Source organism: Gopherus evgoodei, chromosome 1, assembly GCF_007399415.2.
Source record: "Gopherus evgoodei ecotype Sinaloan lineage chromosome 1, rGopEvg1_v1.p, whole genome shotgun sequence".
Taxonomy (NCBI): Eukaryota; Metazoa; Chordata; order Testudines; family Testudinidae; genus Gopherus; species Gopherus evgoodei.
This window is the reverse complement of record NC_044322.1, coordinates 216,399,792-216,511,501: the sequence shown is the minus strand read 5'-3', so window position 1 is coordinate 216,511,501 and position 111,710 is coordinate 216,399,792. Positions and strand designations below refer to the sequence as shown.

The 111,710-nt window shown below is 47.8% G+C and overlaps 5 protein-coding genes, 1 long non-coding RNA gene and 2 other non-coding genes across 10 annotated transcripts; 3 read left to right on the top strand and 5 right to left on the bottom strand.

The window, feature by feature from the left end:
- Positions 1-35,586: 35,586 nt before the first annotated feature.
- Positions 35,587-66,035, top strand: LPCAT3 (lysophosphatidylcholine acyltransferase 3). The gene is made up of 13 exons (XM_030536063.1): positions 35,587-35,775; positions 57,690-57,797; positions 57,911-58,017; positions 58,170-58,263; positions 58,419-58,456; positions 59,585-59,763; positions 60,169-60,277; positions 63,015-63,101; positions 63,592-63,758; positions 64,223-64,370; positions 65,231-65,389; positions 65,483-65,609; positions 65,749-66,035. Exons 1-12 carry the CDS (start codon positions 35,679-35,681, stop codon positions 65,597-65,599), a joined length of 1,410 nt encoding a protein of 469 aa, XP_030391923.1. The 5' UTR covers positions 35,587-35,678; the 3' UTR covers positions 65,600-65,609; positions 65,749-66,035.
- Positions 54,592-62,000, bottom strand: LOC115636241. Its single transcript, XR_003996859.1, has 3 exons — positions 61,897-62,000; positions 57,592-57,598; positions 54,592-54,604 (listed from the first exon to the last, which is right to left on the bottom strand). It is a non-coding gene; the product is annotated as an uncharacterized LOC115636241 (long non-coding RNA).
- Positions 66,036-66,393: 358 nt separating the features above from the next.
- On the bottom strand, positions 66,394-69,404 carry EMG1 (EMG1 N1-specific pseudouridine methyltransferase). The gene is made up of 6 exons (XM_030536090.1): positions 68,967-69,404; positions 68,771-68,872; positions 68,239-68,380; positions 67,513-67,571; positions 67,195-67,344; positions 66,394-66,746 (listed from the first exon to the last, which is right to left on the bottom strand). The coding sequence occupies exons 1-6, from the start codon at positions 69,102-69,104 to the stop codon at positions 66,633-66,635; spliced, it is 705 nt and encodes a 234-aa protein (XP_030391950.1). The 5' UTR covers positions 69,105-69,404; the 3' UTR covers positions 66,394-66,632.
- Positions 69,405-69,583: 179 nt separating this feature from the next.
- PHB2 (prohibitin 2) lies at positions 69,584-78,812 on the top strand. Its single transcript, XM_030536076.1, has 10 exons — positions 69,584-69,761; positions 69,850-69,934; positions 70,829-70,908; positions 71,176-71,360; positions 74,510-74,639; positions 75,306-75,409; positions 75,827-75,904; positions 76,847-76,923; positions 77,190-77,195; positions 78,184-78,812. Exons 1-10 carry the CDS (start codon positions 69,635-69,637, stop codon positions 78,215-78,217), a joined length of 906 nt encoding a protein of 301 aa, XP_030391936.1. The 5' UTR covers positions 69,584-69,634; the 3' UTR covers positions 78,218-78,812.
- Positions 75,970-76,219, top strand: LOC115644637. Its single transcript, XR_003998571.1, has one exon. It is a non-coding gene; the product is annotated as a small nucleolar RNA U89 (small nucleolar RNA).
- A 5,397-nt stretch (positions 78,813-84,209) lies between the features above and the next one.
- On the bottom strand, positions 84,210-103,786 carry PTPN6 (protein tyrosine phosphatase non-receptor type 6). 3 transcript variants are annotated; one of them, XM_030536018.1, is made up of 19 exons: positions 103,390-103,786; positions 103,035-103,138; positions 96,325-96,446; positions 95,471-95,525; positions 95,064-95,186; positions 94,546-94,740; positions 90,762-90,984; positions 89,518-89,634; positions 89,280-89,393; positions 88,782-88,878; positions 88,200-88,279; positions 87,952-88,101; positions 87,648-87,779; positions 87,038-87,192; positions 86,458-86,525; positions 85,676-85,827; positions 85,366-85,463; positions 85,079-85,215; positions 84,210-84,712 (listed from the first exon to the last, which is right to left on the bottom strand). In XM_030536018.1, exons 3-18 carry the CDS (start codon positions 96,350-96,352, stop codon positions 85,092-85,094), a joined length of 1,911 nt encoding a protein of 636 aa, XP_030391878.1. In that variant the 5' UTR covers positions 96,353-96,446; positions 103,035-103,138; positions 103,390-103,786; the 3' UTR covers positions 84,210-84,712; positions 85,079-85,091. The 3 variants fall into 3 exon arrangements, with proteins under 3 accessions (XP_030391878.1, XP_030391893.1, XP_030391885.1); XM_030536033.1 differs by lacking the exons at positions 96,325-96,446; positions 103,390-103,786 and having other exon boundaries at positions 103,035-103,120; XM_030536025.1 differs by lacking the exons at positions 95,471-95,525; positions 96,325-96,446; positions 103,390-103,786 and having other exon boundaries at positions 103,035-103,119.
- Positions 103,787-105,781: 1,995 nt separating this feature from the next.
- On the bottom strand, positions 105,782-107,035 carry C1H12orf57 (chromosome 1 C12orf57 homolog). The gene is made up of 3 exons (XM_030536048.1): positions 106,904-107,035; positions 106,434-106,610; positions 105,782-106,135 (listed from the first exon to the last, which is right to left on the bottom strand). The coding sequence occupies exons 1-3, from the start codon at positions 106,977-106,979 to the stop codon at positions 105,987-105,989; spliced, it is 402 nt and encodes a 133-aa protein (XP_030391908.1). The 5' UTR covers positions 106,980-107,035; the 3' UTR covers positions 105,782-105,986.
- Positions 107,036-107,419: 384 nt separating this feature from the next.
- Positions 107,420-107,480, bottom strand: LOC115644679. Its single transcript, XR_003998591.1, has one exon. It is a non-coding gene; the product is annotated as a U7 small nuclear RNA (small nuclear RNA).
- Positions 107,481-111,710: the final 4,230 nt, after the last annotated feature.

The window sequence follows — 111,710 nt, the reverse complement described above, 5'->3', positions numbered from 1 at the left end:
GGTGGAACAGAACAGAGGAGGTTCCAGTCATGAGAAATCCTCTAGTTACCACCTGAGCTGGAGCTAACTAGAACTGTACCTGGGAAAGGATTGGGCCCAGGCTAGGAAGGAGTTCGGTCTGTGAAAGAAGTTTAGATAAAATCTCACCCTCAGAGATGTTCCAATAATCAGTTTCTTAATGAATTAGGCTTAGTTGCTTGTTCTGTTTTATTTTGTACTTACTTTGCTCTGTCTGTTATTACTTGGGACCACTTAAATCTGACTTTTTATACTTAATAAAATCAGTTTTGCTTATTAATTAACCTAGAGTAAGCAATTAATACCCGGGAGAGCAAACAGCTGTGCGTCTCTCTCTCAGTGTTATAGAGGGCAGACCATTTATGAGTTTACCCTGTATGAGCTTTATACAGAGTAAAACAGATTCATTTGGGGTTTGGATCCTATTGGGAACTGGGTGTCTGGGTCCTGGAAACAGGAGCACTTCTTAAGCTGTTTTAAGTCTGCAGCTTTGGGGCACATGGTTCAGACTCTAGATCTGTGTTGGAGCAGAATGGTGTGTCTGGCTCAACAAGGCAGGGTTCTGGAGACCCAAACTGGCAGAGAAAACAGGCTCAGAGGTCGTGTCAGCACATCAGGTGACAATCCCAAGGATGCCATGCATCCGACGAAGTGGGTATTCACCCACGAAAGCTCATCCTCCAAAACGTCTGTTAGCCTATAAGGTGCCACAGGACTCTTTGCTGCTTTTACAATCCCAAGGAGGTTTCTGTGATTGAACCCATCACACCTTGCACCTGAACAAAGCCCCAGTGAAGTGGATGGGGCCTAGGTTGATTGAGGGAACCATTCATATGGAATCACTTGGAGGATCAGGTCTTAATCATTCTATGCCTCAGTTCCCTAACTGCAAAATGGGGATAAATAACTTGTCCTTTCTCCTGCTTTTTGTCTTGTCTATTTGGGACTAGATTGTAAATTTACAATCTGCCCTGAACAAGAGGCAGGAGCAGAACAAACAAAAGAGTAAATCACAGTTATAATTCTCTCTTGCTCCCCTCTTGCTGCAGGGGTGAAATAATCTCCCACTCATCTATGCCACTACATCCTATCCTGCTCCTCTGAATAGGAAAGACAGAGTCTTGGGTGATGGTGAGCAGCTTAGTCACCAACTGGGACTGAACAAGGAAGTTCCAAAACGAAAAGCATGAGCCATTATAGCTAGAGCTGAAGAGCCATAGCTCTGTGGATGAGGCTGTGACGGACTCATATCCTCTGTGGGTTGGGCACAGAGGAAGGCCTGTAACACTCACCAGTAGATTACACTTCTCTTAGGTTGTAAGTTGTTTGGGGGCAGCTCTGTTTCTTACTACGTGTTGGTTCAGTGTTTAGCATGCTGATCTCAGTTGAGGCCTCTTCAGGAACTACAATAGCCTATTTATTATTATTTATGAGATTAATTCAGTAAATCAATCTCATCAATCTGTATGTTGCTGAGCCCCTTGTATCAGAGATTTTGGTCTCCAGGGATATTGTATGTCCCTGCTTCTTTTCCTCATTCTTTGAGCTTTCCAGACTCCCACCTTCCTTTCCTGCTCCATTCCTTTGCCACCTTCCTCCCTTTTACCCCCACACTCCACCCTAAGAGCTTGTACGTTTCAGCAGCTGTGGGGTTGGCAGAAGAAAGGTATGTGTATTAACAGGGTATACCGAAGCACTGCTAAAAGAGGGATTTCTGAATTTCCTGGGTTTCAAAAGTTTCAGTTTTGCTCAGCTCAGTGTTCTGCAAGTAGATGATATACCACCAAGTAATCATAACTCTGCATTAACATAGGTTTTTTGCCATTGAACTGGACTGGTGTTTTGAACAGGTAAAGATATGTTGTTTGAAGGATTTAGTAGTCATTTAGGCAGTTGTACATATTATGTCCTGTGATATTAGCATGCAGTGACACGTGGGTTGTGGGTGGCCAGACCTAATAGTCAGAGCCAGAATCTGCAGCTATGAGACAGGAGACAAGAATTAACTGGGATAGGATACTGGGAGGTCAGAAACAGGAGACAAATTAGAGATCAGAGCCATGAGTTGAGAACCAGACTGAGGCCAGGTCAGGATACCGGAGGGTCAGAGGAGACAAACTTAAGGTTGGGAACTACACGTCAGATGTCAGGAGTCAAGCCAGGTCAGGATGCCAGGAATTCAAGCCAGGGAAGCAGGAGCAGGTAGCGCAAATGGGTAGCAAGGAGCAGAATGGAGCCCACTGTTCAGACAGCTTCCTGTTCCTGCTGCTGGCTTAAGTAGGGCCAGTGGACCAATCAGCTGCTCTGGGACTCAGCCAATTGGACCTCAGGGCTGGGCCTCACACTGAGGCTGGGCTTTTTGGGTCCTGGATAATCTGTTGTCAGCAGCCTGCCAGGTGGAAGATTAGTGACTGGCTGCTCCCATAGACCTTGTGGGCCAGGGCTCAAGACCTGTGGGTCATGACATCACCCCCTCCCTGGGGTTGCCCTCTGGATGACAAGACTCCAGGTTTCTTGGTGTGGCTCCTACAGAAGCCTCAAACCAGGGTGGGAGCATGAACATTGTCAGCTGGCTCCCAAGTGTGTCCCTCTGGAGACAGCGAATACAGAGCAGACTCTAAGGGATCAAGGGAGCTGGAGCTTGAAGATGACCAGGTTGATTTGTTGCTGAATCCGGTACAGGCCAAGGAACTGACAATCTAGATTCCAAGAGGATCTCTCTGCATAGAGGTGCTCTGTTGAAAGCCATACCTTCTGTCCTATAGAGTTGTCTACATTTCTGTGTAGCTTTTGTAGTACTCTTTTGCCTTTTCAAGATATCCCTTCATATTCTCTTGGATATGATAGATGTGTTGTATTAGGTCGAAGGCAGATGGGTTGGAGGAAGATGTGGGTAGTAGTCAGTGAAATCACAGGTAGTAACCACAGTTAATAAAAGAAGAGGCCGTGGTCTCTGGATGTGTGATCCATATTATTGTACAAGGCCTCTGCAGACTTCAACAGTGAAGACCACCCATCCTGATGATGGTTGATGTAGCATTATTGTTTGAGAATCTGATTCTTTCCATTTGGTCATTCAACTGAGGATGACAGGCAGAGGTCAGGTGTTCATGAACCCCTAATAATGTAGGGCCTCAGGTCAGCAGTAGGCAGCAAACTGTGGCTCTGGTTGAAAGTGATGTGATCCAGGAGGCCATGAAGATGGACTATGTTGTTTACCTAGAGCAGGCACTTCCTTCTGCGGAGGATAAACCCATGCAGTGAATGAAGTGAGCCATCTTAAAAGTGATCTACCATTGTCAGGATGGTTGTGAAACTACTGGGTTCTGGCAGTTCCACCACAAAGTTCAAGGAAATGGCATCCCAGGTCTCCAGAGATCGGAGAAGACCACAGGGTTTCTGATGTGGGATGTTGGTGCAAGCATACATCTGGCAGGAAGCTACAAAGGTCTCTATCATGGGGCACATTCGGGGCCACCAGAAGAAACCGATGGAGTTGTGGCACAGTTGAAGAACCACCACTCTCACAGGTCCTGGAGGAACATAGATGTTGTCCTTTATGAATGGGATCTCTTCCCAAGTGTTATGCAGTTCTCATTTGAGAATGGCCATCTCATTGGGCAGAATTCCAGAGAAGATGAGTGTGAGCCATCTTGGCAGTGATTTGCATTAAAGAAATTATGGGGACTTGAGAATGTGGGCTGGTTCCAGACTGGGGCCTAATGGGTCAGAGCCACATCTTTGGGATAATGCATCAGCCTGGCCATTTCTGGTTCCAGGGCAGTAGGTCAAGGTAAAATTGAACCGGGAGAAGAATATGGCCCCACCGGACCTATCACTTGTTTAGGGCCTTGGCCCTCCGCAGGTATTCCAGTTTCTTATGGTTAGTAAATATTTAGACCAGATGGCAAGCCCCTTCCACGTAGTGTCACCACTCTTTGAAGGTGGTCTTAATTGCTAGGAACTCCTTGTCTGAGATCTCACAGTTTGTTCAGCAGGGGTTAACTTCCTTGAGTAGTAAACAATGGGGTGCTGCATCTGCTCAGGTCCATGCCTTTAGGAGAGGACTGCCCTGATCACCATACTAGAGGCATCGGCTTCTACAACGAAAGCTTATATCATGTCTGGATAAACCAACGCTGGAGCAGTAGTGAAAGCAAGCTACAGCTACTCAAATGCATGTCGGGTCTCAAGCAACCAATAGAACTGGGTGTTCTTCATAGTACAGATGTGAGGGCTTGTCTTGTCTTGAAAATTTCAAAATGAACCTCCATGAGAAGTTTGCGAAGCCTAAAAAATGTTGTAGGTCATGCACGTTGTGGGGTGCAACTCAGTCATGGACAGCCTGGACCTTGTGCAGATCCATCTTGATTCCTTCTGGGGACAGGATGAAACTCAGGGACTCGGTAGAGGTCTGATTGAAAGTGCATTTCTCAAGTTTAGCATAGAGACTGTGTTGTCATAGTGTCTCCAGGGCTCTGCAGATGTGAGCGGTGTGTTGGTCCAAATCATCTGAGAAGATCAATGTATACCATCACAAAGTGGTCCAGTGGTCTTGCAGAATATTGGTAATGAAGTGCTACAATGTCACTGGGGCATTAGTCAGTCCGAATGCATAACTAAATATTTAATGTGGCCACAGAGGGTGCAAAAGGCAATCTTCCATTCGTCGTCCTCTCAGATACAGATGAGATTGTAAGCTCCCAGAAGATCCAGTTTTGTGACTGTGGGCAGCCCTCATGTGGCCCAACAGGGATCAGAGGTAGCAGGTGATGGTTCTGGTTTGTTATCTGATTTAGGTCTTGGTAACCAACACAGAGGCAGAAGCTGCCATCTGTCTTTTGTACTAAAAGGACCAGGGTGCCAGCTGGTGAAGTCAACTTGTGGAACTCAGGCCAGGTTCTCTTTGAGATATTGCCACCATGTCATGATTTCAGGCTCTGATGTTGCATATATCTGCCCAAATGGTATCTTCACAGCTGCAGCGGCACAGGAGGCGGCGAACAGAGCGGCTAACAGGGGAGTTTCAGTGGGAGGTTACAGGGGGGACCAAGGCAGAGGAACCAGGAAGGCAGACTAGGGAAGAGGCAGGGGTCTGCCAGCAGCCCAACGCTTGTTGGTGGCCTGCGGTGTGGTGTGAGGCGTGGATTGCCAGGCACAGAGTTGCAGCGCTACGATGGAGGCGGAGGTAGCAGGTGCAGACACATTGAGGATGACCGGATGCGGTAGCTGCGGCATGTACGTGGTCCTGGAGGGGGCACCTGAAAGGAGTTTCATCTGCATGAAGTGCCGCCTGATAGAGCTGCTGGAGGAAAAGGTAAGGGGACTGGAGATGCAAGTGGAAACTCTGGCTGAGTTTAGAAGGGGATTTGAGCAGATGATGGAACACAGACGTGATGAGGCACAGGGGACAAGCTCAGACGAGCAGATAGAAGCAGGACCAAAGGACTCTGAGGAGGGGCTGCTGGGTGAGGAAAGTGGACGGTGGAAGCATGTGACTAGGAGAACCAGGCAGAGGAAAAGACGGGCCAGCGATGGAGAAATAGAACTCAGGAACAGGTTTGCTGAGTTGGGAAATGAAGATGGAGCACAGCAGGCTGCTGAAGGAGAAAGGGCGAGGAAGAAGAGGCGAGCAGCTAGTCCTGCAGAAGGAGGGGAGGAGTCAATGGAGGCGACACCAAGTATGAGCCCTAGGAGGATTGTAAGGGCGAATACAAATCGAAAGGAATTGCGACCACCTGCTGTGGGGGATAGACCGCAGAATCGCACTGTCGCCAGGAAAAGGCAAGTCTACGTGATTTGGAGACTCTTTACTGAGAAGAGTAGATAGACCTGTAACTAGACCTGATCGGGAGAACAGAAGGGTGTGCTGTCTGCCAGGGGCTAAGATACAGGATGTGGACCTGAGGCTGAATACGATCTTAGCGGGAGCGGGAAAGAATCCGTTGATTATCCTTCATGTGGGAACGAATGATACGGCTAGTTACTCGCTGGACTGTATCAAGGAGGACTATGCCAGACTGGGGAAGAGGTTCAAAGACCTCAAGGCTCAGGTGATCTTCAGTGGGATTCTGCCGGTTCCTAGAGCGGGGCGACGAAGGAGTGACAAGATTATGGCGATCAACAGATGGCTTAGGGAGTGGTGTTATAAGGAGGGCTTTGGGAGGTACGGTCACTGGGAAGCGTTTACGGATAGACGACTGTTCGCTCAGGATGGACTTCATCTAAGCAAGGAGGGAAATAGAATTCTAGGATGGAGGCTGGCCACCTCATCAAGAGAGCTTTAAACTAGGAAGTTGGGGGAGATGGTTGGGAGATGTTCGGGAGATCTCCACGCCAGAATATAACCTGGAGAGGAAAGTAAACAAAGTGAGAGGGGATACCCTTGCGGTCCCAAGATTTGATCCACGGAGGAATAGTGGAGCAGAAACCAGAGTAACGGGTGATGCTGGTGGTAAAAGGTCTCTGCACGACGGGGGAAAGAATGTCACTGACGCCAAACGCCGAAAATTAAAAGATCTGTACACTAATGCGAGGAGCCTAGGTAACAAGATGGAGGAACTGGAGTTACTGGTGCAGGAAGTGAAACCGGATATTATAGGGATAACTGAAACCTGGTGGAATAGTACTCATGACTGGAGCACGGGTATTGAAGGCTATGTGCTGTTTAGAAAAGACAGGAAGAAAGGCAAAGGTGGTGGAGTAGCCTTGTACATCAGTGATGAAATTAACTGTAGCGAAATAAGAAGCGATGGAATGGATAAGACAGAGTCTGTCTGGGCAAAAATCACACTAGGTAAAAAAGCAACTAGAGCTTCCCCTGAGATAGTGCTTGGCGTGTGCTACAGACCGCCAGGATCTGATTGGGATATGGATAGAGACCTCTTTAATGTCTTTAATGAAGTAAACACAAAGGGGAAATGTGTGATTATGGGGGACTTCAACTTCCCAGATATAGACTGGAGGATGAGTACTTGCAAGAATAATAGGGGTCAGATTTTTCTGGATGTGATAGCGGATGGATTTCTTCATCAAGTAGTTGAAGTACCTATGAGAGGAGATGCCATTTTAGATTTGGTGTTGGTGAGCAGTGAGGACCTTGTGGAAGAAATGGTGGTAGGGGACAACATTGGTTCGAGTGATCATGAGCTGATTCAGTTCAAACTAGATGGAAGGATAAACAAATGTAGATCTGGGATTAGGGTTTTTGACTTCTCGAGGGCTAATTTTAAAGACTTAAGGAAATTAGTTAGGGAAGTGGATTGGACAGAGGAATTAGTGGATTTAAATGCGGAGGAGGCCTGGAATTACTTTAAGTCGCAGCTGCGGAGACTGTCGGAAGCCTGCATCCCAAGAAAGGGGAAAAAAACCATGGGCAGGAGTTGTAGGCCAAACTGGATGAGCAAGCAACTCAGAGAGGGGACTAGACAAAAGCAGAAAGCTTACAGGGAGTGGAAGAAAGGCAGGATCAGTAAGGAAAGCTACCTTGGTGAGGTCAGAACATGTAGGGATAAAGTGAGGAAGGCTAAAAGCCGCATTGAACTGGACCTTGCAAAGGGAATCAAAACCAATAGTAAAAGGTTCTACAGCCACATAAATAAGAAAAAAACAAAGAAAGAAGAAGTGGGGCCGCTATACACTGAGGATGGAATGGAGGTTAAGGATAACCTAGGCATGGCCCAACATCTAAACAAGTACTTTGCTTCAGTTTTTAATAAGACTAGTGAGGAACCTTGCGATGATGGAGGGATGATAAACGGGAATGTGGATATGGAAGTGGATATTACCACAACTGAGGTAGAGGCCGTACTTGAACAGCTCGATGGGACGAAGTCGGAGGGCCCGGATAATCTCCATCCGAGGATATTAAAGGAACTGGCGCGTGAAATTGCGATCCCGTTAGCGAGAATTTTTAAGCAATCGATAAACTCGGGGGTTGTGCCGTATGACTGGAGGATTGCTAATGTAGTTCCTATTTTTAAGAAAGGGAATAAAAGTGATCCGGGTAATTATAGGCCTGTTAGCTTGACGTCTGTAGTATGTAAGGTCTTGGAAAAAATTTTAAGGGAGAAAGTAGTTAAGGACATAGAGGTCAATGGTAATTGGGACGAATTGCAACACGGATTTAGTAAAGGTAGATCTTGTCAAACCAATCTGATCTCCTTCTTTGAGAAGATGATGGATTACTTAGATAAAGGAAATGCGGTAGATATAATTTACCTAGATTTCAGTAAGGCGTTCGACACGGTTCTGCACGGAGAACTGTTAGTCAAATTGGAAAAGATGGGAATGAATATGAAAGTTGTAAGGTGGATAAGGAACTGGTTAAAGGGGAGACTCCAGAGGGTCGTATTGAAAGGTGAACTGTCAGGCTGGAAGGAGGTCACTAGTGGAGTCCCTCAAGGATCGGTTTTGGGACCGATCTTATTTAACCTTTTTATTACTGACCTTGGCACAAAGAGCGGGAATGTGCTGATAAAGTTTGCGGATGACACGAAGCTGGGGGGTATTGCTAACACGGAGAAGGACAGGGATACTATTCAGGAAGATCTGAACCACCTTGTAAACTGGAGTAATAGAAATAGGATGAAATACAATAGTGAAAAGTGCAAGGTTATGCATTTAGGAATTAATAATAAGAATTTTGGATATACGTTGGGGGCGCATCAGTTGGAAGCGACGGAGGAGGAGAAGGACCTTGGGGTACTGGTTGATAGCAGGATGACTATGAGTCGCCAATGTGATACGGCTGTTAAAAAAGCAAATGCGATTTTGGGATGCATCAGGCGGGGTATTTCCTGCAAGGATAAGGAGGTGTTAGTACCATTATACAAGGCGTTGATGAGACCCCATCTGGAATACTGTGTGCAGTTCTGGTGTCCCATGTTCAAGAAGGATGAATTCAAACTGGAACAGGTTCAGAGACGGGCTACAAGGATGATCCGAGGAATGGAAAACCTGCCTTATGAAAGGAGACTCAAAGAGCTTGGCTTGTTTAGCCTGGCCAAAAGAAGGCTGCGGGGGGATATGCTTGCTCTATATAAATATATCAGGGGGGTTAACGTTAGGGAGGGAGAGGAATTATTTAAGTTTAGTACTAATGTAAGCACGAGGACGAATGGGTATAAACTGGATATTAGGAAGTTTAGACTTGAAATTAGACGAAGGTTTCTAACCATTAGGGGAGTGAAGTTCTGGAACAACATTCCGAGGGAAGTAGTGGGGGCAAAAGACTTTCCTGGCTTTAAGACAAAGCTTGATAAGTATATGGAGGGGATGTTATGATAGGATCGTTAATTTGGGCAATTGATCTTGGATTACCACCAGATAGGTCTGCTCAGTGGTCTGCGGGGAGATGTTGGATGGAATGGGAACTGAGTTACTGCAGAGAATTCCTTCTTGCGTGCTGGCTGGTGACTCTCTTTTCCCCACATGCTCAGGGTTTAGCTGATCGCCATATTTGGGGTCGGGAAGGAATTTTCCTCCAGGGCGGATTGGCAGGGGCCCTGGAGGTTTTTCGCCTTCCCCTGCAGCATGGGGCACGGGTTGCTTGCTGGTGGTTTCTCTGCAGCTTGAGGTCTTCAAACCAATTTTGAGGATTTCAGTAACTCGGTCCTGGGATAGGGGTTGTTATAAAATTGGATGGGTGGGGTTCTGTGGCCTGCCTTGTGCAAGAGGTCAGACTAGATGATCAGATTGGTCCCTTCTGACCTATGAGTCTATGAGTCTGGCTGAAGTTTTACAGGGCAGTTGTAGTCCCAATGTGGAGGGAGGTTTTCTGCATTCTTCTTCTCAAAGACATCAGTGTAATCATGGGGTGTGGGTGACAGGGAGCAGGGGGTTCCATAGTTTCAGTACAGGCAATTACACCTACCTGAGCCTTCTTGGATCTAGCTGCAACATTTCTTGGTCCCTGCCCATACTGTTGGAAGAATTCTGAGGAGAAAGTGACCTTCTGCTCTTGACAATGCATGAGGGGTTATGAAATGTCAGCCAGGATTAGGTGAAAATGCAGGGAATGGATCATGCCGAATTGCATTATTTCTCTGTTGTGTCTCTGAATAATCAACTTCAGAGGTACAGTCTCCTCCAAAACTGGGCCTGGAGACGGCTGGAACTATCGGTACCTTCAGTCATGTCAGGCACAGCTTTGCATAGCAGGGATATCTGTAGGGCCTGAGCAGTAGCTGCATTCATGAAATTGCACACTGCTCCTGAATTGATGAGAATCTGTTGGAGGAGCATCCATTGGATAGCTGGATAGGCACCTGCAAATGAGAAGCCTCTAAATGGGTATGAGGATGTATCTCAGTGAGAACTAGGGAATGGGAATATTCTCTTCTCTCAAGGGCCTGGGCTGGCTTGTTTTCCTGAGCTCCGGGGCATATGTACTGGGCAGGCCAAGATAGCATGGCCAGGTTCACCACAGAAGAGGCACAGGTGACGCTGACACCACCATTCCTGTTCTTTGGGTGTCAGCTGCTGATGAGGCAAATCAGCTTGCATAGATTCATCAGGTCAGAGGTCAGAGTATGCAAGTAGGGAGGCTGCAAAAAAAAGTCTCTTCTCCTCCCTTTGTTCTTGCAGCCGATTATCAATGCAGATGGTAAAGTCCTCAATGGTATCTAGGCACATAGGTGTCTCCAGATTGGCCAGTTCATTGTCGATTTCTTCCCGCAAGCCCCATCAGAACTCGTACACCTGCACTGCTTCCTTCCACTCTGTACCCACTGTGAGGTGGAAGAAATGTGCTGCTTAGGAGGCCACTATGCTTTGCCCCTGCCAGAGACCTCTGGGCATGGCCTCAGCTGTTTGAGCTCAGTGAGGTGATGGTGACATGGATTGAAGAAGGGCATCCCAGTTTGACAGCACCAGATTATGGCCTTCCAGCAGTCAGGCCCAGTCTAACACTTCTCCTTTCAGCAGGTTGATCACCAAGGCCACTTTGGCCAAGTTAGAGTCATAGATTTGGGGATGCATCAGAAACAGAAGGCAGCATTGGTTCATGAAACCCTGTAATCACCAGCAAATCCCACTGACCCATTAGGGCAAGGGTATTGCAGGCGCCTGTTTGGGGCAAGGTGCCACACACTGTGTTCATAGCACAGTATTCTCAGTGCTGAACAGCCTTGCTTTACAGCTGCTCAATTTGGCCTGCAGTGCTTCATTATCTTCCTGGAGACGGAGGGCCCACTGGGTCAGTCCAGTGCTTCTGGTGGCTGTGTTGGTGCTGCTAGGTCCATCCTTCTCACATTGGGCTCAGGCCTGCAGGCTTTTTGTGGTCCAACAAGTTGTCACAGCCAGGTTGTGGGTGGCCAGACCTGGCGGCCAGAGTCCAATGTGTTGACACAGGAGTCAAGAGTAAGCTGGGTTGGGATACAGGGAGATCAGAAGCAGGAGACAAACTCTCAGAACCACAAGTCCGTAACCAGAATCAAACCAGGTCAGAATACTAGGGGGTCAGAGGCAGGAGACAAACTGGAGGTCAGGAACTACAAGTCAGATGCCAGGAAATCAAGCTGAGGGAGGTAAGGGCTTACATAGTCCAGAGCAGGGTGGAGCCCAGTTGTTCAGATGGCTTCCTGGTCCTGCTGCTGGCTTAAGTAGGGCCCATGGGCCAATCAGCCACTCTGGGCTTTGCCAATCAGACCTCAGTGGTGGGCCTCCACACTGAGGCTGGGCTTCATGGGTCTCAAGTAAGCTATTGTTAGTAGGCTGCTAGGTGGAGAGTTGGCACATGGCTGTGCCACTGACCCTTGTGGGTCCAGCTTTGACCAGAGGTCCTCAAAATCCATTTGCCACAGAAAAATGTGCAATTTGCATTTTTACAGAGAATCTTTAGTTTTTAAATTTTGTGAAAAAATAAAAACATTAACTACATTTTACTGGAAGTACCAGTGTCACTTATTCAATGTGTGCAGGCTCCCCCTCTTGTGGTTGATTTTTGAATGTGCTTTTAATCTACATAGCTAAACATATTCCAATAAACTGCTTCTGGCCTATAAAGGTTATTCAATGGCGTATAGGGCTTTGTGTTTTCATGCGTCTCAAATTTCACTTCAACCCTCAGATGTGAGTAATTAAAGTTAGGAAAAGATGCTGAAAACTTTAAAAATCATCCTAAAGACCATGTCACTGAGTTTGGACAAATGTCACACTGATGGTAATATGCTATTCTGTACTGTATGCCACAAGGCTGCAGATTACTTTCCAAGGCAAACAATTGTAAAACACATGAAAGGCACTAAACATAAACTGAATGAAAATAAATGAAAACGAGGCTGAAACAGCAGGGCAATTGAAAACACTAAAGAATGTTTTTGTGCATTTAAAAAACAATTTTCTGAAATATAGAATACTGACATAGTTGCAATTTGTATTTCTTACAAATATTTCTATTTATTTTATTATAATTGATGGCACTGGTAGGCTTTGAACTTGCTTAAAAATTGTAAATTGTATCAATAAATCATTATGTTGAACTGATACCTATATCTATTGCGGCAAGGGAAACTAAAGTTCAGCATTTCCTTTTAATCATGCAAAAGTGCAGATGTTTGTGTTTTATCAAAAAGTTTTGGGTGGGGGGTTATCGAGGAAAACTAGGATTTGTGGTCATGACACACTGACCCAGCTCACTACACTCACATCAGCTGGACTCCATCAGTCCTGTGTCAACATACCTCCTCATTTACGCCCTCAACTCATTTGCTGCCTTCCACACTACTGTACTCTGTTCCTGCAAGCAAGGAATTCATCTCCATCTCCTTCATAAAGCCTTCATTCTCTAGTATACAAACACTTTTATTGCTGGTTTCAGAGAAGCTGTTACTTCCCATGACTCACATGCAGTGCCTGGAGCAAAGGACAACTGTGTTAAATCCAGGAAAACCATTCCACTGTGTTTCAGACTGGTTGGGAGGGTGTGCAGTTTGTGGCAGGGCCAGTGAGAAATTACAAGACTGAGTTTCTGTTACAGGACACTGATAATTTTTTGTTTGAGGAACAGATCCTCTGACTGACACACACACACACACACGTCAAATACATGTACCTCATCTCGGAGAAACGAACCCTTCAATTTTCTGATTAATGTCCTTTCAACACTTGTTAATAGCTTTTTTGAAGTGTTGGGGTGCGCTGGCAGAACTGTGGTGTGCAGGAAAGTTGGGGTGTCGGGGGTTGACGTGCTCTGATAGAGGATGAAAGGTGACTTGAGTGCACTGGCAGAGCTGGGGTGTGCAGGGGAATTGGGATGCAGGATGGTTGGGGTGCGGAGTGGTTTTGATGAACTGACAACTGGGAGAGCAGGGGGATTGGGGTGCATTGACAACACTATGGTGTGCAAGCAGTTTAGAGTGCAGTGATGTTGGGGTGCAGGGTGTTTAGGATGCACTGGTAGAGCTGGGAAGTTGGAGTGCAAGGGGTTGAGGTTTACTGGCAGAGCTGAGGAGTCCAAGGGGGTTGGGGTACAGGAAGGTGGAGATGCACTGGCAGCACTAGAGGATGGAGACATATAGGCATGCAAGGTGGTTGGAGTCTGTAGCCAGTTAAACCCAATGTAAGGGGACTGTTTTTTCCTTACTAAAACTCAGTGGGGGTTTTTGGTTGGCTAGCTCCCAGTATCAAAAGGAAGGGGATGGGTGGATGGGAAATCGGGACCCTGAGATTGACAATCCCCAGGAACAAGGGGGAGAGGCCAGTGCTCCAGGTCAGCCTGATTGACAGGGTGGGCAGGCTAATCAGAGAGTCAGGAGGCCAGGGGGGCCCATCCTCTGTGTGAGCTGGAATTCCCTGGGTCAGAATGGGGCCGAGCTAAGGAGAAAGCAGGGGCTCAAGCTGAGCTGGGGAGCAGAGCTGTGCCAGATCCAGAGAGGCCAGAAAAACAGCCCAGGAAGCAGGTCAGTGCTGGGAGCAGAGTGACAGAAGCAGCCCAGAGAGCAGACTTTTCCTGAGAGCAGAGCTGTAGCAACCAGAGCCAGAGGGGCCAGAGAAGCAGCCCAGGGAGCTAGAGGCAGGGCAGCAGAAGTGCTGAGGCAGAGTGGAGCTGGAGCAGTCCGGAACAGAGTGCAGTGACTAGTCTGGGAGAGCCAGTCAGACCCTGAGCCGAGGGCCCAGCACAGGGAGATGCCCCAGCCGAGAGGCCTTGCAGGCCAGACTTGGAGTGGGATCATAATCCCTACAGGGCGATGCTTGGAAAAAGGGTCCTGCCACCTAAAGCCTGAGAGCGTGTGGCCTCCGCCAGAGCAAGTGTCCAACCCACGGCATCCCTGCAGCACAGCCAGGGCCTGAGAAGTAGGCCTGGGACATGTGAGAAACAAACTGAACTTCCCTTACATTCCCGAGACGCAGGTTGTGATGTCCCCATGCCACAGAGCGGGGTGACGTGTTTTCCTTTAACCTTTCCCATTTTTCCCTTATTTTTTAATTGAATGCTCTTTAATCAATTGTATTTGCTTTGAACTGTATATAATGATCAGTGGGTCAGGCAAGCATCCAGTGCAGAGGGAGCACCCTGGAGTGGGGACACCCTAGCCCAAAGGTGGCTATCCTGTGGCTCCGGAGCCACATGCGGCTCTTCAGAAGTTAATATGCAGCTCCTTGTATAGGCATCGACCTCGGCTGGAGCTATATGCGCCAACTTGCCAGTGTGCCGGGGGATGCTCGCTGCTCTACCCCTGGCCCTGCCCCAGGCCCTGCCCCCACTGCACCCCTTCCCGCCCCCTTCCCTGAACCTGCCATGCCCTCGCTCCTTCTCCCCCCCCCCCGCCTCCTGCATGCCATGAAACAGCTGATCGGGAGGTGCTGATTGGGGGCTGCTGGTGGGTGGGAGATGCTGCGAGCAGGTGGTGGGAGCTGCTGGGGGCTGCTGATGTATTACTGTGGCACTTTGGCAATGTACATTGGTAAATTCTGGCTCCTTCTCTGGCTCAGGTTGGCCATCCCTGCCCTAGCCCCTGTCCTAAGTGACCATGACAAGGTTGAGGGTCGAGCCCCTCAGCAATCCTGGGCCCAGCCTTGTTGGGGTTATGAAGACTCTGCCACACAGGAGAGTGGAAGGGGAGCCCTTGAGGTCAGGCAGGCCTCTGAGTAAAGGGATTGGGAGCGAGGACTCAGATCCTTTCGCTAGCACATTTCACCTGGGCAGTGTATAAGCTAGGAAATATCCCCACAATAGCAGGACCATTTCCCCGCTTACACTAAGGGCAGGGGTCAGAAGACCCCATTCTAGGGAAGTTACTGTGAGCACAGGATCAGAAACCAGACACAACTGGAAGAGAAGAGGTGGTCCTGGGTGTTAGCAGTGGGATGGGAAGATCCCAGGACACCGTCAGTTTAAAAGCTCACAATCAGGAGCACTGTAATCTAAGGTGGAGCGGGACTCCCTTCTTCCCTGCCCAAGTGGGAGAAGCTGTCAGAAGAAGGGTAGTATGTCCGCTGCCACCTGTCTCAGAACAGGGTGCGGGTGGACAGAGGAAGGAAGCTAGAAGGCTAGGCTTCTGCTGAGCAAAGTCTCTGTGAAGGACAGGAGCACGGAGATGGGTACGAACTGTGGTTGTTATGATGGACCTTGTGTTTGGGACACTGAGGACTAGTTTTAATTACCTTGGGCTACTGACCCAGTTGCAGGGGTGGTTTCAATGGGCCTTCCCTGAAGACAGGGACCAGAGGCAGGGCCATGCAGAAACACCTCTGGCTGCTAGGGGGCACCTGGTGAATGACAACTCTGCTATAGGATGCACTAGCAGAGCTGGGGCTACAATGTGGTTGTGGTGCAGAGGGAGTGGGGAGCACTGGCAGAGCTCAGGCTACGCGATATATCGATCCCCGAGCGCGCTTATATCGATTCCAGAACTCCATCAACCCCAACGGAGATCCGGAATCGAAAGGGAGAGCCGCAAACATCGATCCCGCGCGGTGTGGACGGGTGAGTAATCCGATCTTAGATATTCGACTTCAGCTACGTTATTCACGTAGCTGAAGTTGCATATCTAAGATCGATTTCCCCCCCCCCGTAGTGTGGACCAGCCCTTAGGCTGAGTTGTGATTAACTTATCCTTAGTTATGTTAACTGAAGGGTGAGTTCACAATCATGAAAAGATCTGTGATTCATCCAGTCATTAGTACCTCTCAGTAGAAGGCAACAGAAAGAAACTGTTTTTCTGGGAGGCCTGTAATAAGTAAGGAACCCCTTGCTCAAATGACCCCCAAATTTTATCCCTAACACTACTCTGCTCCCCTATGAGACACACCATATTTCAAAGCAACCCGACTAACTGGATTTTAGTGCACTTATGATTATTGAGTGAGTGTAAAGCATATAAAATGGTGGGAATGGAAACCCTCTAGTTCAGTGGTTTTCAACCTGTGGTCTAAGATTGCCAAAGGGGTCTGCACCTCTGTCACAAGTTGTCATCCCTGGGGTGCAGTCTGGGAGTGGTAGGAACCCCTGGACCCCTCTAACCACTCAGCTGGGTTGGCCCTAGGGTGACCAGATGTCCTGATTTTATAGGGACAATCCCGATTTTTGGGTCTTTTTCTTATATGGGCTCCTTTTACCCCTCACCCCCTGTCCTGATTTCTCACATTTGCTGTCTGGTCACCCTAGTGGGCCCTTCTCTCACTGTTTGGGGACACAACCAGGCTAACCCAGGCCCTGTTATCACCCAACATGACAGTAGGTGGCACCAACACACCCAAACTGAGCTACTTGAAAGCTGCTTCACCCAAGCCACTCAAATACATGCAGCAGACAGCAGCCAATTTCCCAGCTTTCCAGACTCTCATCCCCCACTGGAGTATACACCCAAAATTATGCCATCTTGTACTGCACAGGGCACTGTTCCGCATAAGCTCATAAAATTCACCCTCTCCCTCAATGTGGAGAGGAATATACAACAGCCTTTACCCCTGAGTTATGATTCCCACACGCTTCCCTCCAATTCACTGGTTTAGATAAAGCAAAAACAAGTCTATTAACTACAAAAGATAGATTTTTAAGTGATTATAAGGGATAGCAAATAGATCAAAGCAGATTAGCTAAGAAATAAAAAATGCAAACTAAGCTTAATATACTAAATAGATTGGGTATGAATAGCAGATTCTCACTCTAAGAGATTATTCAAGCAGGCTGCAGTTTCTTAAGGGACAAGCTGCACTTGCTTTACAGCTTGGAATTCCCAGGCATTTCAATCACAGGCTAGAAATCCCTTTAGCCAGGGTCCAGCACTTCTCCCACTTCAGTCTTTGTTTCTCAGGTCTTTGCAGGATCCTTCTTGTGTGGGGAGTGAAGAACCCCAGTGATGTCACTCCCTGCCTTACATAGCTTTTGCATATGGCAGGAACCTTTTGTTTCAAAGGCCTGGTCTATACTACGCGTTTATACCGATTTTAGCAGCGTTAAACCAATTTAACGCTGCACCCGTCCACGTAACGAGGCCCTTTATATCAATATAAAGGGCTCTTTAAACCAGTTTCTGTACTCCTTCCCGACAAGAGGAGTAGCGCTGAAATCGGTATTACCATATCGGATTAGGGTTAGTGTGACCGCAAATCGACGGTATTGGCCTCCGGGCGGTATCTCACAGTGCACCACTGTGACCTCTCTGGAAAACAATCTGAACTCGGGTGCACTGGCCAGGTAGACAGGAAAAGCCCCATGAACTTTTGAATTTCATTTCCTGTTTGCCCAGCATGGAGCTCTGATCAGCACGGGTGGCGATGCAGTCCCAAATCCAAAAAGAGCTCCAGCATGGGCCATACGGAAGATAGTGGATCTGATCGCTGTATGGGGAGACAAATCTGTTCTATCAGAGCTCCGTTACAGAAGACGAAATGCCAAAGCATTTGAAAAAAGTCTCCAGGCTATAATACAGAGTCCACAGCACAGTGCTGTGTGACAAGTGTAACGGAAAGCCAAAGAATCAAATGGACGCTCATGGAGGAAAGGAGGGGGGACTGAGGACTCCAGCTATCCCACAGTCCCCGCAGTCTCCGAAAAGCATTTGCATCCTTGGCTGAGCTCCCAATGCCTGTAGGGTCAAACACATTGTCTGGGGTGGTTCAGGGTATATCTCGTCAATTTACTTCCCCTCTCCCGCCCCGTGAAAGAAAAGGGAAAAAAATCATTTCTTAACTTTTTTTCAATGTCACCATATGTCTACTGCATGCTGCTGCTAGACACGGTGCTGGGGCAATAAACAGCAGCATCCTCTCCCCTCCCTTCCCCAGTGGCAGACGGTACAATCAGTAGGACTGGTAGCCATCCTCGTTATCAGCCCGTGAGTGCTCCTGGCTGGCCTCAGGTGAGGTCGGCCGGGGGCGCCTGGGTAAAAATAGGAATGACTCCTGGTTATTCCCGGCAGATGGTACAGAATGGCTGGTAACTGTCCTCATCATAGCAACTGGGGCTGAACTCTATCAGCCCCCCACCTTTCATGTCTAAAGAAGAGATTCTGTACTGCCTGGACTATCATAGCAGTGGGATGCTGCGCTCCTCTCCCCTCCACCATTTAATGTCCTGCCTGGACTATCATAGCAGCTGGAGGCTGCCTCCCCCTCATTTTATCTCACTAAAAAGTCATTGTTTCTTATTTCTGCATTCTTTATTACTTCATCACACAAATGAGGGGACCCTGCAATGGTAGCCCAGAAGGGTTGGGTGAGGAGGGAAGCAACGGGTAGGGTTGTTGCAGGGACACCCCCTAGAATGGCATGCAGCTCATCATTTCTGTGGGATCTGACATGGAGCAGCTGTGCTCTCTGGTCCTCTGATACACTGGTTCTCTAGTACACTTACCCCATATTCTAGGCAGGACTGACTCTATTTTTAGATACAACATAAAGGAGGGAATGACCCAGGGGGTCATTCCCATTTTTCTCTTTGCGCCCCCTGCCGACCTCAGCAAAGATCAGCCAGGAGCACCCATGACAGCAGCAGACAGTACAGAACGACTGATAACCGTCATCTCATCACCAATTTACAATGACACAGCAGACAGTACAGAATGACTGATAACCATCTCTGCTACATTGCAAAGGCAAATGAATGCTGCTGTGTAGCGCTGCAGTATCGCCTCTGTCAGCAGCATCCAGTACACATACGGTGACAGTGGCAAAAGGCAAAACGGGCTCCATGGTTGCCATGCTATGACATCTGCCAGTGCAATCCAAGGGAAAAGGGCGCGAAATGATTGTCTGCAGTTGCTTTCACGGAGGAAGGAATGAGTGACAACATTTACCCAGAATCTGTGACACTTTTTGCACCATCATGCATTGGGATCTCAACCCAGAATTCCAATGGGCGGGGGAGACTGCGGGAACTATGGGATAGCTACAGGATAGCTACCCACAGTGCAACGCTCCAGAAATCGACGCTAGCCTCAGTACGTGGACGCACACCACCGAATTATTGTGCTTTGGGTGGCCGCGTGCATTCGATTTTATACAATCTGCTTTACAAAACCGGTTTATGTAAAATCGGAATAATCCTGTAGTGTAGACGTACCCAAAGCTTGGTTCCCAGACCAGTCTGTGGAAAAATACTGACATCTCACAATGGAGTTCAGCATCATGTGTAGGGCCCTAGCAAATTCATGGTCCATTTTGGTTAATTTCACAGTCATTGGATTTTAAAAATCATAAAGTTCATGATTTCAGCTATTAAAATTGAAATTTCATTGTCTTGTAATTGTAGGGGTCCTTGTTAGGAGTGCTAGTGCCAGTGTAGGATTCAGGCCTGTACTTTTGCCTGAGATAGTATTTTGAGTTTGATTTTTTTGATACACATAGATTCTTACTAATAGGTGTGAACGAAAGGATCCTTACTAATATGTGTGAACAAAGGACAATAATACTGTGTATATTGCCTTTGCCTAGCCAGTATAATGTTAGTATAATGGGTTTGTTAGTATAATGGGAACAGATAAGAGCAGTTAAAGTGTTTCTGGGCATGGTGAGGGTATAAAATATGAGCGCACACTTGAAGACTGCCTCAACTCCTATCAAAAGACAAGGTCAGGCAACCAGTCGGGAGGAACAAGAGGAGATTGAGAGGTAGGTAAAACACTGGAGAAATGCCTGCCCCTGACCGTAGCACAACCTCACTCCTTACCCCTCCCATGGGGTACAAAAGAGATGGGACAAAGACCCCAGACCCACAACCCCCCAAAACGGAACATATTCCTAAGTTGTAAGAGTTGGGACTGTGGGTGTGCATTTCAGGTATAATTATGCCTGCTGACGGGGGTAGGATGGAACACTGGGAAACAAGGCTCTGCAGCATCCCAGTTATGGTATACATGCTTGCTGGCAACTAACTCGAATAAACATTGCATTGCCTGCACTTTGGACTTCTGGTCTTCTGCTTTCTGTCTGCATGACAAGAACCAGGGGAGAGAGTAAAGGGAAAGCCCTCTGTCAAGGCTGATTCCCCACTCTGGCACTTTGAGTGCCGAAGGTGGGGGCCAGCAAGGATTCTAAAAATTAATACTGGCCACTCCAGGCTTGTATTAAACTCCCAAGGTTACAGCTTTTCTCAGACCTTGGATGGGTAGATGCTGCCACCACCTAAGTGCAAAAACTCCTTTGAGAACCCAGGAAGGCACACCTGGGAATTCCTTCCTGTGCGGTACCCTGAAGCCCTTTCACACACACCCCTCTGGGGAAGAGCTGAGAAAGATAACAAAGGAAATCAGCTAATTAAACAACATGTGCACAAACCACTTAGGGACACAAATCCAATCCTGTTCTTAAGAAAGGTAAATTTTATTAAAAACAAAAAGAAAGAAAATACATCTGGAACTTAGGCTTTTTGCTAGATTTTTTTTTTAAAACCCAACGATTACAAGGATTAAGCATCAAGATAACTTCTTTGAGGTCCAGCTTAAAGGTTACAAGCAAAACAAAAGCACCTGGGGTTAGCACAGAGGAGTCCACAAGCCATAAAGAAATAAAAGAGATAAACCTAATCGCATCTTCCTAGACATTTCCTGATCTACTTACATATCTGGGGTTTCAAATGAGTAGTTTCTAGGTATGATCTGGTGATTTTTCATACCTGACTCAAAGCTTTTTACAGCATAGTTCCAGCCCTCTCTCTGCTCTCCAGGAAATCAACACAGACAGACAAGGGGGAACTTTTTTTTCCCAATTTTAAAAAGTTCTAGCTTTCCCATTGGCCCTTTTGGTCAGGTGCCTACTCCCTTCCTTTTACCTATGCAGGGAGACTTTTTAACCCTTTACAGGTAAAACAAGTAGAGACCAACTACCAAGAAGGATTTATAGCTAACTGGCTACCCTCTAACAGTCCTGACTAAAAAATGGAGTTGGGGTGTGTGTGCAAGGTTATTGTCGGGGGGGTCGCGGTACTGCTACCATTACTTCTGTGCTGCTGCCAGCAATGGCACTAGGCAGCTGGAGGGTGGCAGCTGCTGGCCAGGCAGAACTGCTGCCAAGAGCAGTGCAGAAGTAAGGATGACATGGTATGGTATTGCCACCCTGACTTCTGTGCTGCTGCTGGCGGGGTGCTCCCTTCAGAGCTGGGTGCCTGGCCAACAGCTGCCACTCTCCAGCCACCCAGCTGTGAAGGCAGCGCAGAAGTAACGGTGGCAATACCATGACCCCCCCTTAAATAACCACCTGACCCCACTGCAATTCCCTTTTAGGTCAGGACCCCCAATTTGAGAAACATTGATCTCCCCTGTGAAATCTGTACTGTATAGGGTAAAAGCACACAAAAGACCAGATTTCACAGTCCATGACACATTTTTCATGGCTGTGAATTTGGTAGGGCCCTAATCATGTGGTCTGATCACATGTCTCTGTAGAATCAGTAGCCATTACTTGGAGGCTGTCTGTAACCTTCTCAGGAAGGCTCCCCAGATGGGAGACAAGCTTCTCCTAAGGCCTTTTGTTTTTTTCCTAATGGCCCATTGCCATGAATAGGCCCTTTCCCACCAGCTATCTAGACCGAAAGCATCTTGTCTAGTGAGTTTTACCTTGGGGTAACTACATTTGAAATACAGATTTATAATCAATATTCATATCTTCAGATACAAAAATGATACATGCATACTGTGACATTCTATACCTTGGGGGAGCACCCTGTAACCCCTTATTCCTCATTTATATATAATTGTGATATTGCATATAAAGCAGGCCATGTGAGGTATCGGGGAAGGGTTATGATCTGCTGAAAGTCATTTTTTTTAATCTAAATATGATAATCATTAATGCATATGAAATTATGAGAATATGTTGTATCAGTATGGGCAACTTGCGGCCCATCAGGGTAATCTGCTGGTGGGCCACCAGACAGTTTGTTTACATTTGCACAGCTGTCTGCAGTTCCCTGTGGTCGCGGTTCACCGTTCCCGGCCAATGGGAGCTGTGGGAAGCGGCGGCAGCTCCCTCCCTGCCAGTGGACCTCGCAAATCAGTGCCTCCCCCGTCTCTCCCTGTGCCTCCCGCCCACTGCCAACAGCTGTTTCACAGCATGCAGGAGGCTGAGAGGGAGAGGGGAGAAGCAAGGACATGGCACGCTCAGGGGCGGGGGCAGAACTGGATGGGAAGAGGGGGGACAGGGGTGGAGCAGGGGGCAGGACGAGGCGGGGTTGGGGCCTTAAGGGACGGGGTGGAGTGGGAGCAGGGCCTGGGACAGAGCTGGGAGCCAAGCATCCCTGGCGCTTTGGAAAATCAGCGCCTGTGACAAGGGAGGTAACCAACACCTGAGTGGATGCTGCTGAACAGAAATCACCAGCCATTGTCCAGCAAGGGAGCTACAATGCGATAACTCACCTGCATAAGGCCACACCAGGGGTACTGCTCACCCTTGCCTGGGGAATCAGCAGTGCTCACCAGACATGCCTGGACTTATGTTCTCCAAGCACATGGGACTAAGGGTATAAAACAGAACACAGGGGCCTTTCTCCTGCCCCCCTCCCTTATGCTGCAAACAACAAAGACACTCAGAATACTGAAGACTCCAACAGAGGAGACTGGCCCAGATTTAAGGAACAAACCTGTATATTAAAGACTGCAATATCCAATGGGAGGAGAAAAACTTCTTAATCTAGCTGTTGCCCAGTCTAACAAGGTTGAGAGTTTAGACTGCATGCTTATATTTTATTTTATTTTGGTAACTAACTCTCATTTTTTGCCTATCACGTATAATCACCTAAAATCTATCTTTTGTAGTCAATAAACGTCTTTTACTGTTTATCTTTACCGGTGAGTTTGTTGGTGTCACTAGGCATAAATCTAGGCCTCAGTGAGCCAAAGCTCCTCCATGTTGAACTCTACTTGATCTAGAAAGCTAGCAGCTGTGAAATTAAATGTGTAACGGTAAGTTATAAGTTGCAGCACAGCTAAAACCAGTCTAAAGCAGTGGTGATAAGGCCTGTGCACTTTTAGCAGAAGGACAAGATAACTTGCAGAAGGAAAACTTACTAACGAGCTGCCGCGGCCAAGATTACTTAATGCACCTGCGCTTACGTAACTGCTACAGGGAGAGGAAGGGGGGGGGAGAGAAAAAAAGCTTATAAAAAAAGAAAAGCCACTTGTGTAGGTGTGCATGATTTAAGGCATTCATCTCCTTGCACCACTTTGAGATCTCAAATAAACTTTGCTTGCTTCTCCACCCTGGTATGTTTATTGGCGCTACGCACTCTGGGCAACGAACCACTGTTGCTTGTCTCGGGGCACCCTCTGTGCCTGCAACAGTTTTGGCTTCCCTGGGTGGGCTCAAGGCTAAAATTAGCCTTGCCCGGATCCCTCCTGGAGGTCAACGGATCGCAGCAACGACCGATGCCCAGTGCACACCGGTGACTTCACCAGTGGCCTCGGCAGAGACACAGTTCGACCGACCCCGGAGGGCACGACGGTGCAACGCGCTCGAGTAATGGACAAGCAAATGTGGGCGATGGTGAGGAACCGGTCTCTTGGATAAGGTAGGAATGGTCCAGTTGTCTGGACTTTGTCTGTTAGGACCTGGGGACGCCCAGTGTCTTCCTGCGGCATGGGGCAGAGACAGAGTAAAGTGGGTAGGGCATGGTGCACACCCCTAGAATGCATTCCAGTGAATTGGAAGCTGTTTGGTTCGGATCCAATGACTAAGCATAAACTGAAAAAGTTCTGTATAGTAGACTGGCCTCAATATCAGCTAGAGGACCAGAAAAGGTGGCCACTGGATGGATCACTTAGTTATAACACGATCCTCCAATTACTCCTGTTTTGTCAGCGAACGGGTAGCTTCTGAAGCTGTTTGTATGGAGAGCTCTTGTAAAAAAAAAAATCCCCCACCGTAGCTCCTGTTCGTCCCCCTGTCTGGCGGAGTGCAAGGATTCAAAAGCAGGTTAGGGATAGTGCAGGGACAAAGGAGGGACCTGTCTAGAAAGGGGAGACCCTATGTCCTAGTGCACTCTCTCCCTGTTGTAGCTAAAAAGCAAGATCAGATGCAGAATGGTACTGGGGGCCAGTGAGAGTGACTGTTACCGGAAGACGCCCAGAGTACCCTGTGATGCAAAGCTCGTGACCAGGACTACTCTAATGCAAGCCCGGTAACTAGTGGACCTTTAGGAGGTCCAACCCATGGTGGGCTGACTCAGCCTGGCATCGTCCGGTGAGGAAGCTACCTGGGTCTAGGAGCGTGTGTACCCTTCTTCCCTCCCCCTTTCCTTTCCGTGTGGGCTACCGACAGTCTGATCATCTCACTGGATGCAATCAGAGTAAGCGGCGCAGTCTCCCTGAGACTAGCCGACGCTCTTTGCTGCAGGGAGGTGTAGGAGGGTCGTGGCCATCCTTGTTAGCCTCTCCTGTGTGAGTACCCTGTAGGGAAAAATCCTTAGTTTATGAGCCGCTAGCGCAGACAGGGCACCCTCCCTGTGTGTGTAAGTGGAAAATGGGGGGGGGGACAGTCTAAACATTCCACCTCAATCCCTAAAGGTACCCCCGCATATTACATTTACATACATTATGGTTCATCAACCTGCAGGTATTTAGAGAACTGGAATCTTTACACGCATGAAAATCCATCTAAACAATGCCCACTAGAAGGTACTTCAATCTAGATAAGATCATACATCTAAGAGGAGCGTTTAATCACCAAAAATCCCTGACACAGCATGAGCAAATTTGTCTATTGAGGAAAGGAACGGGTTAATTTAAAATTCAGCTTGGCCCAGGGATAAAAAGAAAGTTGCTCTGCGTTCAAGGTCAAGAATCAACGCAGACTATGCTAAGTACAAAGAAAAACTGCTTTCGGACCCAGCTGGCTGTGGAAAAAGGAAAATTGGCAGAGGCAAACCAAAGGCAATATAAGTTACAGAACTGAGATTACATTTGCAAAGCTTAACTGTCTAGTAAAATCCAACAGTGTGCCTTTGTGACCCCAGAGCCGGTGTGGCTTGGTGACACCAAAGAAGCCACAGGCAGCCGACCTGGACTGGAATCTCTGAAAGAGACGCCACAGGAGATTCCAGGGTGTAAAAGAACAGTCTTCCCAAGAGTGGAAGCATGTTGGAAATTCTGGACAAGCTGTATACAGGATAATCTCCCGTCCTCCTCTCTCCCTTCTCTGAACATTATACACAGAAGTGGCCAGTCTGGACGTACGTGTGTGAGCATGAAAGGGGCTTGGGGCATTAATGTTTTTCCTGAATTAATGAAGCTTTAAAATTCAGTTACATAGTGTGTTTTCATTATTTTCCCCCAATGATCCTGTAGTGTCAGCCTGATCACCTGACACGAGGGATAGATTGGTAACAGAAATTTGTCATAGTTTGGTGAGCAATTAAGAAGGGGGGAGCCCTGCAGAATTTACACCATCTATTTGTTTTACCCTTGTTATTTTATGTTTGCTTTGCTTGGTACTGTTGGTGTTATGTTGAGAACTGCATGAATAAAAGTGAGCCCTAAAAGGATAAGGAAACGCTATCTGGTTCTGGTTCTGTTCTGTTTAACCGGTTACTGTTGTTTTTCTGCTCTGTTCATTTGGGCATTAGGAGTGTGGGCGGAACTGAACCTCTCGTTCGTAATTCCTCGGAGTGGAAGCCATGCGTGCGAGGAAGCTCTGAGGTTGAATTGAGATCCTTCTGTCCCGTTCCCTGTAGCGGTCAGTGTATAGATGTGGGAAAGCCTGGCTTACACTGTAATTTCCTCTGCTCTCTGTGTAATACTCTTTTCTGTTTAAGTGTCAGCAGACAGATGGGTGGGTCTCTGGGTAAACCTTCTAATGGGGGTTGGATTATATGTTAAGTAAATGGCCTTTGCCTAATGGGCCATGTGTTTTCGTCCAGGTGACAAGCCTCACGAGGGAGGACTCGGATAGTCTTGTGAGTAAGAATGTTTAAGGGAAGAGACCAGGAGGGGTGGGGGCTAGTTGAGAAGCCCACCCTCCTAGCTAAACTGGTAGTGAAACAAGTTGGTGCCCATGGAAGGCACGGTTCAGCAATAAAAGCAGGATCAGACCCAGGCGGGCAGGCAACAGACAGAGAGATTGGAAAACAGATTGGATAACTTTAAGGGTGTAGTGGAAGGAAGGAGTAAGTAAGTGTAAGCATGGGGATTCCAAATACCCAGGACTTACTTGGAATGGTGAGTTAAGTTGATAAAAGTGGCTGTTGGGAGACAGGCAAGTGATTTAAGGGAGAGTGAGAAGTTAACTCTGTAGTTGCTGGAGGGAACAGCAGTTGAACTTTGTAAAAATGCTAAAGAGGAAAGTTCTTGGTGTCTGTGAAATGTCTGTAAATAAATTCAGGCAAAGAAATTATTGGATTGCAATCATTTGGCTATGAACAATTTAGTTGAATTAGCTGAAGAATGTGTACAGTGTTATGTAATTAAAATTTTATTAGGCTCTAAGGGCACTATAAGTGGTGTTCTCTTTTAGTGTTTGAAAGCAGGAGTTAAAAGTAAAAAGCAAGCCAGAAAGCATCTATATTAATGCAAATTATTTAACTGATAAGGTAGGAGCCACTGAAACCTGGGCAGCCTATGAAACAAATACTAGAAAATATGGGGTAATTCCTCTGTTTTGCCTGAAGTCAACAAGGATATTTGTATATTTTAAGTGATGATTGTCTACCCAGAAGTGGTAGACCTCTGTTCTTTTGTCTTTCAGATAACCAGAGAAAACTGATGCCATCTGAACAGCATTCAACGTACCATGCATTTACTGGCACAATAGGAATTATGTTTTGTGTTCTATGTTCTGTCTTGTGGTGTTTGTCTTGTGGCTGGAATTGTTGTGTTTAATATTTTTATTAAATAGTCTAGTTTCAAATCAAACAAAAAGGTTAAATTAAAATGCATATACTTGTCTTGTTCAACTTGGAATACAAAGTTTTTGGATAAATCAGGAGAATGTGATATACTAAAGTCTAGTGCATTTCCTTAAGTAAGAAAAAGAAACTTCATGGGCCAAATTGTTAATTGCAAAAATTATTGTTAAAATTTGCATACCAACAGTCTTTGGAAGCAAAGACATGAAAAGTTAACCCACTCCCCTTATTGTACATGAGATCTTTCTGGTTACCTCAGATTTCTAGCCAGGGGGCTGGGGATGGTAGAAAGCTCTTGGACTAGAGGTTGAATCGAATGAACTCCTCAAAGTGGGTGTGCTTGTTCTAGCTTGTTGCTCCAAAGTTCTGTAATAAGGTTATTTTAGTAAAAGGGTGTGTGTGGCACATATTGAATAATAAGACTAATGTACTGTATAATGACAATATTTGTGTGTTCATTGTTGGGGAAAAGGTGTATAAGTGAAAAGTGGAAGTTTCCTTTGCAGGTTAAAAGAAGCCAAGAAGGGAAAAAGGACAAAGAACAGAATGAGTTAACGGGGGAAAAATAAAATAGCAAGCAAGCTCAGGCTATAGATAAGACACTGACTCCATTCAAGGACACTGCTCACAGTTAAGACTTGGCTAACAACCAGGAAAAGGAGGGCTTGAATTTCCCCACACAGCTATAAGGTTTGCAAAACACTGCCAGGCACTAATGAAATGTATTAGGTTTCTTTTCTCACAGGCAAGGAAGCGCTACCCAAAGACCCTAGCAGCCCTGCCACTCCTTGGAACCAGGAAACTGGATTGATGTAAAGGTCCACCAACGAAAGACTGCTTTGGCTCCATGCTGAAAAGACCCTTATTAAGCCCTGCTGACTACCAACACCGCTGTGAAGTGCCAAAGGCTGACTGCTTGGACCCATGATTCTCACTGCAAAAAGACCTCTCCACCTCGGGAGAATTCTCCTTTTGATGCTTAGCCTATTTCTCCTTCTAGCTCCAGTGTGCCTTCTGGACAGTAGGGAAAAAGTACAAGGTGAAGTGCTAGTAACCTCTCCCTTGTCCATTGACAGATCTACTGTGCCTTTGAATTTTTCTAGAAGAATCAAAACCATTACAGGATGATGTGCTGGTAACCTCTCCCCTGTAGGATGCTGAACCACGACAGTTTCAGGAAAGAAGAAGGAATACTCATAAATTGCCAAAGTCCAGGAATTCCTGACTAGAAAGGACATTAAGAACTGACCCTGGTGAAGAAACAAAGAATTATACACTGGAGGGAGGACATTTGTGGGACCCATGCTTGGGAATGTGGTATTGATTGGAGCTTGGGGTTTATTCTACAGGCTGCGCCCTGTGTCCTGGAGAGTGACTAATAATGTAACCTCCCCTTCTATGCTATTAATGTCGATGCCTTTTGAAAGTACCTGAGAATAGTTAAATAACTGGTGTATTATAGTACTACACCAAGGAAAGATGGTATTGAATACCACTGAGGCTGGGAAGGCATTGCAGTGGGATCTAGTATGTTTAGGAATTTGGGATTTCCTGAATGACCAGCTGATGGCTATTCGGAGTGATCTTGAGTACCACACTTGGCCCACTGCTCTTACAAACGCATCAGAAATACCATCTAATCTGTGATCATTGAGACATACGTGGACACTTCCTGGGTGGAAGTGTGGCTTCCCAGGGCGGGGTGTGCACCCTTATAGGGAATGAATACTGTACTTATGTCCCAGAAAATGCACAGGATATTAACAAGCACATCCTGTCAGCCAAGCAGGCTTTTGAACAGTGGAAGGCCTAAAAAAAAAAGGGGAATCCACTATTTCTGATTCCCTCTGGGACTGGTTACCCAACCTGGGGGGACTAGGGGGAGACATTGTTTGCCTCCTGCTCACTGGTGTGGTGTTGTGTATCATTACTCTCCTTTTGTTTGCTTGCTGTAAAGCACTCCTACATAGAATTTGTACCTCCCATTCCCCAGGAAATCCCGCTATACTCCCTCATTAATGACTCCATCTCCCTAGAGCTTAATTACTTTTTATCCTCAAAGTATGAGAAAACTCAGGCAAAAGTTTGTTGAGTATTCTCAAAGGAGGGAGTTGTTGGTGTCACTAGGCATAAATCTAGGCCTCAGTGAGCCAAAGCTCCTCCATGTTGAACTCTACTTGATCTAGAAAGCTAGCAGCTGTGAAATTAAATGTGTAACAGTAAGTTATCAGTTGCAGCACAGCTAAAACCAGTCTAAAGCAGTGGTGATAAGGCCTGTGCACCTATAGCAGAAGGACAAGATAACTTGCAGAAGGAAAACTTACTAACGAGCTGCCGCGGCCAAGATTACTTAATGCACCTGCGCTTACGTAACTGCTACAGGGGGAGGGGGAGGAAGAAAAAGAAAAACAAAAAACTTATAAAAAGGGAAAAGCCGCTTGTGTAGGTGTGCATGATTTGAGACGTCCGTCTCCTTGCACCGCTTTGAGATCTCAAATAAACTTTGCTTGCTTCTCCACCCTGGTGTGTTCATTGGCGCTACGCACTCTGGGCAACGAACCACTGTTGCTTGCCTCGGGCACCCTCTGTGCCTGCAACAAATTTGCCTGAAGCGTTTGGTAAGGCTGTGCTTGTTCAGGTTTGCAAAGGCTGGTGTATATCCACTTTCCATTGATGAAGTGGTGAACCAATTAATAAATTTGCACTGCTCTAGGCAGTGCAAGATGGTATATTCCTGAGGTACAAGGTTGGGAGCTGGGGGAACTTGGCTGACGCCTATCTCTGTGTGATTCATGAGTGATTCTGGGAGCACTCATGCAATCTACCTGTGTGTGGGGCTCCACATGCTGTTGTGCTGAGTGATAACAGGGCCTAGAGGAGTTTGCTGCTTGTCACTAGCAAAGCATTGTGAGAGACAGCCCAGGATGGAGAGTAAAGGGGGTATGGCCGTCCCACAATTCCATGCTGCACCTTGGGGATATCACACATACAAATGGGATAATCATATTCAGCAAATCATAGCTTTTCCAATGACACCTCACATGACTTATCTTGCATTAAATATATAATTGTGTCAGAATCATATAAGAATATCACTGCGAAGAATATGGGGCACAGTGTCACAGTTGGGAATGGAAACCCTCTAGTTCAGTAGAGGGTTTCAACCTGTGATCTAAGATTTCCAAAGGGGTCCGCACCTCCATTTGAAATTTTTTGGGGGCCACAAATGAAAAAGGTTGAAAACCACTGATCTAGCTGTTTTTTGGAATAGGCGCATCCACAGTGTGAAAAGAAAAACAAAAAAAAAGATACCTTTTCTTATTGTTTTCAGTGTGGGTCTGTGACACCTGACCAGAAAGGATTAAAACATCCTGCAGGATGAATGACTCGAATTCAACCCTTAACGACATATGGGGAGATAATGTTTGTACTTTTGTGTATTTACATATATATGGGTAGTGATCAACAGTCCCTATCTATGCTGTATACTGATAATTCAGAGATCAGAAGAACATCCTAGCATTTAAATGAATTGTAAACATGGGATATCACTGTATTCGTCTCTCTTTGAAATGTATAGCAAACCATCTGTGAACGGTGGAGGTACAGGCAATTGCCTTATGATAATTCATGTAGCTAAGTAGTGGTGATGAACCTACTTCAAAGTCGCCCTAATTACAGTACTGATTGTAAGCCAGTTGGGACTCTGACCTGTCAAAGAAGGCCTGAATTGTATAAAAGATGTTTGGGTCACAATTCTTTTTATCTCCGATCTGCTTGAGGTTTCTTGCTGGGGAAGCCTAAGCCATCAGGACTGAGATCCCTGTTCTGACTGGACCACCCTGAAGATAAGCATTGGACTATAACCTATGGACTATTTCTGAAAGAACTCTTTGCAACTACAAAGCTCATCATCTCTGCTATGAATCTGAATCGCAAGACTGACTCATGTCTGTATGTATATTGATCTTTTAACCATACTCTTTTCTTTTTTAATAAATTTTAGTTTAGTTAATAAGAATTGGATGGAAGCATATATTTGAGTAAGATCTGGAATGTTCATTAACCTGGGAGATAACGTGGCCGATTCTTTGGGACTGGTAGAACCTTTTCTTTTATAAGATGAAATAAGATTTTCAGAAATCATCATATTTGACTTGGGTTCCTGGATGGAGGCCTGAGACTGGGTTACTTTAAGGGAACTGTGTTGTTGGCTTCTGGGCAACCAGTGAGATGATAAAGAAGCTGATTTGTGCTGTCTTGGTAAATTTAAGTATTGGAATATCCACCAGCTTTGGGGATTGTCTGCCCCATTCTTTGTAGTTCACCCTAACTGAGTGACCTCAGCTGGCCTCCACTGGATCCCGGTCACAGGGTCCCTCAAAGATTAAGCAGATGCCATGAACTACCTGTGATAAAACTCAACAGATTGAGACCATTGTGACCAGCATCACATCAATAATTTGATCTCCAGCTCTACCCCCCCAAAAACAAAACCCTAGAACCTTTTTTTTTTAATGTCTGTCTTTCTAGACCCTTATGTCTCTGGAATGCCTGGCCAAAATGCCTCCACATTTGGATTACTAATCCTACTCTTCACCCTCCCAAGGCACATCACATTTAAAAGAAAACAAACTGAACATATCTATTTTAGAGGACTTAGAAAGATCCACCGTTAAACAAATGTCATGACATAACCTTATCTATAGGGGTGCTCCTGCACCGCTGTAATACTGATGTGCACATCAGTTTCCATCATCTTTATTATTCATGAGGTAAATCTGCATATGGCTAATTGCCCATGAGAGATTTTAAACACTGGGCTGTTTTTTAAAGAGAGATTCAAATACCACACATCTGAAAACTCAACATAATATTAATTAAACATGAGGGATACCATAAATTTGTATACAATAACCCAGGAGCCGGCAACCTTTCAGAAGTGGTGTGCTGAGACTTCATTTATTCACTATAATTTAAGGTTTCGTGTGCCAGTCATACCTTCTAAAAACGTTAAAATTTCTCTTTCTACAAGTCTATAATATATAACAAAATTATTGTTGTATGTAAAGTAAATAAGGTTTTTAAAATGTTTAAGAAGCTTCATTTAAAATTAAATTAAAATGCAGAGACCCCAGACCGGTGGCCAGGACCTAGGCTGTGTAAGTGTCACTGAAAATCAGCTTGCGTGCTGCCTTTGGTATGCATGCCTTAGTTGTCTACCCTTGCAGTAACCTTTTCAGCTTTGCAAAAAACTTGGCTAGTTTTGACCTCAGCTTTTTGTGAGTTAAGTCTACATAGACCCAGCTACCCATGATGTGTTTTAAAACCACTACATCTGCCAAATGGTGGTGGTGGGGAGGAAGAATCACAAATTTGCAAAAGTCTATTTGCCTGCTCATTTACGGAAAACTGTTCTGGGCCTCATCATACCCTGTCTCACTTATTGCAGCCTTCTCCTGCTAGATTCCCTGAAACCCAGATCACTATTCTCTAGTCCACACAAAACCCAAATGCTATAATCATCTCCCTGACTCATCATGCTGACCACATTACCTTGCCTCTTACACTGTTTCAAGACCAAGATTCTTGTCCTCGCCTTCAAGGGCCTGGACACCTCTGTCCCTCCCAATTTACCCACTATTGTCTCTTATTGCATGGCCCCTTGCCCTCCACTCCTCAGTGATTCCATTGTCTGCCTGTTTATCCACTTCCTGCAAAAAATCTCTTCCTTCTGCCATGCTGCCCCAGGTATATGCATAGGTGATGAGTAACATGGGCTCAGGGAGCTGATGGGGGGCTGTCAGCCCACCCTGGTTCCAGGCCCCCACGAGCTAGCTCCAACAGGCTGCTCTTTCTGCAAGCAGGCGGCTGCCAAACACTATAAGGGACCATTGGGCAACTTTAATGTTCTCTAAATCAGAGGTTCTCAAACTGTGGTCCAGGGACCATCAGTGGTCTGCAAGCTCCATTCAGGTGGTCTGCAGATAGTTCCCTGTAAGGTGCACTCCTGGGCAGCCATACATGAGAGAGTGAAGGGCTACCCACCTAATTAGTGGAGTCATGGCTGGTGAAGTCAGAGAGATGACTCCAACAGACATGGATGAAGCTTCCTCAGGCTAAAAGCAGGTGGTAGCAAGGTGCCTCACATCCCTGGGTATCCCCAGGAAGCATTACAGCCCTGGGAGACTCTCAACCTCCCCCCGGGTGTGCCCATCCACCAGGGGTGGCTCTAGGTATTTTGCCGCCCCAAGCATGACAGGCAGGCTGCCTTCAGCTTGCCTGCAGGAGATCCCCGGTCCTGTAGCAGCCTGCAGGAGGTCTGCTGAAGCCGTGGGACCAGCAAACCCTCCGCAGGCATGCCACTGAAGGCAACATGCCTGCCGCCCTCACGACGACCGGCAGAGCTCTCCCTGTGGCTTGCCGCCCCAGGCACACGGTTGGCGTGCTGGTGCCTGGAGCCGCCCCTGCATCCCACATAGGGAACTGTGTAATTACAGTGCTGGGCCCCTCTATTTTTCCACAAACTCTCATTACCACTATATGTCTAAGTTTGTCTGCCATTCCTTGGGGACAGGGATCATCTCTCTCCTATCTACTCTGAGAGCCATCATGCACAGAAAATATATATGAACAATTATGATGACAGTGATGAAGATGTGCCATATGAGTTACATATATGGGAAAAATGCATGTTTAACTATGCATGAGGAAATCATGTTACAAATATGCAGATATACAATTTGCATTAAATGAATTATGCATGAGAATATTTACATGATATTAATTATGTGCATGGTCTCTTTCATACAGTTAATTATGTGTAAGCTGGGAATAATCCTGCTATTCTGGGGAACTTTCCTGGTTTACACACTACCTCAGTGAAGTGCAGGTTAACTCACTCGTTTGAAACTCATCTGATTTTTTTTCAGAGTAATAGCCGTGTTTGTCTGTATCCACAAAAAGAACAGGAGTACTTGTGGCACCTTAGAAACTAACAAATTTATCTGAGCATAAACTTTCGTAGGCTACAGCCCACTTCATCGGATGCATAGAATGGAACATATACCAAGGAGATATATATACATAGAGAACATGAAAAGATGGGCATTCCCCTTCCAACTGTATGAGGCTAATTAATTAAGATGAGCTATTCTCAGCAGGAGAAAAAAACTTTTATAGTGATAATTAAGATAACCCATTTAGGACACTTTGACAAGAAGATGTGAGGACAGGTCTGCTCTGTGGGCTGTTTCTGTGACTCTGCTCCCAGTTCTGACTTGCTTTCTAGGCTGCTTTTCTGACCCCTTTGGCTAGCACAGCTCTGCTCCCCAGTCAGCTTGGGCCCCTACTTTCTCCTTAGTTCAGCTGCACTCTGCCAGACATAGGCAATTCTAGGTCATACAGAGAAGCAGACTCTGCTGGCTTCCTTACTCCCTGATTAGCCTGCCCACCCACTGAGTCAGGCTGACCTGGAGCAATGGCCTCACCCCCTTGTTCCTGGGGACTGTCAGTCTCAGGGTCCTGATTTCCCTTTTGGTTCTGGGAGCTACCCAACCAAAACACCTCCTCCGAGTTTTAGTAAGGAGACAACATATACATAAGAGAAACACACAACTACAGCAACTGCAAAGCACTGGCAGAGGCAAGTCATCCCTGCACATAATATTTGCATATTCAAGAGTAATATTAGCATAAGAATGATTAATTAAGGGTATAAACCAGAAGAACGGTACATTGGATATTTAAATTAATTTTCATATAACTCATTAACTTTGCATATAACTCTTGGGATGGTGACAATAGGATACGCTCCAAAAATGTAGGTGAAAGGCTAAAGGAGGCCGATTGTGCGCCAGGCTTATTAGCATATGATAAATATGCATAAGGTTCTTCCAGCTAACGGTATTCTAACTTTGCCCGCAAGCCGTTGGGACCGCGCTAGCTGCACCGCCCTCTCCCGCCGTCCGCCGGGTGCCCGATAGTAACCCTCGCCTCCCTCTCCTCCTCCCCCTCCCCTGACTGCTCTCTCCTGTCCCCGGCTTGACCAATGGGGAGCCGGAGCCCACCCCATGCTCCGGGCCCCACCCCCTCTTGCCCAATCAGAGTCTGATTCCCGGAAGAGGCTCAGCCAATCGTTGGTTGACAAGGACGTTCGTCGCCCCACCCTCACGTGGAGTAACCTTTGCCTCAGTTAGCTCTCGGCCCTGCCCCGCTGCCGCACACTGGCCAATTGGAGGCGGTGTGCGGGAGCGTGGCGGGGGCCGCGCAGCCAATAGTTCTCAAGTGGGTGTGGCCTAGGTGAGGGGGCCGCGCCGGCGGCTGGTGCAGCTGCCGGGTTCGGGGAGCCGCGGTGGGTCTGGCCGGGCGGCCCGGGGAGAACATGGCGGTGGCGGGGTCCGGTCTGGGCCTGGCCCAGGCAGCGGAGGCGCTGGGCTCCTCCGAACAAGCGCTGCGCCTCATCGTCTCCATCTTCCTGGGTAAGGGCGGGGGCCGGCGCGGGCGGGCCGAGGGCGAAGGGCAGCCGGTAACTGACTGAGGGGGGGAAGGTCTCGCTCGCGCCCCGCATCCCCTGTGTGCGCCCCGGCTGCAGCGTGGGACCCCAGCCTGGGCTGCCGGCCAGAGCCCCGCTTGTCTCGTGTGGCCGCTGCCCTTCGGCACAGGGGCCAGGGTAGAGCCTTGGCTGCACAGACAGGGGCACGGGCACATCCTCAGGGCTGGCTAAGCAGACACGTTCACCGAAGGACACACCATAGGCTGGGCAGAAATGCCACATGCATGTTCAGTGTCAGAGAGAAACCCCTTAGGAAGGTGGTAGCGAATCCCACTGGTGTTTTATATAGAGCAATAAGAAAGAGTCCTTCCTTGTGTGCTTCTGAGACAGTCCCACCAGAGACACTGCTTTGATCTGGGCCCTCGGCCCTGGAAAGATAGTGACAAACTGGAGGGTGCTCCACGTGATGCTCTGGGGGGCTAGAAGAGTCCCACTCTGGTTCAAAGACTTTGGTTTATCTGGCTTGTCAAAGCTGTGATAAGAATTTGGTATAATAAGCTTATAAAACAGCTGAAGGGCCTAAACCGCTAGTAAGCAAAGAAATTATTTTTTATCATAAATGGGGGTGTAACTGAAAGGAATGAGATCAAGGTAATGAAAATTAGTGTTTAGAGTCCTCACTCTGTGGTGTAAGAGGCTGTGGGCCTGGGAACACTGTTCCTGGGGATGCTTTTTAAATTGGAAAGCCGGTTGTACATACAGAGATAAGACAGCATTGCCTGCTTGACTGAGCAGGGGATGTAAAACTCAGGACTCTGTTCCATTCTCTGCTCTGTCCCTGTGTTGTGCAACCTTGAGCAGGTCCCTTACCCACTGTGCTGCAGTTTTCCCATTTGTAAAACAAGGATAAATACATCTACATTTTGAGGGATTTTGAAATGTAAGTACCTTGGTACTGTATGTAGGTGATAAATATCACATGCACCTCTGTTTTCATATGAACTGCCTTACATCTGTAAACGCACGTGACTCACACATGAATCTATGCCAAACATCTCTACAGAGAAGCATTCCTACCCAACTGGCTGTGTAGGTAGGCACCCTGTTAGCAGGACTGCATTGAAATGGCATGTCACTCCAGTAACTACCAGGTGGGTGAGGGAACACTGCATGTTTATTGGTTAACAGCTAGGGCGCTGCCAGTGCCTCACCTGGGATAGAAACTATGTGGCAGAATTACATCACAGCTAAGATCAATGTACATCTCAGAGAATACACCCAGTGGTTCTCAGTCTATTTATTATTGTGGGCCACAGGTTGAGGGCCACAGTGCCCCTCTCCCCTGAACCCTCCCCACAGACCCCTACGGCCAGCGCTTCCAACCCAGAGACCCCTTAATAGTGGGGCTAGGAGAGTAGCCTGGAGTGGGTGGCAGGGACCCTGGACCCTGCTGTGTGGGGTTGGGCAGCAGCTCTGACCTGCTGGACCCCACTGCAGGGTCAGGTGGCAGCCCCAGACCCCCGCCGCATTGACCAGGTGGCAGCCTCAGCCCCGAGCCTGAACTCCGCTGCCCCAGGCAGCTGGGAACCTGGACCCTGTTGTATGGCCCAGCGGCCTTTAGCACACAGCTAATTGGGCTGCATGTGGCCTGTGGGCTGCAGGGTGAGAACCGCTGGAATAACCTCTGTCAAAATATAACATATTAAAAAGGGCTTTCTATGTAATCTGGTCCAGGAAGCTACATATACAGTGATTGAGGCTCCCAAACGGTTGCATGGGGCCAAGAAGTGTTTTCACAAAGAAGAGACATTAACTTGAAGTTTCTCTTCAAACATAGGTTTCATGAATCTCTGTTGTAAGTGTCCTGAGAGTTCTGATTTTGTGAACTTGGAACTGTTAAATAGTAGGGTCTGTTTAAGCAATGTGTCCCTTCACCATCTCTTCCAACTTGAGTGGCTACCGCTGCTAAACAAAGTTGCATTGGCTTAACTAAAAGTGTGATTTTTATGCTGATTTAGTTAAGCAAGTGCAAAAGGCTTTGTGGATACTATTATTTTGGTTTAGTTTAAGACTATTAGGAATCAATTTAAGCTAAACTGAAACAAACCACACTTAAGCAGAAGGAAGAGTCCACAGAGAGAGAATGTCCATTGAGGGCTTGGCTACACTCACACTTTACAGCGCTGCAACTGGGGTGTGAAAAAACACCCCCCTTAGCGCTGCAAGATACAGCGCTGTAAAGCGTCAGTGTAATCAGGGCAGCAGCACGCTACACCCGTAAGGGATGTGGTTTACATGCAGCGCTGGGAGAGCTCTCTCCCAGCGCTGCCGCTCTGACTACACTCACACTTCAAAGTGCTGCCGCGGCAGCGCTCCGAAATTCCAAATGTAGCCATACCCACAGGGACAGACTATCTAAATTGGTTTAACCAAAGGTATTGTTTTAAACCAGTGTAACCTTCTCATGTAGTGTTCCTTGAAACTGCTGAAGTTAGCAAGCAGGAACTCAACAGGCTAGAAATCTAGTGGCCTTTGTTGCCTTGTTGATCTCCTTTTCCATGTGTGAAAATTGGTGTTTACTGTATATAGTTTTTATTCATGGTTAGAAGTGATGTGTTAGTGGAAGAACTTTGGCCAATTTTGATCCGGAGGCCTGGCCTACACTACAAAGTTAGGTCGACATAAGCAGCCTTGCGTCGACTTAATTGTGCATATGTGTACACTTAAATTTGTCTCCCACTGACATAAGCACCCTGTTACGCTGACATAGTAACACTGCCTTCCTGAGCGGTATAGTGCCAACGTTAATGTAGCACAAGTGTAGATGCTGCATGACTGATGTCAACCCTAACAGTTCTCTAGCAGGTATCCCACAATTTCTGATGTTACTCCACTGCCCAAGTGTCACACAGAGCAGAAGGCCCCATGAATTAGTGTTTTCCTGATTGGCTTGGTGAGCACACCTAGCAGCTCTCCATTGTTGTGTGCAGCTGACCATGTTGGCTGCATGCTCTAGATATGCTCTGGCTTGGCATAGACAGGAGATATGGCTCTCCTTAGCCTATGGGGAGAAGAGGCTGTGCAGGCACAGCTACGGACTAGCTGTAGAAATGTTGACATCTATGAAGGGATTGTTCAGGGGATGCTGGAGAAGATGGGGACCAGCAGCAGTGCCATGTGAAAGCGAAGGAGCTGTGGAAGGTGTATCGGAAGGCCAACAGTCAATACATTATCAAACCACAGACCTGCTACTTATATAAAGAGATACATGTGAAACTTGACAAAGGCACCACCACCCCACACACCGATACTTCCAAGGACCCTAACCCACAGGACCCTGGCCTGAACAGCGAGGAGAAGGAAGAAGAGGAGGATGGAGGAACTGGCAACTAGGGAGTCCAGCTGTGCCATGAACCAGGACCTGTTTGCGACTCCACTGCAGTCCAGTCAGTCCTGGCAGCCAAGCACAGACAAGCCCAATGCAGAGGAAGGAACCTCAGGTAAGTGCATCAATTTATTTCCCATTATAGTGATGGCACCCCCAACGTAACAGGATGCAGCTATCGACTTTGCATTAATTTATCCAAACTAGAAGAGGTAGTGGTACAACAAAGAGAGTTAGTGTTGTGATCTGCCTTTCATTGCTCTGTAGAGTTAGGCAAGGGGGACCCTGTGGGCAGTTTATGTACACTGAGATGTCTCTTGAATCCTTCTGAGAGATCTGGATGAAACTTTCACTGAGGTACTTTGCAATCTTCTCCCAAAGGTTTTTAGGGATGGCAGCCTTATTTCTTCCTCTTCAGTAGGAAACTTTCTGCATGCCACTCAACAATAACTTCGGCAGGCACCATTGCAGTACACAGGCTAGTATGGGCCTGCATGGCTTTGGAATGCCAGCAGCAACTGGGCTCTCTGTCTACCTTTGTTACCTTCAGGAGTGAGATACCAGTGAAAATCTCCACTGCCTGTGGAAAATGGTGCCAGTATTGCATACCATTTCCCTATATTTATAGTTTTATGCAGCCAAGCAATTCTCTCATTTCCCTCATGCATAGTGCTCATACTCATCATGGCTGGTGCTGTGAATGGCACCAGGGCTCAGGAACTCAAAAGCATAAGTGTCCATAAGTTTGTCTTGTTTAACGCGTTAGAGGTGCAAGGAAAAGGGAGAATTCTGAATCTAATTTTCACTTTCTATAGTAACTATGTTGACTGTGACTATACTGACTATAGTACTGCTCTGTTTTTTCTCTGCAGCTGCTGCCACTGCAGCTTTGAAATTTCCCCCACCGCACCTGGGGAACACCTGAGCCAGATAAGGGAAAGAAGAGGACTCAGGATGACATGTTCAGTGAGATCTTGCACGCCAGTGGTGCATCAGACCATGAGCACATGGCCTGGAAGGTCAACATTGCAGACAGCCTGGAGAAGGAAAGAGTGGAAAGGACAGAGGTCCAGGAGTCCCAGCAGGAAAAGGAGAGTGAAATACACCACGACATAATGGGGCTTCTCAGACAGCAATCACAGATACTGCAGCTCTGATGGACTTATATGTTCAACAATCCCAGGCTCACTTTCCTCTGCAACCCACTGAGAACTCCATTATGGGACCTCCTTGCCTTGCCCCCAACATTCCACATGGCATCAGGGGCTGCTGCATTGCCCGTACCACTCTACCCTGGGGTACATTAAAGACAATCACAGCTTCACATACACTGACCTGTGAAAACCTCAGATGGTCTGTGTAGCTGAAATTGACGTGAATGTTCTTTTTCCTTCAGAACTTCTGTTCTTGTTAATGTATTACATTTTATTAATTTTTAATGCATTTATTTTAAAATTGCACTTTTTGTACTGATTTGGTAACAGAATAAAATTCTATTATTTAGAACATAATTGATCTTTATCAGTTCACAACATATGTTGCTGAGTGCCTAGCAGTTCTAAAAGCAACCAATTATACGTTACTGCACAGTGTCGCAAAACTCATAGGATTGGTCACAGACAAAATTAATAGGTGCATTGATCGTATTAGAATCATACACATACACCAAGCACCACGCAGTTCTTAACAGGCCACAAAATAGCAGAGCCTGGTAGAACGCAGTACACCACAGTGCATTATTGTGGATCGCTCTGAAGTGGTCTTTCATAGAATCTTAGGGTTGGAAGGGACCTCAGGAGGTCATCTAGTCCAACCCCCTGCTCAAAGCAGGACCAGTCCCCAACTAAATTGTCCCAGCCAGGGCTTTATCAAGCCTGACTTAAAAAAACCTCTAAGGAAGGAGATTCCACCACCTCCAAAGGTAACCAATTCTAGTGCTTCACCAGCCTCCTAGTGAAAAAGTTTTTCATAATATCCAACCTAAACCTCCCCCACTGCAACTTGAGACTATTACTCCTTTTTCTGTCATCTGGTACCACTGAGAACAGTCTAGATCCATCCTCTTTGGAACCCCCTTTCAGGTATTTGAAAGCAGCTATCAAATCCCCCCACATTCTTCTCTTCTGCAGACTAAACAATCCCAGTTCCCTCAGCCTCTCCTCATAAGTCATGTGCTCCAGCCCTCTAATCATTTTTGTTGCCCTCTGCTGGACTCTTTCCAATTTTTCCACATCCTTCTTGTACTGGGGGCTCAAAACTGGACACAGTACTCCAGATGAGGCCTCACCAATGCTGAACAGAAAGAAGTGATCATGTCCCTCGATCTGCTGACAATGCCCCTACTTATACAGCCCAAAATGCTGTTAGCCCTCTTGGCAACAAGGGCACACTGTTGACTCATATCCAGCTTCTCATCCACTATAATCCCTAGGTCCTTCTCTGCAGAACTGCTGCCTAGCCACTCGTTCCCTAGTCTGTAGTAGTGCATGGCATTCTTCTGTCCTAAGTGCAGGACTATGCACTTGTCCTTGTTTGAACCTCATCAGATTTTTTTTGGCCCAATCCTCTAATTTGTCTAGGTCCCTCTATATCCTATCCCTACCTTCCAGCGTATCTACCACCCTCTCAGTTTAGTGTCATCTGCAAACTTGCTGAGGGTGCAGTCCACGCCATTCTCCAGATCATTAATGAAGTTATTGAACAAAACCGGCCCCAGGACTGACCCATGTGGCACTCTGCTTGATACCGGCTGCCAACTAGACATGGAGCCATTGATCACTACCTGCTGAGCCCAACGATACAGCCAGCTTACTATCCACCTTATAGACCATTCATTCAGCCCATATGTCTTTAACTTGCTGGCAAGAATACTGTGGGAGACTATATCAAAAGTTTTGCTAAAGTCAAGGCATAACACATCAACTGCTTTTCCCTCTTCTACACAGCCAGTTATCTTGTCATAGAAGGCAATTAAGTTAGTCAGGCATGACTTGCCCTTGGTGAATCCATGCTGACTGTTCCTGATCACTTTCCTCTCCTCTAAATGTTTCAGAATTGATTCCTTGAGGACCTGCTCCATGATTTTTCCAGGGACTGAGGTAAGGCTGCCTGGCCTGTAGTTCCCTAGATCCTCCTCCTTCCCTTTTTTAAAGATGAGCACTACATTAGCCTTTTTCCAGTCATCCGGGACCTCCCCTGATTGCCATGAGTTTTCAAAGATAATGGCCAATGGCTCTGCAATCACATTTGCCAACTCCTTTAGCACCCTTGGATGCAGTGCACCCAGCCCCATGGACTTGTGCCCATCCAGCTTTTCTAAATACTCCTGAACCACTTCTTTCTCCACAGAAGGCTGGTCACCTCCTCCCCATGCTGTGCTGCCCAGTGCAGTAGTCTGGGAGCTGACCTTGTTTGTGAAGACAGATGCAAAAAAAGCATTGAGTACATTAGCTTTTTCTACATCCTCTGTCACTAAGTTACCTCCCTTATTCGGTAAGGGGCCCACACTTTCCTTGACCACCTTCTTGTTGCTAACATACCTGAAGAAACGCTTCTTGTTACTCTTAACATCCCTTGGTAGCTGCAATTCAAAGTGTGATTTGTCCTTCGTGATTTCACTCCTTCATGCCTGAGCCATATTTTTATACTCCTCCCTGGTCATATGTCCAATCTTCCACTTCTTGTAAGCTTCTTTTTTGTGTTTTAAGATCTGCAAAGATTTCACTGTTAAGCCAAGATGATCGCCTGCCATATTTACTATTCTTTCTGCACATCGGGATGGTTTGTTCCTGATTCTTTAAAATACACCCAGCTTTTCTGGACTCCTTTCCCCTTCAAGTTAGTCTCCCAGGGGATCTTGCCCATCAGTTCCCTGAGGGAGTCAAAGTCTGCTTTTCTGAAGTCCTGGGTCCGTATTCTGCTGCTCTTCTTTCTTCCTTATGTCAGGATACTGAACTCAACCATCCCATGGTCACTGCCACCCAGGCTCCCATCCACTTTTGCTTTCCCTTCTAATTCTTCCCTGTTTGTGAGCAGCAGGTCAATAAGAGCTCTACCCCTAGTTGGTTCCTCCAGCACTTTCACCAGGAAATTGTCCCCTGAACTTTCCAAAAATGTCCTGGATTTTCGGGTGCACTGCTGTATTGCTCTTCCAGCAGATATCAGGGTGATTGAAGTCTCCCATGAGAACCAGGCCCTGTGATCTAGTAACATCTGTTAGTTGCCAGAAGAAAGCTTCATCCACCTCATCCCCCTGGTCTGGAGATCTATAGCAGACTCCCACCATGACTTCACCCTTGTTGCTCACACTTCTAAACTTAATCCAGAGACTCTCAGATTTTTCTGCAGTTTCATATTGAAGCTCTGAGCAGTCATGCTGCTCTCTTACATACAATGCAACTCCCCGACCGTTTCTGCCCTGCCTGTTCTTCCTGAACAGTTTATATCCATTCATGACAGGACTCCAGTCATGTGGGTTATCCTACCAAGTCTCTGTTATTCCAGTCACATCATAATTCCTTGACTATGACAGGACTTCCAGTTCTCCCTGCTTGTTTCCCTGGCTTCTTGCATTTGTGTATAGGCACTTAAGATAACTTGCTGATCGTCCTGCTTTCTCAATATGAGGCAGTAGTCCTTCCCTCTTGCACTATCCTGCTAGTGCTCCCTCCTGGTATCCCGCTTCCCCACTTACCTCAGGGCTTTAGTATCATTCCCCTGGTGAACCTAATTTAAAGCTCTCCTCACTAGGTTAGCCAGCCTGCTTGCGAAGATGCTCTTCCGTCTCTTCGTTAGGTGGAGCCCGTCTCTGCCTAGCAAGCCTTCTTCTTGGAACACCATTCCTGGTCAAAGAATCCAACCCCCTCTCTCGGACAGCACCGGCGTAGCCATTCATTGACTTCCATGATTTGACGGTCTCTACTCGGGCCTTTTCCTTCCATAGGGAGGATGGATGAGAACACCACTTTAGCCTCAAACTCCTTTATCCTTCTTCCCAGAGCCACGTAGTCTGCAGTGATCTGCTCAAGGACATTCTTGGCAGTATCATTGGTGCCCATGTGGAGAAGCAGAAAGAGGTAGTGATCCGAGGGCTTGATGAGTCTCGGCAGTCTCTCCGTCGCATCGTGAATCCTAGCTCCAGGCAAGTAGCACACTTCTCGGTTTTCCCAGTCAGGACGGCTGATAGATGACTCAGTCCCCCTTAGGAGGGAGTCCCCGACTACCACCAGCCACCTCCTCCTGAGAGCGGTGGTCATGGAACCCCCATCCCTAGGAGAGTGCATCTCATGACTTCTAATCGGCGGAATCTCCTTGTGCTGCCTTCCCTCAGATGTATCATCTGGTCCACTCTCCACATTAGTACCTGTATCTGAGAGAACATGAAAATGGTTGCTCACCTGTATCTGCATTGCTGGTACATGGATGCTCCTCTTTCTTCTGGAGGTCACATGCTGCCAGTTTTCTTCACCATCCTTCAGTCTTCGCTGCACAGCCTGCTCTGATTCTTCAGAAAGTTGTGACTGCAGAAGCATATCCTGATGTCTGTCCAGGAAATCTTCATTTTCTCTTTCAAAGCCTCCCTGAACTGTGTAACTCTGTATGATGCTCTTTTAAGAGTCCTTGTCTGGTTTTTTAAACTCAGTAGGTAACTGCTTCACCTCTGCCCTTTTACCCTGATGGAAATTTTTCTCCCTTTGCTGCACACACATTATGCAGGACACAGCAGGCAACTATAACTAAGGTTAAGATCTTGTCAGGGTTATTTTTAGTAAAAGGGACAGGTCACAGACAATAACAGACATTCACAGAAGCTTGTGATCTGTCCCTGACTTTTACTAAAAATAACTGACAAAATGGGGAGGAAGGAGGGCCCAGTACCCACTGCTTCTGGGGCTCTAGGGTCCTCCACCCCACCACCTGTGGCAGCGGGAGGCTATGGGGGCCCTCCAGCTCTGCCACCCCAGGGCTGAAGCGGAAAATGTCACGGGGGTCTCTGGAAGTCACTGATTCCATAACCTAATGACAAAACCTTAGCCTTAGCTATAACCATTGGGATATTTGTCTCACTGAGTTCCACTCTAGTAAGTAAACAGTGCCAGACACCCTTCCATCTCCAAGAAACATTCACCTGTCATTCTGCACCCTTTGAGCCTGTAGTTCAATCTCTCCATGGTGCTATCAGTGTGATGATGGGAATTTTCTTAATATTTTGTATGAATACTGCGTGCCTCAGTTTCCCCTATGTGCTACATGTTTAACTGGGTGGTGGGAAGGGCTTGTCAAAGACTCAGCAGACAATGGCCGCTCCGATGGTTGAACATCTGGTGCCTAGCAACTGATGACCAAGGGCTGCCGACACCCTCTGCTGGAAGCCAGCTGGCTGTGACTAGCTGGAGAATGAAGAGCTAAGGGTGGTAGCCAGGTGTGACATTACTGATATAACCTGTGACAGTGTAGATCATTGTTGCAACCACTGTTATGTATTCGCAGCAAATATTGTGCAAAGGTTGTCGTGTAAGGGGTGTATGGAAAGGTTGTGATTTAATTATTATGATTATGCTAGCTGTATGTGTGTATCCTTTTTGTAGTTGAAGTTATGAATGTTGGCTCTACATTGTCTGTATTTCAAACTTATGCTATGCTTCTGGGCGACACCTCAGACAAGTTGGTGTCAGCTCTGCCTAGCCTGCTTGGTGGCGCATTAAGGATCATCAGCTATACAATTGACCCACTGAAAGAAGGCAGATATGCCTTGTGACTCAGCAAGGTATGCAGGGACATGTCTAGGGACAGAACTCTAAGGTTTTTCCATGCCACGTGCTGAACAGCTTGTCTTTGGAACAAAGAAAGCAAGGGCTTTGTTACAGGAGTGGGTGAGTGAGATTCTGTGGCCTGCATTGTGCAGGAGGTCAGACTGGATGATCATAATGTCTATGAGACTATAAAAAGATGGAGGAGATGCAGCATCCTATCTTCAGTCCTGCTTCTTGCCTCTGGAGGGACTTTGCTACAAACTGAAGCTCTGAACAAAGGACTGAATGACCCATCCCAGCTGTGGATGTATTCCAGGGACTTGATTTGAACCTGCAGTTTATTCCATCACTGCTACAAGCCTGAACCAAGAACTTTGCCATTACTGTATGTAATTGATTTCATTTAACCAATTCTAGCTCTCATCTGTATCTTTTTCCTTTTATGAATAAACCTTTAGATTTTAGATCCTAAAGAACTGGCAACAGCGTGATTTGTGGATAAGATCTGATCAGTATATTGACCTGGATCTGGGGCTTGGTCCTTTGGGATTGGGAGAACTATTTTTCTTTTACTGGGGTATTGGTTTTCATAACCATTCACTCCCATAGTAAGTGGTATTGGTGGTGATACTGGGAAACTGGAGCATCTAAGGGAATTGCTTGTGTGACTTGTGGTTGACCAGTGGGATAAAACTGAAATCTTCTCTGTTTGGCTGGTTTGGTTTGCCTTGGTGTGCAAAGGAACCCCAGCCTTGGGCTGTAACTTCCCTGCTTTAAGCATTTTGTCCTGAATTGGTGCACGCAGTTGGGTCCCACCAAAGGCAGCATCGTTACACCAGGTGACCTGTTTTTCCCCCAGGAAACAACAAAAGACAGAGGAGGAACCAGGTGTTGGTAGTGTGGGCTGTTGGAAGGAGGACTCTGGCTTCTGGACTGGAACTTGATAGGTCAGAGAGAACTCTGGACAGAGCCAGGTGGACTTTGCTGTAACTTTTCTGTTCTCTGTGCTAACCAAGTACTTCTTGTGTTCCAGACATCTAATAAGCCCTTCTGTTTTTTACAACACTCGCTGAGAGTCATTCTAGTCTAAGGAAGTGGGGTTGCACTGCTCCCTCTGGGTGTGCAAGCCTTCCCCCGGGTGTCCAAATCAAGTGGACTCTCTGAGGGGATTTCAAGGAGTAAGCAGCGGTGCTGAAGGCTCCAGGGTTCAATTCCACGAGGTGGTGAAGCTAATGGGCTTACCCAAATGAGAGTGGAAGATCCTAAGGGGTGCACGCTCGGAAGGGGTCCTACCAGGGACTGTTCCAGAGCACCAGACCTGTGGATCCATGACAGCCAGTGTACAGTTCATGATAAGCCAGGGCAGCAAGGGGTAGCCTGGGATCCCCAGGATTACTATTGGCATTTCAACATTCCCAATGGCAATCTGGTGGTTAGGAAAGAAAATCCCTATTTGTAGCTTTCTGGAAAATCCTGTTTTTTTTAAAGATACAAGCATCATGCACCTTCCCAGACCAGCCCTGTCAGTGAAGTGTCTCCAGTGATCCACGAACACTTGCATAACCTAAAAAGAGTAGCCCTTTCTGTTGATATATTCTGTGGCCATGTGGTCTGGTGCAAAATTAGGGATGTGTCCGTGTTACGGAGTCCCCGGATGATGCTCTAGAACTGCTCCCCACAAAGCCAGTCAGGACTCTGGGGAGCCTCCTCTCCCTTGGAGCAGACTGTCTTCAGGGCAAGAAGCTCACACAGCTTCACCTTCCTGGGTCTGACCTTGGAGCATTCGGCGTATGTCCCTCTGTGCGCTTCCCACAGCGAGTCCACCCAGGCCCAGGTGGGGTCCTGGGGAAGCCAGAGGGTCCTGCACGCACCCCCACTTCACAGTCAGACGTGATTCTTAGCCAGCCAGTAAAAAGGACAGGAACACAGTTTAAAACAGAGCTTGTAGATACAGAAAATGGGATCCCTCAGCCAGGTCCATTTTGTGGCCCAGCGAGCCAGACAACCCCATCTGCCCTCACTTTCCGTCCCCAGCTACCTCCAAACTGACCCCCCCTCCAGCCCCTCCTTTCTGGCCTTTGTCTCTTTCCTGGGCCAGGAGGTCACCTGATCTCTTAGTTCTCCTTTAGCCATCCCCTTGCAGGGAGGGAAGGGCCCTGGTCATTTGTTGCCAGGAGACAGAGTGTCAGCCATTGATGCATGCTGGAGACTTAAGAAATGTATAAGGGAAACTGAGGCACCCACAAAGTATTCAGAGGAAACATTAAGAACAGTCTCACTTCGTCACAGTCCTGCTGCAGTTTGGGAACCCCACTGCAGCAGATTCATTCATTACGTCCTGCACAGTTGCAAAGAGTCACAGTCCTACTTAGGAGATGATTAATGGCCCTGCACATTTGCATGATAATGTGGTGGATTTTCCCACCTCTGGTTGATACTCAACTGACCCATTAATCTGGCATTGCAAGTTTCCACAGTGTGATCACTACTCGTTTCTCCAGTGTCAGTGCAGCTCTGTGCTATAGGCTGGGCAAGTTTGGTGCACAAATCCATGAATGTGGCCTTGTATATCCAAAAGTTCTGCAGCCACTGCTTGTCAGCCCAAGCCTGTATTATGATGCAATCCCACCAGTCAGTACTCATTTCTTAGGCCCAGAAGTGGCACTCCATGATCTTCAGCTGCTCTGTGAACACCACCAGCAACCTTTAATTGTTTTTCTACACATCCCACAGCATTCTGTCCTCTAAGAATTTGTCATGTTCTCCATTGATTCAGTTCTTCTTGCAGCTCTGCAAATACTAAAGGATCATGTGTACTGTGATTGCAATGCTCATGACAGTAGTGCAGAGCTTTCAGAGTAGCAGCCGTGTTAGTCTGTATCCGCAAAAAGAACAGGACTACTTGTGGCACCTTAGAGACTAACAAATTTATTTCAGCATGAGCTTTCATGAGCTACAGCTCACTTCTTCGGATGCATAGAATGGAACACACAGACAGGAGATTTTTATACATACAGAGGACATGAAAAGGTGGAAGTATGCCTACCAACGGGAAGAGTCCAATCAATTGAGATGAGCTATCATCAGCAGGAGGAAAAAAAAAAAAAACTTTTGAAGTGATAATTAAGATGACCCATAGAAGGTGTGAGGAGAACTTAACATCGGGAAATGGATTCAATTAGTGTAATGACCCAACCATTCCCAGTCTCTGTTTAGGCCTGAGTTAATTGTATCTAATTTGCATATTAATTCGAGTTCAGCAGTCTCTCTTTGCAGTTTGTTTTTGAAGTTTTTTTGTTGCAAATTGCCACCTTCAAGTCTGTCACTGAGTGATTAGAGAGGTTGAAGTGTTCTCCCACTGCTTTTTGAATGTTATGATTCCTGATGTCAGATTTGTGTCCATTCTCTATGCAAAAGAATAAATGGACACAAATCTGACATCAGGAATCATAACATTCAAAAAGCAGTGGGAGAACACTTCAACCTCTCTAATCACTCAGTGACAGACTTGAAGGTGGCAATTTTGCAACAAAAAAACTTCAAAAACAAACTGCAAAGAGAGACTGCTGAACTCGAATTAATATGCAAATTAGATACAATTAACTCAGGCCTAAACAGAGACTGGGAATGGTTGGGTCATTACACTAATTGAATCCATTTCCCGATGTTAAGTTCTCCTCACACCTTCTATGGGTCATCCTAATTATCACTTCAGCAGGAGGAAAAAAAAAACTTTTGATGATAGCTCATCTCAATTGATTGGACTCTTCCAGTTGGTATGCATACTTCCACCTTTTCATGTTCTCTGTATGTATAAATATCTCCTGTTTGTGTGTTCCATTCTATGCATCCGAAGAAGTGAGCTGTAGCTCATGAAAGCTCATCTCTGAAATAAACGTGTTAGTCTCCAAGGTGCCACAAGTACTCCTGTTCTTAGTGCAGAGCTGTGCGGGATCCATGTTTCTGTCACAGATGGTGGATAGCAAGGAGAGCTGAATGGATTTGTGTGATTTTTGAAAAAAGCCATGAAGATTATGGGATATAGATGACATTATGGGATGTAGACAGTTAAACACTCAGAAGATGACACCTTGCTCCCCGTCTCCCCTGTGCATCCAATTTCTGTCCTACTATGCATTGCCAAAACTTCCCAAAAGACTGTGCGCTGGCTGGTGATGGGTTGCACAGTGGGATACCTACCCATAGTACACCCAAGTGTGCATTGTTACACACATTCCTGGTTGAGTATGCTCACTGCTGACACAAGGAGACAAGTATACACACACACATGTTTGTGTCAACCAATATGTGTAGTGTAGGCATGGCCTGAATCTCCCAAGGCGCCGCTGAGGCACTTGGGCACCATTACAAAGCACTTCCATGATAGGTGAAGCAAAGTCTCTTGGCTTCAAGCTGAGCTTCTGAGTTGGTCCAGTACCTATTGCTGACTAACATGCACAGTGCCTATTCTGCTTTGGACAGGGCCACCCAGAGGATTCAGGGGGCTTGGGGTAAAGCGGGAGAGCTGCACCGCTTGTATTCACCCGGCGGCAGTCCGGGTCTTTGGTGGCATTTCGACGGCGGGGGTCCTTCAGTTGCTCCACATCTTCCGCAGCACTGAAGGGCCCCCCGCTGCTGAAGACCCTGACCGCTGCCGGGCAGGGCTCGCTAGGCCTGGAGCAAATTGCCCCGCTCTTCCCTCTCCCACCCCCCAGTTGGCCCTGGCTTTGGAGGGGAAGCCGGTAGAGTCATTGATTTTTTTTTCTTTTTTTTTTTTTTTTTTTACATTAGATTGGACCACTGTGATCATCTAGTCTGACCTGCATAACTCAGACCATATGGCATCATCCAGTAATTCTTGCACCTAATTTGTGGTGGAACTAGAGCAAATCTTTTAGAAAGACACGTAATCTTACAGATTTCAAGTGATGGAAAATCCACCACATTCCTGTTAATGTGTTCTACTGCTTAATTATGTGCACCATCCAAAAAACCAAAACAACAACAAAAAGGCACTCTTTTAATTTAATTTGTCTAGTTTCAGCTTCCAGCTATTGGATCTGACTATACCTTTGAGTGCTAGTTTGAGAGTATAGCTACTTTATAGTATACTTTTACGTATAGTTACTTCTCTACATAAAAGAATAAATTGGCACAAATTGGACATCAGGAATGGTAACATACGAAAGCCAGTAGGAGAACACTTCAATCTCCCTGGACATTCTGTAACAGATTTAAAAGTAGCCATACTTGAACAAAAAAACTTCAGAAACAGACTTCAAAGAGAAGTTGCAGAACTAAAATTCATTTGCAAATTTAACACCATTAATTTGGGCTTGATAGGGACTGGGAGTGGCTGGCTCACTACAGAAGCAGCTTTGCCTCTCCTGGAATTGACACCTCCTCATCAGTTATTGGGAGTGGACTGCATCCACCCTGACTGAATTGGCCCTGTCAGCACTGGTTCTCCGCTGGTGAGGTAACTCCCTTCTCTTCATGTGTCAGTGTAATAATGCCAGTTTCTGTAATTTTCACTCCATGCATCTGAAGAAGGGTTTTTTTACCCACGAAAGCTCATGCCAAAATAAATCTGTTAGTCTTTAAGGTGCCACTGGACTCCCTGTTGTTTTTACAGAAAGTCAATAACTTCTAATATTGTCCCATTTCTCTGTATTCCCATCTGTTGTCTTTTTGTCTTATACTTGGATTGTAAACTCTTTAGGTAGGAACTGTGTATTTGACAGCCCCCAGCACAGAGAGGTCCTGCTCCATAACTAGGGCTTCTAGAGGTGCTGCAATACTACAGATAATACTTAATATGTCCATTATTACATGCTTAGCTGATAAAGTTCTGACCAAAAATAATTTGATTGAAAAGACGTTATGTTCTGTTAAACGATGTTGATTGGCATTAATTATGTTTCTATTCTTGTAATTCTTTGAGTCTTCTTTCCACCATTCCATTGTTTTCCTAGTCACTGTTCGACTAACCAACCTACAGTTAACCTGGTCACCTTGTGGTACATTTATAAATATTTGCACATTAGCTTTCTTCCAGTCCTGTGAAACTTCCCTGATACTCCTGGTTTTATTAAAAACTGATATCAGTGGGCCAGAGAGCTCTTCAACTCTTATTTCTGTTTTATGAATTCTTGACTTAACAGGGCAGTAGGTCTGTATAAATTTTGGTGGTGCCCAGAACAAGTCCAAGTCCCGCCGCCCACACCTGCCTTGTAAGCAGATATATATTTTTTGAAATAATGTAAAAATGTGAAGGTTCTGGGATGTGGATGGTGATGAAGGGTTTGGGGTGTGGGAAAGGCTCAGGCAGAGGGTTGGGCTGCAGGGGTGAGGTCTGTGAGATGGAGCCAGGGATGAGGGGTTCACGATGGAGGAGAGGGCTCAGGGCTGGAGCATAGGGTTGGGGTTGGGGGGGATGAATGCTTTGGCTGAGGATGAGGGGTTTGGGGTGTGGGAGGGGGCTCAGGGCTAGGGCAGAGGGTTGGGGTGAGGGCTGTGGGGTGGGGCTGTGGATGAGGGGTTCACAGTGCAGGAGGGGTCTCAGGGCTAGGGCAGAGGATTGGAGTACGGGAGGATGAGGGCTGCAGCTGGGGGTGTGGGCTCTTGGGTGGGGGGGCGGGGCTGGGGATGAGGAGTTTGGAGTGCAGGCAGGCTGTTCCAGACCTGGGGCCAGAAAGGACGACTCCCCCCAGCCCTGTCCCAGCTTTCAGCAGTGAGCTCTAGAGGAGGGGCCCCCCTCTACCTTCCGGCAGCACACTCATCTCGCACCACTGTCACTGCATGTGCTCCTAGGGCCCCTCTCAGGTCCAGGAAGTCCCCTCGCCTCCCCTGTGGTGGGTGTTCGGGGGCTGTCATCACATGTGCGCCCCCTCCTCTGCTGCCGCCCCTCACTGTAGCCTCACTGGGGGTGGGGGATGGGGCTGCCCCTCGCCCAGCATGGGGCAGGAGCGGTGACTGGGTGGGGCCCTGTGCTGGTGGAGGGTCCCACTGGAAAAGGGAAGGGTCCCAGGTGGAAGGACAGGGTTAGGATCAGCCTGCCTTGGCACTTGTGGATGGGGGGCACTGGGACCCTGCGGTGGCAGTTGATGCCAGGAGCCAGCAGAGCGGCTTGAGGCAGAGAGGCTCCGGGACCCAGGAGAGGTGTGTGGGGGCAGCAATTGGGAGCTGGGGGACTGTCGGGGGAGGCATGCAGGGGTGGCAGATGGGGCCAGGTGAGAGACCCGGCCCCAAACATTGGTGGACCCAGGCCCTGAATATTGCTGGAGCACAGGCACCACAGGCGCATATAACTTTCCGACCCTGCTTGACTGATGTTCCGTGTACAAGTTGTTCACCAACCACATCTATGAACCCTGGAGGGCTGCCTTATGCTGTATTGAGGCAATTCTGAGGGGATGTCATGCTCTGACACTAAAGTGCCTGGAGAGGTTCCTTTGAGTTCTCTGGCTTGCATTGGTGAGTCAGGATCCGGTAGCCTCACTCTCTGGGCCTGGGGACATCTGGGCAGGTCAGGATTTAGCTACAGTGTTCCGAGTTTTTGGTAAGGGTGCTATTAAAGTGACCTTCTGGAGCTCTTCACCTTCATGGTCCTGTCCTCTGAAACCTGTGGGCAAAAAAACTTGCTCCCTACGTTGAGTGCTATGTCAGTCCTTGTGGCAAACCAGTGAATCTGTGAGAAACTGCCTCTCAGTGTCAGTCTTCTCCCTCAGTATCAAGGAAAAATAAGGTAAGCCATGAGGCTCCTAACTCTTCGCACCACTATTGCCATGGGTTTGTCCTGATTCCAGGGCTCCAAGTGTTGAGATAGACAACATCCAATGTCCTCCACTTGGATGTCTTAATGTTGATGGCCTCCAGAACTTGTAGTACCAGGATTCTAGTGTTCCTACCAGTGTTCCTACTATCTGATGTGCTGGGAACTTAATGCCATGTGAATCTATCTGGACTGTTTCCACAGTGTTGGGTGGCCAGATGTCTGGGCATCAGTGGGCCAGATCCAGGAGTTGGCTTCCCCAAAAGTCTCTATTTCTGACACTGGCATCAGCCATGAGTTGAAATGCCTCAATGTCGAATTGGTCTGTGCCTTCTCTTAGGGTATGTCTACAGCTGTGCCACTGTAGAGCTTCAGTGTAGACCAGTGGTTCCCAAACTTTAACAACCTGTGAACCCCTTTCACTGAAATGTCAAGTCTTATGAACCTCCTTCTAAAAATGAACATATCCAGGGATTTCCTCCTTTACCTGAGCATAAATTATAAAAGCATCGATCTTGATAGTAGACACTACCTATGCCATTGGGAGAGGTTCTCCACTCAACATAGGTTATCCATCTCCCTAAGAGGAAGAATTCTTCCATCATCTTAGCACTATCCCTACACGGGGACTTAGGTTGGCTTAACTATGCTCAACAGAGTGTACGGATTTTTCACACCCCTGACCGATGTAGTTAAACCAACCTAATTTTCTAGTATAGGCCAGGCCTTTATCTGGCATTTTCCACTTCTTCCTTGGCACCATCTAGAGAAGCTTCCCCTGCTGCTGCTTTCAGTATTTTCTCTGGTTTTGATAGAGGTGATTTTGGGAACAGATTACTCCTTTGCCTAAGACAGATGTCATTTTGGAGCTTGTACGGTATGTTCAGATTCTGCAGAAACTAAACTTTGCTTGCCGAAAGGGAGCAAGCTTCTAGCCATTGTGACTGAGGGGAAAAAACCTTTCCACGTATGCACTGAATATAAACTGATAGTGTTTCGCGCTGTCAGTCATTTCAGGAAGACAATAAATGTCTCATGTCCCTTCAAGCCTGATGATGATTCATTTTTACTGCTGATCTTTTTAGTGGATAGAGTGGAGTGTGGGAATTGTAAGTTGCTAGCGGGACGAAAGAGAGACTTAGGGCTTTTCTATGTGGAAAGTGAAATTGAAATAGCTATCAGTTATTTCAGTATGAATCGGTGAGTGGGCACTCTTATTTTGGAATGAGTGTCTATGCAAACTTACGCCAAAATAACTAAAAGGTGTGAATTGCAACAGATTTAATTATTTCAATTCCAAACTCAGTGTAGACAAGCCCAAAGATGAGGGAGAGAAGTAGAAAAAGGAGAATGGAGAAGGAAGAAAAACAAAGGACAGAAATAGCAGTGTCATAAAGGGGAGCATAGTTTCCCTATGAGCAGTGCAGAATGCAACAAAAAGATACTGAATCCATTGTAGAGTCACTGGCCACAGCTTTGTAACTGTGGTTGTGTTTTGCACTTGCACCAAGGATTCAACCTCTTATGTATGAAGGACGCAGTATAACTTCTCCAAAAATTATGAGATTTACAACTGGAATACAGAAAGAATTTTCTGAGAATTTAGATCCTAATTATCACATGTATTTATAAGCTTTAATGAAAATAAGAAAGTTAGCACTCATTTTAGAAGCTGGTGCCCCACTTCTTTTATCCTGAATAATCTTAATAATGGAACAACAGACTCTTCAACCTCTCCATATAGTTAGAGCTCATGCATAGACTGCTCTTGGAGAAATTAGGTTGTAATTCAACTAAGGTATTGACAATTGTAGCTAATTATTGTTATGATAGCCTACAGACCAGGCCAGGTCAACAGCTTAGGTCATTCTTAACTCGCGCCAATATGACATTGGAAGTAATTTGACTCCGAAGTAGAGAGAAGATGAGACTGTAGTAAGCAGCAGCATTAGGGTAATGTAATCGTGCATACAGATATTCCTCGCCCACTTCCTGACCAATGGGACTGAGTATCTTCAAAAGAGAAGCAAGTAGTTGTGACTTTTGTCAGTGTCAGCATGATCAAATGTGTTTGCTGAGCTTCAGGAAATGCTTTCATAATGGAGAGCCCTATTTTAAGTAGTAGTTTGCCCCTGGACCTTGCTGGTGGGTCCTCATTTTCTTTGTTGGACTCTGGCAAGGATGTTTATACCTCTGGCTACCACAAATTTGTAAACTTGTCAGCCCAATATTTATAGGTGGAGCTAAAAGAGATAGCAATTATTAGGGTTGCCTGACATTTCCCAAAATAAAATTTTGTTTTCAGTTGCTTATAACTTTGTCTGAAATTTCCCATCGAGTGTCTGCCTCAGGCTGAATTTTTTGGGGGAAAGTTTCCACCAAAATGGTTCAGTTGTTTCTGAGAATGATGTTTGTTTTTTAATCCTTGAGACATTTTTCTCGAACAGCTCTAGTGCCCTGTGCTTTGGAGAAAGAGTTGAAATTTGTGTCCAGAGGCAGAGAGATGCCTTTTGCTGTCCCTGTGAAAATCTGCCCAAATTTGGCCAAGTTTATAAGCCTTTGAAGAACCAGTTTGCATACGTTCAGTAGAGACTTGCAGAGCTTAACAGCTAAAATCTCCAAGATTCCATCCTCAGTGAGCATGCTCTATCCTCTCACAGCTTCTTCGTACATTTTGTATGGGACCCTGAGAACAAATCACGGTTGCGTAGTGAAAGTGGCTGGTGTCTATAGGACCCCTGCCTTGTTTGGTGCAGAAGTTGGAAGGTGAATAAAGTTGGGGATTGCAGAAAGAGAATGGAAGGTGAATAAAGTTGGGGATTGCAGAAAGAGAATGGCTGGTCTCATAATTAAGGCAGTTGAATGCGGCCCTGGAGAATTGGATTCATCCCTGTCTTTACCACAGGATTCCTGTGTGTTACTGGGGAAATCACTTAAACCAAACTTTTCACAGATGGTCACTAATTGTGTATTCCTCACTTTCTGAGATCAGATTTACAGATGTGCTGAGCACTCGTAGCTGCAGCCGAAGTCAGTGAGAGCTGCACTTGAATATATAAAGTGCTATATAATGCTAATTACTCTAAAAAAAATCCAATGCATCTCAAATTGGGCACCTAAAATTAGAGGGAACATTTTGTCCTTAACCTCTGCCCCTCAGTTTCCCTTCTGTACAGCGAGGATAATGTCATATTGCCTCCCAGGGTGTTGTGAAGATAAATTAACATTTATGAAGCACTTGTATGCTATAGCGATGAGTGCTGCAGAAAAGCCTATGCAGAAATTAATAATTTTGTCTTCAGAGCAGGGTTTGAATGGTGTATAGTAAATAAGTCCTAGAGCCACACATTGAACAATGAAGAGAAAATAAAGTATTGAATAAATGCCTATTCAGTGAGCACCATTCATCCTCTGCACTAAATGAGGTAGGGACCCTGTGGAAATAATAGTGTGTGATTATGTAATTAAAGACTGTCATAATGCGTAGACCAGGGGTAGGCAACCTATGGCATGCGTGCCGAAGGCGGCATGCGAGCTGATTTTCAGTGGCACTCTCACTGCTTGGGTTCTGGCCATTGGTCCCGGGGGCTCTGCATTTTAATTTCATTGTAAATGAAGCTTTTAAAACATTTTAAAAACCTGATTTACTTTACATACAACAGTAGTTTAGTTATATATTATAGGTTTATAGAAAGAGACCTTCTAAGAACGTTAAAATGCACGACTGGCACGCGAAACCTTAAATTAGAGTGAATAAATGAAGACTCGGCACACCGCTTCTGAAAGGTTGCCTACCCCTGGCGTATACACAAGGGGGCTGAATTAAAATTGTACAGGCAACCTTAATTCTTGGGCCACTGGGAAGGGGGAATACAGAGCCCAGGAGCACACATACCCACTAATGGGTCCTAGAGGTTTATTACTTGGACTTGTATAAACCTGTCTTCTTGTTTGCACTAAGTTATATTCCTGACTCTTTCCCCATCCAGGATACCCTTTTGCCTTGTTCCAGCGCTATTTCCTCTTCCAGAAGGAGGTCTACCTCATTCACCTGTACAACACCCTAACAGGGCTCTCAATTGCCTACTTCAACTTTGGTAAGAGGGATATGGGGAGAAATGGGCTGTTTGGCTCAGAGCTTGCTGCAGTTTAAGAACCTGTGGTGAGAAGCTGCTGTGTAGTTCAATTCCCAGTCCATCTCTCTCCTCAGGGATGCAGTTCGCTCACTCCCTGCTGTGTGTCCTGATCCAGTTCCTCATACTGAGGCTTATGGGCCGCACGATAACTGCTGTCTTGACCACCTTCTGCTTTCAAGTAGTAAGTGCATCCTTATTCTCTGCGTTCATCTAGAGTGGGGAGCCTGCTGCTCCTACCCCACCCTTTACTTCCCAGTAGTGAGCATGGGAGGGGATAGAACAAGTTTTGCTGGAGTAGTCAGCCTGAGTAATCCATACCATGGTCTCTTTCAGATATACCTTATGGCTGGTTATTACTTCACTGCCACAGAGCATTATGACATTAAGTGGACCATGCCACACTGTGTCTTGACTCTCAAGCTGATTGGTGAGTGATGCTACCTATTCCCTTCCTTTACACACACTGTGTATATGCTTTCCACCACTCCTGCCCCAAAGGTGAGGAGGTGTTTCAATCCTTAGTAGTTCAACCCTATCCTTTCAAAGATGGTCTCAGCATAATTCTGTTCTCTCTATCTCTAGGCTTGGCCATCGATTATTACGATAGAGGGAAGGATTTGGTGAGTGAAGCCCCGTCTCTCTCCTCTTCCACTTCTTTCCTGTGAGCTGAAGGCTAGAGGAGTCAAGTTCTGGGGAGAGAGTCAAAGAACTAAATCCCCAGCTCAGCAAAGCCATGGCTGGGAGGGTGCATCTGTGTGTGTATAAGGGTCATGAACCCCTGAGTGGAAAGGGTTTGTCTGGGACAATGGTAATCACAGATGGGACTAGCCACTTCAGCTCTGGGATCCATGACAGGATCTTATTTTTTCCCCAGTCTCATAAAATCCATTCCTCAGGGTTTCTAGTTCCCCATGTCCTGAACAATGAGGCCTTTCCTTTGGGGAAATACTCCTGAGTCTTACAGACATCTCAACACTGGGTCAGACTTCCTGTGCTCCTTTCCCTTGGTTCAGTCTCGTCCCTGTTCTACCCTCTTCAGTTCCATAGGGTGCCTATCCCTGTGGGTGACCTGGCTCTTCCCCTTATTCCTTGTTTAGGGTGTTGGGATCAGGACCCTAGCAACTTGGGAGCAGTCACCCTACCTCCTAAGTAGGGTGTGAGAAATACTGCTTTCTTATGGAGGAAGAGAGACTAGAATCTCAGCTGTTGTCTCCTAATCCCCATTCTAACATAGCCCTTGCATGTTTAGTGTTTGGGGCTTTGCCCTGTCCCCCACCCAGACAAATTACCACTGATGATAAGAGAACATAGTTCAGTTGAGACTTCCAAGGTGAAGTTCAAGCAACAAAACTAGTGAGTAGTGTAATGGGCTTGTGCCGCAGGAATGTATCCTTCTGCTGGGAAGTGTGGACCCCAGCACTGGAGCTTTGTATGAGTTGGGGTGTGTGCGTGCCACTGCAGACTAGAGGATACTAGGAGTGCAGCTCCTACTGCATTTGGCGTGATGGATGGGACGGGTGCAGTTCCCCTTGTTGAGGGATCAGCTGGGAGCGTGGATCCCCATGATTGGGCCTTGAATGCAGATACTGTTGCCGTTGGGAGCCGGAGGCGTGTATCTACAGGAATCAGTGAACTCGTGAGACCTTTGAGTGTAGCAGTTTATAACTCAAACCAGAGGGGAGGTGAATTGGGGGAATTAAATCCACGATTAGTCTAGAGAAATGTTAACGTTGTTCCCTTTGATACAGGAGTCCCTGACCCCTGAGCAGAAGCGGTTTGCAGTCCATGGAGTTCCTACCTTACTGGAGGTCTCAGGTTTCTCCTATTTCTATGGTGCCTTCATGGTGGGGCCCCAGTTCTCCATGACAGACTATCAGAAACTGGCAAGGGGCGAGATGACTGATGTTCCAGGCCAAAGACCCAACAGGTAACCAGAGCCACTCTGGCCCCCTCCCTCATGAGTACCCTTTACCAAGATATTCACGCCAGTCCCTGCAGTACATGCCATCTAGCACCACACTGGATCTCAGGGGTCAGTACTGACTCTCAGGAGGATGCAACCTCCAAAGACTACAAAGTTGCCACAACACAGCACCCTCCTTAGCACTGCTCTTGGGTATTGTTGTTTTGTTCTGAGTCTGCAACACTCAATGCAGACCCAGCCCAAGCCTGGTGGGGTCTTGATCCCAGTTCCCAATGTGGGTGGCCACTGCAATGGATGCCCCATCTGAGCCCTTATCTCCACTTATATTTTTAAATTCTGTTCAATTTGTGAGTCTTGAGTTTCTTTGCAACATTTGACCTCTGATCTCCACTTTCTTCCCTTCCCCAGCCTTGTGCCTGCTGTCAAGCGCCTTACCCTAGGCCTCTTTTTTCTGGTAACCTATACCCTAGTGAGCCCATACATCTCTGATGAATACCTCATCTCTGATGCATACCTGGTAAGTACTAGTCTTAGTAGCTAGAGCTGAGCTTTAGAAGCTAATCTGTTTCTGTAGGTGGCAACGGCTACTCAAGACAGGAATTGTAAAACTAGAAAACTAAGTGAAAGGACTTTTAAGGACTGCCTAGTTAAATATCACTGAAGGGTCAGTAACTGCAGCTGTTAAGCACCCCTCACTAATTCAGTGGCATTGCATGCCTGGGGGGTTGCATTTAATGACTAACATGAATACTGAGTTATAAATTGAACAAGAAACTTAGTGCAATCCAGTTACTGTTGGAACCATTTATATTTCCTGATCATTTAATGATTAGCCTTTAATCATTACCGTAACAAAGTTCTTTGCGTATAGTTTCCTAGGATTTTTTTATACTTAAAAAAGGAAAAGAAGAAATCATGGACCATTTATTTTCAAGACTTCACAAAATAAGCATTCCCTAATGCCAACACAACAATGAAGGATTCACTCAAGGTCCTGCTTGTTTGTGAATGTTGTTGCTTAAAAAAATAAAGTAGTGACTTTACTCAGCAGGTCCAGCTCATTCTGCAGGTTAACTCACTTGAGTTTGAAACTGATCTGACTTTTTGAGATCCTTGGAGACATGGCTGATTGCCCCCTAAAGTTCATCAGTTTTTCTACATAACCAGGAACAAACAAGGACTTTAAAATTTAGAAATAAAGATATTAATGAGGGTTGTCGATTAATCACAATTTACTGATGCGATTAACTCAAAATTAATTGTGGTTAATCGCAGTTTTAATTGTACTGTTAAACAATAGAATACCAATTGAAATTTATTAAATATTTTGGATGTTTTTCTACATTTGTCATATATATTTTATTCTGTATTGTAACTGAAATCAGTGTATACTATTTTTTATTATAAATATTTGCACTGTAAAAGTTATATACAAATAGTATTTTTCAATTCACCTCATATAAGTACTGCAGTGCAATCTCTTGGTTGTGAAAGCGCAACTTACAAATGTAGAATTTTTTTGATACATAACTGCACTCAAAAATAAAACAAAGTAAAACTTCAGAGCCTACAAGTCCACTCAGTCCTACTTCTTGTTCAGCCAACCACTAAGACAAACAACTTTTACATTTACAGGAGATAATGCTGCCCTCTTCTTATTTACAATGTCATCAAAAAGTGAGAACAGGCATTTGCATGGCACTTTTGTAGCTGGCATTGCAAGGTATTTATGTGCTAGATATCCTAAACATTCGTATGCCCCTTCACGCTTCAGCCACCATTCCAGAGGACATGCTTCCATGTTGATGACGCTCATTAAAAAAATGTGTTAATTAAATTTGTGATTGAACTCCTTAGGGGAGAATTGTATGTTCCATGCTCTGTTTTACCAGCATTCTACCATATATTTCATGTTAGAGCAGTCTCGGATGATGACTCAGCACATGTTCATTTTAAGAACACTTTCACTGCAGATTTGACAAAACGCAGAGAAGGTACCAATGTGAGATTTCTAAAGATAGCTACAGCACTCGACCCAAGGTTTAAGAATCTGAAGTCCCTTCCAAAATCTGAGAGGCATGAGGTGTGGAGCATGCTCTCAGAAGTCTTAAAAGAGTAATACTCTGATGCGAAAACAACAGAACCAAAAAAGAAAGCTGCTTTGAGTTGTTATTGAGCAGAACCTGTCATCAGCATGGACACATGTCCCCTGGAATGGCAGTTGAAGAATGAAGGGACATATGAATCTTTAGCGCATCTGGCACGTAAATATCTTGCGATGCTGGCTACAACAGTGCGATGAAAACTCCTGTTCTCACTTTCAGGTGACAATATGCCCAAATAAATTTAAGTGTCTGAGGTGCCACAAGGACTCCTCATTGTTTTTGCTGATACAGACTAACACAGCTACCACTCTGAAAACTGTAAACAAGAAGCATGCAGCATTATTGCCTCCAAAGATAAACAAACTTGTTTGTCTGCGCTATTGGATGAACAAGAAGTAGGACTGAGTGGACTTGCAGGCTCTAAAATTTTACATTGTTTAATTTTTGAATGCAGGTTTTTTTTAACATAATTCTACATTTGTAAGTTCAACTTTCATTATAAAGAGATTGCACTACAGTACTTATTGGGTGAATTGAAAAATACTATTTCTTTTGTTTTTTACTGTGCAAATATTTGTAATAAAAAATAAATATGAAATGAGCACTGTACACTTTGTATTCTGTGTTGTAATTGAAATCAATATATTTGAAAATGTAGAAAACATCCAAAAATATTTAAATAAATGTTATTCTGTTACTGTTTAACAATGCGATTAATCGTGATTAATTTTTTTAATCGCTTGACAGCCCTAATATTAACCCTAAAATGCTTCTGAAATGGCTATTATGTTACTGCTTCAGATGGTATTTGGCTGTAAAATAGTTGGATTACAGGAGGTTAACTATTCTTAGCCATATAAAACTGAGCATCTCTCTTTTAAACACTAGATCAGACTAGAGAGATGAGACCTCACATGCTCAGATCTAGCAATACTGTCTGTGTCTCAGTACTGCTAGCTAGCTTGGTATTTAGGGTACCTGAGCTCGTGGGTTCTCTGAAGTCAGGAATGTGAATCCTTCCACTGGCCTGCTTCACTAGGAGCTATCCTCCATGATCTAGGAGATGATGTGCTAGAGCTAATATAACACCTAGATAGTTTTCAGCCACCATTTTTTTTTTCCTCCTGGGTTCTCTTTTTCTCTCTGCAGGAACAGCCTTTCTGGTTCCGATGCTTTTACATATTGATCTGGGGCAAAGTGATACTCTACAAATATGTCACCTGCTGGCTTGTCACGGTGAGTCCAGAGAGGGGCTGTGCCCTGAAAAAAACTCCCCTTTTGACTAGGACAAGTGCATCAGAGCAAGGAACCTTATAGCTGCTCTGCTCAGCCCTCCTTCATGGGGGCTGCTGTGACAAAGAGCTGGTTGGAAATGTTTTGACAAAATAGATTAATCAGAAAATGCTGATTCGGAGAATCCAATACTCCTTGTAGAATAGGGAAAACTCTTGACATTTCATATTTTTGTAGGATGGGAAAAGTCCCTCCCCACCCCCACTTCAGTTGTGGGGAGTGAGACATAATAGTCAGACGAAGGAGTTGAAGTATCCTCCTGCTACCCAGTTCTGCCCTTCCTAGCGAGAAAGGAGGCAACTTGTAGCAGCTCATCTCTGCCATTACCAACAGTAGGCATTGTGCCATTGTGGGGGAGGAGCCTATAACTGCCCAACTCTGACTTCTCCAGTAGGAGGTGCTGCTTTTCCCTGATATGTGTCGTTTCTCACAGGAAGGAGTCTGCATCCTCGTTGGCCTTGGGTACAATGGCCGAGATGAGAATGGGAAACCACAGTGGGACGCTTGTGCCAACATGAAGGTTTGGTTATTCGAGACAACACCTTTCTTCACGGGGACCATTGCCTCCTTCAACATCAACACCAATGCCTGGGTGGCTCGGTGAGCAGGGGGCCTTTCACAGTCAGAGCACCAGTCTTAATCTAGGCCCAGGCAAGAAGTTGGAAGGCTTGCTGGGGCAGGGATGTTGGGAATGGAGTATGAAGCCCTTTGTCTCTAGGGCACTGGTTCTAATGTGACCCCAAAGCAGTTGTGATGAAGTCTTTTCCCATCTCATGACCTTTGAAATGACTTGACCCAGCTCCTGGTTGGACAAGTGCTCAGTCATGCAAAGTATTCACCTGCCCCAGCCCTTGAGTGCTCTCAGCAGGTTGGCCTCTCCCCATTAGCCAGGATGTCTCCAGGGCAGGGCTGAGGCATGTTGACCAGGCAGGAGGAACAGCCCTGCTGCTTATCCCAGTGAAGGGACACAGAGGCCTTCAGTCTCTCAGAACACATCCCCAGTGTGCAGAGAGGAAAGGAGCTAATCAATCAGAACTGCATTGAGTTTCTCTTCTTGGCTCCAGTTACATCTTCAAACGGCTGAAGTTCTTGGGTAACAAGCTTCTGTCACAGGCATTGGCCTTGTTCTTCCTGGCTGTGTGGCATGGGCTGCACTCTGGCTACCTTGTGTGCTTCCAAATGGAGTTCCTTATAGTCATCGTTGAAAGACAGGTACGCTGTGTCTGGTATATTAGCAGGGGGATGGCTTGTGATAGCCAAGGCCCCATGGTTTCTAAAGACCCAGGAGTCTGTAGTAACTTTGGGAAACTTTCACGCTGGAAGCTTTACCTGAATGAAATATAAAACTGACCTGTCCCTTATGTATCTGCATTTTACACCATATTGTTTGCTCTTAAGTAGACTGCTAGCATCTGTGTGGAGAATCCATAATTTCATCATAAAAGATGTCAGGGAAGAAGCCAGTTTGGCTTATGGGTAGGGGGCAACTGAGGCTCTGGACACTTGGGAAGCTTGCAAGCACATGATCTGGTTGCATCTGCTAAAACTATCAACAGTGAAATAGTTTATAGTAGGGCTGTCCAGTGATTAAAAAATTAATTGTGATTAATCACAGTTAAAACATTAGAATACCATTTATTTATATTGCGGGGGGAGGGCTATTTTCAAATAGAGTGTCAGGGCTTCAGCCCCACTCCCCAGGGGATGCTGCAGGCTGCTCCAGTGCAGCATCACCTCCAGAGTTGCAAGCTGGGGCTTCAGCCCCCTGCTGCTGCTACCTTTGGGCAGGGTGGAAGGCATGCAATTAATGTGTTAATTGTGGTTTATTAATGGCAGGCATTACCTGCAATTGACAACACTAGTTTACAGCTAATCTCTTTAGAGTTCATATTAAAACTCTACCCAACGTTTTTCAGAGTCATTGTTTGACTGCAGTCTGACACTACATCTTTCAGAGCATAGAGGCCAATTCTGTCTATAATCACTGAATGCATACGGCCCTGTGTGTTATGCATACAGATGTCAAGTGACAGTAAGATTATTAAACTGACCACTCCTTCCTTTTTTGTCAGGCCATCAGCCTAGTGCGGGACTCTCCTATTCTGAGTGCTTGGGCCTCCATCACTATCCTGCAGCCTCTCTATTATGTCCTGCAGCAAACCATCCACTTGATGTTCATGGGTTACTCACTGGTGCCATTCTGCCTTTTTTCCTGGGACAAGTGGATCAAGGTATATAAAAACCTTGAAAGGGCAGCAAGATTTTGGGGGGACAGGAGAGACCAGCATGCAAGCTAAGCATTAATTCCCTCTCTCTCCACACAGGTGTATAGCTCTATTTATTTCGTAGGCCACGTGATGTTCCTCACCTTACTGCTTGTGTTGCCTTACGTCCGCAGAGTACTTGTGCCACGGAAAGAAAAGCTAAAGAAAGCAGAGTAACGGCCAAAAGGTGAGACTTGGATACAGCTGCAGAGTGGGGCAGGGAGACCTGAGGCCTAGAACGGCAAAGGTGCAGGTCAAGATTGAGGGATAACCGATGTCAGTGGGGGCTGCTTTATTCCTAACTTTTGCCTGTTGTCTCCTTTCAGTTTGTACTATGAGTGAACTGGCACAGGTGATGGACTCATCCTGTGCTGAAGCATCACCTGTCAAGTTTGCTGTGTTCAAGTTCAACTGTTCTGTCAATGTGATGAGGGGAACAGAGAGTACAGGGTCAGAGACCCACTGGTGAAGAGTGGAGAGGGCAATGCCCTTCCACTTCCACACCCTCTACATGTTGCCTTATCTATCTGCTGCCCTCTGGTGGACACTCCTTTATGCTGACTTCAAATGATTGTAAAGCACTAAACACCGCCACTATGTGGGGATGGAACCACCTCTGAATTTTCTACTTCAGTCATCCCAGATAAAAATTGTTCCTTGTTTCTTTTTCCCTCCCCACTCCTGCTTCAGCTGCTTTTTCTGGTGAGTGGGAGGGGTGAAACCTCCTCCTCAGGGAACAGTAGGTTCGAGGAATGTTAAATATCTGCTATAGGAGATCTCTCTGGCTCATATTTATCAGGCTATGGCTAACTGACAGTTACTCTTGACTGTGCTATCCACTGCTGCTGAGGAATAGGTTTATGGCAGCAAAGGTCATAATACAGACCCTCCAGCATCTCTCCTCACCCCTTTACTCACTCCTCACCCCTTTACTCACCTGCAGTTAAAAAATTCACAGCACAAAAATGCATTTTTTATCAAAAGTAATTTTAATATAAGGAGAAAGAACACCGCCAGAGAAGTGCCCATTGGCCTCTCACCATGGGAGCAGCCTGTATGGAAGGAAAGCTCAGCACGGTATGCTTTGAACTCTACCACTGAGCCTTCAGCCAAGGTTGACTCTCAGTGCTCCTTACACACACAAGTAGAAAAACAGTTGCCAATTCTAGAAAGATCAGAGTCCTACTCCACAGGGCCAATTATGGAGGGCTCACACCACCCCCCATGCCTCCTCAAAAGCTGTGGTGATCTTGGCACAGGTCAGGGCAGCAGAGAGGGGATAGTTGCTGATGGAGATCATCTTCTCTGTATAGTTAACATTCAGCTGGGGAGAGAGCAGAATGAGGGGGAAGCAGGAAATCCATGTTACTATCCAGTCAGTTAACACCCCCAACCACTGACAATCCTGCTGCACTTTTCACACTATGTACTTCAATCCACCCAAAACTGATAAGCACCTACCCTTGAAACCGGGCAGGACAGCTACTAACTCATAACATCTTGTATCCAGGTGAAGAGGGTGGGCATGGGTATGGCATAAGATCATAAAATTTCAGTGCAATTCTGGGAGAGGAATTGAAAGGGAATACCCTCTTAAGATAAGTGGTCATGCAGCAGAGCACAGGCCTTGCATCAACAGCATCTCCTCTAGTAAAGGAAAACCATGATCTATACTGAAAAGGAAAGAGTCCCCTACTTCCCATGACAGGTCTACTGCTCCACCAGGCAATCAGTGATGGGAGAAGAGGTGTGTCAGCCACCACTACCCTTACCGAGCCATGGGCAAAAGCTCCCACAACAATTGCAACAGGTTCTGTAGTGGGAACCAGTTCACGCACATCCGTCACGTTGGGGACTGAGAAAGAGGTGCCTATCTTCATGCAGCCCACAGGGAGATGATCTGTCACTGGATTCTTGATGACCTGCATGGGGAAACACATTTAGCTTGAGGTTTAGAGGTGAGATCTTAGGGTTCAAAACAATGTTTCTGTACAGCAGCAGAGGCTCACTTCCTAACACATCCTCGGCCCTTATGGAGCACCACAGAGTCATTAAGTTCCCCCTCCACAGTTAGGAATAGAAACTTTTACCTTCAACAGTTTCTGGGGCCCATCGGCTGCACGGACACTGAGTTTGTGTAGCAGCTGAACTGGTAGGAGAAGAAGAGAACCAGGAAATTTTCATGTGCCAACATTAGAGTACCTATTCTTCAGCAAGCGGAGTTGGGAAAAGCCTCAAGTTTCATGTCTGAGCCTCCTAATTTCCAATGCCATTAACAATACAGAACCTTCCCCTGAGGCAGCACCCCTGAGGCTCAGACCTGGGCTACTTTCTCTCATCCCACTCTCCCAAACTATGGCTGCGATTTACATCCCCAGACTTGCAGAAGGTGGTTCTGCTCTGATAGGTGCAGCTTCACCACAGTAAACAGACACAGGGTTGGTTGGTTACTGCCTTCCTCTGTAGCAGGGTCAACTCTCCGTTTTAAGTTAGTGTAAGTGGTGGATTTTCTGTAACCAACTCTTTAAATCATGATTTGAGGATATCAGTAACTCAGCCAGAGGTTATGGGTCTATCTCAGGAATGGGTGGGTGAGGCCCTGAAATGTGCAGGAGGTCAGACTAAATGAGTATGATGGTCCCTGTTGGCCTTAAAGTCTGAGTCAATATGGCTCTTTGAATCTTGCCTCAAAATTTCCAGCCCTGTACATGCAAGCAGAGGAGGGAGAAGCAAATAATAAAACAGAGACTGGCTAGAGAGTCAAAGGGTCATAAGTGGGGAGCCAGAACAGGGATGAAGCAGTTTGAACCTCTTACCCATCAGACCGCAGAATCGATCAAAGGTTCTGGGAATCCTGGTCTGGGGATTGACTTCAATGAGAACATTCTTCTGGGTGTGGATGTAAACCTGCAGCAGGCCAGCCCGGTTCAGGGGACTATCCATGAGCATCAGGAGGCTCTTAAGAGAGAGAGCACACAATGGGGGAAGCACATGACACCAGAGAATTTGATGCTAAAAGGAAGGATCAACTCTGAGACATCAGGTCTGGGCACAGTGAACAGGAAGGGACTATTCTGCCGAGGAAGTGGTGAGAAAAAGATTCAAAAAGGCGCACTGGCTCTGCTGCGGCAGAATTTTAAAAGATGGGTGTTGACGTGGGCGATGTGATTTATAACATTAAAAAAGAGAAATCGTTGGAAGGGCCAATCCTGCTTCAAGGAACAAGCTGATCTCTTGTTATGAGGAGACCAGAGGAAAGGCTGGCTTTTGCATAAGCGCCTCCTGCAGGGGCTGGTTGCTGGCAAAGCGACCTGGCCCTTCCTAGGCCCCGCACAACGTGGGTCGTACCTGGTGTGTGATGTCGGGCCTCACCTCCCCGGGGTCCCGGCCGCTTCGCAGCAGCAGCGATTTGTGCTTGTCGCAGTTCAGCAGCTCGTACGTCTTCCCAACCTGCAACCAAAGAGGCGAGCAGAGAGTGAGGACAAGGCGAGTCACGGGGACTCCCCGCCGGGCCCAGCCCAGCCCCGTTCCGCTCCCGCGGCACCTTCACGGTCTCCAGACTCGCTCCCTCGAGAAGCACAAGAAGCCGCCGCCGCTGCCCCCAGGGCCGCTTCGCCTCCGGGGCCGCCTCCGCCGCCGCGTCCCCTGCTGGTCTCCGGAGCTGCCGCGTGGGCGCCGCCATTTAGAACCGGAAGCGGCGTCACAGCTACAGCTCGTGCTCTTCTAAACCGGGGCCTCGCGTTTCCCTCAGCGGCGCGGGGAGAGAGCCTACAAATCGGCCATATTCCGGGCACTTCCGCTGTGCGAAAGGCTGCTTCCGGTAAGAGAACCTAAACATCGACGTCACGTGCCCTGTGCCCGCTTATTTACCTTCCCTGCGCCTCGCTCCCCGCGGCCAGGGTTGTTTCCGCGCGCTCGCTGTGAAGCGGAACCGCCTCCGCCCGCTTGTTTTTCAGTCTCGGGGCGCCATGTTGGAAAAGGCCGCTTCCGGTCACTGGTTCCTGTCGGAGGGGTTAGAAAACGGACACTTCCGGTGCCCTTTCTCCCTCCTCCTTCTCCTGCGGCGGCAACGTGAGGGCTGGTTCGGGGCGGCGGGGTGAGCTCAGCTCCCGGCGGGGGGGGGGGGGGGGGGGGCGCGACGGGGCGGTTGGGGGGAGGGGACTGACTGAGTGACTGACTGTGCCGGTCCCGCAGCGCCCGACCGAGCTCCCCATGGCCCAGAACCTGAAGGACTTGGCGGGGCGCCTCCCCGCCGGCCCGCGCGGGATGGGCACCGCCCTCAAGCTGCTGCTGGGAGCCGGCGCCGTCGCCTACGGGGTCCGCGAGTCGGTCTTCACCGGTGAGTTCGCCTGGCCCCGTGCTCCGACCACCCGCCCCGTGCCCCCCCTCCCCCCGCCTGGCCTGACTGCTGCCCGCTCTCCCCACAGTGGAAGGAGGCCAGAGGGCGATATTCTTCAACCGCATCGGTGGGATCCAGCCAGACACGATCCTGGCCGAGGGGCTGCACTTCAGGTAAAGGGCAGAGGTGGGAGGTGGCTCCTGGGGTTTCATCCACGTCCGTTTGAGCCAACCTGCTGTTGATTGTGAGCACCCGCAGGTAAAAGATCTTTTTCCTCGTTCAAACCAAGACTTTCACTGCTACCCCCGATAAATTCCTTCTTGGGAAAGCAGCCTTAATCCCAGGAACAGACACATTCTTGTAGTTACTAAATTTTCATTTAAAACAGTCTCCTAACTATTCTAAAGACCCAGCTGTAATGCTGGAGGGGCCTGTGCTGCTGACAGAGATTTGCAAGGTGCCATCTTCAACCACATGGTAGCCACAAAGTTGGGAACTCATAGCAATGAGGTGGGAACATCACAGTTAAATTGAGATTGTCAAAATAACTGTAGCACGTGTGACACACCCACTCTCTGGTTTAAAAAATAGGAAGCAAATACAAAAAATCCACTTGTAATGGCATCAAAAAAGGAAAAAGTTAAAGTTTTTAGCAAAAAACATCTCAGGTAACAGCTCAGCTGCCCTGTTAGTACTGATCTACCTATGGTACTTCTGGGGATTTAGCCCCTATTACTGTAGAACTAAAGCTTCTCATATCACAGTCTTTTATGTATTTCTCCTCACCATGTCCTTGTGATGCTTTTATCCCTGTTTTACAGTCTGGGAACTGAAGGCACAGAGAGACTGACTTGCCCACGGTCATGCAGGAAGGCTGTAGTAGAGAAGGGGTCCTAAGCTAGTGCCCTAAACTTGGTTTCATTCTTCTCCAATATTATTCAGTCCTTGGATTCACTGTTCCTCCATTCTCCTGTTGCACACACGTACACTCTCCATCCCAGTCTCCTTTTCCTCCTTCATGATACCTCTGTTGATTGTATAACGTGATTTCTTCCTTGGCTTTTCAGAATCCCCTGGTTTCAGTATCCAATAATTTATGATATCCGAGCTCGACCCCGAAAAATCTCCTCCCCAACAGGCTCCAAAGGTGAGACCATCTACTTGACCAGGACAGGGGAAGGGACACAGTCCTTTGCCCATTGTTTCTGTATTTTCCCAGTGCTAGAATACTAGGGTGTTTGTGGAGCCTAAGCAGGAGACTGGAATAGTGGAGGCGGAGCTGCAAGCCAGGAATAAGACTTTAGCAGAAAGAAGGGACTGAAGTAGGGGTCTGCAGACTTAGAGGTATTGACAGAGCTGGCGGGAGCCAGGCTGGGCTTTGGGGATGTAGTTAATCTGATTCTCTGTCTCTTAGATCTGCAGATGGTGAACATCTCTCTGCGTGTCCTTTCACGCCCCAATGCTGCAGAGCTGCCCAAAATGTACCAGCGCCTGGGTCTGGACTATGAGGAGCGGGTCCTTCCTTCCATTGTCAACGAAGTGCTCAAAAGTGTTGTGGCCAAGTTCAATGCTTCACAACTCATCACTCAACGAGCTCAGGTCTGTTCATTATCCCATGGTGGGGGATCATACTTCCCTTCCCCTGCCTGTCGTCGTGTCCTCTTCCTTTCTTTCCCCCCCCCCCCCCACCCCTGATGCACAGGATGGACAAGGGACAGAGGCTAGTTTGGAAGGATTAGCCCTTTGGCACCGGGGTCAGAGTCCCTTTCCTGCCAGATTCAGTGATGGCAGATACTATGAGACACCTCAGCTGGTTTCTGGTGAGTGAGGAGGAGCCCGTGGTCTGTCCTGATACATGTTGGGACCAGAGACATGGGGGAATGTAGGAAAGAGATCCTGGAGGCCAAATGTAAATGCCTAAGGAAGGAGACGTAAGGTCAATCTATACAAGTCAGTCAGACTAGGCTGAAGTGATGGCAGAGCACTGCTGTATCTACAAGATTCTATAGAATCCAGCGAGATAAAAATTCTCATTGGCCAGGACCACACCATTGAATCTACAGGAATACAGATCGCAAGTGTAAGAATATATTATTGGCCTCCAGATCAAAAAGAGGAAATTGAGTGCACAATGTGGAGAAACATCAGAAGCAGGAAAACTTAATGAAGATAATGGGCGATTTCAGCTGCCCACACACAACCTGATCTAATAGTACAACAGGACCAAGTTTAGAGAAGCAATTGATCGACATTTTAGGAGAGAGCTGTTCCAAGAAGTAAGTTCTAACCAGCACAAGAGAAGAAAGAATACTTTCATTTTAGTCTTAAGAAACTGATAGTTAAATCAAGAACGAACAGTGGCTGATTCACTGAGTAATAGTGACCACAGTATAATAAGGCTCAACATCCTAGGGGCTGTTAGGATATCAAAAAGTTACACTAAACTTTAGAAAGGGAGATTTCAATAAAATTATTAGGTTAGTCAAAAGGCCCTTTTAGAAGTTAAATGATAAAAGGAACGACGGTAAAATCCCAAGAGATAGAATTGATGCTACTTATAAAAACAATAATTGAGAAGACATGGGCACTGTTGAACTGAAAGGGATCCAGAAAGGCAAGAAGTGAATCAATATAACCGAATAAGATTCAAGATGCTATTCAAGCCAAACAGAAATCTTTCAAAAGTTGGCCTAATGAAGCCAATAAACGGGAGCATAAATTATAGCAGCTAATGTGTAGGGGAGAAATTAGAGGGGCCAAAATGGAGTTTGAAGAGCAAATAGCGAAAGACAAAAAACAAATGAGATTCTCTCAACATATCAGAAGCAGGAAGCCTAAGAGAATTGGTGAGTCCCCTGGATTATCAGAGGTTAAAGGTACCGTTAAGGAAGATAAGGATTTGTTTGAGAAGTTGCATATTTTCTTTGCATCAGTCTTCAACACTAAGAATGTTGGAGGGATTCCTACCGTGATCTGTTCTTTCCTGGTATTGAAGATGAGGTCTGTTCCAAATTGATAATTTAAAAGGCAAAAAATCACCAGGCCCAGCTGGTTACAGAAGGAATTTCAGAATGAAGTGGCGGAGCTGCTAACAAAATATTCAAACTCTCATGAACAGCCTCTGCTCCAGAGAACTGGAGGATAGAAAATGGTGTACTTATATTTAAAAAAGACTCTACGGGTGATCTGGGGAATTACTATGCAGTGAGCCATATATCTGTATCTGGCACACAGGTTGAAATGATTATAAACAACAAAACACCTAAAATTTCATGATCTGATAGTGTCTAACCTGCGCAGATTCTGCAAAGGAAAATCATGTCTCATACATCTCAGAATTACTTGCACATGTAAGCAAAATGGTAGATAAAGGAGAAGAGGTTGACATTTATTTAGACTTCCAAAAAGCCTTTGACTAGGCCCTACACAAGAGCCTACTAAAGGAGCTCAGTCATTGTGGGAGTGAGAGATGACATATAGCTATAGATCAAAAATTGGCTACAAGATGGAAAGTAAAGGGTAGAAATAAATTGTTAGTTGGCATCTGATTAGAGGTTAACAGCTGGGTATTGAAGGGACTGTACTAGGCCCCATGCTGTTAATATCTGTATTCGTGATTTGTAAAGGACCTGGGTGAACAGTGAGGAAACAAAATCTGCAGGTAAGAGTTATTTGGGTTAATCTGGACCAGAGGCGACTGGCAGGACCTTCAGAGAGACCCAGATGTGCTAGGGGAATGGGCCACATGATGGCAAACGAAATCCAGTGTCAATGAATGCAAAGTAATGCATGGTGGAGGGAAAAAGCTGAACCCTCTGCACCTTATAGGATTCAAAATTAACCATATCAGCTCAGGAGAGAGACCTGGGCAACACAGACAGCTCAGTGACAGCCTCTGTGCTCACAAAAGAGAGAGAATATTAGGAGGCATATGAAATGGGATTGTGAATAATACAGGGAATATCATAATGCCTTTATATAAATCACTGGTGCAGCCTTCAATACTGCACACAGTATCCAGCGGTCACTCCATCTCCAGTGGATATTGCGGGACTGGAGTGGGTTCAGAGACGAGTGATGAGAATGCTCAAGGGCCTGGAAAAACAGAGTCCAAAAAGATTGGGATTGTTTCCTTAGAAAGGGGACATAAGTCTATGCAATAATGACTCCTGTAGAGAAGAGATCAGGAACTTCTCTTCTCCCTGTCTCAGAACACAAGAACAAGAGGACTCTCCATGACATTGAAACTGAGGAAATCATTGCCACAGAATGTCACTGAGGCCAAGAATTTAGTAGATTGAAAGAGAGTGGATATTCATATAGGTATTAGGAGTATCCAGAGTTAGTTATAATGGCAACACACATTTTGAAAGGGATATTAAAAGTCATGCTTCAGATTTTAGGCTGATCTCTGACTATTAGAGACCTGGCTGAAACCTAACACGGTCACAGTTTTCCCCATCTGCTGGCTGCAGGGTTTCTTATACTTTTCGTTGAAGCAGCTGGCCCTGGCTGCTGTCAGAAACAGGGTACTGAACTAGATGGACCATGAGTCTTGGTCTGGAAATTCTTAGGTTCCTATGCAAGGGTGCCCAAAAATCCTCTTCTTACCGCTCAGCATACTGGGAACTAGGTCCCTAGGAAGTGGATTGAAAGGGAGGGAGGCAATGATGCTCTGGAGGGAATGGTAACTGGGAAGAGATCTGCGGGTTGAAGTCCTGCCCCTCCTACCCACTCTTTCATTTCAGGTCTCTCTGCTAATCCGACGGGAACTGACAGAGCGAGCCAAGGATTTCAGCCTCATCTTGGATGATGTGGCCATCACAGAGCTAAGTTTCAGCCGCGAGTACACGGCGGCTGTTGAGGCTAAGCAAGTGGGTGAGTTGGTACTGCCCTCAAGCCTCAGCACAGTGTTAGGGGATGCGTGCTGCAGGAGCGGCCCTTCTGTTTTGGAATCCTCAGCCCATCTGCCTCTGTGACAGGTGAACTCTGGAATCCTACTGGGACCCTTAGCCACAGGCAGTTCCATTCCTTTCCTTTTCATATAAGGAAATTCAATGCTGAAAGTTTTATCTAAAATAGCACTAATATTACATGGATATAATCACAGTCAGGTCTTGCCAAGTCTGGCTCCTTTAGCCAGCATCCAGAACCTGTGTATTTGACAGGCAGCATTTAAAGTGCTTGGTCATGGAAGATGGACTAGAAGATTCTCCATTCCTGCAGCAGGCCTGAGTTCCTATTGCTTCAGGGAGCTATGCGCAGTTCCTGACTATTAGTGTGTGTAGCTGTATTGTGGCTGTGCCTAGGTGCCCCGGCCTCCCTGTGCTAGGTAACTGCCAACACATAAATTGGCGGTCCCTGTGTCAAAAAATGGACAATCTTAAGTAAATGACCAGCTGGGCAAGGGCCCAGGATACCATAACTTCAGGTCCTGAGACGTACGAGGCCCAGGGAATAGACTGTAGGAAGGATCCTGCCATGGGATTTGGAAGGATGAAACCTGGTTCTAATGTCTCTGGTTTTGACCTTTTCTCTCCCTAGCCCAGCAAGAGGCCCAGCGAGCCCAGTTCCTGGTGGAGAAGGCCAAGCAGGAACAGAAGCAGAAGATTGTCCAGGCAGAGGGGGAAGCCACGGCTGCCAAGATGATATCCTTTCCATGCCATGTGGGTGTGGTTGGGAAGGTGTGCTGGACACAGGGATTCTGGGAGTCTGTCTCAGCCCACAGTACACATACTGGAAGCCCATGTGATGGATTGAAGGCAGATGTGCCTTCTTCTATCATTTGTCCCCCTTCCCTGAGCAGAGCATGGGGGCTGTCTGCATTGGCCTGTGATCTTGGTGATAGGCTGGAGCCTCCATTCCCAACTGACACCTGCTTGATCTACATCAACTTTCCAGCTACAGCCACTCAGTGCCATTGCTTGACCTCATGGGACAGCACAAAGGTCAAGCTGATTCAATGAGCGTTGTTTCAGAGAGAATCTGGTGACACTCATTTAGGAGGGGGAAGCTGGGTGAGGGTCTGTTAGCAGATTTCCCCCTTAACTTACTGTCGTCCTCACATTGGTGAAGCCTTGAGCAAGAACCCAGGCTATATCAAGCTGCGCAAGATCCGAGCTGCCCAGAACATCTCCAAAACAGTGAGTTAGGTTTGTCTCATTCCCCTTCACTAACTTGTTTGCACTCCCCACACCCATCCCAGAGGCCATGTGATGAGTCTAAGGCGAATGTGACCTGCTTCCTCCTGACCTTGCCCCTTTGTACCCCCACCCTTCTGGTCAGGATGGGGGTTGTCTGTACTGATCTGTGATCTTGGTGAGGGGGAGGGAGCTTCCCCCCCCACCGTAAAGACAGATCTATATCAAACTTCAGCACCCCATACCCAGCCACAGCGCCCAGAGGCCCCAGTACCCTGCGGTCTGGGAAAGTGGGCACATACCTGCTTGGGGGTCAAAGGTCAGGGTGATGGGAAGTTGAAATGAGCACTAGTTCTCAAAATCTGATGGCACTGGATGTGGGGCGTGGCTTTGTCCTTATTCAAACTTGTAGTACTTGAACTAAGATATGCTAGTATACCAATACAGAACTCCATGTAGACACTCCTGATCTGGTTGTAAGCCTGGCTTATATTGGTTCACTGAACCCATTTCTATATTGGTTTATGGTAAATCAACATAAGCCAGGTTTAAATTAGACTAAGAATGTCCACACATGACTTTGCACCATCTTAACTAAATCTGTGTTTAAACTTTAAACTGGTGCAGCCTCAAATATCAAGGCCTCAGTTAGCAGGTGTCATAGAAATGTAGGGCTGGAAGGGACTTCAAGAGGTCGTCTAGTCCAGTCCCTGTACTCAGGGCCAGGTAAACCTAGAGCATCCCTCACAGGAGTCTGCTAACCTGATAGGGATTCCTCAGCTTCTCTTGGAAGCCTCTTAACACATCATCCCCTCCCAGGGACTTAGGCTAGTCTGTCCCACTCAGAAATATGTGCGCAGGGTGGCAGTTGTGTGGAGGGGTCTCATTCACTCCACCCCTTTGTGAACTCGCTTCCACCCTGCCCTCACTTGGTGTCTCTTCCAGATTGCGGCATCGCAGAACCGCGTGTATCTCACAGCTGATAACCTACAGTTGAACCTACAGGATGAGGGCTTCACCAGGTAAGGGGGGCAGTGGTGTCAGAAGATGGATTCCTCCTTTTTCCCCCAAACTCACTCCCTCTCTATGTGAATGTTAAAGGTGTTCAGAGCCCCAGAGATACCCCTCTGGAGCTTTGTCCCTCTGAATCACATTTCTCTTGAATGGGATGAGTCCGTGGATAGCATGGGAGGGCCTTGCTTATATTTCTAAAGCTCAGGATTCAAGTCCAGTTAAATCTAATTGTTTTTCTCTTCTCTCTTTTTTGGCTGCCTCTTCTGACATGCAGAGGAAGGTAAGGCACAGGTCACTTTTCCATCACATGGGAGGCAGGGCATTCCCGAGTTTCAGGCAGCAAGGGAGATGAGCCATTTGGAAGAGGACAGTCCAGTGGTTTGAGCACTAGCCTGAGACTTGGGTTCAATTCTCTGCCCTGTCCCAGACTTCCTGGGCAAGTCAGTGGGAGTTTGGTGTGTAAAGACCTATGAGGATGTAGGCCAGTTGTCAGATGGGGCTAATAGCGCTGCCGGAGCTCTCGCGGGCGTGGTGAGGACAAATACATCACACTGTGAGGTGCTCCAGTACTGGGGATGATGTCATGGGTGGATGAGCGAGGGTTGGTGAATCAGTGTTTTTAGCAGCATGGTCAGTGCATGCCAAGATGGGATCAGGGTGGGTTTCTGAAAGTGGAGGAGACAAGCAAGTGGCTTGGAGAGCCTAGACTGAGGAGAGGTGGGATCGTGGAAGGAGACAGTTGGCATGGGAATTGGATGCTGTGGGTGTGTTTGGCTGCTGCAGGGCGGTGGTGGGTGGGGGTGGGTGGAAAGGTGTTTGTCCATACAGGATCCCTTTCTCCATAGGCTTTCTCCAAGCAGGCTGAAACTCCCTCTATGCCCTCAGAGACATGGTGATCTCCTGGGCCCAGAGTCTGTTCCCCTGCTGAATCCCACGTGTGACACAGGGGCAGGCCAGCCAGTGTTCAGTGGCCTAGTTAATTGGTTAAAGCAGGGAGCCTGGTAGTCAGGACTCCTGGGTTCTGTTTCAGCTGTGGCCTTGTCCAGCTGTGTGATCTTGAGTCATTTCCTCCCTCTGCCTTTATTTCTGCCACTGCAAAATGGGTTGAATTTTTACCTCTCCCGGGGGGTTCATGGAGCTTTGAGAGACATGTTAGTGAAGCTAGGGGTAGAGGCCAACTTTTTTCCAAATGTCAGGCTGGATCAGCTGTTAAACTCTGCCCCCTTCATGTGTGCCTTCCAGACTGTCTCATTTCTCTCTCCTCACAGTGACAGCCTCCTGACCAAACCAGGGAAGAAATGAAACTGCTAGAACCATTCACACCGACTGGCAGAGCGAGATGGGTGAGGGAAGATCGCCAAGGTCACTCACACAAGATTCCCCATCTGCCTGGGCCCTCTGCTGCTGCCTGTTAGTTTTCACTGATTGTTCTGTCTCACTTACTTTGAAATTCCCAATGCAATGGCCAAGCTGGTACCCAATCCCCAGTGTTGGGAGCCATCTATGCCATTGGGCATCACCAGTTGGCTAGTTTAAATCCCCTTTGGTGGTTTTAAACTCGGGCAGGGGTGGGCAGCGTGAGCCCTTGGGGGCCTGTTATTCACACCCAACCTTTGCTAGGGCTTGGATTTTTACAGGACTAGAATCGTAACTGCTGTGTCTGCCAAGCCTGTGAGGCCTTTGTTTTGGTACCAGCACCTAGCTTTCAGTTCAATGAATCTCTTGTTAATTTTTCTTCCAGCCCTCCCTTCCCCATGGGAAAACTCTTGAATGAAGGTTTCATGGGGCTCCTGCCATTTTGGGGCTCTCAGATCACATAATTTTATCTGCTCAGTGATTCTTTCATAAGTTTGTAAAAGGAAAAAAATAAAAATTAAAAACCAAAAAACAAAACTTGGCCCAGGTGTGTTTACTAGTGGAAGATGAGTTCTGCATTTCTTTTGGTTTAGAAGAGGGGCTTGGGGGTGGCAGTGACCAAGATGGTAGGGGGATGGAGTGTGAAACCCTCATTGTGTTGGGGGGAGTGATGGATGGAGCTAAACTATGGACCTCTCCTGCCAGCACACTTGGACAGGGTCACTCTTGTATCCCAGCCCGATACACTCTCGAGCTGAGCTCATAGCAAGACCTACATGGTTAGAAGCTGCTTCATCATGTCCCTTCCTAAGCAACCTCTTATCTCAATTTCACACCTGCTTCATCTATACATATGTTCTCCCTTACTTGATGTGCACGGAGCCGGTTCCGCTGCCTTTCCAGCTGCATGAGCCAAGAGGATGAAAAAAGCCCCACAAGAGCAAGACTGCTGCTGTGAGCACTTCTTGCAGAGCATGCTGCTTGGGATAAACAGAGCTGTATTTAATACAGCCCTCTCCCTGCCTTTCTTGCTCAGCACAGACTGGATTTAGGAGGTCGAGCCCCCATGGTCCCTCTGCTCCTCTCAAACCTCTGGATTAAATGGTCTCCTTTCATTATTTTTCCTATAGGAGGCCTACACAGGATCTCCCATCCCATATGTTGCAGGGGGAATAGGGTGGACATTTGCTGGGCACTCTGCATAGTGCCAGTATTTAAGCTGCTTCCTTCCCGAGTGGATTTTTGCTGTGTTCTGGGCCATGTTTAGCTTTCCCTCAAGGGGAGGAGGGGGTTGCCTGAAATTAACCATGTGGATGCAGCAGAGTTTTATGGACTTAAACTCACTTTCCTGCCTCTGCACCTTGTTCATGCTGAGATGATTATCCCCATTTCACAGAACAGGCAACTCATCAGCCTCAGGCAGTAGAGCCGGGCTTAGAAAACTGCCCCTTGTTCTTGCTATTTCTGGACTTTGTCTATTTGGCCACTACTTGACCTCTGCTTCTGGCATTTACAAGTGACCTGCTTGTGCCTAAATGTGAGCTCTACAGGGGAGCTGTCAGCTGCAGGCAGCCAGCTAGCTAGGCAAGAGCTTGGTATAGCCTGGGGCCTTCAGTTGCAGCATGAGTGGCTTGGCCTTGCTACAGCACAATAGCCAAAAAGCTGTGGCCAGATTTGGGTGGCTGTTGGGGTAAAGTATGACAATCCTAGGCTCTTAAAAGGGTTTTGGGTGGGGGTGGTGTCAGTCCTGATGAGTTCAGTGTCTGGATCTTCATGTGAAAAAGGACTAAACTTTGATGGTAGGTCCCCCAACTCAAGGGCAGCCCTCAAGGGAAATGCCATAAATATTACTGGGGATGCTGAGCAGCTGAACTGTAGGAGCCCTATGTTTCCTAACAGGAAAGTGGGGCTCTGCCTGTTAAGGATCCCCCCCCTTAGTTGTCCATAGTGATGAAAACCAACAGCAGTCAGAACTGTCTGCTCCAGACTGCTGGCTGGGAGAGCATGGAACTGTACCAGCTTCCCCCCACCCCCCCCAGCCCCTCCCCCTGCTCTCTTGAATCTGTCTTTTCCTAGACTGTCCACTCTTGAGGGGAAGGAGCTGCCCATCAGCCCTGCAGCTGTGCAATGTGGTGCTAGTGAGAGGGGCACCAGCAGGCAGAGATCCAGATGGTTCCCAAAAAATTGTCATTGCTGCACAGATGGCAATTGATAGGTGAAAGGTATTGATGAGGATCTAGTGCAGAGAGTCAGTATCCACCTCCCACCTTAGCAATATGCAGCAAAGTGACACCAGAGCTGCTGTTCAGGGGATGTCATGATGGCCAAAAGTATAACAGGGTTCAAAAAAGAACTAGATAGGTTCATGGAGGATAGGTCCATTAATGACTATAAGCCAATGTGGTCAGGGATGCAGCACTGTCCTCTGGGTATCTCAGAGCTTCTGACCACCGGAAGCTGGGCCTGGACTGGATGACAGGGTCTGGATCACTCAACAATTGCCTTGTTCTGTTCAGGTCCCCTGATGTATCTGGCACTGGCCACTGCTGGAAGACCAGCTACTGCTCTAGGCAGATCATTGGTCTGACCCAGTGTGGTGATTAGTGGTGCTAGCTCCTTTTGTCATTCCCCAGCCTGGAGTTTTGCCCTGTATCATAACCTTAGTCCCAGATCTGGACCTTAGCGTCCAAAATATGGGGGTTAGCATGAAAACCTCCAAGCTTAGTCACCAGCTTGGACCTGGTACCTGCTGCCACCACCCAAAAAATTAGAGTGTTTTGGGGCACTTTGGTCCCACTGAAAAACCTTCCCTGGGGACCCCAAGACCCAAATCCCTTGAGTCTCACAACAAAGGGAAATAATCCTTTTTCCCTCCCCCCCCCCCTCCAGGTGCTCCTGGAGAGATACACAGACACAAGCTCTGTGAATCCAAACAGAGTGACTCCCCCTCTCCGTTCCCGGTCCTGGAACAAAAAGGACTTTCCTATTCCCCCAGAGGGAATGCAAAATCAGGCTAGCCAATTCAACACACACAGATCTCCCCTGATTTCTTCCTCCCACCAATTCCCTGGTGAGTACAGACTCAATTTCCCTGAAGTAAAGAAAAACTCCAACAGGTCTTAAAAGAAAGCTTTATATAAAAAAAGAGAGAAAAAATACAAATGGTCTCTCTGTATTAAGATGATACAATACAGGGTCAATTGCTTAAAAGAATATTGAATAAACAGCCTTATTCAAAAGAATACAAATCAAAGCACTCCAGCACTTATATTCATGCAAATACCAAAGAAAAGAAACCATATAACTTACTATCTGATCTCTTGGTCCTTACACTTAGAAACAGAAGATTAGAAAGCAGAACTACTTCTCCAAAGCTCAGAGAAAGCAGGCAGCCAGAAAACAAAGACCTCAGACACACAATTCCCTCCACCCAAAGTTGAAAAAATCCGGTTTCCTGATTGGTCCTCTGGTCAGGTGCTTTAGGTGAAAGAGACATTAACCCTTAGCTATCTGTTTATGACACCCTGGCACCAGGACCATTAATTTACTGGACACTTAGCTTTGGGTTAAAGAAATGGGGGCACCTAGCCCAGGCTTGGGGCTTTGGCTGTGGCCTGGACTGGCGTGCACATGGAGCTGGAGAGGGACAGTATAGCTCCTCTGGGGGGTCAGGAATGCAACTGCCACTTTACACTGCCTTGCTCTGCAGCTGCCGCCTTCTGGTTTCTGTTCCACCGTGCTGGTTATTCAACAGCCTGGAGAGCCTCAGAGCTGTTGTCTCAGCTCCCCTCCCCCGGCTCAGGGCTTCCCTCCCTGCCCCATAGTGGTGGTGGGGCCATCAGTGTTACAGTCACTTCAGTCAGCACTGCCCTTTCCTTCTCACTACTTCTCCCATTCCTGGCTTTTGCTGCACCGCCCTTTGCTGCACCCTGCCTCTCCTGGGCAGAATCAGCCCTTTGGTTCAGCCTGGTGCCCCTGCACCGCCATGGAGCAGCAAAGCACCCATCAGTGTGGAAAGTGACAGTCCCTCTCCCCCAAACACATCACTCTGATTAACCCCTTCCCGGCAGTGCTGCTTCCACTGACATCACCACGAGGCATAGTGTGTATGTCAATGTAGTTATAGCTACACAGATGCTGTATTACTTACGTCAGCTCTCAGTCGTAGCTGGGCTCAAGCTCTCCTCCACTCCACACCCCCACCAATCCCTCACTGGGAAGCAGCAGCAGGGCTCACAGCTGGCGCTCTCCCCACCCACCCTGAGGATGACAGGCAGAGTTGTGAGCCCTGTGCAGGGGTTTTATTGCAGGGAGCCTACCAGTGGTGAAATTGACATTCTTGTCAGTTGCACAGCTGTTATTATTGCACATTGCCTCTCTGGCTCCTGACTGTCAGTTGCGGGGGAGGGAAGGGCTCCAGTTGTGATTCCTCACATGGATCTCAAAGCTTGGGCTATCAGCCCCAGGCCAGGGGGAAGAGAGCTCCAGCTGTGCCACCACCCCCAGCAGACAGCCAGAGCTGGAGCTGAAATGTGAAATAATTTCACTGCTTTTAGATTCCCTACTGTGAAACTGACCACTGCAGGGGTTCCCAGCTGAGAGCTCAGGCTGCTGGGGGAGAGGGGGGCAGCTGTGAACCAGCACCTTCTTAACAGCTGGGGGGCGGGGGCAGATATATCTACAGAGGCTTTCAGTCCCAGGGCTGCCAGGCTCTAACTGTCTGTGTTCCACGAGACCCCACTTCAGTTGGTGGAAGTGCTCCTGGTGAGGGGACACATGGCCAAGAGAAGGCACATGTATGGACATGGAGCACCACTTTATTTACAGCAACTTAGTGACAATTTTGTAGTGTAGACAGGGCCTGAGCCAGGGAGGAGAAACAGACACAGCCTTATGAGTTTTGCTGTCCCTTTTTCCCCACTCTGTTCAGCTTCACAGGCTGAGCTCTTCAGTGAGGGTCCAAGCACCTGGCACTGTCATTCACTTTTGTCTACTGGCCACGCCTCGGCAGCCAGGGTAACAAACCCACACTTTTTTTTTAATTAGCTTTTCTTCTTGTTCACAAATGAAAACACACTTGGGAAACCTGGCACTGCAGCCTGCACTGATCAGCAGAGACAGTACAAGGTCCTAACCTCTTGTGTTACTGAACAGAACCTGCTCTTTTCCCCAAGAGTTGGGCTGTTCTCTCATCCCAAACATTTTGCTTGTAGCTACAACTGGAGATGGAATTCTCTGAACAATTGTTTAGGATAAGAAGTGACAGTGTTGCTGTACAGTTGTTGAACAGCTACTGCCTCTGAACCAAGATGTGGCTGCATTTCAGTGCTTGGCAAACCAACCCTATACAAGCCCTACCCAACCATCAGTGTGAGTACCAGGCTTAATTAGCTAATTCCAGACATGCCCTTCCAGAGGCTCAGATGAAAAGAAGTTATTCTGCATGAATAACAGCATGTTTTTGAGCTGTTAGGACCTCGGCCACTGACTGTACAGGGTAAAATCCAAAGTTGTTGACCATATCCCAACTCAGGGAACTGTCTGCTTCAGCCAGAGACAGGGATGGGATAGAGAGAGCCTTTCACCTCTAGGGCATCGGATCCTAGATGGGCCAGGTAAGAGGCACTGGCTGGCTCAGGGTGGGTTTTTTATACCATATGGGGCCTTTCACCACTCAAGCATTGGTTCCAATCCAGTCCCAGGTCAGCGGACTGCCTGGTGTGACTGGCACACTGGCAATTCACCCTAAGGCAATGACACTTGGGCATATGGAGAGAACCTGCTACCAGGTTCATGCACCAGGCCCTGGCAGAAGCAAGGAAACCGACTGTTCCACTCCCTGCACTAGGTCTGTGCAGCTCAAAAACAAATAAAAGTATTTTAAAAAACAAAACCCAATTTTTGGTGAAAACTTTGAAAACACCAGAGAACAAAAGAATCAGACAAAACTCCTGGTTTATTTACAAAGGAAAGCAAAACCAAACCTCAAATCCATGAGTATTTACAGCACCACAAGGAGGCGAGTGGACCCGCAAGGCTGAGGAGATGGTGGCACAGGTGGTGAGCAGGGAGAGAATTTTCTTTTGGATGAAGGGAGAGCTGAAAGGGGTTAAGCGGCAAGCATCTAAAGGACCAGTGTCAAACAACTGACTTTGCAGGAGCAGCTAGTCTCATGGCGGTGTTGAGGTTAACCCCTGTGGGGGCCCGTCTCCCATAAGAGGAGCTTGCGAAGGACAAACAGAGCTGGAGATGAGCCTGAGCCGTTAGTGGCCACAGAAAATTAAAGAGGATATTATTTCTCTGACTGCTAAAATGTATCTTAAAGCAGCAGGCTGGAAAGCAGAACAGACTGGATGGGCCTACTGCACTGAGGGTGCAAAGACAGCGAGTGGATCCCAGTCACTTGACCAAGGACAGGGTGTCTTCTGTAGCTGAGGGGAGCTGGAACGAGAGAAAGAACAGCAGATGAAAAGTACTGCCACAATGCAAGTCTACACTACAGAGTTTTCAGCACAGCTATGTTGGTCTGGGGGAGTGGCAAAACCCCCACCTAGACAGGAGATGCTGACAAAAGAGGGCCTCTGTTGACACAGCGAATGTCCTGCAGGGGGATGGTGCTACTTGCTGACAGAAACACTCCTACGTTGTGTCTCCATTAGGTGACTCTGCCAGTACAGCTATCCTGGCCATATAAACAAGGCCACAGAGTCAGGTGGGTCTGCACATGACGATCTTATTGGGGCCCCCAGAGAACAGAACGACCCCCACTCACCAGGAATATGATCCCAGCCCAGATCCTGATCGTACCTGCAGCGGAAAGTTATTTTTTCTTAAGTGAGCTCTTCAATTTCTCCTTCTCGGACGAGCGCTGCTTCCGCACTCTCTCATCTTTCTTTCCCTTGGCATTCCCTAAGTTTTCATAAACCGTTGGTTCCTCCTTCTGCCTGTGAGACAGTAAGAAAGCCAGAGAGGTGAGCAGCACATGGAGAGCCAGGAGGGCAGCACCAGAATGGTGGAGAGGCTGGGGGATGGTAGGGAAGGGCACGGCTAACGCCCATGAGAGTGGGGGACTCCTGATTTGCTACAGCTCTTACTTAGAGGACTTTCGGGAGGCCTTGACATGTTGGTTCTTCAGCGCAGGTGGGTACGCAATGTTCCCATATTCAGACTCTTTGGCTCTCCCCTTCTGAGACTGCATGAGAAAACGAGACAAGAGAGGACTGGAGAAGGGGAGAGAGCACAGTGCTGGGGCGTGGGGTAATGGGGCGTGACAGGGGGCAAAGGGCAGCTGCCTCATGGCCCCTTATGCCAGGCTAGGATGTGAGGAAATGGGGCGTGGTCAGGCTATGACAGACAGCAGCACAGCATCTCCTGGGACTGAGTGCACGGCATCCGCATTCTCACCTGCATAACATCCAGCTTCTTCTTGGTGGTCTCTATGAACTGGCAGATGGCCATGTAGATGAATTTATACTGGGCCTCAGTCTGCACCATTCCCGAGCGCTGGGCTCTTACCATCTGGATGGTCTTCTGGATGTCTATGTCGCAATCCAGCCCTGGAGGGGGGGTGTTGCGGGACAGGGAGAGGCAAAGAGGCAGTTATGGGCTGAAGGCTGCTGCAATGAGTTCCTCACCATTTACCTATCCCCAGCCTGCAAGGTCACCAGACAAAATCCTAGTGGAACCTAGTCCCAGCTGGTTCCCCCTCCCCAGGGTGGGAGGAGACACTGGTACCTTCAGCCCTTGGTTCTCTCCCGCTAGTCACACTCCCTTCTTGCCTGCCTGCCTATAAGTCTACCAAGTGGGAGTGCCAATCCCTCGGCAACACTAACGCTCCACTGACTGGGCAGTTATATCCACAAATGAGAGCATCAGAGATCCAACTACTATCCGGGGACAGCCAGCCAGCAGGCATTGCCAGCCTTCCACCAATGGGTCAGTTACAATCCCCAGTGGCAGCCCCCAGCACTTCTCCTCTGCCCTGGCCCTATGGTGGGAGCTTTGGCAAAGAGGTGTGGTCACCCTCCCCTGCCATTAAGGCCCTGGGATATTCAGGCAACTGCTTTCTCACCCACATGCCTGATATTTCCCAGCTAGTGAAGCTGCCTTTAGGACCCAGCTGGCGGAGAAGACTGGCCATGGGGCAGAGCCCCGCAGGTAAAGCATAAGCATGGGAAGTATCTTACCCTTGGTGGAAATCGTCTCCACTATCATGTCAATGACTATGATGGTTCCGGTGCGGCCAATCCCAGCACTGCACACAAGGGCACAAGCAGACATCAGGAGATGGCAGTACCATACATCCCACATTCCTCCAGGAACTTACAGCCTCTGGCAGCAACAAGAAGGGTTTCCCAGGCTGTTCTGCACCCACTGCTACAAAGCAGCCACCTTGGGGTGTGGTGTGGTGTGTGGTGTGGCATTGTTTAGCAGCGGCACACAAACACTGCACAAGAGATTAGGACAGGAAAGGAGAATTGGATCTCCAGCCTGAGCTTGGGGTGGATTTAGGAAGGTGGAATGGAAGTGCCAGCACCGGGATTTGCCAGAACAAAGGGATTCAATCAAGAGTCACAGGGAATACACACAATCTTTAATGACTGTGAGCAGTCAGGGTGTTCAGTTACAGAGACCACTTCCAGCAGGACCGTGACCCCTGTGGAGTGTGGCATTTGGGCAGACTGCACCCTGTGGAGTCAGCCAACCAACTCCCTGCAGCACAGCAGCAGGAGCATTAAAATGAGCAGGTACTGCCCCTACACCCACCTGCAATGCACCACGATGGGCCCAGCTTCAGGGATGCTCTCTTGTTTCTGGTTGATTTGGTCCAGGAAGCTGAGCACCCCTCCTGGCTCACTGGGGACTCCATGGTCTGGCCAGCCCAGGTACTGGTACTGCCATATTTCTCGCACGGCTTTACACTAGGGGGCAACAAAACACACACATGGAAGGTTGTGCACAGTTCCACCCCATCCTCCCCATGTCCCTCAGTCTCTTAGGTTCCCATCCTGCATGACAAAGGGACTGAGGGTTTCTGCCCATTAACCTCCAGACTGAGAACAGGCCAACTTAGTTCCCAAACAACAAATGACAGAGAGAGGGAAACAATATTTGGTCAATGAAGCCCTCCAGCTGGACTGGAACAGGGACCTAGGGGTGAAAGCGCCCATGCTCCATCTTCTGATCCTCGAGCCTGCCAGTCTCCCACTCCTTCCAAATCAGGGACCAGACTGGAACCAGGACCGTAGAAGTTACAGGTCCCATTGCTCTTTGCCTAATGTCCCCTGAAATGCCACAGTCACTGATTCCCAACCTTGAAGACTTAGCCACAGCTAAAGTCCCAGGAACAATTAATGCTCACGGGTGTGTCACTCACGTTATCGATTGGCGAGAGACAGAGCTGTCGGAGTTTGTACTCCAGGGCATCACGTTCTCCAAGATTCTCCACAATATAAGGACCATACTCTTTAGTGCTGCCCTCCTCTGGCCAGTAGGGGACGCACTTGTTCTGTGAGGAAACAAGAAGAAAAGGTGATGACTGAAACAAGGAGACTAACAAAAGAAAAATCTCTAGGGAGAAAGAAAAAGGTAAAGTGGTGAGGGGCTGGGGGCAGGGGTGGGGAGGAGAAAGGAGGAGGGATGGGTGCAAAACATGGCAGCAGGCTCTCTGAGACACCTACTCTCCCTTTCTCCACCTCCCGGGTGGTCATCACAACGATGCGAGAGTTTTCCTGCCACACCATCTGCCAGAAGTCATTGACGGTGGCATCCAGGCAGCCCTGGCTTGCGATGTATGTCTTGGTGAATTCATCTGGGCTGATCAGCTGGTTCTACAGAGGGGCAAATGGACAAGGGAAGGGCAGGGGTTACAGGAACCAGGCGTCCTGTGCCCCCTCCCCAAGACACAGCAGCATTTCTGGAGGCTCACCTTGATGTAGTTGGCATTGATATAATCCGCTCCGGGGATATTTGGGTCCCTGCCTTGTAGGATGACTCGAGAATGATCAACTAGGGAGGTAAGGAAGGGGTTAACACAACACTGAGGTATCCCCCGCACCCCAAAATTCAGGCATTGGTCCCACATCTAGCCGACTCCCTACACTCCGGATCAATCCAGTGGGCCCATCAAACTCTGTTTCCCCACCATCCCTCATACTGGATCAGACTAACAGGACCATATAACCCAGTGCTCCCCACTTACCCTCTGAGTCGGATCAGCCCAATGAGCCAGTGTATCCAGATGAGCATGCACACCCACACCCACAAGGGCATGCAGAGGAGGCAATGCCTCTCACTAAATCCTTTATGGCTTTAAATACCCAGTCAGGGGCCCCTTGTAGCTCATCCTCACGGGAGGGCAAATAAACCCCAGTCAGGTTGAGGCTTCCTCTGAGGTAATTCTAGGCAGGGCTCTGACAAGTCTTCACTGCCCCTCTATGTGTCAGGCCCTCCCGCTGAGGCAGGAACATGCAGCCCCTGGATGTCTTCCTGATGGGAGGGCAGGACTCACAGGGCAAGATATTCTTATACCGGTTCTTCCCCTTGTTCTCAGGTCTCTGCCCCTCATGCCGATCATACAGATGCTTGGCCTCCTGTTTCTGTAAGCTCTGAAAGGGAAGGAAGGGTAATTGTTATGGCAGAGCAACCCACTGTGATTGGTGTGGGGAGCACAGAGAGTAAGGATGGTCCAGTAGCTAGGGCAGTAGCCTAGGAGACTCGTGAGAGCTGGGTTCAGTTCCCTGCTCTGCAAGGCCTTCCTGTGCCTCAGTCCCCCAGCCACAAAATGGGGCTAATACCCTGCCCCAGCTCACAGGGGTGTGGGGATGATAAATTCATTTAAGATTGTGAGGCGCGCAGATTCTGTGGTAATGGGGGCCAGTTTCAGAAATGACATGACATAGAGAAGTCATGATAGGGATGAATCCATTCATGGAGTAGGGAAAGAGAATGAGACTGGGAGCAGGGTCTCCCAGAAGGACGTAGAGACAGTCACAACACAATCACTTACATCAAATTCCTCCCAGAATCCAGCCTTGGCTGTCTCCTCAGCTGGGCTCTGCTTGTTCAGTTCATGCACTCTGTTCTCAATGTCTGCCGCGTTCACTCTGGTGGCATAATAGGGCTGGGTAAGGAAGAAGGGAAAGGCTTGGTGAGCAAGAGGGATAGGATGGAGATGGACACATGCTGTAGACAGGGACAGAGGGTGAAGCACCCAAAAGTATCTCTGACACAAGGACCCCATTTACCTGTCTCAGATACACGTAGGATCCGGACAACTCCTCGATTCCAGTCTTCTTGAAATGCTCCACTAGGTCTGCCAGGCTGTCAAACATCTCAGCACCTCCCACTGTGTATCTCCCATTCTGGAGAGAGTAAAACTGTGTTATTCACATCTCCTAATGGACCCACTGCCCCCCATGGTGTATCTTGCAACCAGTGCCATGGGAGATTGTTACATTGGGACATGAAGCCCTGGGTAGGTCTTGCTCTGTTGAGTTTGAAGCATCGCGTCTCATGTGGTATGTGTCATACCCTCCTGGCATGATGGGCAACTGAGAGCTTGTTCCGGTACCATCAAACTTGTAAGTTGGTGAGCTGACCCTGAGTGTCCTGCTGCATGGGTGGAAACCCAGAGAAGTCAATTTCCCCCCTCAGCTCTTGTTTAAGGTCAGTTGTTTTGTTTCTCCATAATTCACTTGCATACACTCTCCACTGTCCCAAACCCACCCATGTTAGAATCATAGAATATCAGGGTTGGAAGGGACCTCGGAGGTCATCTAGTCCAAGACCCTGCTCAAAGCAAGATCATCCTCAAAGAAGGATCATATGGAGTGAGAGAAGACCTAGTAATGTGTGGGTTGATCTTCTCCACCAGGCTAGGCTTAGGGACCTCAGCAAGGTCTTCTCTCCTGCAAGAGGTTTGTAGCTCCTCAGCTTCTCATCACAGCTCAGCAGCTCATTTCTGGAATTCCCTATGAAGTTGGAAGAACCCTATAGAGCCAAGGAGACCAGAAACAACTGATCTTCCTTCTCTCCACTATCTTCCTCTCTGGCCTCCCTGTGTCACACTTTGTTCCTTGTCCCAGGCGCATAACTGTCTGGTTCAGTCTCCAGAGTCTCCTCTCCTTCAATCTCACAGGCTCCTTTGAGGCTCTGCTCTGTTCAATGTAGGAGCTCCCACTGCTACCCAGAGCTCCCTTCCTGTCTTCCTGCCACTTGTGTCTGCACTAGATTCCTCCCTCATCCTGGATGCAGCAAAATCAGACATCCCCCACAGCCACTGCTCAGACCAGGCAAGGACTAAGGAACCCGACAGTAGGCAGCCAAGCCCTTAGTATGGATTTCATATACATTGTGGGGATACAAAAACATTCCAGCAGTTTCCATATCTTCTTGTTGGTAAAAATAGATCAAACAGCTGCCACAGACAAATGTTTCCTTCCCTCCCTCTGCTTGCTCCCTTCCCTGCACCCCGCCCCATCTCTCTCACCTCACACAAGATCTTGACATGGGTGACCTTAAGCCGAGCCCCAGGGGTGCCAGCAGCCCCAGTTGGTGGGGCCTCAGGCCCAGCTTTGGGTTGGTCAGTCAGGACAGACAGGACAAAGTCACCAGGTTTGCTGAGGCTCTCACGCACCAGGAAAGTCCAGGGGATGGCCTTGGACTGGAGCAGAGACTCAGCTGCTGGGCCAGATAGATGCCCATGGTACCACCTGGGAGAAAATGGGACAGAGTCAGACAAGAGGGGAGTTGCAGGGCCAGAGGGGAACCAAGTGAGGGACAGGACCTGGGGCATGTGGGGATGAGGGAAAGAAGAGGAGGGACCAAGAGTTAGAGGGGAGATGAGCAGAAGGTACCTGTGGCTGAGCGAAGTTAGGAGGGACAAGACCTGAGGGGTGCCAAGGTGGATGGGACGTGGAACAGAAGGGACAAGTGAGCCAGGGGCAGGGAGCCAGAGGAAAGCTAAATGGAAGACAGGTTTAATAACTGTGAGACACGGTGGGGGGGGGGAGAGAAGGAAATGTTAAGAACTGTATGTTCTGGCCCAGTCCTCTCACGGGGGTGAGGCTTAACACAGCAGGGGTCATTACCCAGTGACTCACTGCAGGGCACAGCCGGGGTCAGTATCTAGTGATGTAAGTAGCTACAGTTACAATTCCCCCTTTATTTGGAAAATCAAATGCACCTGAAACATAATACAAATGCCCAAGCAGTACAGCCAGTTTAATATCACACACACAGATGGGATATCTAGATTGCCTGATCTGGGTAAATAACCTGAATCCCCTAACAAAGGAGAATATTATTCTGACTCTAATTGGACATGTGTCATCTCCGATCTCTGAAGCTTGATGGCTTTCAGATTACACAGCCACTTCCTGTTCCCAGAACAGGTCATTTGGCAGGGATCTGTTTGACCATTGAGGTAGGTCTGTCTGTGTTCGCTACTCTTGGTAGTTCTCATTGTCAGTCACTAGGCACGTGTGTTACTTCTCCCATTGCACAAGCCTTCTCAGTAGCATTCTACGTGTCCACTAGATACAGAGCGCCAATGGAAACTCCTTGGTTTTGTCTAAATGTCTTCTGTTCCTCCTGTAGGACTGACCCTCAGGACAGGCTATGGCACTACCTTTCAGTGAGTGGTACAGCTGTTGACAAGGTTTCCAGCTCCTTCTTTTTTGGAATTAACATTCTCTCCTGCTTGCAATGAGGTGACTCCAGCGTTCTTGTCAATTTTCTTATGTTGCAGTTTCTTGCTCTTTGGTAAGCACTCCAGGGTCACTGGTCTCTGGCTGAAGAAGTCAGAGCTACAGCTAATAGCTGGTGGCATAAGGTTTGTGTCCTGCTGCCCAGGGGTCTCTGAACCAGGGACTCTAAGGAAGCCTGTGATGTGAGTTGTGATAGACTCACAAAGCTAAATAGGGATCCCGTGAATCTGCCAGGACCCTTTTTTATTTTGATTCTCGAGTTCTTTGCTATTTGTACCAACATTTCTGCTAAATGGCTGCATTTGAGTGCACATAAGGGTGTGGCATGCGGTGTGGAACTGATACATTAATGCGGAGAGCAGAAACGAGCCACTCGTGAATTGTGAGCCATTCTCTGCTACTAACACGTTTGGAATCCCCTGGTGAGCTCAGTGCTACACAATGGTTATTCCCTTGCTACTCAGCACGGTCTGCCATAGCTCAGTCATCTAAGAAGCTGAGTACCTGCTCACGAATAAGAGGTTCCTATTTAGTTCTAGTAGATCTCGCTCTACCCTAGACCAAGGGTGATCATGTATCTCATGTGACGTCAGCCATCCCTATGCATTTGGCTTCCTCTGTTGATGGAGGGATTGTATTTACATTTTATTACCTTTGTGGCAGCATTCATGTGTGGCTGGAGTAGGCCACCTCCAGCTCTCTCTTGCATTCCTAGTACCCAGCTGGAGGCCATGGGTTATGCTCAGTACTTCTCACTTCATGCTGTGTTGTATTATGACACAACCTCCTCTGTACAGGGTCCCATCATCAGCAATTTCCCCTTGATGGTCCCAGTCAGACTGGAGATCCCTGGACTACTCCTCCCAACCATCCAGCTAGAAGGACTTCCTCAGCTGTTGTGAGCTGGGGCCGTTTTTCGTTTTCTTATTTGAATTTGTCAAATTTTCTTTCAGAAGCAGTTGGTTAGTGAATCCTATTTACTCCAAATCCTCTTCCTGAGGCCACTATTCCCAGGCATGTGCTGCTCGCCTGGCCCCTCTTACACATTTAATCAGTGCTGTGGGAATTTCATGATCCTGTTCTGAAGTCCAGGCTGTGCTTCAGTGGTTTCTGTGATGTGGCTTCCAATTCTTCACGGTCTGTTTCTACCTTGAACAGATTAATGAAACAACTCACAAACCAAAACGATTCCCAACATTTCTTCTTCATCTGAGCATCGGGCTGTGGTGACTTAGTAAAAGCACATGCTACGGGCTAAGCATTTTGCATGTCAGCTTAGGGGCAGAGGGAGCTGTTTGGAGAGCAAGAAATGGCTGTGTGATTAGCAAGCCATCAAGGTTCAGTTTGTGATTTACACACCCACTAACACTGAAGTAAATGGCTGTGGATCCTGGCTGTCACAAAACAGTGATATAAACCCTCTGTCACCCTGACCTTGATCACGTGAGTGGGGCCAGGCAATGAAGAAAACCTCATCACGCCTTAGAGGAGCTGGCCTGTCTTCAGACACCTAGGGCAGGCTCCCCCCAGCCTGGGGTTCTGGAGGGGCTGGAGGCAGGCAGCCCTTCCTGCTGGGGCAAGGGGCTCTTTTTGCCCTGTCTCATTCCAGGGCTGGGCCTCTGCTCTCCTCATCTGCAGAGAGGAAATAGTTAACCCCCCTGGTGGCCCAGCTCAGGGAAGACACGTGATGGAAAATCTCTCAGGGAGAGAGAGTGAGAAAAGGAGCTTTCGTAAGAGCTAGGGGGAGAGAAGTTTCCAACCGCAATAGTAAGGGAGGAAGCTGCAGAGCCCCAGCCCAAGCCAACGGCCCTGACTGGAGCAGACAAAACGCTGAGGGGCACACATGCTGCGCCCCACACAGGACCGCAACCCTGCCCCAGGGTGAGGGGCACCACTGTGGAACAGCCACCCACCACCAGGGGGCTGAGAGCACAACACAGTGCAAACCACCTGATTTGATTTAGGAACACAATGCCAAAGACATATGCAAATAGGGGAGGGGAGGAAGACCAGGTGGGGACTGGAATAGCATGATCTGAGATGTCCTTCAGCAGGATGCCCAGCACTGGAATAGCAGGGGGCTGCAGGGCAGGTCTGCGGGCCATTGGCAGAGCTGTGTGGGGAGCCCAGCACTGCAATAGCAGGGGGGGCTGCATGGCAGGACTGAGAGGCATTGGTTCATACACTGCACTCTATATTACACTGAGGCCTTTTCTTGTAACTAGCATCACAATTTTCACTTTTAGCAACAAGATATAAATAGCAAAACCAATGAGACAGCGGAAGTCAAAGTTGCCAAATATAAGCAGGGCCCACATTGAAATTTCACAGACTTGCATGCAAAGGAGCAGAGAGGGGGACATTTTATATTTAGTTAATTCTGGAGTGGGGGCTGGGCTATGCTCTCAGTCCCAGACAGTCTGGTACCAAAACTGTGTTCAGAGGAGGGAAGAGGGGCATACCATGGGAATTAGCCCCTCAGTTCACAGGGGTGCAGATCGAGGCTGCGGGGGTGGGCATTAGCCCCTCAGTAAAAGACTGGTGGTTGCTCTGCTTACTCCATACCTCTCTGTAGTGGGATCGGAGCAGTTCAGTGGATACCTCAGGTCTATTACAGTCCCATCTTTATCCTGTAGTGAACCCTGCTGCTGTGTGTAGTACTCCACCAGTTCAGACAGCGTGGCAAACTTCTCCCCTCCATAGAGATCATAATAATCCCCAGTGTTCTGGATACGAATGTGGGTCACCTGGTCACCGACCCTGAGGGATGAGGCAGAGAGGAGTCTGGTGAAGTACAGGAGAGGGTCAGGAAAAGGGGAAAGGGAAGTAAAGTCCCTCCCAGGACGGGGTGCATGAGGAATGAGGTCAGGAAGTAGGACGGAGAGTGGGTCAGACAATGATGCCCCTAGGGTATCTTTTGGGCAGGTGCCAGGATGAAGGGAGGGAGCAATGGGGCTGGAAAGCACAGCCCCTTATATATCCTGGGGATGGTATAGGCAGAATGGGGCCGGGGTAGAGAGCGAAGCATCCACATATCCCTGGGATGGCAACAAATGTGGCAGGATGGGGTCTGAGTTACCCACCTAACAGAGAGGGAGAAATCTCCCAGATTCTTTCGACTGGGTCTAGCCAAGAAGCTTCCATGAACTCCTCGTCCCTTGAGTAAGGCCTCAGCTTGCAGTCCACTCAGGTCCCGGTGGAACCACCTAGGGGAGTGCAGAAAAGCAGGAAAAAGTAAACGCTGACAGATAGAGGGTATACAGCCATACTTCTATGAGGGGTCTGTACAGTGGTCCCCCGAAAAGGATCCCAACCCTTGAGGGGGTCATACAACAGATGGCCTGGGAAGGTCCTCTGTCACACACTCCTGGGGTATGATCCCAGACCCATCCCTAGGAAAGGATTGTAGTGGGGGTGACTGGGATAGACCAAGTGAGATTATTCCCCACTACCTATCCCACCCCCACCACCTTCTCAGCTCCCCTCTTACCTCACCATCGTCGAGGGAGAGCAGCCAAGGGGCTGGGTAGCTACAACCAAAGGAACTTGAAAAATGTAAAGAAATGAGCTTTTAACGCTGACAAGAAAAGGGAAGTAAGCGTCTGCTGTCTCTGCTCGACTCCCTAATGCTGAGCTCCCGATGCGTTACTCTGGCCATCTACCTCTCCAGTGTCCCCTTCTCTCAGTCCATCTGCCTCTCTCTGACTCGGACTCCCCTTCTCTCCCTGTCTCACTCACTCTCTCTCCCTGTGGCAAGGCACAAACACAAGAAAGGCAAGTGCGTGGCTCAGATAGCACACAAGTCAAGGAACAGGAAGCGTTGCTGAGCCATCAGCTCCTCAGCCTTGAGCTGCTTTGCACAAACTTCTGCTTCTCCTTTTGGCTTCCCTCCCCACCCCCCCCCTTTCCCTTCTCAGTTATTCTTGGTGTGTTCCCCGCCCACCCACGGTGGGGTTACCTCTTTGGGCATTGTAACTCCCCTCCCCACCAACATGTCAGTAACATGCTTCACATCAAACACACAAAGCTTCTTGCAATGGTGCAGAGCAGCTCATAGAATCATTGCAACTTGTACGGGGTCACCGCACAGCTGCAGGGCCAATGCAGACAGCAAATGCTGGCCCCGGAGCTGCAGTGGTGCAATTAGTCCCATCCCACAATGTCTGTTGCCACCAGGTAAGCCACTCCATGGAGGTCTGAAAGCAGCTAAGACTGTACTCAGCTATTCTGAACTATCTAGCTTAGCATGAAAGAAAGTGCCCTCCCAACACTCCTACAAAGTAGGGAAGTTATTCCCATTTTACAGATGGGGAACTGAGGCACAGGGTAGATGACATGTCTTGCCCAAAGAGTCTGTGGCAGAGCCAGGCATTGACCCCAGGTCTTCCAAATTTCAGTCCAGCGCTCTAACCACAAGATCATTCTTCCTTGCGCTGCCTGCCCTTGACAGTCCTTTTGGGATGTGCCTGAGAGATGAAGAGCATCAGTGGATTAGCAAGAGTTGGGGCTACCCAGGTTACTGTTCAGAGCGCAGCAACCTACACAATCAAATGGCATATGCATCACCTGGTGCAAGCAGCAGAGTCCAAATATAGCATATTAAGTCCAAAGTAGCTGAACTGGAGATGCAGAGAGAAATATTAATAGCTATGGAATATAGGCATGTTAGAATTGACTTTCCCAATCCTCCATTTGTGGGGGAGAAGTGGAGAACTAGGGGGTCAAAGAAACGGGATCCATCTTCCAATAGCAGTTGAGAAGGCTGGTCCTTGCTCCTCACCACAGGAAGGGTGCTCCAGAAGATGATGATACAGGTGTGATATGTACACAGGCTGAGTGTTTTGTGGAGATTTGATCATTAAACTATGGATAACTGGTGACTGTAAGAACTGTTCAATGACTTTTCTACCAGCTAGAAAGGTGGCAGATCCTACACATCTAGACAGACTACTAGTGGTGGCTGAGGAGGAGCCTGTGGTACACTCTGAAACTGATGACATGGGGAAGTGTAGGAGAGAAGTCCTGGAAGCTATATTTAGATTGCTAGAAAGAATGCTTAGTTCCAGGGGCTTTGCAGCTCTGAAGCACTTCTAGTTCCATACAAAAGACTAGTTAGGTCAGGGGAACTTCAGAGTCTCAACATATGGCTATGAAGCTGATGTTAAGAAGACGGATTTACATTTAACTAGCACAGGAATCTGATGGAGGGCAGGGGGAGGGAGAGAATTTATACAAGGAATGGGCAGCACCTTAGGCAAGGTAGAACTAGATTACTGGCACAACTTGCTTCAACTAGGACTGGACAGCAGTCAATAGGTGCTAAGGAGCACTCAGGTTAGACAAAGACATCTTGTTAGAGATGTCAATGATTCAAAGGCATCACTGTCCAGTAGAGAGTAGGCAGAAATTACAGCTCCACTGTAGCAGGGGCAGGTTTAGACCACAGAGATAAATGCTGATGGTCACTAGGGTATCAGAATGAGGAGTTAAACAGCAATAGGCACCTAGACAAAAATAAAACTCACCAGATGAACTGCTTACAAGAATATGCACTCATTAAAATCAGCAACTATACAAGAGGGTAGCAAATGTACCAATCCTTGAAAAAAAACAACCCTCTGTGTGAACATAACAAACAGGGACAAACATCACAGCTTCTGAAAAGGAACATCTATTATAATTCTTTGAATTTATGAATAAAATAGTGGATTAAGGAGAACTGGCTGACATAGCTTTCAAAACCTTTATTAAAGGCCCTCACAAGAGACTGCTAAGAAAAGCAAATAGCATGGGGTGAGAGGTGAAATTCTGTCATGGAATGGAAACTGTCTGAGGCCTGGTCTACACAACGCGTTTATCCGATTTTGGCAGCGTTAAACCGATTTAACGCTGCACCCTTCCACACAACGAGGCCCTTTATATCGATATAAAGGGCTCTTTGAACCGGTTTCTGTACTCTTCCCCTACGAGAGGAATAGCGCTGAAATAGGTATTACCATATCGGATTATGGTTAGTGTGGCCGCAAATCGATGGTATTTGCCTCCAGGCGGTATCCCACAGTGCACCATTGTGACTGCCCTGGACAGCAATCTGACCTCAGATGCACTAGCCAGGTAGACAGGAAAAGCCCTGCGAACTTTTGAATTTCATTTCCTGTTTGCCCAGCGTGGAGCTCTGATCAGCACGGGTGACAATGCAGTCCCAAATCCAAAAAGAGCTCCAGCATGGACAGTACGGGAGATAGTGGATCTAATCGCTGTATGGGGAGACAAATCTGTTCTATCAAAGCTCCATTACAGAAGACGAAATGCCAAAGCATTTGAAAAAATCTCCAGACAGAGGCCACAGCAGGGACTCAGCACAGTGCTGCGTGACAAGCGTAACGGAAAGCCAAAGAATCAAATGGACGCTCATGGAGGGAGGGGGGGGGTCTGAGGACTCCAGCTATCCCACAGTCCCCGCAGTCTCCAAAAAGCATTTGCATTATTGGCTGAGCTCCAAATGCCTGTAGGATCAAACACATTGTCCAGGGTGGTTCAGAGTATAGCTCGTTAATTTAGGGCCTCCTCCGTGAAAGAAAAGGGAAAAAAATAATTTCTTGACTTTTTTATATGTCACCCTATGTCTACTGCATGCTGCTGGTAGACACAGTGCTGAGGCAATGAACAGCAGCATCCTCTCCCCTCCCCTCCTCGATGGCAGACAGTATAATATGGCTGCTATCCATCGTCATCATCAGCCCATGAGTGCTCCTGGCTGGCCTCAGGTGAGGTTGGCCAGGGGCGCCTGGGTAAAAATAGGAATGATTCCCGGTCATTTCCAGTAGATGGTACAGAACGGCTGGTAACCATCCTCATCATAGCAACTGGGGGCTGAGCTCCAACAGTCCTCTCCTTTCATGTCTAAAGAAAAGATTCTGTACTGCCTGGACTATCATAGCAGCGGGATGCTAGACTCTTCTCCCCGGCACCGTTTAATGCTATGGACTATCATAGCAGCTGGAGGCTGCCCCCCTTCATTTTATCTCACTAACAAGTCAGTGTTTCTTATTCCTGCATTCTTTATTACTTCATCACACAAATGGGGGGGGGGGACCCTGCAACAGTAGCCCAGGAGGGTTGGGGGAGGAGGGAAGCAACGGGTGGGGTTGTTGCGGGGGCACCCCCTAGAATGGCATGCAGCTCATCATTTCTGCAGGATCTGACAGGGAGCAGCTGTGCTCTCTGGTACACTGGTTCTCTAGCACACTTGCCCCACATTCTAGGCAGGACTGACTCTATTTTTAGATACAACATAAAGGAGGGAATGACCCAAGGGGGTCATTCCCATTTTTGTCTTTGCACCCCCGGCAGACCTCAGCCAGGAGCACCCATGACAACAGCAGATGGTACAGAATAACTGACAACCATCATCTCATCGCCAATTTACAATGGCACAGCAGATGGTACAGAACAACCAATAACTGTCTCTGCTATTTTGCAAAGACAAATGAATGCTGCTGTGTAGCGCTGTGGTACCGCCTCTGTCAGCGGCATCCAGTACACATATGGTGACAGTGACAAAAGGCAAAACGGGCTCCATGGTTGCCATGCTATGGCGTCTGCCAGGGCAATCCAGGGAAAAAGGGCGTGAAATGATTGTCTGCCGTTGCTTTCACGGAAGAAGGAATGAGTGATGACATTTACCCAGAATCACCCACGACACTATTTATGCACCATCATGTATTGGGATCTCAACCCAGAATTCCAATGGGCGGAGGAGACTGCGGGAACTATGGGATAGCTACGGGATAGCTACCCACAGTGCAATGCTCCAGAAATCGACGCTAGCCTCGGTACATGGACGCACACCAGTGAATTGATGTGCTTAGTGTGGCCGCGTGCACTTGACTTTATACAATCTGTTCTACAAAACCGGTTTATGTAAAATCGGAATAATCCCGTAGTGTAGACATACCCTAAGAGAAACAAGGAGTAGAATAAACAGGCAATTTCCATTGTGACACAGGGTTAGGAGTGGAATGCCACACGGTTTTGCAATGGGATAGTTATTTAACATATTTCTTACTGATCTGACAAAGAGAGTGAGCATGCATATGACACTAAAATATTTATGTTGGTCATGACAGAATAAAACAGTGAAAAATTTCAGAAGGAGCTATTCAAGCAAGATGAAAGGGCAGTATGATGGTGGACTGAATTCACTGATGACAAGTGCAAGGTAATGGGATATTGCAAGGAATGGTGTGAACTCATCCTACATCTTATTGGGTTCCAAATTAACTGGAACCCGAATGTCCTTGTGGAGGTTCAATGAAACACCTGCTTAACAGGCAGTAGCCATCAAAGAATCCAACGAAGATTTAAGATGCAAACCAATGGGACGGAGAAGAATTGCTGGAGCTCAACCAATGTTGTTGCACCAGTCAGTGGGATGTCCTCACCTGGAACACCATGCTCATCTCTAGTTACCCTCTCTCAGGTCTGGAAAGACTGGGACTGTTTAGAGAAGTAACTAATAAGAGGGGACAAGAAATGTACACATGACAGTAGTGGTAGGGCAGCAATGAGATTGGAGCTGCATTGTGCTAGGCAATGTATTCATATTAGACACAGAGATAGCCTCTGCCTCAAAGAGCTTAGAGTCTAAATAGACAAAACAAAGGCCATGTCTACAGCTGTTGCTTCCTACAGTGACAAAAGGGTTTTTTCTGTCAATGTAGTAAATCCATGTCTCTAAGGGCTCTTAAAATGCTGCAGTGGTGCAGCTGAGCCACTGTAGTGCATCAGCAAAGACACTAACTATGCCGACGGGAGGTACCTCTCCTGTCAGTGTAAGTACTCCACCTTCCAGAGAGGCAGTAGCTAGGTTGACGGGAGAATTCTCCAGGGGACCTAGCACTGTCTACACTGGAGATTAGATTGGCTTAACCGTATTGCTCAGGTGCATGGATTTTTTACACCCCTGAGCAATGTAGTTATACCTACACTGGGAAATTAGGTTGACCAGGCTAGGGGCAGTAAATAGGTCAACAGAAGAATCCTTCCCTCAACCTAGCCATTCTATTCTGGGGCTTACAACCTAACTATGGTGCCAGGGTGCAAAATTTTGCACACCCCTGCCTTAGCAACATAGCTAGGTTGAGCTAATTTTTAAGGGTAAACCAGGCCAAAGAGTGAGAGGTGAAAAGGCACAGAGGAAAGTGACTTGCTTATGGTAACTCAGCAAGTCAGTGACAGAGCCTGGAACAGAACCTAGGTCTCCTGACTCCACCTGACTATGCTGTCTAATAATAATAAGGACTTGGATAGTGAAGGTGAATCAGGCACTCCTATGCACTGTTTCTCATAACATATGAGCAAGGGGACTGTCAATGACACTGAAAGGGAGCTAATGTAAAGCTGATACAAGGAATTTGCTTTTTAAATACGTGTTATTAGTATGTGGAATTCAACACTGCAAACTGCCATACCAACGGCTTGTATACAGTGTAGTTGTAGCCGTGTCAGTCTCAGGATATAAGAGACACAAGGAAGGTGAAATAGCTATCATTTATTGGACCAACTTCTGTTGGTGAGGCCCTAAAGAAGAGCTCTGCCTCTCTCACCAACAGAAGTTAGTCCAATAAAATGTATTACCTCACCCATCTTGTCTCTCTGATACCATAGGTTTAGCAGGATTCATGTAAGGATTGGATATTTGTATGGATAACAAGAACATCCACATTTACATTAGATAAGAAAAACCAGCAGGATAGTACGTCTCCTGCTGCCGGACATAACCCAATCACTGACTAAGGGGGGTAAGGAAGAAACTTCTCCTGGAAACAGGTTATTGCACAATAAACCAAGGGATTTTCTACACATTGATCTGAAGCAATTGGCTGCGGCCACTGACCAGATCTTGCAGTTGCTATGTTAATACTCTGTGTGGTCCCTCCTCCAGAGGAGAACAGAGAGAGTGGAAGACAGATGGGAAGAATGAGCATTGGAGCTATGCCCCAGTGTTCTTGTACCATGGGCACGGGAGCAGGGAGGGAAAGGAGAGACCTCATTAAGGGTCCTCATTCCATTCTCACTGACAACTTAACAGCTCTAAGCACTTGAATTCATTGGTACTGACCACGGCTTAGATATCAGCCAGGGACACGTAGTTTAAGCCACGGTCGAGAGGGGCCCCCAGTATGCTGGGCTCCATGACTCTTGTGACACTGTGGAATCCAGACCCTTCTGCAGAATTCAGAATTTCAGCAGCCATTTCAAAACAATTCAGCTGCCAGCCCTTTTGGCTGTATAGGAAGCTTTCTGGAGGTGCCTTCCTGCAGTTCTGCCTGCTGGAATCTGCATAGCAAACACTTCTGGTAAGTGTCAGAACTCCTGGGTTCAATTCCCAGTGCAGGAAGGGGAGCAGGGAGAGTCGTTTAGAGTGGGGAGAGGCCTGGCCTTAGGGGTTCTATTCATGGCTCTGCCTTTGACTTGCCATGGGACGTGGGCCAATCCCTTCCCCACCTGTGCTTCAATGCAAATGAGCCTTTATTTTTGCTAGGGTAAGCAGTACTGACCCCCAATACAGCCCTGCTGAATCCCATCACTCCTGCTCCCTTATAGCCCCCCTTGCCCACTCCCTCTAGGGCAGGGGCAGACAACCTATGGCACGTGAGCCAAAGGCGACACGCGAACTGATTTTCAGTGGCACTCACACTGCCTGGGTCCTGGCCATCAGTCCAGGCGGCTCTGCATTTTAATTTACTTTTAAATGAAGCTTCTTAAACATTTTAAAAACCTTATTTACTTTACACACAACAATCGTTTAGTTATATATTATAGACTTATAGAAAGAGACCTTCTAAAAATGTTAAAATGTATTACTGGCACCCGAAACCTTAAATTAGAGTGAATAAATGAAGACTTCGCACACCACTTCTGAAAGGTTGCTGATCCCTGCTCTAGGGTCTTCACTTTCCCCACGTCTGCCTTTCATTTCCTATTTCTCCCACCACAGGACCCTTTTATCAGACCCTAAAGCCAACAAACCCCTGGAGAAATACACTCACCCACAGGATGGCATCAGGTCCCCGGCCGCAGGGGTCCCCACTGAGAAGGAAGGAATAAGAGAGGCTCAAGGGGACGGAGTACTGCAGCTGTCGGCCAGAGGAGCCTAGTGAAAAGGAGATAAACAATACTGAAGATACAGAGGAAACAGGAAGAATTTCCTGGGAAGGGGGTGCAGGACCGAAGACCGTTACAGATCCACGGAGTGGAGGTAGCACCCAGAGGGAAAGCATGGGTAACTTTATGGGTCTTGGGACAAGATGTTTAATGGACCTGACATTCCTAGATCAGGGCTGGTAAGAGTCCCCTGACTCGTCTGCGTCTAATCCAGTCAGTAAGGCTCTGAATGCCACTTACCTGTCCAGCCCTAATACTTCCCCTCCCACATGGTCACAAGAGTTGGTGTGAGGTGGGGCAGAGGGAGAAGGAAGAAGCCTGAGATCAGGCAGCGGGGCTCAGGACAAAGGGCTTCCGTCTCACCACTTGCAAATCTCTCCCTGAGCAGAGTTAATAAATAGATAGGCAAGTGGGGGAGGGGACATCCAACCTGAGGAGGTGGCCAGGTGAGCAAGGTAGGAACTGCCTGTTCTCCCTGCCTCCTCCTCACTAAGTCTCCGCCCTCACTGGTGGACTGGTAATAGAACCACAGAGAACGCATAAGCAAATAAAACTTGGTCACCTGGAAGCTGCCACCTGAGCCACAACTCCGGGCCCTTCCAGTCCAGGGATCCCCACACAGTCCTGCCAATGCCACTCAGTCCTGCCCTGCAGCCCCCTGCTATTCCAGTGCTGGGCTCCCCACACAGCCCTGCCAATGCCCATCAAACCTGCCCTGCAGCCCCCTGCTATTCCAGTGCTGGGCTCCCCAACACAGCTCTGCCAATGCCCATCAAACCTGCCCTGCAGCCCCCCTGGTATTCCAGTGCTGGGCTCCCCAACACAGCTCTGCCAATGCCCATCAAACCTGCCCTGCAGCCCCCTGCTATTCCAGTGCTGGGCTCCCCAACACAGCTCTGCCAATGCCCATCAAACCTGCCCTGCAGCCCCCCTGGTATTCCAGTGCTGGGCTCCCCAACACAGCTCTGCCAATGCCCATCAAACCTGCCCTGCAGCCCCCCTGGTATTCCAGTGCTGGGCTCCCCACACAGTTCTGCCAATGCCCCTCAGTCCTGTCCTGCAGCCCCCCTGCTATTCCTGTGCTGGGCTCCCCACACAGCTCTGCCAATGCTCCTCAGTCCTGCCCTGCAGCTCCCTTGCTATTCCTGTCCTGGGCTCCCCACACAGCTCTGCCAATGCCCCTCAGTCCTGCCCTGCAGCCCCCTTGCTATTCCTGTGCTGGGCTCCCCACACAGCTCTGCCAATGCCCCTCAGTCCTGCCCTGCAGCCCCCCTGCTATTCCAGCCCTGGGCTCCCCACACAGCTCTGCCAATGCCCCTCTGTCCTGCCCTGCAGCCTCCTGCTATTCCAGTGCTGGGCTCCTTGCACAGCTCTGCCATTGGCCTTCATTCCTGCCCTGAAGTCACATCAGTCAAATGCCCCTCATTCAAATCCCAGAGTACCTACATTCCCAACAAATGTGGTGTCCCCTCACTTTTATTGTTGAAAATTAGTATCAGAAATGCAAACCATGAGGCTGAGGCTATGTCTACACTTTAAATGCTATAGAGCTCTCTCTCTCTTCCACCACAGGTCTCTTTTATCAGCCTCTAAAGCCAAGAAAGCACCTGGAGGTCTACACTTAAAATACCACTGTGCTGCTTCAGTGTAGACCTTTACTACAGCAATGGGAGGGTTCTCCCATCACTGCAGGAAATCCAGCACTAGGCTCCCCACACAATACCCGAGAGGTGGCACCTAGGGTAACAGAAGAATTATTCTGTCAATCTACTGTTGCCTACACAGGGACTTGGGTCAGCTTAACTACATCAGTCAGGGGTGTCACACTCCTGAGCGATGTATCTGGGTCAATCTAACTTTCTACTGTAGACCAACCCTGAGTCAGAGTCCTTTACTCTCAAGAATTGTGCAGCTTCTTAAATTTCATGCCTCAATAATGTACTGTGCCCCTCATTTTGGGTCTTTGTCACACATTGGTCCTGTCTAGACTAGGAGAATAAATTGTGTTTAAGAATACTTTAGCCAATATCTTTTAACTTACACATTGTTAAACACTATCTTTTAAGACGACACAGTTTAACACCTTTAAAAACATGATACCTTGTGGTGATCAACCCTAGGATCCCGCTAACAGTGTTAAACACATCTAAACTAGTATAAACATGTGTTATTAAGTAGTCTCTGCTACCACATTTTTAAACATAACCTATTTTCCAAAACTAGACAGAGCCATTACATCTGACGCTTGGGTCTTGGCAGGTTGAGAGATATACATGGAGCCTCACACCTAGATGCCTGCTGTTCCAGTTCTGAACCCCCATCACTCTGCTGCCTCTCAGTGCTGGCCTACAGCACTCCCTGCTGGGCCTACAAGGTTGGATGTTTAGAAAATGTTAACTGGTTTCAAGCCTTTTACTTCTAGGCCTAAGATGTGTGGTATGACGGATCATGATTTCTATTTCCTCTAATTTATCTCATGCAAGGTGCTGTCCCCTCAAGGCAGAGCCACAAGGATTACAGGGTTACCAGTAGGGGAGGAGATAACCAGAACTCCCTTCTTCCTTAAATTCCCTTTTCCCAGGAAGCAGAGCAGGATCCAGACTGGGCAGAGACTCACTCAGAAACACAGGACGACATTTTCAAAGTAGCTTTTATTCACAAGCACAAAAACCAAAGATGTACAAAGAAGCCAGTTGCTGCAGAGCTTCCAGGAAGTAGGTGGCTCTTCTGACCAATTGCAGCATACTGATGGTAATGGTGGAGAGCAGTCCTGGAATACTAGCCAAAAATTCTCACACCCTGACCTTGACCAGGAAGGCCAGCAGAAGGTCCCAGTTTCAGGAGGCAGCCACACCCCCTGCCCCAGCCCCATGTGGGGGCAGTGTCATTGGAGGCAGGAACATGGCTTTTAGCTTCCCGGACATGTTTGCAATCTCTGGGTCCTGGGACTCATAAGATTTTATCAGTCTGGCAAATTTCAGGACCCCTAAGAGAGAGAAGGGGAAGAGAGAAAACAGCTCAGAACAACTCTGTTGACACCAGATTCCCCAGATGGTAGGTTTACCAAGGATACCATCCTGTGGCCAGACAAAGGAGCTGCAGCCACAGGTAGAAAATCCAGCATATGGAACCAACAGCTAAACTGAAATTTTGCTTGCATTGCCCATTCCCCTAGGCCCACGAGGCTGTATGCTCCCTGCCCCAGGAGGGACCCTCAAACACAAAGGGAGGAAAGGGAAACCTGCCGCAGCCCAGCTCTGCCTTCCCAGCCAGGGCGAACCTACCTTCTCCATCATTACTGAAGCCATAGGCTTTAATCACATCCTGCTGGATCTGGGTGGCCACGGGCAGCAGGAACTGCAGCATTTTGCCCATATCATTGCAGGCGTTATCCCGGGCCTCCTCCATGCGCTGGGCATTCTCCGGGGAGCCGAAGGCCTTGATGACCTCGGCCAGGACCACTAGGGCAGAGGCACAGCAGTGAGAGCCCGACGCGGCGCCCAACCCCCCCCCCGCGGCGCTGGGGCACTCGCTGCCGGGCAGGGGAGGAGTCGGGCCGCTCCTGGCCCCGGGGAGGGAGCAGGGGGAGGGGGGCGGTGCTCCCCTCCGCCAGCCCCGGCGCGTCTCTCTGTGCACCGAGCGAGGTGCTGGCTATCGCGCGGCCCAGCGCTGCCGCTGCACTTTGCTGGGGGCCGAGACAGGTCCCGGGGGGGGGGCGCAGGGGGTCTCCTGGGAGGCTCCAACCCGCCCTCACCTTTGGCCTGCTCGGCGCTCAGCGAGCCCGGCGGGGCCTGGGCCGGAGCAGCCATGGGGCGCTGCAGGCTGGACATGGGGCGGGGGCGCAGCAGGCCCCGGCCAGGCCCATGGGCTCGGGCGGGCGGGGGAAGCCGCCGCGGCAGGAGAGCGAGCGAGTCTGCGCCGTCGCCGCCCGCGGCCTGACGTCTAGAGGCGGGGAGGAGTCACGGCTTGGGGGGGGGGGCGGGGGAGAGACCGCTAGAGGAGCGGCCGGAGATGCGGGGGGCGGAATTGCTCCCCGCTGCACCGCTCGTGCACCCCGCGGACAGGCAGGCTCTGCATGGCGGCCCGCAAACCCACCCCCCCCCCGGACTCTGCGCGATGCCACGCCTGACCGCCCGCCCCCACCAGCTGAGCGCCGCAGTACCCGGGCTGCTCCTCCCCAGCCCCGCAGCGAGGGGCTGCCCCCCGCCCCCGTAACACCCGGAACCCCGCGCCCTGAGGGCCCAGCACCGATCTGACATTTACCGCCCACAGAGGCTTCCTGGCACCCCAGGAAACCTGCTAGACAAATACTAAAAGAGCTGAAATCACTGAGCGCTCCTCCTCTAGCGCGGGTCCCCACCCGGCCTGTAGAGCGCTCCCGCTGAGGGTGACTTGCCAGCCGGGCAAGCAGCCCTCTTGGCGGCTTTGCACAGGGGGCTACAAAGGTGCCGGCACCCGCAGTGCCCCGCGGATCGTGTTCTGAGCCCCGCAAAACAGGGCTTTTTTGAACAAATGAGCGATATGTAGATGAGGTGCTTTCCTATTGGTGTAAATGACTATAAGCCACGCCCCTGGCCGCAATAGCGTGCGGAGAAGGGGAAGAAAGGCAGAAAGGGAGGGGAAGTAGTTGTGCAGCGGAGCTGTAGGCAGGTAATGCTGGTGTTCAGACTAGAGGGGAGATCGGGAGAAGTGATAGAGGCCTGGGTTGTGCACAGCAGTGCGCTGCCTTTAGCGAATTTATGTGCACCAGTAGTGCAAGTACGGTGGTACACTCCAGTACGTTATACGGGCAAGAGATTTTTAGGGGGTATGGGGTACCTGAGAGACTTGGGGCTAGCCCCCCTCAGGGTGGCGTAGGGTGGGGCTGTGCTCTGCTCCTTCAAGGAGGAGAACAGGGTTAGGGAGAGGATTCATTCTTTATATGAGTTTAACAACACAGTGCATATGCTAAAAAATTTAGACAAAGGCTTTGTTTAAGTTTGTTAGCAAATGTATTGTGCTGTTAAATTGGTCAAGAGTCTTCAAGGGTTGGGGGATGGGGACAGAAGGTGTTTAAACAGTGTTTTTGATTCTGTGTCTGAATTATCTATGACATTCAACCTGCATCACAACAAGTCCAAATCATTAGAGGAATGCCTCTGCTTGCACTGACCAGAGGATGTTTGGATTCTGATTTCAGACCAGTTCTGCAGCCTGACTGGAATCAAGTGTTGTCTCCAGTGTACATAGAATTCTTTGCAGACAGACTAGTCTAACATGCATTTTGCTAAATGGAACTGGAGCAGCAAAACAAAGAAAACAAATGCATCCTTTTCCAGCTTTGTGGGTGAGAGAACTATAAATGAAAATTATAATGCTGGACACTGATTACCTTAAACCAGTTTCCTCAGGAATCTGCCAAGAACTTTGCTGAAAATATGTCCCTCATTTTAGCAACAGAGCTAAGATTTATAACACCTCTGCCCACCTTTATTCCAATGATGACCCTTCTAATCTGACAGCTCAGGCACTGTCAGTTTCATCTAGAACAATTTATAAACGTGGAACCTAATCCTGTCAACCCAATCATTTGATCAATTCTACTGAAGACAATGGGACTATTTCCATGTCTGCAGACCACTTTTGTGGTAAGAGTTTCAGGAGTCTGTTCTGTTCCTATAGAGGAAGTTGAATCTCCCACTGAAATGCAATGTTTGGGTACAATATCATAATGCAGTTTAGGATACGGTTCTACTTTAAAATTGTCTTTTAATAAGTCATATATATGCTGAAATGGCTCCTCATCCAACTCCCATATTCCATATAAACAGGCTGAAATACTACACATTTTGGGGGAAAGTGAGTAGTTAAGCATGTTGAAGTTTGTATATACAAACACCCATTTCATCACTGTACTGGAAAATATAACTAAACTAAATTTTCTATGGAATTTGAAGAAAGTTTAACTGCCCCAAAATTTAACAGCCCACTGTGTTAATCAGTGTCAACCTGAAAAAAATTATATGCCTTCTAAGAGGAAAGAATCAGTCCACACTTACTAGAAAAAAATCCTTCCAACTGGTTTTCAGAAGTGTTAGAAGACTCATGAGCAGAAGGCAGAGAGGATACCCTGCCACATTATGACCAGCATAAAATATAATAAAATAATAAAATCTCAAAGAGGCAGAGGTTCACAAATTTGCAAACCTAAAAACCTGTGTTATGCTTTAAACCACCTCAGCACATACCAGGTTTACGAACATTAAAAAGGTAACTGCGAAGGCACACTGAAGCCCATTAATCTGAATGGGTGCCAGCTAGTATGCCCTCACTGATGAAAGGTGCTGTCATAAACAGATAAGTAAGAGTTAATAGAACAAAAGTGCTTCATATCTCTTTTGCCTGGAAAGGGTTAACAAGAACAGTGAGCCTTGCTGTCACCTGACCAGAGGACCAATCAGAGGACAGGATACTTTCAAATCTTGAGGGAGGGAAGTTTTTGTGTGTGCTGTTAGTTTTTGGTGGTTGTTCACTCTGGGGACTCAGAGGGACCAGATGTGCAACCAGGTTTCTCTCCGATACAGGCTCTTATAAGTTTAGAATACTGAGTACTAGATAGATAAAGCGAGTTAGGCTTATGTTTGTTTTCTTTATTTGCAAATGTGGATTTGGCTGGGAAGAGTTTAAATGTGTATTTGGCTGGGAGGAGTTCAAATTAATATTTTGCTGAAAGGATTTTAGTTTGTACTTGAATACTTAGGCTGTGAGGGTATTCCCAGTGTCTATAGCTGAAAGACCCTGTACCTATTCCATTTTAAATTTACAAAGCGAATTTTTACTGTTTTTCTCTCTAATTAAAAGTTTCTTGTTTAAGAGCCTGATCGTTTTTTTATTCTGGTGATACCCCAGGGGACTGGGTCTGAATTCACCAGGGAATTGGTGGGGAGAAAGGAGGGAAGGGGGAGAGAAAGGTTAATTTTCTCTCTGTGTTAGGATTAGTGTCTCTCTCAGGGAGAATCTGGGAGGGAGAGAGAGAAGGAGGAGGGAAGGTACATTTTCCTCTCTGTTTTAAGATTCAACGAATTTGAATCACACAGTGATCTTCCAGGGTAACTCAGGGAGGGGAAGCCTGGGAGAGGCAACGGTGAGGGAAAGGGTTTACTTTCCTTGTGTTAAAATCCAGAGGGTCTGGGTCTTTAGGGTCCCCAGGCAAGGTTTTGGGGGGACCAGAGTGTACCAGGCCCTGGAATTCCTGGTTGGTGGCAGCGCTACAGATTCTAAGCTGGTAACTGAGCTTAGAGGAATTCATGCTGGTACCCCATCTTTTGGATGCTAAGGTTCAGAGTGGGGAATTATACCATGACACATGCGGTCACACCCGAACAGCTAAAAATTAGCCTTGCCCTTTTAAGTTAAACAAAGTCATGTCACTGGCTCCATCTCTGTTGTTGCATAACAGATAACAGAACTCCAGTGGGGCATGGTGCTGGCACATAGGGTCTTAGGTACGTGGTGTGATTTTTCAGAATCTCTTTGGGAATAGGCAGTAGCATAGCTAGCGGGGTGCAGGGGAAGCAGCTGCTTCCCCTCAGCACATTTTCAAAAAGCGGCGCCTGCAGGGCCAGCGCTGGCAGCAGCACAGCCGGAGAAGCCATGGGCGGGTGGGGTGGGCGGCAGGGGTGGCCAGAGGAGTGAGGGGGCCAGCTCCTCAGCCATCATGCCCCACACTCAGCGCGGCCTCAACATCGCCGCAGCCTCCTCCTGCGGCAGCTCAGGGCTTGGCGATCAAGCGCTCTCTGTCCCTTGCTAATGCGGTGGGCGGGGGGAGGCGAAAGGGCCTCTGTGCCTTTAAGACCACCTGGCTAGCAAGCCCTGTGTGGAGTGCACCGAGCGCCGGGAGCAGGCCGGGGACAGGCGGCAGCACAGAACGGAAGGTGAGCGGCGCGGGTCCGGTGCCTTGCACTGGGGGGTCCAGGCAAGGGGCTCCCCAGGGCCAGGCTCACAAGTCAGGGGTACAGGCTGTGGTCTGGATGGGGGGCCCTGGCGCGGTGCAGGAGCCTGGAGTAGGGACAGGACCCTGTGGGTGGTGCAGGGTGGCGCAGCCCGGCAGGGGACAACTGGTCCTGCAGAGCATGCTGGGCAGGAGAGACTCTCCCGGGTCCGCGGGGGGACAGGGGAGACTCTCCCGGGTCCGCGGGGGGACAGGGGTATCCACACCCCCGGGAAGCTGGCAGGAGTCCTGAGACGGGCCCCAGGGTTAATCTGGGGGGGAAATGGGAGGAGCCAGGGGCCTGGCCAGAGGAGAAGCCAAGCAGGGCCTGGCCAGAGGAGGAGCCAAGGGAGGGTGCCTTTTTTATGTTTGCTCCCCCTACACTTAGAACCTGGTTATGCCACTGCATGTAGGTGAAATAGCTGGAATATTAGCTACATTTACTACGTTTGCTCCTCTGGTAACGCCCACAAGGTATTTAACCAGCACATGAAGGGACAAGTCAAACTGAATGGCCCACTAAGGAACACTTAGCTCACAATGAACCTTGGAAAACACTTGTCTACACTTAATGTTCTTTTTGTGAATGTTC

Bases quoted from the DNA above. Each gene is read 5' to 3' on its own strand.
- LPCAT3 (XM_030536063.1), top strand. From the start codon at position 35,679: ATGGCGGTGGCGGGGTCCGGTCTGGGCCTGGCCCAGGCAGCGGAGGCG. The intron at 35,776-57,689 runs GTAAGGGCGGGG...TTCCCCATCCAG, and splicing joins CATCGTCTCCATCTTCCTGG to GATACCCTTTTGCCTTGTTC. The intron at 57,798-57,910 runs GTAAGAGGGATA...CTCTCTCCTCAG, and splicing joins AATTGCCTACTTCAACTTTG to GGATGCAGTTCGCTCACTCC.
- EMG1 (XM_030536090.1), bottom strand. From the start codon at position 69,104: ATGGCGGCGCCCACGCGGCAGCTCCGGAGACCAGCAGGGGACGCGGCG. The intron at 68,381-68,770 runs GTACGACCCACG...CTCTCTCTTAAG, and splicing joins GGCCCGACATCACACACCAG to AGCCTCCTGATGCTCATGGA. The intron at 67,345-67,512 runs GTAAAAGTTTCT...TTCCCCATGCAG, and splicing joins GGCCCCAGAAACTGTTGAAG to GTCATCAAGAATCCAGTGAC.
- PHB2 (XM_030536076.1), top strand. From the start codon at position 69,635: ATGGCCCAGAACCTGAAGGACTTGGCGGGGCGCCTCCCCGCCGGCCCG. The intron at 71,361-74,509 runs GTCTGTTCATTA...CTTTCATTTCAG, and splicing joins TCATCACTCAACGAGCTCAG to GTCTCTCTGCTAATCCGACG. The intron at 74,640-75,305 runs GTGAGTTGGTAC...TTCTCTCCCTAG, and splicing joins TGTTGAGGCTAAGCAAGTGG to CCCAGCAAGAGGCCCAGCGA.
- PTPN6 (XM_030536018.1), bottom strand. From the start codon at position 96,352: ATGCCTGGCTCTGCCACAGACTCTTTGG. The intron at 86,526-87,037 runs GTGGGTGTAGGG...CCTTGTGTGCAG, and splicing joins CCCATCGTGGTGCATTGCAG to TGCTGGGATTGGCCGCACCG. The intron at 85,216-85,365 runs GTAAGAGCTGTA...ACTGTCTCACAG, and splicing joins GCCTCCCGAAAGTCCTCTAA to GCAGAAGGAGGAACCAACGG.
- C1H12orf57 (XM_030536048.1), bottom strand. From the start codon at position 106,979: ATGTCCAGCCTGCAGCGCCCCATGGCTGCTCCGGCCCAGGCCCCGCCG. The intron at 106,611-106,903 runs GTGAGGGCGGGT...CCTCTGCCCTAG, and splicing joins GAGCGCCGAGCAGGCCAAAG to TGGTCCTGGCCGAGGTCATC. The intron at 106,136-106,433 runs GTAGGTTCGCCC...TCTCTCTCTTAG, and splicing joins CTTCAGTAATGATGGAGAAG to GGGTCCTGAAATTTGCCAGA.